General features: G+C 56.4%; 3 protein-coding genes and 2 long non-coding RNA genes across 58 annotated transcripts; 2 read left to right on the top strand and 3 right to left on the bottom strand.

The window, feature by feature from the left end:
• Window positions 1-3,607: 3,607 nt before the first annotated feature.
• PKNOX1 (PBX/knotted 1 homeobox 1) lies at window positions 3,608-49,309 on the bottom strand. Of its 50 annotated transcripts, none has more exons than XM_084992249.1 (14): window positions 44,754-47,350; window positions 43,775-43,913; window positions 32,036-32,194; window positions 31,588-31,655; window positions 30,604-30,711; window positions 28,337-28,464; window positions 25,872-25,985; window positions 24,319-24,489; window positions 20,694-20,793; window positions 19,560-19,657; window positions 15,298-15,426; window positions 11,003-11,079; window positions 8,929-9,101; window positions 3,608-6,673 (listed from the first exon to the last, which is right to left on the bottom strand). In XM_084992249.1, exons 8-14 carry the CDS (start codon window positions 24,487-24,489, stop codon window positions 6,462-6,464), a joined length of 960 nt encoding a protein of 319 aa, XP_084848375.1. In that variant the 5' UTR covers window positions 25,872-25,985; window positions 28,337-28,464; window positions 30,604-30,711; window positions 31,588-31,655; window positions 32,036-32,194; window positions 43,775-43,913; window positions 44,754-47,350; the 3' UTR covers window positions 3,608-6,461. The 50 variants fall into 50 exon arrangements, 39 of the variants coding, with proteins under 39 accessions (XP_084848375.1, XP_084848353.1, XP_084848349.1 ...); XM_084992227.1 differs by having other exon boundaries at window positions 20,694-20,790; window positions 25,872-26,043; window positions 44,754-45,822; XR_014825239.1 differs by lacking the exon at window positions 11,003-11,079 and having other exon boundaries at window positions 25,872-26,043; window positions 44,754-45,355.
• Window positions 49,310-71,608: 22,299 nt separating this feature from the next.
• Window positions 71,609-87,945, bottom strand: NDUFV3 (NADH:ubiquinone oxidoreductase subunit V3). 2 transcript variants are annotated; one of them, XM_003358981.6, is made up of 4 exons: window positions 87,874-87,945; window positions 86,337-86,457; window positions 78,340-79,422; window positions 71,609-75,603 (listed from the first exon to the last, which is right to left on the bottom strand). In XM_003358981.6, the coding sequence occupies exons 1-4, from the start codon at window positions 87,919-87,921 to the stop codon at window positions 75,440-75,442; spliced, it is 1,416 nt and encodes a 471-aa protein (XP_003359029.4). In that variant the 5' UTR covers window positions 87,922-87,945; the 3' UTR covers window positions 71,609-75,439. The 2 variants fall into 2 exon arrangements, with proteins under 2 accessions (XP_003359029.4, XP_020926701.1); XM_021071042.2 differs by lacking the exon at window positions 78,340-79,422.
• Window positions 87,946-88,117: 172 nt separating this feature from the next.
• On the top strand, window positions 88,118-92,255 carry LOC106505505 (uncharacterized). Of its 2 annotated transcripts, none has more exons than XR_014823959.1 (3): window positions 88,118-88,212; window positions 90,764-90,898; window positions 91,593-92,255. It is a non-coding gene; the product is annotated as an uncharacterized LOC106505505 (long non-coding RNA). The 2 variants fall into 2 exon arrangements; XR_001299987.3 differs by having other exon boundaries at window positions 88,118-89,412.
• Window positions 92,256-100,843: 8,588 nt separating this feature from the next.
• On the bottom strand, window positions 100,844-102,453 carry LOC146397916 (uncharacterized). Its single transcript, XR_014825236.1, has 2 exons — window positions 102,274-102,453; window positions 100,844-101,498 (listed from the first exon to the last, which is right to left on the bottom strand). It is a non-coding gene; the product is annotated as an uncharacterized LOC146397916 (long non-coding RNA).
• Window positions 102,454-105,070: 2,617 nt separating this feature from the next.
• On the top strand, window positions 105,071-131,722 carry WDR4 (WD repeat domain 4). 3 transcript variants are annotated; one of them, XR_014825235.1, is made up of 12 exons: window positions 105,071-105,204; window positions 106,960-107,031; window positions 107,807-107,950; window positions 113,990-114,146; window positions 114,732-114,844; window positions 117,115-117,175; window positions 119,507-119,605; window positions 120,957-121,021; window positions 121,679-121,862; window positions 122,476-122,545; window positions 123,823-124,668; window positions 125,577-126,271. XR_014825235.1 is itself a non-coding variant. In XM_005654080.4 (11 exons), exons 4-11 carry the CDS (start codon window positions 114,132-114,134, stop codon window positions 124,017-124,019), a joined length of 804 nt encoding a protein of 267 aa, XP_005654137.1. In that variant the 5' UTR covers window positions 105,071-105,204; window positions 106,960-107,031; window positions 107,807-107,898; window positions 113,990-114,131; the 3' UTR covers window positions 124,020-131,722. The 3 variants fall into 3 exon arrangements, 2 of the variants coding, with proteins under 2 accessions (XP_005654137.1, XP_003359028.1); XM_005654080.4 differs by having other exon boundaries at window positions 107,807-107,898; window positions 123,823-131,722; XM_003358980.5 differs by having other exon boundaries at window positions 123,823-131,722.
• Window positions 131,723-138,292: the final 6,570 nt, after the last annotated feature.

Below are 138,292 nucleotides of genomic sequence, written 5' to 3'. Positions count from 1 at the left end.
GCAGCCCCAGAGGGAAGCGGAGGGGCTGGGGGCGAGCAGGTCCACCTGCACCGGGCACCCCGTGTCCTGGCCGGCAGCTGGCGGAAGCTCCAAAGCAGGACATGATGCTGCTCGTTACAAGTGGACAGGACTCACAGCAGGCCCCCGACGACTTCCTCTTAGGGACACTGGTTTTGCCGCCAACTCGTTTCTTCAGCATGTTTTCTTCCTCTTTTCAGGCCTCACCCGCAGCACATGGAGGTTCCCAGGCTCGGGGACGAATCAGAGCTGTAGCCGCCGGCCTACGCCACAGCCACAGCCACAGCCAATCCGAGCTGTGTCTACAGCCTACACCACAGCTCACGGCAACGCCGGGTCCATAACCCACTGAACGAGGCCAGGGGTCGAACCTGCATCATCATGGATACTAGTCAGGTTCATTCCCCCTGAGCAGGATGGGAACTCCTCTTAAGCATTTTAAGAACGGCACTAGGCTGCTTCTGCAGCTTATGGCTCAGTCTTCTCATTAACTCCATCTGGCTCCTGTGACTTCGTCCACACTCAGCCCTTCCCGGGGGCTCTGGACCGACAGGTCCTCGGGGGGCCAGCAGACAAGCCTCCCCGGGCAGAGCGTCCTGGCCCCGGGGACCACCAGGACGCACCTCCCTGTGGCAGCGATGCCCCCGGAGCAGGTGCCCAGCCCACCTTCTAACTTCGGCCGGACGGCACTCAGGCTCAGCGGGGCCCGGGTTTGGGAGGCCCGACTCCTTTGTGGGCCGGGAGGGTTTCCTTTCCGTCGGCGACCAAGACCCTGGTCACCGCCCCTGGATGTCCACGAATCCTCCCTTGACTCGAGACGTGAACGCGTCAGCTTTGGATGTTGAAAGGATTTCCCCAGACTGTCGCTGCTCCAAGTCCAGGCCGTCCGCCCCTTGATTTGGCCAAAGCCACCCTCCGGCACTCTGTCCCGTGAGGACGGACGAGGTGACGACGAGCCCCTGCTGGCGTCGGGCTGCCTGGCTCGGCCCTGGCCCGCTCCTCCGCTGCCACCGCCCTGGTCGAGGCCCCAGGGCTCCGGGCTGCGCCCCCTCTGGGCTCCTGGACGTGCTCCTTCCTCGGCTTCTGCGGCTTGACTAGCCGGAGGGCCTCCTCCAGCTCCACGCTGTGCTCCGACCGACTCCCCTGGAAAATGCGCGGCCACGCTCAGCGAAAGCTACCAAGGGCTTCCCTTCACTCTGACACAGACCGACTGCGGGGTGAAGACGCGGTTGGGGAAAACGCGTTAACATCAAGCAAGATGTTTTAAAATACACCGGATTCTCCCTACCGTTTTCTTTCTTTTCCTTCCTTCCTCTCTCCCTTCCTTCCTTCCTTCCTTTCTGTCCACTGCACCCTCGGCACATGGAGGGTCCAGGCCGGGGGATAAACCAGAGCTGCGGCCGCCGGCCTGCGCCACGGCCCCAGCAACACGGGATCCAAGCCGCACCTGCGACCTGCACCGCAGCTCACGGCAACGCCAGATCCTTCGCCCACTGAGCGAGGTCAGGGACCGAACCCACATCCTCATGGATCCTAGTCAGTTTCGTTCCTGCTGAGCCACGACGGCAACTCCTCTACCAACCATTTTCTAAAAATACGTAAGCAACTAAAGCCGTCAACATCGTTGAAATGTTCCTTTTCAAATACACTGGGACAAAAGAATCCCCGACTCAGACCCTTTATCTTAAAGCCAGGATTGGCTCGTACAGGCTGCAGTCTTGGGTTCATTTAAATAGTGACGTAGGAGTTCCCGTCGTGGCTCAACAGTAACGAACTGACTAGCACCCATGAGGACGAGGATCCAATCCCTGGCCTCGCTCAGGGGGTTAAGGATCCGGTGTTGCCACGCGCTATGGTGTAGGTCGCAGATGTGGCTCGGATCCTGCGTTGCCGGGGCTGTGGTGTAGACCAGCAGCTACAGCTCTGATTTGACTCCTAGCCTGGGACCCTCCATGTGCCGTGGGTGTGGCCTGCAAAAGACAAACAAACAAACAGCGATATAAAAAACGGAAGTGTTCCCACTGTGGCTCAGCAGATAAAGCACCCGACACAGTGTCTGTGAGGATGTGGGTTCGATCCCTGCCCCGCTCCGTGGTTGGAGGATCCGGCACTGCCGTCAGCTGTGGTGTAGGTTGCAGACCGTGCATTGCCGTGGTTGCGGTGTAGGCCAGCAGCTCTCTCTCTAATTCCATTCCTGGCCCAGACACGGGTGCAGACATGATTAAAAAAAAAAAAAAGGAACCGCCTGTGCAAGATAAGGCTTCTGAACACTAGTTGTATGTGAAGTACTCAGCAGGTTATTTCATCAGGCAGCACTGACTAGCCCCTGACAGCCTGACAGGGCCGGAAGGCAGCCCGTGAGGCTGTCCTGGGCCGGGTTCCGCCTGGCGGGAGAGCAGGTGCACTGAGAGCTGTCCGCCCCCAGGCCAGCACTCGCCCACTACGTGCCCTGGCTGAGATGCTAGCTCTATGGTTTTGCAAACTTGAGCTGAAAAATGGCACGGAGATCCCGGGTCGTAGTAACGATAAGAGGATCTAACTGCAAAAGGGCAAAACGACCCACGCTGAGAACTTCTTCTCAGAGCGTGTGTGGCACAGCACGTGGGCCACACCTCATCCACGTGAGTCAGGACGTCGGCGTGAGGTGACAAAATGCACGACTCTGGACCTTGGGTCCAGAAGCTGCTCCTGTTTTCAGGATCTGCTCCATCACTGCTTGTTTATTCATCTCGCTCCAGACAGAACTGCATCAGGCAGAGACTGCCTCGAGCTAGACGCGACCTGATAAACCAGTACCTTCCTTGCAGAAACCAACTTCTTCCCGTTTACAAACCCGAAGCCTGGAAAAAGAGCCAAGGGCTGGGCCAAGGCCTCCCCTGGCTCCCTCTCACCTGGCTCACTGCACGCACGCCCGCTCGCCTCCGACCCGCAGGAGCTGCAGAGAGAAAGGGTGACTCTGCTTCTCGGCAAAGCGATCAGAACGGGATCAGAACGGCGTCTTAAGACAACACACATCAGAGCAGTCACGCCTCATCTCCAGCCAAGGCCACAATTTTAGACGCACTTTAAAAAAAAACCCAATGTCTGGAACTCCTTGATGGCCTAGCGGGTAAAGGACTCGGTTGCCGTGGGCGGGTTCCAGCCGTGGCCCGGGCAGTTCAGCGTGTTGTGGGGGAAAAAACCAAAAAACTAGGGTTTGCTGACGTTGTCTCTCGGCATCAGCGGCTGAGGAGTTAAAGCCGACGGCGCCTCTTCGAGACGCCAGGGCACCGCTCGGCGCGGCACAGAGCGAGCTCCCGAGGGCGCCCGGCAGGATCGCTGACGAGGCGCCTGCTGCTCACTCTGTCAGAATCACTGGAGTGTCACCAACGACCACGAAACCCGAAGACGCGCGTCTTCCTCCTGCAAAGCCAGAGGCTCACCGGCGCGGCCCGGCGCGGTCCAGGGCGGCGCAGCCGGGTTCTCAGAATGGGCAGAGGTCACGGGGACCCTCGGGGTCACCAGCACCCTCGTCAACACCTGAGCGTCGTCTGTGACACGGGAAAGCAGCTGTGGTGACATGAGCTTTAGAAAAGAAAACACCCATGAAGCCGGTTTCTGCTTTTAATTTTTTGCTTTGATAAATCAATTGCTTCACAAAAATCCCTTCCAAAGACAGCAACCCAAGAACACATGGTTACAGGATTCACATTTAAAGACTGTCAGTTCGGAGACCGGACAGAGCTAACGGGACGGAGGACTGCGGAGGATCCGTCACTGGCCCCGGGGCGGCCTCCCACGGCGTCCGGGGTCTGAGGAGGACGTGCCCGGCCGGCTCTCTCGCCGGGCCACGCAGAGGTGCCAGCGGGGCCCTCCGCGCAGGGTGCGGGCACGGGGCCCTGGGCGCTGCCCACTCCAAGCTGTGGCCGAGCCCCTCGGCTCAGAAACGGGGCCGAGTGAGGCTGCCCGGCTCGGCCCCGCTGCCCACTGCCCCTCCGCGGTAGAGCTGGTGACATGAGGACCTGGGGCCCGAGACACATTCAAAAGCATCCTTCGTGGGGAAAGGGTTTCGCCAGAGCCAAGTCGAGATGGAGCCTGATCACTCAAACGCAAGCCCGGTGGGCTCGTCCTCTCGCGGGGCCCTTGGGAGTCAAGGGCTGGGAGCAGGTGCTTATCAGGCGCCCAGGGACACTGGTGCCCCGGGCAGCGGTTCAGGAGCCCAAACCGTCTGCGGTCGGGCTGTTGAAAGTGCCTGCAGTTCCTCAAGGGAAGAGGTTACGGGAACCCCAGGCCGCGTCCCGGGCCCCTGTCTCTGAGCACCCTTCTCCTGTCCCTCCACCGTGTAAGAATTCAGGGCTTACGAGAGCCGATCTCAGCTGGAGGGGCACGGGCCGCACCACCGCCTTGACAGTCCACCCCCGACGGCCCCGGGGTCCACACCCCGCCGGGGAGACACCACCCCCGGGGAGTCCTGGTGCTGGGAGGGTCCCCACTAACCTATAGCCGGGCAGAGGGGCCGAGGGAGGGAGGAGCTGGCCGGCCAGCTTCCCGGGTCCTGGCCTTCAGTTCTAACTTTGTTGGACTTAAATGATCTTTTAAACTTCTGTAGATTTGACTCAAAGTATTAAAATTAATATTGTCTAATATCTTAAACAGTATTAAAGTTGTTCAGAAATAAGGACACACAGTAGCTGCTTAAGAGGGTTACTTTCCTCCCCAAGGAATCCATAGTCAAGTTTTTCCTTTAAATTTCCTGAAAGATTTTAAAAGGAGTTCCCCAGTCCTTCCTTCTTCCTTCTAAGGTATCTGGCAAGTATCCTCCTATGACTAACTTCAGGTATTAACCATTTGGGGGGGACTCAGTTCTAGAAAAACATCTGCTCTAGCTCCAAACATGCCCCACGCAGCCCTGGCCACACCAGTCCCCGTGGCTCCATCTCGGGACCCGGCGGCCTTCCCGACGGCGCGGCTGTCCTCGGGGCCCCGCGGGGCCGGGCGTCCCCTTCATGCCTGGACAGAGCTCTCCTCTGGGAAGCTAGGTGTGCTGTGTCCTCGCTGAGAAAAAGCTCAGCTTGGAAGTCAACCAAGGGGCCACGCCAAGCCCAGGACCACACCCGGCTGCTCTCGGGGTGTCTGGTCCCCGGGAAGTCCTGAAACGCTCCCAGGTCGGACGTGACCGGGTCAGAGGGCAGGCTCTGGAAATCCCAAAGAGCAGCGACAGGGCAAACCCCGCCACCGGGACCAGCGGCGGCCCGAGCCCCAGCGGGAGGCCGCCCAGGCCCCGCTCCTTGCGTCCCTCCGTGGCCCGTGATGACGTACCAAGCCGAGGGGCTGCCCGGGCCCCGGCTCTGAGCCAGGGCACAGAGGATGCCTTAGATTCGTTTATCATAAACACTATGCATAACATACGGCTAACTAAAAATTCTAAAACAGGATCCAGCTGACATGGTATACCAACCATGTCACTGTAGTCAAGTTTAAGTTAGACTCAAGGACGCTGGTAGGAGCTTTTAACTGGTGACTGGCTACCATTTCACTTAGCTTACCCAAGTCCCGTTTAGTCGGTTTCTTTAGATGTGTTTCGATCAAGTGTAAAATGCAATCTGAGCATTTACGTATTAACTACAATTTGAAGACAGCAAACGTTCATTAAATAGCTGTGTCTCATTTACCGTCGTAAGAGAACACCACCACCCTGGGAAGGCAGAGGGCCACGGAATCCTAGCTAACTTTGGGCAGGTTCGTTAAACTTGGCCCGTTCGGAACATCCAAACCGAGACGGCAGGCGTGTGCTGTGTCTTCTCTGGACATTTCATCCTCGAGAGAGTCATAGTCAATTCATAATGAATTTATAAAAATAGCTCTTTATCCAATAATTCCAGCAAGTTAAAAATAGGAGTTTCTTTTCATATATAGCAAATGACACAGGCTCAGGGGCCATCAGGGACGGTAACCACGTCGAGTCACCTACATTCGCCACCGGGTCACACTCGGGTTATTGGTGTGTGTGCTGTTGCCCAGGTCACACTGGCAGTTCTAAGGTGCAGAAGCTTCTTTCAGATCCATGGGCTACACAAATCAGTCAGCCCCCGGAGGCCTGCTGTAACCACAGAGCTAAATGAAAACTGCATAATTCTCGGAAAATGGCAGCACTAGTCCTTAATCTAATCGGGGGTTTGTGGGCTGGGGGGGGTGTTTGTCATTCATCACATTTTTAGCGTTAAACCTTTAAAGAATTTCCTTAAAAACGCACACGCGCGCACACACACACACACACACACACACACACACACACTCACACACCCTGGAAGAAGTCGCTGCACCAGCAAAGACGCTCTTGAAGCTGACTGGGAAATACAAAAGTGCACTCTTCTAAACCTACATATAAAACATACGGGAGTAAAACTGTGTAAAATGTTTGCTGTGCAAACTGTAAAAAGTCAGGCCAGTCCGCGGGCGCGGCCCTACTGCAGGGAGTCGCTGTTCTCCAGGACCAGCCCGCCCAGGTGGCCGGGTGCCAGCGCCGCCCCGCCGTCCCCCGTGCTGTCCACCGACTCGTCCTCGCTCTGCTCCGCCATCATCACCTGCTGCACCGCCAGCGTGGCCCCGTCCGACGACAGGGACTGCAGGCTGTCCACGTTCATGGTCACGGGGGCGGTGATCGTCACGACAGCTCCTGCAGCACAGGCACTCGTCACCCCGCCGTCAGCGCTTGGGTCGGAACACGTCACCACTCACCCACCAAGCCCTGCTGTGAGTTTCTGGGGCAGCCCCGGGGTTTGAGAAACTGTCCAGAATCAGCCCCAGACCCTGTGCAGCGAAGCTCTCGGGCTGCAGAGGGTCCAGGAAGGTCAGGGTGGAAAGCCAGGGCCACTCGGAGGACATGCGACCCGAGGACACAGGAGAGGCCGCAAGACGAGCGGATGGGAGACAAGGCGGGGGTGAGGTCAGGGGAAGGAGGCCCGTCGGGGAGAAGAGAAAGCCCGGGACACACAACGCCCAGCAGCCGAGGAGGGGAAACTACCAGGCACCAGCCACTGCGCCAGGAAATGCCCCATGGTGCCCGCACAGGCTCGTCCGCACAGACCCACCACACTGACAAGGGGTGCGGAGTGTGCGGGGCGCACGGCCCCGGTGTCACAAGCTCAGGACAATCTTCAAGGAGAGGCACCTGTCGGCGCCCAGACGGCGCGTCTGCCCGAGGGGAGCGGGGCGCGCACGGAGGGGGAGCAGCACTGTCTCGAGGCGCCGGGAGGCCGGGGTGAGGAAAGGGGCACCGCTCACTGGATGCCCTGGTACCAACTTCCTTCCCGACAGATGCATGCCGGCTTTTCCAAGAGCAGGAACAGAGAGAGAGACACACGCCTTTCTAACGAGTCCTCCCCCACCCCCGACACCTGCGGGACACGGACATTCCCAAGCCAGGGCTTGAATCCAGGCTTCGGCTGTGACCTGCGCCCCAGCTGTGGGGGCCCCGGATCCTTAACTCACTGCGCCGGGCCAGGGATCGAACCGGGGCCTCCTCAGCGACCTAGGCTGCTGTGGGCGGACTCTGAACCCACCGCGCCACAGCAGGAACTCCCCAATCCTTTAATTCTTGAATTAAAAGAGCAGATGGAAACTGAAGATGCAAATTAAGCATGAGTGGGAGACGCCTGCCTAACAAAACCCAGATGATGAAGCCAAGCGTGAAGCGCCCAGCTCAAGACCCCAGGTGGAAACAGGGCGACTGGGGGCCGCCGAGAGGTCCCGGCCCAGGCCCCGCGCAGCCCGGGAACACCGCGAGCCTGCGGGAAACCACCCCACGCGGCAGTCTCAGTGTCCGGGGCTGACAGAGCCGGGCCGAAACCTCCCTAAGGCACAGGCCGGGGCAGGGCCCTGCTCCCCAGGCGCCCCTCTGCCGTGGCACAAGCGGGCCGGACCGTTCGCCAGACAAGCACTGCGGCGGCAGAGCACAAGGCGATCAGACGGGGCCAGCCACCTGCCAGAGCGGCGCCCAGGGCGACTCGGAGCCACGTGGGGACGCCCGGCCCCGAGAAGGTGCGCTGCCCCGTGCGTGGCAGCCAGTCAGAGAGCCCGGCAGGCCCACGGACAGGCGAACTCCGCGGTGAGAACTCCGTCACCAGGAAGCAGCCCGGGGCTGAGAGCCGCTAGAAGCAGCCGAGCAGGGCAGCAGGGCGGGTCCTGCCCTGTCTGCCCTCTGCTCAGACTCAGGGACACCCAGAGAGACATCGACTCCAGGGACCTCTGGACAGTGTCCCCACACGAACAGCACAGGGATGGGACGAAAGGGGCGTCACCGTCGCAGAGGAAGAGCCCGGCAAGCGGATGGACAAAGAGAAACTGTCCGGGACGAGGCAGAGGAAAGGCTCCAAGCCCGGAGCAGCCCGGCAGCTGTGCGCATTCAAGCGCCACCGGAGCCCGACAGTCCATCTGGAGAAGCACCGGCCCCAAGCTCTCCTGGCGAACACGGTGCCCCGGCAGAGAAAGAGGCGATCGGGCCGGTCGGGACGCGCTCGTAAGGGCACGTGCCTCCCGCACAGCCACCGGAGTGCGGCCAACGCACACCCAAGGACGGGGCCTGGGACGAGGGGACGGGCTCAAAGGCAAGAAGCCAAAGCGGGACAAGGGCCGCAGGGACAAGACGGGCGCGTGGCAGCCGCCCTCCCCCACTGAGGAGGGAGAGAAACGGACAGGAGGGACCTCGCTTGGGGACTGGCCATGAGCCCGTGTGGGAGGCAGGCCACGTCTCCCGCACGCGTGGGCTGTGTGTCCCCCTCCCAGGCCCACTCCCGCACCCCTAACAAGCTTCCAGAACCAGCGTCTGGGGCCAGTGCCCCACATTCAGATGCGGGAAGATGCCCGCCCGCCCGCCCGCCCGGGGCCCAGAGCATCACCCACGCCCGCAGGCCCGCCCGGCCGCGAGCCTACCTTCTGACATGGTCAGCTCACTGGTGGCTGGCTGGGCGGCCCCCGAGGCGATGGAGTCGGGCCAGAACCTCTGGACAGGCCTGTTCTGAGCAGTTTTTTTCTTTGTTTTCGGAGTCTCTGAACAACTAGAATCCAACATCGGCTGCAAGATTCGTCTTCTGGCGTTGATGAACCTGAGCAGAGGAAACCTCGGGGTCACCACGGCCCGGGCGGAACCCGCAGTGGCCCTCCCGACAGGCCAGGTGCCCCCACACCCCAAAACATAAGCCGGCGTCCCGTGACGAGAGGCGCTCACGAGGGTCGGCGTGTGTACTATCTACGTGTCCAGAGAGACAGGCTGCTTCTCGTGTAACCGTGTGAATAGAGGCTCTCCCTCACTTTGGCTGAGTCCACGTCTGTGAATCTGACATTCACAGCGACACGGATGACACTGCCAGAGCTGTGGACGGGGCTGACCCTCCCTCCTGAGGAAGCAAAAGCACGTACCCCGCAGTCTTGCGGGGAGCGAGGCCTCGCGGGGGTGTGTCTCTATCTGGGCCCCAAGTGCGGACAGATGTCCAGCTCTGAGGCTGCTTAACTTGAAAATCCCGAGATTCGAGCACATCTGTGCTTGCCCTTGGCCGTGGTCTAACAGGACAAATGAAGAGGCTGGCTTCCTGCAGACTTGGCCTTCGGCCCCCGCAGCGCAGGGTGAGGACGGCGTGGGGACGTCAGGGCAGCCCAGCTCACCGCCCGCCCCAGGTGGCGCTGCTTCCCTCCGCTGTCTCTTAACCTTCTCTGTCCGAGCTACCACGAGCCAGAGGCGTATGCAGGTGATGGGTGTGCCCATGCTCCCTCCCAGATGTCATTTTTGTAAATATAAAAGGAAAGAAAGTCACAAAAGGTAAAAATAGCTACAAATATTAACTCTAAGACTTTGGAAACTTTAGAATTTATAAAAGACATGTATTGACCTGTTACTAATTTTATAATTAAAAGTTGAAGTCTGGAGTTCCCGTCGTGGCGCAGTGGTTAACGAATCCGACAAGGAACCATGAGGTTGTGGGTTCGATCCCTGGCCTCGCTCAGGGGGTTAAGGATCCGGCGTTGCCATGAGCTGTGGTGTAGGTGGCAGACGCGGCTCAGATCCCAAGTTGCTGTGGCTCTGGCGTAGGCTGGCAGCTGCAGCTCCCATTCGTCCCCTAGCCTGGGAGCCTCCAAGTGCCGCGGGTGAGGCCCCAAAAAGACAAAAAGACAAAAAAAAAAAAGAAAAAGTTGAAGTCAACCCTTCTAGATACAACAATTCCCAACCTTGACGCCGTTCGGCGATGTGACTGCCTCCTCCACGGTCAGGGTCCGAGTGTCCACAGCGACACGGGCCCCAGCACCGGAACAGAGCGTTTCGTTCGCAAAGCAAGCGCCGCCCTGGGCCTGTCCCTCTCAGGTCCCCACGTCCTGTGGGTGGCAGGACCGCCACGGGCCAGCCGGCCAAGGCACTGCCCCCCTGAGCCCTGCTGAACTGGTGATGCGGGATTCAAAGGTGGGGGGGCGGCGCGGGGGCGGCGGTCAGGAGCGCTCACCTCAATGCCCGCCGCCCCGGGAAGCATCCGGGTTTGGAGTGGGGGTGGGGTGGGGGTGGCAAGGCCTGGAGAAACACGTTTCTGTTTTTCTTTTTATGGCTGCACCTGTGGCAAATGCAAGTTCCCAGGCCTGGGGCCGAACCAAAGCTGCAGCTGCCGGCCTACCGCCCAGCCACAGCCCCGCGGGACCCTTAACCCCCGAGCGAGGCCAGGGTTCACACCTGTGTCCTCGAGGCCACTGTGTTGGGCACTTAACCCTCTGAGCCACATCAGGGACTCTGAGAAGCACATTTCTGCCCAAGCGAATGGGATGGAGGCCCGAGTCCCCCGTGGGGCACTGACCAATGAAACCCCAAGGGGAAGGCGTGTGCGGACTGAAGCCTGGGTGTCCTGTCCCCAAGTCCGGCTCTGATGGCCGAGGAAGGCTAGTTAAAGAGCCCCTGTGCTGTCAAACGTCCCCGCTTGTCGGCGCCAGTCAAGCTGACCGGCAGCCGCGGGCAGCGGGCGCGGCTCACCAGTTGTTAACTTGGAGCAGCGTCAGATTCGTCTGAGCCGCGATCTGTTTCTTCTCGTCTTCTGTCGGGTAGGGATGCTGAAAACAAGGAGAGTCGCCATGAGCTTCGGTTGTACAGAGGGGCTCGAGAGCGCACGCGCAGGCAACCGAGAGGCACACGACTCAATAGCCGCAGCGAGACTGGCGGCGGCGGGGCTGCTCGCTAAACCTGACTTCAGCCTCGCAACGGGATCCAGAAATGCCTCAACAGGACGGAGCTGTTCTGCCGGCTGCCCCGGAAAGCCCGCTGCGGTGGCCGCTGGCGAGCCGGCGTCTGCGGGCGCGGGGGGCACCGGGGGGCCCAATGAGCCCGCGACGCGACCCGGCTTCTGCAGCGCCTCCCACGTGTGAGCTGAGGCCGTAACCCGCCCCCGCGCAGAGCAGACACACGCGAGTTCCCACCCTCCGTGAGAAGCAGCACGCGCGGCCCGTGTGCCCGCCGGGGCCGTGCTGATTCTTACAGTCACGGGAGCTCAGTGCCACCACGAGGAAGGCGCGCAGGGGCTGGTAACTCATGAGGGGAGGGGAACAGGCTGGCAGGCCGCTCCACGCCTGGCACACGCAGGGGATGTGTTTCCCGCACGGGACCTGCGAGCAGAAGCTGAGCCTGGCAGGCCCGGATGCCATCGATGGGGTCTCAGGGACAAATCTCTGCTCCATGAACGGGTCTGTCGCAAAGAACTGAACTGGGGGCAGGTGTGCGTGGGGGGGGGTGCTATTTACTCTTTCTTTCATACATGAAAGAAAGAAATAAAGATTTCTTTCTTTTTTTGTCTTTTTGCCTTTTCTAGGGCTGCACTCACGGCATGTGGAGGTTCCCAGGCTAGGGGTCAAATCAGAGCTGTAGCCGCCGGCCTCCACCAGAGCCACAGCAACAAGGGATCCGAGCTGCATCTGCGACCTACACCACGGCTCATGGCAACACTGGGTCCTTAACCCACTGAGCAAGGCCAGGGATCGAACCCGCAACCTCATGATTCTTAGATTCGTTACCGACTGAGCCATGACGGGAACTCCTGAAAGAAATATTTCATACCTAACCTATTCCACCTGAACAGAATTAAAGCGGAAGTGCATACGGACACACCTGGGAAACACTGTGGGTGGGGTTCCAGGCCGTCTACTAACGCGAATACCGCCACAGCCAGTCACGAATGTACTGGCTTCCAAAAAAAGCTACGGAGAAGCCATGTTTACACCATGCTGTAATCCACTGCAGCACCGTAGCTGGAAGAACAGTGTACGTGCCTTAACTAAAAAATACTTAATTGCTAAAAACACTACCTTCTGCAGCTTCAGCAAGTCTTTTTGCAATAGTCCCATCAAAGATGACTGATCCCAGATCATAACAAATAGCAACGACAAAGTTTTAAATATTGTGAGAATTCTCAAAAAGCGACAGAGACACGGTGTGAACAGATGCTGGTGGAAACAACGTGCTGGCAGGCCTGCCCCACGCACGCGTGGCTGCCACACACCTTGAACTTGTAAAACACGGGCATCCGAGGAGCATCTGAGAAGCACGCTAAAGCGGGGTCTGCCTGGATCAAAAGGCTTTTTTTTTTTCTCTTTTCACCTGCACACAGGTCATGTGGAAGTTCCTGGGCCAGGAACTAAATCTGAGCCACAGCAGTGACAATGCCTGATCCTTACCCCCTGAGCCACAAGGGAACTCCTCAAAACTCTCCAAAGTACCAAAAAGGAAAGTACTTTCTAGCTACAGTAATAAACCAGGTTGATTAGCATCTCTATGGAGCAACGGGTAAGCCATTTACTCTAAAACCTGCATGCACCAAAGGCCCTTGTTTTGCACCGACCAGGACCCCAGAGAATGAACAGTACCACTCAAGGGAGGGGGTGGGAGCTCGTCTGGATTTTCAGCGAACTCAGTATGTTGGGAAAGCCACGGTACACACACCGTGGTGATGATGCAACAGCTCAGATTTATCTCAGCGGCGGTCTGACTCCGGTAACCAACCAACAGGAATTCGCTTTGAGTCTCCAGATGAGCACGGGGCCCCAAGTGAGAGCTCACAGAAATGAAAATACTGTGCTTGTCCTTTAAAACCTCATAAAATGAAAAGCGGGCAGGAAACAAACCCGAAAACAAACCCCGAAACAGCAGTGACTGCTGCTACCAACATCAGGGAAACTACCAGAAGAGGATTTCCAAGAAACGAGGCAGGAAGAACAGAAAATGCTGCACAGAGAAAACACGCGGCACTTTAGCTGACCCTGTGGGCGAGGTCTGTCTTAGAAATTATTAAAACATTAAGGAAACGTAACAGGAAAACGGCCCTGCGCCGCCCCCTGTGCCCGGCCTGACCTCTGCCTTGCAGCCACCTGTGTGGGTCCCAATCAGCACAATACACTCAGATGCCCGCGTCGCCACTCTGCCACTCACCACCACTCCTCGAGCTCTCTGCCCTCGCGGGCCCTGTGGACTCGCCCTGCGACCCGCCAAGTCGCTGCGCCTTCCTTCGCACCCCAGCCACGCCCCGTCCCTGTGGCCATCGTCCCTGTGACCTCACCCACGAAATGCACGTCCTTGCGGCTCTCCAGGACAGCGTTCTGGACGGGGTCACACAGCCCAAGTCGGCGCTGTTCCTCTCCAGCATGGGGGCCGCTCACCCCCGGGGCAGAGCCGGCAGCCCGCCGCTCCCGGACGTCCCTCAGCCGGGGAGCCTGGCTCCAGGCAGAGCAAGGGAGCTCAGCAGTGACCAGGGCTGAGCCCCAGGGGACCGAAGACGACTGCCAGGTGCTGGCCTCAGGGCTCCCCATCAGGGGGAGGGTGGAGGCAGGTACCAAGGAGTAAATGCCAGCCTCAGCCTGGGGTGGGCGCCTGGGGTGGGGGTGTGAAGGCCTAAGGGGGTGGGGAGACCGCAGTGCAAGGAGGAGACCACAGGAGGCCGAGGCCACAGTGCGTGATGATAGCAGTGACCACAAGGGGCAGGTCCCGGCCAACTGGCTCAGCTCCCCCCAGCCAGTCCAGCCTGGCTCCCTGAGGGCCAGACCCGGCGGCTAGACCCCCGTCACTCCGGAGAGCCACTGGGGGTCACAGCCTCTGCTGAGGTCAGGGGCCTGGAGAGTGGGGCTCAGGTGGGTGACATCAGTAGGCCGGCTGGGTAAGGAGCTAGCCTCCTGGTGACATCAGTAGCCGGCATGTGCGTCCTGAGACAGGACAGCTTCCTGGAGACAAAGGGGGCACACAGACAAGGAGGAGAGCCAGGGCTGCCCGCTGCGCCAAACTCTACTTCAAGTTCGACAGCCACCTGCTGACCCCTCTGTGGACAAGCTCACCCCCACCTCGCCTTTCCAATCCAATATAAACACAGCGCTATTTCCCAAGGTTTTGCCCCAAGACACCTCTTCTCTGCCCACTTCTCTCCTTTCACCAGCACCGCCCCTTGTTTTTTTCAGTTTCTTTCTTTCTTTTGTCTTTTGTCTTTTTAGGGCCACACCCGAGGCATATGGAGGTTCCCAGGCTAGGGGTCCACTTGCAGCTACAGCCGCTGGCCTATACCACAGCCATGCCAGATCCAAGCCACGTCTGTGACCTTCACCACAGCTCATGGCAACGCCAGATCGTTAACCCGCTGAGCGAGGCCAGGGATCGAACCTGCATCCTCATGGTTCCTGGTCGGATTCATTTCCGCTGTGCCAAGACGGGACCTCCTGATTTCAGTTTCTTGAAGCACTGCCCATTTTGTGGTGACCCTCCCATGCTCAGCCAATGAGGACAGTTGGATTCTTCAACCAGGCCCCTACCAGCCCACTGAAGTTGATTTTTTTTTTTTTTTTTTTTGGTCTTTTGTTTTTTGCCTTTTTGTTGTTGTTGTTGTTGTTGCTATTTCTTGGGCCGCTCCCTCGGCATATGGAGGTTCCCAGGCTAGGGGTTGAATCGGAGCTGTAGCCACCGGCCTCCGCCAGAGCCGAGCCGCGTCTGCGACCTACACCACAGCTCACGGCAACGCCGGATCGTTAACCCACTGAGCAAGGGCAGGGACCGAACCCGCAACCTCATGGTTCCTAGTCGGATTCGTTAACCACTGTGCCACGACGGGAACTCCGAAGTTGATTTTTTTCTGGAAAATAAGCCAAGAAGAAAGCATCTCAGGAGTTCCCCGGTGGCCTTGTGGCTCAGGGTCTGGCGTTGCCACTGCTATGGCACAGGTTCAATCCCAGGTGGGGGAACCTCCGCGCGCTGTCGGCACAGTATCTCTGAGGGTCTGGCCCCGGGACGGCCCCTGCTCTTACCCCGATGTGCTGGAAGAGCCAGGACCTCATGACGTTGGTGGCGTGCTTGGGCAGAACCCCCCTCTTGTTTTTGGAGGAGCCGTCGTCTTGATGCAAGATGCTCAGGTCTTGGTTTAACTGTAACTGAAGCTTTTAAACAAACGAAAAACTCGGTTAGAAAGCGTACAGACGGAGGCTACGTCCTTGCAGCTTATGACCACAGGTGGCCGGACAACCAAGGCCCCTGTGGGTGAGTGACTCACTTATGGGCAGACATGCCGGAGCCCTGCGGCTCAGATACGCTCACTCTTCGAGGAGCGGGTCCCCCACTGTAAGTACCTAGCGTTTACTTGCTAAAGGACTGAATGGTATTAAGTGCTACCTGCATACTCACGTTTGTGTGCACAGGAAAAAGAGCTTTTAAAACTAGTTCCAAAAGCACCGAGACGGAAACAGAGCCTGTCGCCGGTGTCTGCCCTCATCTGACACGTGACCTTCTGCATGAAACGTGACATGGGTTTGGTTCCAGTGTTGCTTTTCTGAGCAGGAGTAAAGCCAACATGGGCTCACCAATAGGGAGAGTGACAGCGGCCGCAAGGCTCCACTTCCCAGATGCCACCAAGAAGCCCAGGGCCTGAGAGGGGACCCGCCCACGCCGCCGCTGCACTGCTGCACAGCCCGGGCCTGCGCACGGCAGCAGGATGCCGGGGCCGAGGAAACTGGGTGCAAATCCACTTAGGAAGCAGTGGGACCCCCGCCCCGCCCCCACCGGTCTCTGTGGATGAACCGTCCACCCCCCTCCCTGCAGAGACCGGGGGTCTCTTTCCCAAAGAAACAGAGCAGAGGCGGCAGACGAAGCCCTGCGGGAGGGTGGGAGGAGGACGGGGAAATCACACAAACTGGAGACCCCCGCCCCAGCCAAGAAGGCAGAGTCCTCCCCGGGGAAAGTGCAGGAAGGAGAGATGGCTGGCCGGCCGGCTGGCCGCAGACCCGGGAGGTTGGCCCGGGAAGGGCTGCCTGTTACAGCCCAGCACGCGACAGGCCATTGTCCCTGACACCGGAGAGCCTCCGCCACAGAGGGCCAACGGCAAAGCCAGTGAACGGTGCCATCAGAGGAGACAGCGCCCGGAAAGCACAGGCAGCGGTGCCCATCCCGGAGCCCCGAACAGGGTGCTGCTTCCAGAGGAAGCATGGAAGGCAGAGAAGAGCCTCAGAAATGAGAACCCCGCTGAAAACCTAACGGGGGGTGGTGGTGGGAGGGAGCCTCTCACAGGGAGACCCAAGCGGGCAGTGGGAGCACGAATCCAAACACACCAAACTCAAGGGACTCTGTTCAGAGGTCTGGTGGCCAACAGTCAGGGCTCCGGAACGAGCCTGGGCATGGGGGCGGGGGGGGGGGGGCGCTGTGGCAGCGAGTTCAGGAAACGGTCCGGGCCCCAGGACACCAGGGCTCCGCGGTGCCCAGTACGGCCAGTGAACCGGACCCGCACAGCTGGAGCAAAGGGAAGCGTCTTGTGAACGGGGGTCCGGGCCCTGCCGTCCACCGCCACGTGGACTGAAGCCTGAGCCCCGATAGCCGCCGGCCTGCAGCAGTCCCTGGACGGAGCTTGGGCTGAAAACCGGGAGCGAGGCCCTCTGTGCTCCGGAAAACTGGAAAAACGGGCCTTAGACAGTCAGACGAACGAGGAGAAGACAGGACAGGAAACCACAGCTCACGCTCGACGGCAAAGCGCCTGCGTGTCCAGGATGAGAGCAAAATCCGTCCCTCTGAGGCGGCTGAGTCCCAGCACAGCCCCTTCCCACCCGCAGTCTCGCCAGGCAAGAAAGGGGAAGACGTGGGAGCTGGGGGAGAAGGGCCCTCGGGGCGGCATGGACGGAAGGCTCAGGAACCCGTCGGACGCCTGGGACGACCAGGAGGCGGCCCTGGCCGGCCAAGCCACTTGGCAGGCACCATGGAGCAGGGGTTAGGGAATCCGCGAGGGTTCAGCCACGGAGGCCGTGGAAACTTCTCGGAGGGAAACGTCAAAACAGCCGCTTACTCGGGCGGAAACAGACTCTGCACCAGAAAGAGCGCTGTGATGACGGCGCTCAGCGGAAACCAGCAGTTCTTTCTGTCTTTTTAGGGCCACACCCGAGGCATATAGAGGTTCCCAGACCAGGGGGTGAACTGGAGCTGCGTCTGCGACCTACACCACAGCCACAGCCACGCGGGATCCTTAACCCACTGAGCAAGGCCAGGGATCGACCCCGCATCCTCCTGGATGCCGGTCAGGGTGGTCATCGCGGAGCCCTGACAAGAACTCCAGAAACCACCGCGTCGCGAAGACGCTCCCAAAGAAAACGGGTCAGCCGGCTGCGTCTGAACAAACAGGCGCCGGCCTGGGAGCGAGCGGGGTCCCCGGCACGACAAAGCCAAGCCCCACTAAGTCGAGAGAGGGGGCGCCCCTCAGAAACCAGGAGAAGGGGCAGGAGAGGAGGCGAAACGGCCTGACGTGGTACAGCCCGGGCGGCGCGGAGGGGGCGGCAGGGGAGGGGCCGGACGGCTGGACACCGTGGTCTCGGAGCCAGAGCAACTCGACGGGGAGACCTCGGCGGGACCGTGAGCTGCAAAAAGTCAAACAAGAGCCCAGACCTCAAACACCCAAACACCAGTTCTATGAATGACTAGACTCCCCTGGGATGGGTTGCTGCTGCGGCTCGGGTTCGAGCCCTGGCCCTGGCACCTCCATGTGCCGAGCAGCCAAAAAAAGACTACCTGGGGGCAAAGGGACGGGTGGAGGGAGAGAAAATCAGTGACCTCACTCCTGGCCACGTCTTATTTTCTCGGGAGAAACGTTTGTAAGCGAGCACGTACCAGGAGCCCAGCGAAGGACTCTTCAGGAGCGCCCAGCCCACGCCTGCCGGCACTAGGGCAGAAAGGGCCCCCGAGGCCGGGGCCAGGCTGAAGCCCCGTCCATGTGCATGTGCCCCACACCCCAGCCGGGCACTGGGAGGGACCCGCCTGCTGCCCCACCACCGCGACTGGCCGTGAGCACGCCGGCCACCTCGTGCCATCAGACCCAGGCACGCGCTTCCGGGGCAAACACAACTCTGTTGGTTTCTAACACGAAAACCGTCACCAGCGTCTCACCCTGATTGTCCGAAGCACAGCAAGAACCAGACTCGGGCCAAGTACGAAGGCAAAAGCCCAGGGCGGCCGGAACAGCTGCGACAGGGCCGTAGAGAAAAGTGCCAACATCCGCCTGGGCCCCAGCAAACGCTTACTCTCCCTGAGATACCCTGAGGGCCTGTTTCTCTGGAGCCCCGCCTCTGCGGCCCTGGCAGCACAGACGGGGGGGCTGCGACAGGGAAGGGACACTGCAGGGCTGCCAGGGCCACCGAGGGCCAGAGCAGAGGGGCTCGGGATGGCAGGCGGGGGCGAGAAGGGCCCTGAGAACAGTGTGCCTGACCCGAGCCCGCTTTACGCTCACAGCCTCTGTCGGCAGAAAACATCGGGGAGCGGGGTGCTCGGGGGATGGAAGCCAGCACTGGGGGGCCCAGGCGCCCCCACCCCAGGGCTGGGCCTGGGAAGCCACCTCTGTCCCAGGCCCGTGTGTGCCCGGGGGGCCTCTGCCTGCGCTGCCCTAGGCCTCTCACACCTGCTCCTGACTTAGGTCTGGTGGGGCCGGACCGCACCCGCACAGGCCAACGACAAGGCGCTGACACCGCGAATTGACGGCCCAAATGAGAACTGACAACAGAAACCTGCTTCGGACTTAAGCCTCGCTCTGTGAGGGGGGAGGTCCTCGGGGGGGGGGGCGCTGGTCTCATTTTACCACAAAGGCACAGAGGGTAGGACGGCCCTAAGGTCCCAGCACATCCTGGCGTCCCCAGCGCTGTCACTTCTCAGCACCCCCTCCCCCTTCTCAGCTGGAGGCCCCGGGCAGGCGGTTCTGCTGTGAAGCTCCAGGGGCCTGGGGGGGGGGGGGGCGTCTATGCCGCCTCCAATCTCCTGAAGCCGAGACGACCACACAGCCCCACGTTAGACTGGACAAGAAGGGCTGCTTTGGGGAGGGACGGGGTGATGGTTTTCCTCCTTCCTTGGGCGTCTCTGCACTTTGCCACTTTGCAATAACGAGGGAGTCAGAGAAGGAAAGAGAAACACCACCCGACGCCGAGACTAAGGGGGGACTGTCGCATGGAGTGAGCCCGAGACAAGCTTCGTGCAGAGGGAGCGGCTGGAGCCCAGCTCTACCCGAGTCCCCCTCCCGCCCCGCCCCTCTCCACGGGGCCCGCCCACGCACCTGGGAGTTCTGGATCCGGATCGTGCCAGGCGACAAGGCCTGTGTCACCACTTGGCCTTGGGGAGTGACGACTGTGACAGGCTGATAGACTGTGCCCCCTCAAAAGGAACCGGAAAAAGCCAATCAGCCTGAGTCATCCATGTCCATGAGGGAAGAATAAACTCTACGGCTTATGGGCTTTGAAAATCACTTCCAATGGTCACCACCCTGCTGGCTGACGGGCCGCTTCCGGCGGCTGGGCGGGCAGGGCCGCTGGCGGGCAGTGACCCTCCGTCCCTCGCCTCTACCTCCTACTTGCCCACCAACTGGCACAAATTAAAGGCCAAGAGTGTTAGGCAACAAATATCTTCATTCTAGTTTCTTTCTTTTTGGCTGCACCCGAGGCACGGAAGTTCCCAGGCTGGGACAGAATCCAAGCTGCAGCTGCGATCTACACCACAGCTGCAGCAACCCCAGACCCTTCAACACACTGCGCGGGGCTGGGGGTTGAACCTGTACCCCGCAGTGACTCGAGCCGCTGCAGAGACAAAGCCACTGGATCCTTAACCTGCCCCGCCACACCAGGAACTCCCCAGTTATGTTTTGATTCCGTGTGTTTTGGCTCCCCAGAGAGCTTTCCCTTTGCACAATTAGTTACGTGGGGGCTTCAGGGTAAATTCCCCCCCTGTGCCCCTTCCATTTTCACAACAGGTCTGTGTGTGCAACACATAAGAAAAGCCCAGGTGGGAAGGGGACTGAGGCTGGAGTTCCCTGGTGCATCTGGAACAAACACACTAAGGCTGCGTTTTCATTTCCTCGTCCTCAATTCAGGACACGACTTAAGATTTTCCAGGTGTTGCTAAGAGCACAATTAAAAACCATGTTATCTGAAAATTTCCATTGGTTTTGCTATATGTTTTCAACTCCTAGATAGAACTTTTCTTCCCAGTATTTTTCGATAGGGAAACCCAATTTGCATAGAACATTTGTTCCTGAGAATTAATAAGAATCGGGGGTTCGAAGGGCTCTAGATGGGGGCGCTCCTGTGTTGGAAACGGGCGCTCATGAAAACCGGTCTTTGCGCCTGCCTCATTCTAACACAGAGGACGTTTTTCTGCAAAAGCTCAAGGACAGTGTCCTTTTCTGTCCTCATACCTGCCACTGTTGCCATGGTGACGTTCCCCTGCTGCAGCGCGGACGCCGGCACCACGATTCCCTGGGGGCTGAGCGTGCCCGTGATGGCACTCTGGATCTGCTGCGAGGCGGAAGCACAGTGAGGGTCAGCAGAGGCCGGAGACCCGCGTTTAAGACGTCAACACTTGTGGCAGAAAGGCATCGCGCGTAAAAGAAGATGCTTGAGGCAAAGCATCGTCCTGTGACCAGGCTTCCACCACCCGCGCCACCTGCCCGTCGGGAACCAAGAGATACTGAGATGTGAGCTCCAAAGAGCAGTCTCAGTTTAGCTTCCAGAAGATTACCTTTCATCTCATCGGTGTACTAAACACACCCCACAGCCCCCGAGGCGACACTAGGGAGACGGAAAGGAGCCTTTTCCAAGCAGTTTGGCGCAGACTCTTGAGTTCCAGGAACCAAACCCTCCTGGACAGGACGAGCGACTCAAAAGTCATGCCACAGCCCGGGGAGTCACCCCTGGTGCCCACCCCTCCCACAGAGCACAGAGCACATTGGAGCCCCCGGTGTTCATGTGCGGGGGCAGGGGTTGGGTCCCGTCTGGCCCCCTGCAAGCTCCACGCAAAGGTCTGTATACGTCTCACGGGAGAGGCTACTCCTCTGAGGTCGGAGGGGTTTTCTGCGGCGCTGAATTGGGAGGTGGCAGGGAAGGGATCTCTGCACCGGGCACGGGGCACAGGGTCCGGCAGGCGGCAGGCACCTGGATATTTAGGCCGGTAAAGCGCCCAGGCCCATGTCCTCCAAAGGCAATTACCCTGTGGGCCAGGCCACTGATTGGAAGGCGCGAGCTCTGGTAGAGCAGCAGGTGTGCCAGTAAAAATGAAGCCATTCAACGCAGTAACCTAAGCTCCACCTCAAGAACCTGGGAAAGGAAGCACAAAATGAAGCCAAAGGAAGCAGAAGCAGGAACATAACCAAGATCCAAGCAGAAATCAATGAAACTGAAGCTAGAAGAACCAATGAGATGAGAAGTGACTCTGTGTAAAGATCATGACACTGGCAAGCCTCTAGGAAGACTGAGAGAGAAAAGGAATTTCGCCAAAGCAGGACCAAGACAGGGAGACCACGACAGGCCCTGCAGACGTCAAAGATGAAGGGTGTACCCGTGCAAACGACAAACTCGACACACAGACGCCACACAGACGCCTGACGTCTTAGACAGGCTCCAACGGGAACGGGACACTCTGAATAGCCCTGCATGTTAAGGAGACGGGAGCGGCGATTCTAAAACTCCCACAAAAGAAATCTCCAGGTATGGGAGTGTCACTGAAGACTCTGCTTTTAAGCAGTCAGAGAAGAACTAACACCGGTTCTACATGGCGCTTCCAGAAAATAAGAGGAGGGAACACTCCCCGGTTCATGTCATGAAGCCTGTATTATCCTGACGCCAAACCTAGCCCAGCCTGCACCAAAAAAGACAACTACCGAGGAATATCCCTCAAAATAGACACAAAAATGCTTAGTGAAATATTACTGAACAGAATTCAGGAAACTATGTAAGTAAAAAGAATTATGTGCCATGGCCAAGGGAAGTTTATTTCAGGAATGCAACGCTTGCTCAATGTTCAAAAAAATCAAGCAAAGGGAGTTGTCACCGCAACAGTTCAGGCCACTGCTGTGGCGTGGATTCGATCCCTTGCCAGGCAGCTTCCACATGCCCAGACGCAGCCAAAAGACAGGTACTGTAATGTACCACAATAACAGACGAGGGAAGGAAACTCACAGGAGCTCCCTACGTGGTTAGGACCTGGTGCTCTCACCGCTGCGGCCTGGGTTCCATCCCTGGTCTGGGAACTGAGATCCCACAGCAAGCCGCTGCCCGCCAGGGCCAAAACAGACAGGCAAGTCACACGATCATTTCAATCCGCGTGGGACTAGCGAAAGTAATTTTGAAAAAGAATATAAAGTAGGAGGAATCCGTCTACCCAATTCTGGGACCTAACAATAGAGCCCCAGCCGTCAAGACAACAAGGCCGAGACACACAGACGAATGCAGTGGAGCAGAGAACACAACGCAGGCCCACAAATGCGCCCAGCTGGTTTCTGCCAACAGTGCAAAGGCCATTCCAGGGGGGAAGGACAGTCGGCTTGGCACGCGGCGCTGGGGCAAACGGACAACCACAGGCAACAACCTTCCGAGATGGAGCACGGATTTAAACGTGAAATACACAACTTTTAGGAAAAACAGATATGAGAAATCTTTGGGATCTAAAGCTAGGCAGAGTTCTTACACCTGACACTGAAGTATGACTCATAAAAGGAAATTCGACACATGGGGTTTTGTCAAAATTGAAAAGGCTCAGCGTTCTGGCTGTGGCATAACAAGATCAGCAGAGACTCTGGAGCCCTGGGACACAGGTTCAATCCCTGGCCCCACACAGGGGGTTAAGGATCCAGCTGCAGCTGCGGCAACTGCAGCCTGGATCTGACCCCTGGCCTGGGAACTCCACGTGCCATGGGGCGGCCAAACATGGGGAAAGCAGTGTACAAAGTTTGCTCTACAGAAGACCCTGTTAAGAGGAGGCAAAGATAAACTACAGACTTGGGAAAAATAGTTGCAAATCATATATCCAATAAAGGACTACCTTCTGGAATACTCTCAAAGGTCAACAACAACAACAAAAAAAACCCAATTAGAAGACGGGCCAAAGACAGGGGCCGCCAATCCGCCAGAGGGCACACGGATGGAAAGGCAGCCGAGGAGACGGTCGGCAGCGTCGCCACAGGAGAAATGCTCGTTACAGCCACCGTGCGGCGACACCACACACCTGCAGAGGCGCTGAACACAGCGCGGCTTCAGCACCGAGGAACCTGAGCCGTCGCGCTGAGGGAGACCCGCGGACGTGGAAGAGCAAACACGGGATGACGGCCCTGGGACGAGGTGCCTACACAGGCCAGCTCCACAGCGACAGCAGGCAGAAGGGTGGGGGCAGGAGCTGGGGACGGGGACGGGGAGTGAGTGTCCAGTGGGCGCAGTGGCGACTGTGGTGACGGCTGCACAGCCATGTGAAGGCGCTTGGCGCCCTGAGCTGAGGCCAGCCACTCGATGTCATGTGCATTTTACCACAACTGACAAAATACATTTAGGGAGTTCCCGTCGTGGCGCAGTGGTTAACGAATCCGACTAGGAACCATGAGGTTGCAGGTTCAATCCCTGGCCTCGCTCAGCGGGTTAAGGATCTGGCGTTGCCGTGAGCTGTGGTGTAGGTCGCGGCTTGGATCCTGCATGGCTCTGGCTGTGGCGTAGGCCCGTCGCTACAGCTCGGCTTCAACCCTTAGCCTAGGAACCTCCATATGCCTCGGGTGCAGCCCTGAAAAGCAAAAAGAAAAAAAAAAAAAAAAGAAACACTTAAAAAAGAGAGAAAGACTGAATGGTACTCCAGCCTCAGACACCCAGGCTCCCGGGTCCAGGACGCAGACGAGGCCTCGCTTCCTTCGCTGCCTGAGGCCCAGGCGGACTCTCGGCCGAAGGCCGGGGTCAGAGACTCGGGGCCTGGAGCCGGGCAGCCTAGGACGGCCCCGGCTCTGAGAGGGCCGCTGGGCTCGAACAGCAGCGCGTTTTCCCTGCAGACGCCCGGGCCCAGCGTACCTGGGACTGGACGGGGGAGTAGGGGCTGCCGGGCTCCCCGCTCAGGAGGGTCTCGCTGTTCATCTTCGTCCTCAGACAGGCGATGTAGCGGCTGCAGAAGTCTTTGCAGAGCTCGTTCACCTTCTCCAGCTCGAGGAGATGAATACGCAAAACCTGGATGGCTTTCACCATCTGGAGGCAGAGAAGGCGCGGCTTTCAGACGGGGCGCAGGGAGCGCGGGCAAGGCGCCCTCGTCAGCACACGGCTGCTCCCGGCGCGAGCGCGACCCTGACGGGCTGCGGCCACAGGCACTGCCGGGGGCAGGAGGAGAACGGGTGCTCGACACAGTGGCCGAGCCGTCCAGCCCACGGGCCCTGGCCTGGTGTTTCGGCTCCACCTGGGGCGCAGGGCAGAGACCCGGTCCGGAGCCGGCCTCGGGAGCCAGTGCCGGCCGGGGTGACGCCGGCTGCCTCCCTCCTCGCCGACGGCTGCGTAACGGAGACTCGGAGGCAGAGAGAACATCTGGTCCTCACCCCCAAAAGGCAGGCACTATGGGTCCCATTTCAAAGATGGGGAGACAGACGCAGAGTCAGACAACTCACCTGTAAAACCCACTATGCAGCTGGAGCAGCTAATGAGAAATTAGCGCCCCGAGACCAGCGCAATTAGCTGAGGAAAAGTTTTCCAGGGCCCTCCTGCTGTTAAAGGCCCCAGGGTTTTGGTCTGAGGGTCCAGCGGAGGTGCACCCCACCCCACCCCCGGGCGCAGCGGCGACGGCAGCTCCAAGGAATTCGCTGCGGCCTTCGGAGCCAGCCCAGGGCCCGGGAGGAGGGCGCCCACGAGGCAGGCAGAAAGAGCAAGGGGAGCCTCTGCTAAGCCTGTCCCTGCTTCGGGCTCACGCCCGCACCCCCCGATCTCACAGCTTGTCACCCCAAGTGCCAGCCTCCAGACAGCCGTCATGGAGAGCAAAGCTGGGGGCCACGATCGGGGGCCAAGAGCTGAAGTCAGGCTCAAACACACACCGACCCCAGTGGGCCTTCCTGAGCATCCAGGGGGTGCTCGGCCCGCAGCCCAGTCGGGACGTGGGCCCAAACTGTCCTGCGTGATCATGACAAGGGGTCATCAGAGAAGGCTGGGGACCAGGGACATTCAAGTCACACTCGGGACGTCACTTCATTAAGTTGAACAATTTTCCCCTTTCGCAGAACCAGAAACCATCTAAAGTTCTAATTAGAAATTTAAGTTACCGAACAGATTACATTTAGAAGAAATAAAAATATACGGGAGTTCCCGTCATGGCTCAGCGGTTAACAAACCCAACTAGGATCCATGAGGACGCGGGTTCGATTCCTGGCCTCGCCCAGTGGGTTCAGGATCCGGCGCTGCCATGAGCTGTGGTGTAGGTTGCAGACATGGCTCGGATCTGGTGTGGCTATGGCTGTGGTGTAGACCAGCAGCTGTAGCTATGACTGGACCCCCGGCCTGGGAACCTCCGTATGCTATGGGTACGACCCCAGAAAGACCCCCCCCCCAAAAAAAAAAGGGAAAGAAAGAAAAACATTGATTTTACTTACTAAATTGTCAGTTTCCGGATCTTCACAAAAGAAGGGCTTTCCCTCCTTCTCTTGCTTCCTTACAAAATTCTCAATGTCCACGTCGAAACTGGCAGAAGTCGTGCCTTCCGAGCCCTGTGTAGATTGTTCACATTTTTCAAACAACAAAGCTAACAACGGAAAGAGCGGATGCCTGGAGGGAGAAATTTTACAATATATTTTCTGCGTTTTCGAGAAAGCGTTTTAGTGTGCACACACGCACTGCCTGATCCGACGGCTCTGCGGCGACAGGACCTCAGGCCACGCAGCACGCCCATGCACGCGCTCTCCCTCCCCGGACCGCAGGGCACCCGGAGGGGTGCAGCCCCCGCCCGTCAGGCCCGGAGTGCTGTCGCCCCCCAGCGATCCCGAAGCTACGAGCAGTCCCTCTCCATTTCCCACCAAACCCCGGCCCTGGGCGCCGCTGGACGGCTCTACCTCCTGCCTCTCCAGCTTCGCCGTCGGGACAGTTCTTATAAACGGGGCCAGGCGTGTCGTGGCCTTTCGTGTTGGCTTCCCGCACGCGGCCTGGCGTCCAGGCTCACACATGCTGACACGATGGCCGCAGACGATGCCACTGCGTGGCTGACACCCGCTGTACGGGTCAGAGTTCACGTGCGCATCCCCGTGCTCGTTGGGCTGGGTTTTTGTATGGGAAGTGTGATCGGGTCAAGGGTCTCTTATTCTGCACGAGGAGGCCCAGCGGTTGGGGGGTCCACCCGAAATCAGGTAGACCGATTCTTCCAACTCCACGCTTCTTTCTCAAGGTTTTGCTCTCGTTGGTCTGGTTCTCTCGGCTCCCGCAGGAAGCTCGGGACGAGCTCGTCTACAGCTGTCGGAACATCTCCCTGCCTCCCACCGCCCCCGCGGTGGGACAGAGACCAGCATCGGGAGAGGGACCCCTTACCGGGCTGTCATCCGAGCCGCGGACACGGCACACCCCTGGGTGAGGTTCTCCTTGATTTCTTGCATCGGCTTTTGATAGTTTGTAGCATAAAGGGTCTGTGTGTGGTGTCTTAGATCTACACCTAAATTTCATTTTTGGAGCCCTTGTAAATGGTATTGTCCTTTTTTTTCTTTTTGGCTGCACCCGCGGCATATGGAAGTTTTGGGCTAGGGATCAAACCTGTGCCACCACAGAGACGATGCTGGCTCCCTAACCCACTGCACTGCAGCAGCAACTCCGATGACGTTACCCTTTTAATTTCAGTCTCCAGCTGTCCATTACTGGTATAGAAACAGGATTGGTTTCGGTGTGTTGCCCTTGCAACCCATGACCTTGTTAAACTCACTTATCTTGGGAGTTCCCATCATGGCGCAGCAGAAACGATTCCAATTAGGAACCATGGGGTTGCAGGTTCGATCCCTGGCTCGCTCAGCGGGTTAAGGATCCAGTGTTGCCGTGAGCTGTGGTGTAGGTCGCAGACTCGGCTCAGATCTGGCGTTGCTGTGGCCGTGGTGCAGGCCAGCAGCTACAGCTCCGATTTAACCCCCAGCCTGGGAACCTCCATATGCTGTGGGCGTGGCCCTAAAAAGCAAAATAAATGAATAAATAACCAAACCCAGTCACTTATTTCATTCCGGACGTTCTTCCGGTGTGGTCTGCACATAGACGACCATGTCATTTGCGCCTAAAGCCTGTTTTACCTCCTCCTGTCCAGGTGGACGTGCCTCTTCTCTCTCCATCTCGCCTTGGCCGCCCAACGGCCCAAACGTCCACCACAGGCTGAGCCGGAGTCGGCGGGGTCGCCTCTGCCGTCCCGAGTCCCAAGCTCAGGGAAAGCTTCAGGCTTGCGCCACTTCGGATGATGTGAGCTACAGGCGTGGGGCAGCTGCCCGCTACCAGGTTAGGAAAGCGCCCTCCGGGGCCACTTGGCGGACAGGCGCTGCCCGTAACTGGCTGTTGGCCCCCGTGCCGCGCGCTCCTGCGCCCCGGTGCGATCGCGCCGCGGGTGGCTCGCTGCCTGGTCTCTGAACGGCGACGCCGTCCTGCGCTCCGGAGAGAAACTCCATCTGGCCACTACATGGTCTCCTTACGTGTTGCCGGACTTGTTAGTATTTTGCTGGTGACGTTCAGGGCTCCCTTCACGGTTTGGTGCCGTCTGCCCCCGGCTTTCGTGTCCGAAGGATGCTCGCTTCGTAAAAGGAGTCAGAGGTGTCCCCTCTTCGTCCCTGGACGAGACTGGGCGCACTTCTGTTCTCCCTTCTTTATATTTTTGGTGGAATTCTCTTGCACAACCATCTGGGCATGAGGAGTCCGGCTTGCAAGGCTGACTACAACGTAGATTTATATTCCAAAACCTTTTTAGAGGCATTAGGAGCAGCGGCGTAATGAGAGCCTTTCACCCCAGCAGCCGTCGCCTGGCGCCTCACGGCGCTGCCTCCCCGAACGCCCAGTTCCGTGTAAGGAGGTTTTCTACACCCGCAGGCTCCACGGCCCACCCTACCTGTAAATGGCCTGCTTGTCTGCATCCATCGGTGTCTGGGACCCCACGGGGGGGGGACTCACGCCCTCCACATCGGGTTCGGAGCAGTGGGGGTCTTGCTCGGTTTTTAGCTCGGTTACCACGTGCATCTGCGAAAGGTGGAGAATCTGTCACCGACGCAAAAGAAGCTGCTGCCCAGGGAGCCTCGACTCTCAGAGGGGCCCAGCGGGAGAGCGAGGAAGAGCACGCCGCCAGACCGCTCAGAAGACCCAGGGACGCGATGCGTGCGGCCGACAAAGCTGCCTGGAATCGGAGATGCTCTCAGGCCGCTAAAACCCGGGCCAGATCTCCAAGCCACTGAAAAGCCGAGCGGGCCACTATACGTGAAATGCTCAGATTTTCAAAACCACAACAACCCCACACCTGTGAGGGCGCTGGCGGGTTCGCAGTGTCACCTGCCTCTCCCCCTGCTCACTCCTCTGTCCGCAAGAGGATAAACAGGCCAGGCGCTTCCCATCCGGTCACAAAACAGCCGGACCCACTGTGGCCCGTATTTGCGACAGGGCTGAAACTCTCCCTCTCCTCTCCCCCTCTTTTTTTTTCTTCCATTTTTGGCCACCCTGTGGCATACGGAAATCCCCAGGCCAGGAATCAGCTCTGAGCCACAGTTGCAACCTATGCTGCAGCTGTGGCAATGCCTGATCCTTTAACCCACTGTGCCGGGCTGGGGACTGAACCTGTGTCCCAGCGCTGCAGAGACGCCGCTAGTCCCATGGTTCCACAGCAGGAACTCCATCCCTTACCTGCCTTTAAACCTCAGGAATCCACATGCTGTGCAAAAAAAAAAAAAAAAAAAACTTTTGGCTGCGCCTGCAGCATGTGTGACTTTCCTTGGCCAGGGCTTGAAACAGCCACAGCCATGACAATGCCGAGTTCTTAACTGCTACACGACCCAGGAGCTCACAAACTGCAAACATTGCAAGAAATACTTGAAATTTTTAAAAGTTTAAGAAAATTTTCACTGCATCCAGAAAGCAAAGACCAGCTGTGTTTAAATAGTATTACACATAAGAGGAAGCCTTAGAGATATTATCATTGAAATTGCTTTCAACTAAGTGGTGTTGCTTGTAATTAGGGGAAGAGTGTTTAAATCCTTACACATAAAGAACTCAGTTTATTTACAAATGAAACAAAATTGCTACAGTGAACCTCTCATTATCCCTGAGCTGATGGCCGCCCCCTTGGCTTCTTCACGGCTGGGGTGTCTGGGGTCTGCCTGCCCCGCCCCCAACTGCTAGCCTCTGTCCTCAAGTGGCTTGGTTTTTGGGGGGGTGGGGGATGGTCTCGGCCAAGGATAAGAGAGCCCATGTCCCTGCCAGGAACCCAGGCGGATGCTCGGTTAGGGGTAGGGGTAGGGGTAGGGGCAGGGGATAATTCTTCAAGAGTCAACTAGAGAGACAGACATCTATGCAACAGGAAACATGCCCGGAATGGTGCCAAACTGTCCACCCAGGAGAGTCCTGAGTTGGAAAGAGAGGGCGCAGCCTCTGGTCCTACACACCGCCTGGAACCCATCGCACGGGGAGTACGTGAGGGGGGCACCCCGGGCTAGATGGCTCCCCAAAGCCCAGAGCAGGGAGCCGGCCCAGGGCTGCAGACCAGGAGGGAGCATGAAGTGAGCCCCGTTCTGCACTGAGCAAGAGCCTTCCGGGGACCTCAGGGTCCCAAGAGAGGCTGCACGTGCCCCCAACGCCCCCGGTCCCCAGTTCCGGGCTTTCACTGCAGCTTTAAGGAAAACAGGTCTCAGGGACAGTGGCAGAGTGCTCAAGAAGCCACGTGTGTTACCAGAGAGAGTGTGTAGACACAGCCACCGAGTGGGAGCAGGAGACAGACAGCACTGGGGACACACGACCTGACACTGGGCAGGCCCCCTGCCGCCCGCGCCGGGGACGACCCTGCCGGTCAGCACCCAGGCAGAGTCTGTGATCATCAACCACCAGCGCGTCCTTAAAGCAGCAACCCTGACTCACTCTGACGCTGAAAAGGTAAATTCCCAAAAACTAGGATTTAGAGGGGTCAAAATTGCGAACTTGGTATCGCCCGGCAAGACTCTGACCAAGTCCACGGCTCAGCTGCCTGAGCGCCAGCAGGTCACGACCGCATCAAACGCGAAAGGCCCACCCTGCGCCTCCCGGAGCCCGGCCCCCCCCCCAGCACACACGGCGCTCTCGGCGCTCGCGGCCAGGCTGGCGGCTGATCCTCGTGCAGAATAAAGCGCGAGCTGTCACCTGCTGCCCATCTTGATAGCCGTCTATGCTCAAGGCCTGTGTAGCCATCATGGTCGGTGGGCTTTATCACAAAACATCAAATCATCTTGAGTCAAACGCACACGGTGTCTGCGAAAACAAAAGCAGAGACACATCGGTTAATCGGGGCAGAGCACTGCCTGCCCCTCGTTCCGCAGCACCACGGACCTTTTTTTTTTTTTTGGCTGCACCCACGGCCTGCAGAAGTTTCAGGGCCGGGAATCAAATCTGTGCTACAGCAGCAACCACGCCAGACACTTAACCCGCTGAGCCACCGGGGAGCTCCCCGTATACACGTCTTCCCAGGAGAAGGAGGACCATTCTCCATACTTCGTCAGAGGCCGGATCCGCCCAGCATCGCAGCGCCTGCCTGGCCACCCCACGTCTGTCCTCGCACGTGCTACCGCCTCTGCAGGCATTTAGATTTACCCCTGCACTCACCCAGCAAACACCCAGTAACGTCTACATGTGCAGGACACTGTTCTAGGTCCTGGGGCCATAAACAGGGGGCCGCCAGGCAGCACCCAGGGAGGCAGGGGGCTCTGGCAGGGTGACACGACAGAAGGTGAGTGTGCGGCTCGTGGCATGCGGCTGAGCCCCGCAAGGCCGAGGCAGCCCCTGGGCTAACCTCTGGTGCGATGTAGGGACAGGAAGGCCAGGTGCACCTGTCAGCACGCACAGGTGAATGAAAAGGGAAACAGGGGCTGCCTGTGCCCCGCAGGGGGGAGGGCCAGCAGGGGCACAGGAGCAGGTCACATGCGCTCACAGGCCAGGTGAGGACTGTGAGTCTTCCTGAGGGCCAGCGAGCCTGGGAAGGGCTGAGCACGGAGGCTTCCGGCTCCGAAGGGCCCCTCTGGCCGTGGGGGGGAGCAGGCTGCATGACTGGGGGCCAGGAAGGTGGCCGGGAGCACAGGCTGTGCGGGCGGCCGGGGAGCAGGGTGGGTCGGGTCGGGTCCACGGTCCCACCTGAGCCACTGGCAGAGCTGAGCCACGTGTCCCGAAGTGGACACACCGCGAGGAGCAGGTTCCGCGGCCTGGGGCAGAGAGGAAGAGGGGACGTGCCAGGTTTGAGACGCTCCTCGAAACCCACGAGCAAGTTCCAAACAAGGGCATCTGGGCCACAAACCCAGCGACCCCAGGGTGCGGTTAGGAGGCGCAGAGGCCTGGCGGGGTCGCAAGCAGGGCCAGACTAGAAATGGGGTCTTTCTGGGTGCCACATGCTAAGGGGCTCGAGCGGGGAGAGATGCTCTGAGAGGCTGGGGGAAGGGCTGTGAGCCCCCGGGATCGAGGCAGAGGCTGGGATGGGGGTACCAGCCCAGGACACCTGGAGTCCCCAGTCCTGACCTGCTCACTGACCCTGGTCCAACTGACAGGGCGGCCGCAGAACCCGCGTAAGGGCAACAGCGCAACTAACCCAAGGCACCGCGGAGGCCCTGCAGCTCTAGACGAGGCCCAGTCAGTCGAGGCCCGGTCAGTCGGGGCCGGGAGCACGTCTCCAGGCCGGCTGTCCCAGCGGTGGAGGTCACTGCTCTGCTCTTCCACCTCTGGGGTTTCAACGTGCCCACAACACACACTGGGGACAAGACAAAACTTTATTTAAGACCCTACGGCTCCGCGGTCCTCCTCTACTCCAACTGCTTAAAACTGCAGTATCGGCATCACCCGGTGCCAAGGTTCTAAAGGGAATTTTGACATTTGTGGCCTCTCTACAGGGAGCACCGCGCCAGGAGGTGGCAGAAGGGGAACAGCGCCACGGTGACTCACGTCTGCTGGGTGAAAGTGTGGGGACAGAGAAGCAGGGGGACGGACATCCCCGCAGGACGGCCAAGGAGCCAGCAGGACGCTGCTGGTAGGTGGCAATGCCGCCTGATCCGGCTCCGGAGGAGGAGGCCCGGGCGGGGGCAGGGGGCAGCCTCCGGGGCTCAGTCTGGGGCGCTCCCTCCAACTCCAGCCGAAGCCGCGGGTGTGACACTGCGGCGCCTGCTCCCAGCAGAGCTCGCCGTGCTGCCAAGGAAGCCGCCTGCTCTGCTCGAGGCCTCAGTCGGCCCGCTGGGCTACACGGCCTCCGGGTCAGCCGCCACGCGACTAAGTGAAAAGCGATGGTTCCCCGGGAGATCAGAAAAGCATCCAGCCCAAGAGAAACCACCGGCAGGCTCATCTTGGGAAAAACCTGTCATATTAGGCATTACATGAAAACCAAGGCTCCCTGAGATTTAGAAACAGGCAGCGAACCCCTGCTCCCCTCCCGTTACACAGAAAACTAAGTTTCTACGATGTTCAACCTCAACAGTGTCCCCCACTCTTTCTTTACAAAGATCACACTCCACTTACAGGAACCGCACGTTGGCCACATTCCTTGTGCTACACAGCACACACCCTCGTACCTTATCTGGTACCTAGTGGTTTGTCTCTCGCAATGCCCTCCCCCCACTTGCCCCCTCCCTCTCCACTGGTAAGGACTGGTTTGTTCTGGTACCTGTGAGTCTGTTTCACTTTTACTGTATATTCACTAGTGATTGTTTTTATTCTGCACGTAAGGAACATACAATGCTGTGCTTTCTGACTGGTTTCACTTAGCACAATGCCCACCAAGTACATCCATGTCGGTGCAAATGGCAAGCCCCCATCCTTTTTTAGGGTCGAGTAATACTCCACTGTGCGAATGTGCCCCGTTGTCCTCATCCGTTTGCTTGTCGATGGGCACCCAGGTTGCGTGAATGCCGTGGCTACTGTAACTAATGCTGCTATGAACCCTGGGGTGTGTGTTATCTTTTCAAATCAGTGGGTTTGTTTTCTCCAGATATATGCCCAAGAGTGGAATTGCTGGGTCATATGGTAACTCTATTTTTAGTTTTCTGAGGCCCCTCCATACTGTTCTCTGTAGTGGCTGCACCAGTTTACATCCCTGCCAACAGTCTAGGCGGTTCCTTTTCTCCAAGTGTCTCAACCTCTTCTTCTTCTTTTTTTTTTTTTTTTTTTTTTTTGCTTTTTAGGGCCACACCTGCAGCATGTGGAAGTTCCCAGGCTAGGAGTCGAATCAGAGCTGCAGCTGCCAGCCTCCACCACAGCCACAGCCATGCCGGATCCTTAACCCACTGAGCGAGGCCGAGGAGCGAACCAGTGTCCCTGCAGATCCTCGTCGGGTTCATTACCGCTGCGCCACAGTGGGAACTCCACGTCTTCACTTAACGTCATGTGGGGCTAAAATCAGGATACCACGGTTTGGGTCCCTTTTATGTGTACAGGTGTAATCCAGGTAAACGGACTCATCCATGGAAACTGTCTCTTTGCGCCCTTTCAGGAATTCCAGCCAGATGAATACAAATGACCAAAATGCAACTTTCCAATCTTCGTGTACAGAAACCATAAAACTCAAAAGTAACTGGAGAAACACAAAACTTAAAACAATCCATCCCTTGCCAGCCGCAAGTATTAAACTTGAAACAACAGCAGGGCGCTCTGCTAGCAGACGTGACGAGAAGCCTGGTGCCCCCGAGGGGTCCTGGGATCGCAAACCAAGTAACCAGTTTGAAAGAAACTGGAGCACACGAACGGTTAACCATAAAACAGTTATGCTCTTCTCAGAGTTCCTGCTGCGGCTCAGCTGGTTAAGAAGCCAACTAGTAACTGTGAGGATGTGGGTTCGATCCCTGTCCTCGCTCAGTGGGTTAAGGATCCAGCGTTGCCACAAGCTGTGGTGTTGGTCCCAGACGTGGCTCGGATTCTGTGTTGCCGTGGCTCTGGTGTAGGCCGGCAGCTACAGCTCCAATTTGACCCCCAGCTTGGGAACCTCCATATGCTACAGGTGCAGCTCTAAAAAAAAAGTTTTGCTCTTCTCAAAATCAACTAAGACTATAGCTTTGGTGCTAAGACCTCAAGGGCAGATAAAATACGAAATGTGAGCCAAGTTGAAGAGGCAGGCACTTTGCTATGTTTAAGCTTTCCAGCCCAGGCCAGCTGACAAGCCGGGAAGCTGTGCAGGAGCCAGACAGGCGAATCCCAGCAGCGGGGAAGCCCTGGGCGGGGAGATGGACACGGCGGGAAAGGTCAGAGCAGGCTCCTTCTGCGGATCAGAGGCTGGAGAGGCCCCAGGTGGCCGCTGCTCGGCTCCCCACCCCCGCACCCCCCCCCCCACCGAACCCTGATGTGTCCAAGGTGCCGTCACTGCTGCCTTATCAGAGCAGAGTCTCCGGGCCCCCCGGGAGATGTCGGTTTTAATGTTTTTGTTTGGCTTTAGAATGTTTGTTTGCAGTATGTAAGAACATTTGGCAAATTAATCTTGGCTTTTAGCCTTGATTCCAATGTAACCCCTGAGTGTCCGATCCTGCACGCTTCCCTTTTAGTGAAGAGGTACGGAAACGCACTAGGATCGGAAACCCTTCCACGTCCTGAGGGTGACGGGCAGGCGCTATTCCAGGCGCTGGCGACCTGGCGGGCGGGGAACACATCCACGCCCCTCGGCCCACGAGGCTCCCCTCCGGGAAGGTCTGGCAAGTCCGAGAACGTGGGGTTCCCTGCAGGTGCGATTCTAATCACTAGACCTAGTCACGGAGGCTTTATTTATGTGGTGCTTAAAATGAAAACTGCATCTACTAAACTTAAAACTACGGTTCGAAAGGTGTGAGGAAATTTACGTTGCATGTGGGAGGCTCAGTAGGACTGGTGTATGTGGTCTGATCACCTTGAGCTGATGGAGGCTGTCTTAGGGTTAAAGACGAAAATTTACTAAATTTACAAAGAGTAGAATAAAATGTATAAATTCTATGTAAAAGGGGGGGGGGACAGGTCTGTAACTCTGTAGCTTTAATAAATGCTGGTTTTAAAACGACTTCAAGTGATATCTTCCCGTGCTCAAAAGCCTTATTTCAAAGGGCATTAAAAGCGCACAACACGGGAGCTCCCCTTGTGGCGCAGCAGAAACAAACCTGACCAGTATCCACGAGGATGCGAGTTCGACGCTTGGCCTCGCTCAGTGGGTCGGGGATCTGACGTTGCCATGAGCTCTGGTGCAGGTGGCTAATCCAGCTCAGATCCCACCTTACAGGGCTGTGGTGCAGGCCAGCAATTCAACCCCTAGCCTGGGAACTTCCACCGGCCGTGGGTTCGGCCCTAAAAACCAAAACCAAAACAAACACTCATGGCAAGAAAGCTGGATATGTGGAAACAGAGCCTACATGTCACCCCAGGGGCAGAGGAATCCACCGCAGTTCCCCCCCGCAGCTCCCCCTCCGTGAACACGACGGTCACGTCCAAGAGAAAAGGCGCCTCGGGCCTGGCAAGTGGAAAGGCAGGCACGCGACCTGCTGGGAGCACGACGGTGCCTTTTATTCAGCCTGCAACGGCGTCTTGAAAGCCTTGTCTGTGCCCAGCTCCGTTCTAAATCCTGGGGACGCGGCAAGAAACCAAGCAAGGTGCCTGCCGTCAAGAGACCGTTTCCTAACAACGCTGGAAAGCATCCGGATTACGGGGGAGGGACAGCGCCCCAGGACCAAGAGCGTGGGGTCCGCTCTGGCGCCCGTTGTGAAGTCTGGGGGTCTTTTCAGTCCTGATTAGACACTGGAGGGGTTTCTTGCTCCTGGCAGAAGTATGTCCCTGTCGCTCTACTTCCTGGTGGACGGGCGGGTGGGAAGTGACCCGAGTCTGTGCAGACCCCCCTGGCACCCGCTCTAACTGTGCTGAGCCCACTCGCGGTTCGAGCCGTTTGTGGAGCGTCTGCAGGTTCTCCTTAGCGCGTGTCGTCACCTAAAGATCACGCGGAGACAGAGCCCCAGTCAAGACTCCTGCTGGTTCTGAGAAACTCCCAAAACTGAGGCACAGGGCTCCCGGTGACCTGGCTGGCAAAGCAGAGGCTCCCACGAGATCAGACCTGGAGGCAGCCACCCCGGAGCCGCTCGGTGTGGGTCCTGCTCAGGCAGCCCGTGCCAGTGCCCAGGCCAACACGCAGGCGCCAGGAACATGGGCCCCGAGGGGCCACCAGTGTCCCAGAGGGGCTGCGCGAGGGCGGGGAGGAGGACGGGGGAAGGGCTCTCCCCAGCGCCACCGGAGGCCCTACTCAGACACGCTCCGCACCCCCCGCCACGGGGCCCTCGCCCCCTCTCCAGTCCGACCTGACCTCTCTGACTCCCTCGGAACCAAGAGACACCCAAAGTGATGCAGGGCACCCCCACGGCTGGGTGAAGCAGGTGACGTGCTCCTGCCTCGAGGCCCCTCACTTCTGCAGCCCTGAGGCCGCCCCCCAGTAACAAGTCTGACTAACCAGACCCCCCCACCCCCAGAGGCGAGGAAGCCCAGGCCACAGGGAGGGTCTGTCCAAGGGGCTCTGGGCCACAGCCCGGCTCCCATCCCAGCCGACAGCCAGCATGGATTTCCGAGCTGGAGCACCTCTCCCCCCAGACTCTGGAGCCCTCGGCCACCAGGCCACCCCCAGCCCCCATGCCCCCCTAGCTGAGGACCCGACCTTGAGGAGCAGAGACGGGCCGTTTCCACCGCACTCTTTCCGAACTGTTGGCCCGCAGACCCACGAGCAGGACGAGAGGGCCAGGCTGTGCCCGGCCTGGCCGAGCGGGGACGCGGTGCCATTGCTCTGCCACAGTGAGGCGACAGGGACACGGCTAGACACCTCCCGAGGCCAACCTGGCCGTGCCGTGTCCTCTGCCTGGTATTTCGGAGAACGCAACAGAACTGTGTTTTGTAAAAATTAACAAACAGAAACCTCGATTCGACAGAGTCGGGAGCCAGCAGGGGGCGCGCGCAGGCCCCGACGGTGGGGACGCATGGGAAGCAGACTGGCTGCTCCGGGCCTGGCGAGAGCTCAGCGAAGAGAGGCCACCAGCGAACCCTCACTTCCTGCAGGGACTCTGCTGACTGCAGCCCCCCAACTTCTCCCCCTTTTCAATCGGCTCTCCCTCCCTCGTGGCAGCGCAGCCTCGCCAGGGTCGCAATTCTTCGTGATCCCGAATAGCTTCGATTTTGCTAGAGAAGTAACCAGCAGTCTGTTTCAGGTCAACCGTTTCTAGATTAACTCAGAACTCACAAGGAAGTCACAACAGCCCGGGCAGTCTGACAACTGTGATGCCTAAGAATGGTAACTGTATCAACGCAACCTGTGAATTACGGGAATTACGTCATTCGAAGTGGGAACGGATGGGAGTTCCCACTGCAGTGCACTGGGGTAAGGACCCAGTGTGGCTGCAGCTCCAGCCCAGGTGTGTTCCCTGGCTGGGGAACTTCCGTGCCACGAGGATGGGCAAGTGAGGGGAAAGGGGGCAGGTCGGACGAAGGTGACCCACTGGGTACACACCGCGAATGACCTTCAACCACGTACCTTCGAGGACACACAGGTGTCAGCTTGCTCTGCAGACATTCGTGAGTCTACAGAAAACGACGGCCTGGTGCTCGATGCCTGGTACCAGTGGTATATCTCCAAAAGATCCGAACACCTTCCGGTACTAAAGGGGAAAGGACGCCTCCTTCCTGCCTGATCCTGGCGTGTAAGAAGCCTGTAACGGAGTCCACACACACTGACAGCCCACGGACGACCCCACACCACCCGAGAGCACGTGAGCACTGGGCAACCATGAGGTCTACGCCCTAGAATTCCACTCTGGAGAACAGGCATCTAGCTTTGACTCAACAGCTAAGCTACAGAAACAGTCACCACCCAGCCCATCATTTCCTGGACTCCTAGTAACGCCTCCAGACCCTCCTCCCGCCCCACCCCGCCACCCTCTGCCCTGCAGCCCCAGGGATGGCATCACGAAGGCTTGCTGTTCCCTCTGGGTACCAGTCTTCAGAGTCACCGCCGGTTTCCTGGCCTTCTCTAGTGACTGGCGAGGTGGTTTCAGGACACTAGGATCTCCTGGGTTTGAACATTTACAAACTAAGGGCAGTTTTTAAAATATGTATACATGTTTTGACACTCCCATTACCGCATCTTTTTCCAACGCAAGCCCCTGCTGTTACCTCCTACAGCCTTTTATCCCATCCTGGTAATTCTTTTTGTTTTCTTGGTTTTTGTTTTGTTTTGTTTGCCTTTTTTAGGGCTGCACCCATGGCATATAGACAGTCCCAGGCTAAGGGTGAATCAGAGCTACAGCTGCTGGTCTACACCCCAGCTCACGGCAAGGCCAGGGATCGAACCCGCATCTTCATGGATCCCAGTCGGACGGGGTTCTGCAGCGCCATGGCGGGACCTGCACGCCCTGGTGATTCGAGACAGCTTTCTGCTTTTAGGTGAAATGGGGCTCCAGGCTCAGCTTGTCTATTTGCTGTGCCAAGCCCAGACTTTTCCAGGCCACGCGAGCCTGGAGCCGACTTCTCGCAGGGGGCAGGTGTGCGGGGACCACGGTCAGTGCCGGGGGGCTCGCTGTCCTGGCTGCTCACGGGTCCCAGGACGATTCCATGGACAGGGAGGAAATCTTTTCTCACAAAAATTTTTTTAAAACAAGTTAACACTGATGCCTCCAATTCAAATCTGAGATTAGAGGGTATTTACATAACTACTTTGAATTACAACTTGTATGTCTTTCTTTCTTACCCTGAAAACCGTGTTTCCTAATGACAGCGACATAACGACTCATGTCTGTATGTATATGGTATCAAGATAACATGAATATCATGCTAACAACTGGAGTATTGAGAACTGTTTTAAGATTTCTCTAAAGTTCAAGATTTAGCCCACTAAGACAGATGTATAATCCAATTTGTTTTGTTTTGTATTTTGTCTTTTTAGGGCTACACCCCCGGCACATGGAGGTTCCCAGGCTAGGGGTCGCATTGGAGCTACAGCTGCCGGTCCACACCACAGCCACAGCCCCACCGGATCCGAGCCTCGTCTGCAATCTACACCACAGCTCACGGCAACGCCAGATCTTTAACCCACTGAGCAAGGCCAGGGATCAAACCCACATTCTCATGGATCCTAGTTGGATTCATTTCCGCTGCGCCATGACGGGGGCGCCAAGCTTTTTGGATCATGAGCAAACACTTAACGGCCTCTCTGAGATGAAATGCACGCTCTCCTCACACCCCGCGCATCCTAACACGAGGTGAGACGGCTCAGGGGCGGCAGGCTGGCCGCCCCTTCGCGCCCGCTTACAGCTGCAGACGGAGCACCTTGGGGTGTGGACGCTGCACGGCTGACTCAAGCGCCGCTCTGGGGGCCTGGGCCTGCTTCCGGGCCGTTAAAGGGATCTTCTGGAGCCCTAGATCCAACGAGGACACACCACTTACACCCTGCAGGGGACTCCCGCTGCCTGCAAGACTGGGACCCTAAGTCTCCCCAGGCGGGACTGCAGCGTGGCTGCTCCTTGCTGTCCCCCCCCCAACTGCAGTCAGAGGCCCATGTCCCCCACACATACACCCTCAAAGCCTCTGGACACACAGCAGCACCCCCTCACACTGCACTCAGAGGCCCATGCCCCCCCCCCACCCCTCTGGACACACAGCCCCCCCACACACTGCAGTCAGAGGCCCATGTCCCCCCACACACACCCCTCTGGACACACAGCCCCCCCCAACACTGCACTCAGAGACCCATGTCCCCCCCCACGCCCCCCTCTGTTCACACAGCCTCCCACCTGGAAGGACCTCCCACCCTGCATGCCCTTCTCCACTGCCGTTCCCCTGGCGCGTCACATGGGTCGGCCCGACTTGGAAGAACTGTCCTGACCTCTGACCTGCGTCTCAGAGCAGAAGCTGCTGCAGGTGGCATCTTCAGTCTACTTGAATGGGCTTCTCGTTAACTTGTGCCACCACCACTTCCTGGCAGGAAGGAGCCGCAGCTGCATTTGGGCACCATGATGTCCGTGGCCACTATCACAAGGTTTGGTACACAGCAGGTGCACAATAATGCTGTTTAGTGAACGGAAGCTACAGTTTATACAACACGGATTATGTGTCCCCTGAAAGTCTGACCTAACCCTCCCGGTGCCTTTTTAAAAGATCCATCTTGAGCATCTCCGCTGCACCTGCAGCGGCTGGCTGGCCAAGGTCTCCTCCTCCAAGGTCAGCTCTGGTCACTTACATCGTCTTCCTAAACCACACACAGCGCGAGTTCCCCGGGTCTGGTGGTTAGGCTTCGGCCCTTTCACTGCTGTGGCCCAGGGTCCACGCCCTGCTCTGGGCACCGAGATCCCGCCTGGAGCCGCTGCACGCTGCGGGGACTGCCGTGGAACCGAACATGGTACGACCTTATGTGTGCAGTTCCCATCATGTGGGGTCACACACCTCTTAAAATACTGTTCTCATTTCTTCTTAGTGAGATCCGCAAAAAGCAAAAACACATTTGCCTTAATTTTATTTTCCTGGTTCCTTGGGCTGAAGCTGAATTCGTTCGTTTTTCTGGTTCTCTACTAAATGCACTTCTCCCGGGGGCCGTTCCTGCCTCACCCCGGGGCTGCGGCGGGGGCAGCCCTGTCCTTCGCTGAGCGTCCTCTTCAGCCCAAGAGCGACAAGGAAGGGGCTGGGGCCTTCGGCGTAGATGTTCTCAGCTACCCTTAGACTCTCAGGTTAACTGGGTTGCACTGTGGTCGGAGAATCTGCTATCTACAGGTTTTACTTTTTGAAACTCGGGATTTTTCGTTGGGGCCTAACATGTGGCAGTTTTTGTTCGATGTTCCATGCAATTGAAGAGAATCTATACTTTATGTCCTGTTACTTAAATCCCCTCTGTCAACACCCCTCAGGTAGGGATGGTCTGGCCCCCAAGGGGCACCAGGCAAGGCCCACACACTTCCAGTTACCACGCGCAGGAGGGAGGGTGCTGGCCTCGAGGGAGCGGGGGCCAGGGACGCTGCTGGGCAGCTTACCCGGCACAGGACAGCGCCCCCGGGTGACGGGGCCCCAATGCCCACAGGGCCAGGCTGAGAACCCCCCACCCCCCCCTTTCTCTCTCTGGCCCACCTGACACGCAGCTTGTGAAGAGCCCTCCTCTGTGTACAAGCGTCAGCTTCCATTTTGACCCATCTCCGTGTTTTTCTACATTTTATTAACACGTTATACTTGGGACTAGTGGAAGGGACTCCTCCAATGCTTTTCACCTTGAGTCTAGGTGTTTGAGACTGATCTTGCTAAACCTTTGTTTGTTTTTGGCCATACCCACAGGACGTAAAAGTTCCGGGGGGCAGGGATCAAACCCGGGCCACGGCAAGGACAACACTGGCTCCCGAACCCACGGAGCCACCAGGGAGCTCCCCTGCTTTCTTTTCACGCGCTGGATCTAGTTCTCTCCCTCCTGCCACCGCCTTCTTGTGTTGGTTACAGGTGAATCACTCACAGACTGCACTCAACTCCACTTCGTGTTTCTGCTAAGCCTGGGGTCTTGTCAGCTGGGAGACTTAACCCTTCTACGTGACTCACGGCTACCGCTGTCTCTGGGCCGACTCACATGCCTTGCTTTGGAACACACCCAGCAAGCCCCTCCGCCTTCGCTTAACTGCCTTTGGCGGGAAATGACGCTGTTCTTTGCTCCGCGTTCCCACCGAGCACGTGGGAGCCACGCGGCCCCTCTCGCGTCTTCTGCCGGCTGCCCACGCCACCTGCATCGGCGACTCCTACAGCCCACGTCTGCACGACAAGCCTCGGTGCAGAGCTGTGCCCTGCGCTCATTGCTGTCCCACCCGAGGCTGTTCTTCAGCACGGGCGCTGCAGGCCCGGGGCTGGTCTGAGCGCATGCCAAATGCCAACGCGGGAAGGCAAACACATCGGGGACCATCCAGGACCTTCTTTCAAAGCTTTAAAATGAATTCGGGGCGTTTAAAGGTTAAACTTACGACCCTGGGGTACACCTGGCTGCGACGCGTTGCTCCCAGAGAACGCCGTGTGATCTGATACCCACATATGCCCACACGCACAGGCAGTATTTGCTCCTCTGCACGCAGGGTGCCTCCTAATGGGGAGGGGACCCACCGAACTCAGCGAAGCACCTCACAGAAACTACTTCTGAGTATCTGACTATACCGACTAGACAAGAATTCCGATTACTTTAATGACACTCTTAAGAACACAGCTAAAAAGAGAAAATGCACGTTCTGTTGGCACTATAAGTGTCACTTTCAGTATTATTCGTTACATGAGAAAATTACATTAGAAGAGCATTCCTGGAGTTCCTGTCATGGCTCAACAGTTAACGAACCCAACGAGTATCCATGAGGATGCAGGTTCTATTCCTGGCCTCACTCAGTGGGTTAAGGATCCAGCGTTGCTGTGAGCTGTGGTGTAGACCAGTAGCTGTAGCTCCGATTCGACCCGTAGCCTGGGAACTTCCATATGCCACAGGTGCAGCCCTAAAAAAAATAGAAGGAAAAAGAAAAAAAAAGAAAAAAAAGAAAAGCATTCTTTTACACCTTGAAGGCAGAAATACTGGGGATATTCCATAATACGTATTCCACTCCATGCGAACTCAGTAGCTGCATTTTTCTCTGGGAACATATAATTTATACAGAATACACACACACACACACACACACACACACATACATATATATACATATTTTTTTTTTAGGGTCAAATCAGAGCTACAGCTGCCAGCCTACACCACAACCACAGTAATGCCAGATCCGAGCCGCATCTGCGACCTATACCACAGCTCACGGCAACGCTGGATCCTTAACCCACTGAGCAAGGCCAGGGATCAAACAAACCCACATCCTCATGGATACAAGTCAGGTTCATATCCCACTGAGCCACAACAGGAACTTCCAGAATATTTTTTTTTTCTTCTTTTTTTTGCAATTTCTTGGGCCGCTCTAGCGGCATACGGAGGTTCCCAGGCTAGGGGTCAAATCGGAGCTGCAGCCACCGGCCTACACCAGAGCCACAGCAATGCGGGATCCAAGCCGCATCTGCAACCTACACCACAGCTCACGGCAACACCGGATCCTTAACCCACTGAGCAAGGCCAGGGATCGAACCCGCAACCTCATGGGTCCTCGTCGGATTTGTTAACCACTGCGCCACGACGGGAACTCCCAGAATAATTTTTTTTAACAGTAAAAATAGCACACATAAAGGTGGAAAGATTTTTAAAATTTGAAACAGTTACAGTTTTTGGTCTTAGGATATACTGGACTGACATGAAGCTTGAACCTGAGAAATAACTATTTAAATAAACAACAGGCAAAGTACAACCTCAGGCAAGTTAACTAAACATCACCTTCTCAAGTCAAAGGGTCCCCAGGAAAGCAAGTCTCAGAGAAGTGCCCCAAAGGAGCCGAGGAGCACGCCTTCTCCTGTCTTAATTCCCTTTACTGAGAATCACCGAAAGCAACGCCAAGACCCGGGCTGGGGAAATTCTGGAAAGAAAAAAAGAGCCCTGAAGAGCCAAAGATCAGAGAGGAGCCAGGTCCCAGCCCACCCCAGGGAGCTCCTGAGCCCTCCTTGCTGCCCGCTGGCATCCGGGGTCTGAGGACAGGCGCTCTGGGCAAGGAGGGGGCACCCACGAGAAAGAAGCCAACCCGTGCGCGGACTCGGTCCGGAGAGCAGGGACGCTGCGCACTCGGCGCCAGAGCGGAGAACGCGGGGCTCGGTCCACGCCAAGTCCTTCCTCCGAGACCCTCGTTACCGCCCGGAGCGCTTCACCGAGGCCCTAGTTTTGCACGACCCCACACTCGGGTCCTCGCACGTGAGGAGCTCAGGGAGGAAAACCTATGTCTCCCCCCTTCCTGTTCCTGTGCCCCGGGTCATGCCTCGGCTCCATCCGGCCCCAGGCCCGCTCTGGTTCGGCGCAGAACCGAGCGGGGCCAGCACGCCCCCCGCGCGGGGCCAGCCAGCGAGTGTCCGGGGCTCTGCGGGCCTCAGGCCGTCTCTATTCCGGCTTCGCTCTCCTCCCAAACGTCCCCTGACGGCTCTAGGGCGGGACGGGAACAGGCCAGCGGGGCGCGGCCCACGGGCCTGCTCTCTGCCAACCCCAGGCCTCCAGTCCAGCTGACCCTAACCCCACCCAGAATGTGCTTCTAAGGCCGTCCTGGTGACTCGAGTCTTTTGCAGGTTCCCCTTAATCCACAGGCGGGCTCCCCCCGCCCAGCCTCGGCTCCCGTCCCCGGGGGGCGTCACCCCAGCTGCTCTGAGGGCGGCTGCAGCTGGCGAGCATGACCAGGCCCGCTCCCGGGGACACGCAGGAAAGCCGAGGGCACCTGCAGCTTCGGCGGCTCTAAGAGGGCCGGTCACGAGGCCAGAAAAGGACAGGGAACAGTGGCGACCAGGCAGGAGGCAGGACCCGGCGAGCTCTCGCTCCCGATTCTGGAGGGCGTCACTCATCTCGGGCAGGACCCTTGCTGGACTAAAGCTGTGTGTGCACAGAGCTGAGAGAGCTGTCAAGGAATCCCAGGAAACTGTCGAAATAACATAGCCCAACAAAAGGGCTCTTTTCCAAGACACCCTGCAGGCTGCTGGGCGGCGTGGCTGCAGTTCACTGAACTCCCCCTCGGGAGGCCCCGCTGCCCGCCGGCTGGGCTGTCCCAGGGTCCCAGGGCGGGGCTGCCAAGACCTCACTCTGCGAAAGCAGCCGTCGGAAGATCACTTTCGTTTTCAAACAAGGTTTGGGGAGGCACCACCTGAAGTTTAATATTCAAATAAAACCACAGATGTGGAGCTCCCGTCGTGGCTCAGCAGGAACGAACCTGACTAGCATCCATGAGGATGTGGGTTCAATCCCTGGCCTCGCTCAGTGGGCTGAGGATCCTGCGTGGCTGTGGCTGTGGTGGAGGCTGGCAGCTGCAGCTCCAATTCGACCCCCAGCCTGGGAACCTCCATATACCGCGGGTGCAGCCCTAAAAGACAAACAAACAAACAAAAACATAGACATTAAATCCTGTCAAAACAAAATCCATCCCCAAAATATTTCGAAGCTAAAGGGCCACATACGCCTACTGGAGACAAAGCAAAACTCTAATAAAGGCGTTTAGTGGTTTCGGAATCCACTGTAGTAACTTCTGAGTTGAACGGCCTATCCCATCAAACGTGGGTTCCACGTAACGCTTTCTGGAAAACGCTGTTCCAGGTCAGTACTTCTCAACTTGGGGGGGTTGTCCCCCCGGAAACATTTAGCAAAATGTGCAAAGACATTTTTGGTTGTCACACCTGCGGGTGGGCTCCCAGTGGGTGGGGACCAGGAATGCTGCTAAAGTCTTCCCATGCACAGGGCAGCCTCCCTAACATGGACAACTAGCCCCTAGTGACAACGGTGCCACTGCTTCCAACCCCTGCCTGAGTGGACCACAGGGGCTTTTGCTTGGGCTGCAATAAATTCTGCTGCAATAATGAAAAAAAAAAAAAAGTGACAAAATTTAGAATAATGCAAAGTTAAATTCCTGATTTTTTAATAAAACCGCCACCTCCCCAAACCTTGATAAAATGTCTCAGACAACAGGTAACAAATACTGAGCTCACCAAGCTCTTGTGAAGGCGTGACTTCTGCAAGTCTGATCAGAGCTCAGGACGCTGCAATCGCAGCTCTTCCACCCACCTCAGACCTGCTGCAAGGGGGCGCTGTGCAGTTGGCAAGAGCCTACCCTCCCTGGGAGAGCTGGAGACCAGGAGGCCCTGGCACACAGGTGGGCACCAGCAGAGCTGGCCGGCAGCGAGCAGGCCAGCCCTGACACGCTCTGTGGGGTGTCTGCCGGGACAGTGGAAGCGGGGAGGCAGGGGAGCTGGGAGGAGCGGCCCCGCAGCAGACGCGGGTGGAAGCAGCAGGCCAGCAGGAGCAACAGGACTCAACAGGGAAGGTCAAGGCCTGAGTGGGCAGTGCCACCCGCCCCAAGGCCAAGCACACGTGGTCCCTGGATCCCGGATCCCTTTTTTCCTTATTTCCCGTGTGACCCTAAACCCGTGGCCTGCTCCCTGCCATCCTGGGGCCTGACTCCAACAGCCAGGCATCCATCAGTCACAGATGCAGACGGCGTGCCCGCAGCCTCAGCCCCACAGGCTCCACTAGGCAAGAGGCTGAGGCCAATGACACACCCCCTGTGGGCGGCAGGACTGGCCTCAACAGAAGTGACCTCTGGGACAGCCGCCCAGCCCTTGCACGTGTACACTAACAGGTCCCAAACTGACACTCTTCTGCTGTCTGTCTCCACCGTCCACGTGTTCCTGAGCAGCTTGTACAAGACTCATCACAACAGCGCCGTCAGACAGGAGCCCGCGTGGCCCAGCCGCCCGGACAGCAGACTTGCTAAGCTCGGGGCTCTTATCTGCCCCGTCTGATTTCCTCGTCATCTTTGCGTCAGCAGAGTCAGCTGAGTCAGGAGAACGCAGCACAGACACATTCCTGCGAGGGGACGGGCGGAGAGGAAGTGGATTTCTGGGCGAGTGCAGAGGTTCTTTCCTAGGTGGTCTCGGTGGACCCGAGGGGGTGGGGGCGGAATCACTCCTTCATTTGCACTATCGCCCGCCTGAAATTTAGCCCTCACTCAATGACGAAGGTAGACATGAACTCCCGGAGTTGTAAGGGTACCTGTGACTTCTCTACAACAGAAACCAGATATTTTTACCAAGCATTGGTGTTGCTGTAGAAATCTCAGGTTGTCAGTTCTACTCATCAGCACGCAAAAAGAAATTACTAGAGCTGCTGTAACCTGCTACTAAGCGAGCTAACAAAGAGCGTGAAGGAAACCTGCCCAGTCTGGCTCAGTAGTTTCACAACTGTATTTGAGGGTAACAGCTTCTCTTCTAGATGCTACTTTCTCCTTCCTAAACTGTCCGAGGAGGAGTCTGAGCCAGCACAGAAAAAGGCCCCTGGGGCGGGCTGTGCATCTCTCTAGAAGTTTCAAGGTTATTTCTACAACAGTGTGAATTAGTTTGCAACAAAAGTGAAAGTTACAACTAGAATGTTACTATTCAAGCTGTACCTTTCACTGGTCCTAAGTAGTACTTTTCTAACGTTACAATAGGCTGATACAAAGATGTAAATGTGTGCAACACAAAGGGACAAGAATCCAACAAAATGTCTTTACACCCAGAATCATTAACTATGCAGCGCTGACACGTAAACCACCAGCACAGAATGTTAATCCTTCAAGTCATAGTTCACCTACTCTATTTCCTAGTTCTAACTCCCACTTCTTAATCCCTCAGGCAGGAAGCTTCCTTGCACAGCTGCCTCAGAAAACACCGTGGCAGTCATTACCACACCACGGGGCATCCTGGATTCAACCAAATACTGTCATTAAAAGATCCACATATCACTCTCCATGCTCGGTTAATTAAGAAAGTGATGAAAGGCAGATTCGAGCCCGTCTGCCATCTTCCAAATCCATGAACAACTACATGTGAGAGCATCCCCAATACCTGCACTGGCAACACTTCACCAAACAATTCTTCCATATATTACAGAAAATATTATGTACTATGTACACCCTTTTTCAATGTCAGGAAAAATCATATACTTATACCCAACCAAGCTGAGAGTGCCGCATCTACCTTAAAGTGGAAAGTACTCACTTCCTTCGGAAAAGCCAGTAGCTTTCACTGAAAGCTAAATCTTTGACTCTCTAGGAATAATAACCCCCTTACATAGGGCAAACGTATTCTGGATGGCTGCAAGTCCCCGATCAAGTCTGCCCATTGCTCATCTGCGTGGGGAGGGCTCCTTCCCTTCCACCCCACAAGTACCGACTTCTGCCCTCACCCCCGCCGGACCCCCTGCCCAGGAGCACGTGCTAAGACGCATTTTCGAGTCAAACATCACAAAGGAGAGCCTAACTGGCTGAAGCTCAGAACCACTAAGAAAACAGGGCGTTTCAACAGCCACTACGATGAAATAAAGCAGACTCAACTTTTCCTGATTTTTCTGAAGTGACTCACGATCTCTTTCTAAAGGAATGTGAAATTCCAGCCAGCGGCCAGACCATGCCCCACACGTCCAGGCACCTATTTCAAATTAGCCCTTTATTATTCGCCATGCATTTGTAACTCATTCCAGAAACCGGGCGCCCAGGCCCTGGAGCAGGAAGGCAAGCCCACCCGGCTCCCTGCCGGCGCCGCCTGCACAAGGCCCAACCCTCCGACCCCGCCGCCCCGGGAGCCCCGCAGCCAGAGGGCGCGGCGCCCCCGCCCCGAGCGGCCCCGCCGTCCACCGCCCGAACCCCGGGCCCGCGCGCCCCGCCGGCCCCGCCCCCGCGCTCCGGACGCCGGCCCCGCCCCCGCGCGCGCCCGCGCCGCCCCGCCCCCACCGCGCGCGCCCGCGCCCCCGCCCCCGCCCGCGCTGGGGCGCGCGCCGCACTCCGAGAGGGACGGTTAGGAGCGCGCGTCTCGCGGCGGGCCCCGCGCGGCGGCGGCAGCGGCGGCGGCGCCTTCCAGAAATTTCCGCGTCCCAAAGCCCACACCGAAAAACAAGCGGGGCGCGCGCCCACGCCGGCCCGGCGGACAGCGCCCCTCCCCGCGGCCTCGGCTCCCCTCCCCCACCCGCGCCCCCTCCCCGCCCCCTGCCCCGGGCGGCGGGTCCGGCGCGGCCCTCCCGGGCGGTGGCGGCCCGCGGAGACCCAGGCGGCGGCGGCGGGGCGGCGGCCGCGGCGCCTGCGGGCCGGCGTGATTGATAGGGACGGGGCGGCGGAGCGGCGGCGGCGGCGGAGCGGTTGAGTGACAGCTTACCTGGGTGCCAATCTTCATCACACTGACAAGCGGCTGCAGCAATCGGGACCCGCAGTGCCGCGCCCGCGTCCAACCGTCACGCCGACGCTGGGCCACGCGACACAGCCTCGCTCAATGGGAGGAGGGCGACGCCGACGCGCGCCGCATCAATATTCACACAGGGGGCGGGGCCTTCGGGTCCAGGGCCCCGCCCCGCCCCTGCGCCGCCGCGGCGGGGGGCGTGGCCTGCGCGCCGGGGGCGGAGAGTGGGCCGGGGGCGGGCGATAGCCGGCCCCGCCCCCGCCTCGCGCCCCAGTCAGGCCCCGCCCCACGCCGCTGCGCGGCGGCGTGAGGAGCGGCCCGCCCCGCGGGCCGCGATCCCCGCCTCACCGCTGTGCAGCTGGGGGCGTGGCCTGTGCGCCACGCCCCCTTTGTTCGCCCCTCCGCGGCGGATGGAGGAGCGGACTCGGGTGGGCGAAACCATCCGCGGAGGTCCGGCGGGGAGGCTAGCCGTACCATACGCGGGAGGCGACGCTGGGCCGCCTCCGCGCATCTCGGTGCTGCGGGGTCCGGCCAGCCCCGGGCTGCCTTCGGAGGCCGGGCCACGCGAGCAGCCGGCGTCCAGTCCCCTACTGTGCGCGGAGCCCCCTTTGTGTGCAGGCCCGCAGCAGCCCCCCCCATCTTCTTCCCGGCAGGCGCGCACGTGCGCCCCAAGCGCGGTGGCGGTGCCTAGCGACCAGCCTGACTCCGGGCGCGCTCGGCCCGGGGCCGGCTCCCCGCGGTGCTGCGAGCATGCCTCTGGTCGGGTGCTCTGCTCTCAATGTACCTGTCCCCGGTGACCCGGGCAGGCCCCGTCTCAGGGCGGCCCGGAAAGTGTGGTCTGTATTTCAAGGCGCCCGTGGGTCCCGCCGGTGGCCTTACCCTCCAAGACGTTAAGGGAAGGGCAACACCTTCCCTAACGCAGAGGCAGAGGGGCTCCTCCTGGGAGGGATCGCCGTAGGGGGACCATACACACCTCGCAGAAGGGCTCCGCGCTGCCCGGGGAAGAAGCTGACCCGGGACTCGTGGCTGGAGGCTGCCTGGGGTAGGTTCGGTCGTGAAGAGCCTGGGAGGACCTCCCTCCCAAGTCTTCAGGGCTCCACAAACACCATGAAGCCCCAGGCCGTCTCTGGCCCTGCGGAACTGCGTTTTCCAGAGAAGGTTGTAGCAGCGCCTGGGCGAGGAGGAGGCACGGATAGTGGAAAGTTGGAGAGGACGCCAAAAACTCAGTGCTGCAGCCCGGCTACATACATATGCAGGGTCCAGTGCAAAATGGAAATGCCGAGTTCCCGTCGTGGCGCAGCGGAAACGAACCCGACTAGGAACCGTGAGGTTGAGGGTTCGATCTCTGGCCTCGCTCAGTGGGTTGAGGATCCGGTGTTGCCGTGAGCTGTGGTGTAGGTCACAGATGTGGCTTGGACCCTGCATTGCTGTGGCTGTGATGTAGGCTGGCAGCTGTAGCTCCGATTCTACCCCTAGCCTGGGCACCTCCATATGAGGGTGTGGCCCTAAAAAACAAAATAAATCAATAAATAAAAATTTTAAATCATTGCAATTCTCACTTAAAATAATAATAATAAAAAAAAAACAATGAAAATGCAAGGCCCCTTGTTCCAAAGTTATTAAGAATTTTAAGACGGGGACAGCAGAGCATTAAACCAAGTGAGAGCCCCAACCAACTACACTGCTCACCAGCATCCGGAAGCCGGCCCTGGCCTCACTGGCCTCCCCCTAGTCCTGGCTCTGGGCTGAAACTTTCATCTGGTTCCCAGGGAGCAGGTCTACGACCAGGAGGCCTGGATGTGTGCAGCAGCCCAGTCCACGTCCCGGGCAGGTGAGGCCCAGACCCAGCACCCACGGGCTGGTGGCCGCAGTCCACTTTCCTTGTCCTTGTTGGGCCGCCTCCAGAAAAGAGAAGGGGCTAGAAGCCCTGTTCGTGGTGACCGCCAGATCTGTGGCCCTGAGGTTCAAACACGTGAGAATACTCTTTAGGAAAAATAATTCAAAATTACGCAGAAACGGGGTCTCCAAGGGCGAAGCTTCCTTTATTTTTATTTCTTTCTTTTTTTTTTTTTTTTTGTCTTTTTTGCTATTTCTTGGGCTGCTCCCGCGGCATATGGAGGTTCCCAGGCTAGGGGTCGAATCGGAGCTGTAGCCACCGGCCTATGCCAGAGCCACAGCAACGTGGCATCTGAGCCGCGTCTGCAACCTACACCACAGCTCACGGCAACGCCGGATCATTAACCCACTGAACAAGGGCAGGGACCGAACCCGCAACCTCATGGTTCCCAGTCGGATTCGTTAACCACTGCGCCACAACGGGAACTCCTATTTTTATTTCTTCAGTGCTTTTTATTTTTTGCATTATAGTTGGTGCGAGGCTTCCTATGCTTCCCTTGTCTCTTCCCAAGGCTGCTCCCGCCCTCGTGCTGCGGGGTTTGGAGGGTGGCTTAATAACAGGAAAGCAACATTTGTGCACAACCAGCTCTTCTGGCTCTTTTCTTTCCAAATTCTTTTTAAAAGATTTTGCTACTATTTCCCCAAAGACCACATTTAGGTGTGTGAAGTAAAAAGCCACATAGTTATTCATAGAATGTCACTGCAAGACGGCAGGTGCTGCGAAGCTAGGAGGTGGGAGCAGTCAGCTAGGCGGAGGAGGTCCCACAGTGAAAGGCAGAAAGAACTCTGCCAAGGTGCCAGCCAGCCCGAAGGAGCCCCCCTCTGTGCGCCCCCCGTCTCAAGCTGGAGGAGGTGGAAGAGTGTCGAAGAAAGGTAAGCCTTGGAGCCTTCCTGGCAGAGCTCAGGATCAGGTGCACAAAGCCTGCGGCCCCCAGGAGCGGGTGCAAGGTGCTGCATTTTATGCAAACGATAACGGGGTGAAGCCTAGAAACGGTGGGGGGAGGCAAGGCCTGGGCTGTGCTTAGAGGATGGCTGGGATCTGGGGCTTCGGTAAGAAAATGACCCAAAGGTAAGGACAAGTCTCTTGGCTTGTTACAGCGGCCAGTGTGCATGCTTTGGTTTGTAAAGAGGACCGGGGGCTGGAAGTCACCAGCGAGGAGGAGTAGGGGACGATCCTTTTAAATATGTGCGTCAGGCCACATCACTGCTGTGCTCAGCCCCTTTAAGAGCTTCCCATCTCATTCTCAGTAAAAGCAAAGTCCGTATGCCGTGCCCCCAGGGGTCGCCACCATCTCCCCCCGACACCCAGCACCTCTGTGCTTAGCTCCGACCACGCTTCCCTGCACCCACTCTGTTCCAGTCTGCCTCCTTGCTGTTCCTTGCTCCTGCCAAGCACGAGTCAGCCCCAGGGCCTTTGCACTGCCTATTCCCTGGACTTGAAGCACTCTTCCCCAAGGTAACTTCATGGTCCCTCCGTAAAGTCTTTCTCAACATCACTTTCTGTAAAGAGATTTAAAGAGCTCCCGTTGTGGCGCAGTGGTAACGAGCCCAACTAGTATCCATGAGGATGCAGCTTCGATCCCTGGCCTCACTCAGTGGGTTCAAGATCCAGCCTTGCTGTGGCTGTGGTGTAGGCCGGCAGCTACAGCTCCCATTCAGTCCCTTGCCTGGGAACTTCCATGTGCCTCTGGTAAGGCCCTAAAAAGATTTTAAAAATAAAACTAAAGAGGTTTAAAATTGCTAACTCCCAACCCATTCCAGGTTCTCACCCAGCTTCCTCTTCCACGTGTAGATTCATGTAACATACGACATAACTGTATAACCACGCAGCTTATTTTGTCTGTCTATCATCCAACACTCCCCACCTACACATAAACATTAGAATTCACCTCCAGGAGAGCAAGAATTTGACTCTATTTTGGTCACTGGTGGATGCCGAGCACCTGTGCCTGGAGAGTGAATATTCGTTGACTGCATGAACAAGTGTTTTTAAGATGAGCTAATCTATTGCTGAGTAACAGCTTATCACAAACTTAGTGTCTGAAAACTAAGTTTTCTCTGGGTCAGGAATCTGGTGGGTGTGACGTGACTAAGTCCTCTGCCTCAGGACCTGTCACCAGTGGCCATCAGGGCTGGGGTCTCATTTGAAGGCTTGACTGGGAAGGATCCATTCCCAAGCTCACGTGGTTGTGGACAGATGGACCAAGGGCCTCAGCTCCTTGCTGCTTGCTGGCTGTCACCTGGAGGCCCCTTCAGTTTTCGAACACGTGGGCTGCTCGGTAGAACACGGCAGCTGGCTCCATCACAGCCAGCAAGGAAGAGAGTCTGCCAGGAAGACAGAAGTTAAGGTGTCACGTAAAGTAATTCCAGAAGCATCTTCCCATCACCTACATCTATTCTGCTGTTTAGAAGCAAGTCTCAGAGTTCCCATCGTGCGCAGCGGAAACGAATCTGATTAGGAACCGTGAGGTTGTGGGTTTGATCCCTGGCCTTGCTCAGTGGGTTAAGAATCTGGCGTGGCTGTGAGCTGTGGTGTAGGCCACAGATGTGGCTCGGATCTGACATGGCTGTGGCGGAGGCTGGCAGCTACAGCTCTGATTTGACCCCTATCCTGGGAAGCTCCATGTGCTGCAGGTGCAACCCTAAAAAGCAGGAAAAAAAAAAAAAAAGGAGCAAGCCTCAGGTGCTGCCCACACACGGGGTGGGCAGGGGGTCGTCAGGAAGACAGGGGCACCCGGAAGAGAGGATCCCTGGGGACCGTCTTGGACCCACCCACGTGGCACTTTCCTTTTCTGTGTAAGAGAGACCCCTTTCGTGTTGTGGTCAGAAGAGCCCGGGACTCGCAGCCCACGGCGCTGGGCGTGGAGTCTGGCTCTGCTCCTGACCATGTGACCGGGCATGAGGCCACGTCACCTCCCGGTGCAGCTCCCATGTTCAGGGGGGCAACCACGCATCTCTCCCTCGGGGGGCTCCGTGGAGGAGGCACTGAACTGTGTGTGGAACGCCCCGGCCCCCCCGTGTGTGTGCCCGGGGCCAAGAGGACCACCCGCAGCTCTTCAGAGCCAAGCCTCAGTTTTCTCAAGAGGACGGTTCCAACCATGAAGTCCCTAAAAGACCCTGCCCCCACCAGTGACCCTGCTTCCTCCAGGAACCCCAAACAGTGAATCAGGGAAGTGGCGCCGCAGCCAATGTGAACAACGATGTCAGGGTTCCCGTGTGGCTCAGCAGGTTAAGAACCTGACACGGTCTCCAAGAGGACACAGGTTCAATCCCTGGCTTCTCTCAGTGGGTTGAGGACCTGGCCTTGCCATGAGCCGTGGTGCAGGCCACAGACATTGTTTGGATTTGGCGTGGCTGTGGCTGTGGCGTAGGCCGGCCGCTGCAGCTCCAATTTGACCGCTGGCCCGGAAACTTCCATACGCCGCGGGTGTGGCTATAAAAAGAACAGAATAATAACGTCAACCAAAGAAAGAATCGTGACCCCCGGCCGACAGGCCGTCAGCAGGAGGCGGGCACCTTCCGGAGCGCATTCGGTGATGAAGGAGCTGGTAGGAGGTGGCGGCCCGTTCAAAGGAGGATATGCAAGAAGAGGCACCTGCACAGGCAGGAACTTGCAAGTTGGGCAAGCCTGGCTTTGGGTGGGAGGGCCCGGGGGGGCCAGGGGGCGAGGGCTCCCCCCACATAATTCATGGGCGAAAGCTATTTGCATCGTCATCCGTTCTCTACACCTCAGCCCGTAAAATGGCTCGGAGGCAAAGGCTGGCATCGCAGCCTGGAAGGGCGAGGGCTAAAGAGCGCGCTGTTTCCCGTGGGAGACGCCCCACAAACGTTTCAGCTGATTCCAGATGTGTAGGGCCGCAGGCCATGTGGTTTCCACAACTGAGAGTTCTTCCCTCAAGTCTGGAGGCCAGAAGTCCAAGACGAAGGGGTGAGCAGGGCTGGTTCCTTCTGAGGCTGTGATGGAGGAGCCGTCCCAGCCTCCCCCCAGCTCCTGGCGGTCTGCTGGCCGCATTGGGTGTTCCTCGGCCTGTAGAACTTGCGCCTTGATTTCTGCCTTCGTGGTGTCTCCATTTGTGTCCCCCTTTCCCTCTGATAAGCACCCCAGTCCCCCCATTCTCCAAATACAATCACAGTCTGAGGTCCCGGGTTAGGACTCAGCGTATGAATTTTGAGGGAACATGATCCAAGCCTCACCAGGAAGTGCTAACCTGGAAACACAGCCAGGCAGGCAGAATTGGGGCGGGGGGCGGGGGTGGGGGTGGGGGCAGGGCCTGAGCTCTGGTCACAGTGCCAAACCTCGCCAGGTCCTGGCTGGGAGGGTCCCTTCCCCGTCCACCGGCCAGGGTGGCCCCAGGGCCATTTCACAATTGATGCCTGATCAGCACACATGCACACCAAGGCCTGTCCTGGCCCGTGGGCTTCAACCCTGCCACCAGAATGGTCCGGCCTCCTAGGGGTGACCCTTAGTAATTTGCAGTCTGCTCATCAGGAAAATGTTTATTGTGGGTGCGTTCTGGGAGGGCGCTCTGGTGGCCACTGTCTGCTGTGCCAGCCTGCTGGCCAGGCGTGCTCTTGCCAATTGAAATCAGGAATGTGAAACACCAATCAAAAAAGAAAAAAAGGAGTTCCCGTCGTGGCGCAGTGGTTAATGAATCCGACTAGGAACCGTGAGGTTGCGGGTTCGGTCCCTGCCCTTGCTCAGTGGGTTAACGATCCGGCATTGCCGTGAGCTGTGGTGTAGGTTGCAGACGCGGCTCGGATCCCGCACTGCTGTGGCTCTGGCGTAGGCCGGTGGCTACAGCTCCAATTCAACCCCTAGCCTGGGAACCTCCATATGCCACGGGAGCGGCCCAAGAAATAGCAAAAAGAAAAAAAGTCAAAAAAAAAAAAAAAATCAGGGAGTTCCCTGACAGTCTAGTGGTTACGACTCTGCACTCTCACCACTACATCCCAGGTTCAACCCCTGGTCTGGGAACTGAGGTCCCACGTCAAGCCCCTGAACGCTGCAGGTGGGGAGGGGGGGATCAGATGCTACAGCAAAAAGCCAGTTTCCTCTCAGGTTTAGCTAGACCTTTTATTAACCACGTTCTCAAACTGAGTCTTATTTATGTAAACAAATTTCCTGATGCCACCTCATATTTTAAGGCCGTGAAACCAAATTCCTTCTTATCATTTTCAGGCACCCAGAGCCTTCACTGAACTAAAGAACTGGTAAGACAGGATCTTGCCCTAGGTTTTTGCTACATTAAACTGTACCATCCAGTTTAAAAAAAAAAAAAGAGGGAGTTCCTGTCATGGCGCAGTGGAAACGAATCCACCTAGGAACCATGAAGTTGTGGGTTCGATCCCTGGCCTCGCTCAGTGGGTTAAGGATCTGGCGTTGCCGTGAGCTGTGTGGTGTAGGCCTGTGGCTACAGCTCCAATTCGACCCCTCGCCTGGGAATCTCCATATGCCGCGAGTGCGGCCCTAAAAAGACCAAAAAAAAAAAGAATAAGAAGCACAGAAGGGAAGAACAAGAGTTGCTGGCTTTACCCCGACTGCACGGTCTTTGGCCAGCTTTGCCCGTGAAAGAGCTCTGTCCCAAGCACCTGCCCCGGGACAGCTGTGCTGATAGCACGAAGCTTGGCCCTGCGTCTCCTATTTCACAGCGGCCACCTCCCCCTGGCCGTGGGTCACACCCCGACAGCTGCCCACCCCTCAGATGGACCATGGGGTCTGGAGCTGGGGGCCCCCGAGGAGAGCCAGGCGGTGACTTTTGGAGCAGGACCAGAAGAGGCCTCCTTGGACCACATGGCTGCAAGTGGCACAGTGACCTGGCGACTCGCTTGCCACCCGTGACTTTCCAAAAGAAGCTGCTGCTTTAGTTTCCTTTGTGATGGGTCCGTTTCTAAATAAGGTTCATGGTCCAGAGGCATTGTCTGCAGTGTCGTTTATGTAAAAATCTGTTTCTCAGTGAAATTAGAAAAGTAACAAGGATGAAAGCTTTGGCAGGTCCCAGCTCACTTTGTTCTGATCTTGCAGGGAGTCCCAGAGATGGGTGGACAAAGTCTAGCTCTGCCCGAAGCTTCCAGCCCAGCTGGGCACCCACTTCCTGTTCTGAGAAACAGAACCAGTAAACAGAATCCAGCTCCTCTTTGGTGTTTGCTAGGGAGAGGGATCCGATTTCCACATTACATGAAGGCCCTGGCGCATTTCCCTCAGCGCAGTGTCCTCAGCACCCCTCCATGTGGTAGCCTGTGGCAGGATCTCCTTTTTTAGGGCTGAATACTATTCCAGAGTCTGGGTAGGCCACATCTCCTTTCTCCACTTGGCTTGTTTCCATCCCTTGGCCATTGTGAACAATGTTGCTGTACTCACAGATGGACCAGCATCTGAGTCCCTGCTTTTCATTCTTCCGGGTCTATACCCAGAAGTGGAATGGCGGGATCACATCGTAATTTGGTTTTTAATTTTTTGAGGAACTGCCATCCACTTGCCACCGTGGCCACATGATTTTACGTTCCCACCAGCAATGCGTGAGGACCTAACTTCTCCACATCTTTGTCACCACTTGGTGTTTTCTGCTTTTTGCCGATAGCCAGTCCCATGGGTGTGGGCTGGTAGCGGGGATTTTTTTTTTTTTTTTTTAATGGCTGCCTGTGCAGCATATGGAACTTCCTGGGCCAGGGGACGTGCTGTACGTCGGGGCCGTTGTGGTTATCTGGCTTATATGTAATAGCGTGTATCTGTTAACTCCAAACTCCTCATTTATACAAGTAGCTTTGGCGATGCTCATCCCTAAACAGGTCTGGGGGCCTCAGGACCTGGAGACCACACATGGAGAGGGCCTGGCTGGACATGCATGTCCCACAAAAGAATGTCTCCCTTGGAATGGGTTTCTTTCTTGCTTTTTTTTTTTTTTTTTTGTCTTTTTTTAGGGCCACATTCATGGCATATGGAGGTTCCCAGGCTAGGGGTCCAGTCGGAGCTGTAGCCACCGGCTACACCACAGCCACAGCAACATGGGATCTGAGCCACATGTTCGAATTACACCACAGTCACAGCATGCCGGATCGTTAACCCACTGAGCGAGGCCAAGGATCGAACCCGCAACCTCATGGTTCCTAGTCAGATTCATTTCCACTGCGCCACAATGGGAGCTCCTGGAATGGATTTCTAGTGAGCTCTCACAGGACCTTTTCAGTGTTGTCCTTCCATCATTCACTTGCTTATTGACCTGCAATTGTGAGCGGACGAGGTACGAGGTCCTGGGTGGGTGTTTGGTGGTTCGTGGGAGCCCCCCTCTTTTTACTCTTGAGCAGAGTCTGCCTTTTACACCCTCCTCCAGGGCCCCTCACACCGCACCCTGGGACCTGTTCAAACATTGTCGCACAGTGTCTGCCCCCCGCCCCCCGCCATTCTCCAAATCACTTGATGCTGCAGTCCCACAAAGCAGCGCTTCAAAGAGTCTTTGCTGGGAGGTCACAGAGCCATGGAGCTGTGACAGCGACAGCCAGAGGGAGCAAGCCCGCAGGTGTGGTCAGGTGTTCGGGAATGTAGGATTTACATCATACAAAGTGCGTTCTCCACCCTGCTGGAGCTAAAGTACGAATCAGCGAGAGAGCTGGCATCCCCAGTACTCTGCGGTAGGGGGCACACCTGCCAGGCTGGCCGACCCCGCTTTGGCAGGTGTCAACTGCGCTGTAGCCCTGCCCTCGCCGGCGGTCCACACTGCAGAAGGACAGCCCCCGGCCCTCCCCCAGACCCCGTGGGTCTCAGTTCTGCCGTCCTGCTCTCTATCCTCCTCCCAGCGCCTCGTCTCAGTGGAATCGGGCAGTGCTTGTCCTTCGGTGCCTGGCTTATGCCACTGCACATGGTGTCCCCAGCTTTCCTCCGTGTTGTGGCCTGGCTCAGAACTTCCTTCCCCTTTAAAGCTGAATAATAACTTGCTGTTTTAAGAGAGAGAGAATTTCTCGACTAGGTCAATGAACGGTCAAAACCTGAGAACCCACGGTGGGGGGGGGGGTGCAGCCGCGGAGGAGGCGGGGCTGCAGGGCAAGAGGAGGCTCCGGGTTCCGGGCAGACGGGGACTGGGCCTGAGCCAGGGTGCGCTTCCCATTTGAAGGGAGGGGCCAGCGTGCTCCGACAGGCTGAGGGAAGCACGAGAGGCGAGGACTGTGAGATGTCACAGCATGTGCAGCAGACACTGGGTGTGGGCTCAGCTTCCCCAGGCCGGGACAGGATTTCCTGGGCTTTGGTACCATGCGTCAACGTGGCTGGGCTGGGGTGCCCAGTTGAGTGGGTCAAACACCTGTCCAGATGCTGCTGGAGGGGATGTTTCAGATGAAGTCAGTGGATGAAAAGCAGAACACTGGCTGCAATGTGGGTGGGCCTCGTCCAATCAGGTGAAGGCTTTCAGAGAAAAGACAGGTTCTCTGTGGAGGGAGGAATTCTACCGGCAGACGGCTCACCAGAATTTCCAGCTTGCCAATCTCTGCAAATGTCAGGCTTGCCTGCACCCACATGGCACGAGCCGAATCCTTAAGGTCAATCTCTCTGTGTTTCTCTCTCTCTGGAGGCCCCTAAGATGCCCCTGTCTGTCCTATTTAGGCCCTCCTAATGGCACCAGGATAGCAGGCCGCGTTCATTTATTGACGGCATCATCTCCCCTCCCCTACCTGGACAGCCGTGTGGCCGTGAGACAACACTGGGAGGCCCGTGTCCAGGTTTCCCAGCTGGATGGCACCGCTGGGGCTCAGCCTCAGCCTCATGCCCTGTTCCTCTCCGCCCTCAGCAGCCAGGCTCCTTGGAAGGCTGCCCTCCTGCCGGCACAGGCCCTCGGGGCTCGACACTGCTGCTGGAGGGGCTCTGGCCACCTGCCTGGCTGAGGAGGAGCTGGGGGACCAGAGAGGATGCAGAACGGAGGTGGGGTGGGCTAGCTCCTCTGCCCCTCCCGTTGGCCAGCCTCTGCCGGGCCTGGGTCTCTGTGGCAGCCTGGGAAGGCTGATGATGGATGCCCAGAAAGGAGATCAAACGGGGAAAGCTTTTCTCATCTTCTTGCTCCTTGTTCCTGGCCGCTTTGCTGATCCTGCTGAAATGAATGTTTACACTCTCTCAAGACATTTGAGCACAGCGCGGCTGCTCCTACAGCATATTTTCAATGAGAAGACGGGAAAGAGAGGAGCAAGCCCGGGGGGCGGAGGGCTGGCCGGCAACGCGCGGCCCGTCGGACTGGGTGGCCTCTGGTTTGGCTGAGTCCGCGTAGGACATGACCTACAAATAAACGCACTTTTCTTGTGTGTAAGGGTGAGTCAGGATGGGTGGAAAGATGAAAGAACAGACTTTTTACCAGAAAACAGAAAGAGCTTACAAAATTAAAGCCCTGGGAGGAAGCTCTAGGTCCTGTCATGGGGAGGAAACTGGACAAGTCGAGGGCTTTGCCACGCGGTCCTGAGGCCCCGCCCTCGTCCCGGGCACACTCTTCACGCTTAATCCACGCCTTCAGTGCCAACAGGGAACACACACGTGTCCCGGTAAGGATTGACACGAGGCTTGTTGAACAAGGCGAGAGAATCACTTAGCGTCAGGCAAGCCTTTGCTGATTGTATAGAGACGTTCTCAAAGCTTTTTTTTTTATTTGTCTTTTTGCCATTTCTTGGGCCGCTCCTGCAGCACATGGAGGTTCCCAGGCTAGGGGTCTAATCGGAGCTATAGCTGCCAGCTTACGCCGGAGTCACAGCAACGTGGGATCCGAGCCACGTCTACAAACTACACCACAGCTCACAGCAATGCTGGATCCTTAACCCACTGAGCAAGGGCAGGGATTGAACACACAACCTCATGGTTCCTAGTCGGATTCGTTAACCACTGCGCCACAATGGGAACTCCGCTTTTTTTTTTTCTTTTTAAGGTGGCACCTGCGGCATATGGAGGTTCCCAGGCCAGGGGTCAAGTTGGAGCTGCCTCCGGGGCAGCTTGCCAGATCCAAGCCGCCTCTGCAAACTACGCCACACGTGTGGCAACGCCAGATCCTTGACCCACTGAGTGAGGCCAGGGATCAAACCTGCATCCTCAGAGACACCGTGTCGTGTTCTTAACCTGATGAGCCACAACCGAACTCCTCAAAACTTTTTTTTTGTCTTTCTAGGGCTACACAGACCTCCTCAAAGCTTTTTTTTTTCCCCTGTCCTTTTTAGGGCCGCGCCTGCGGCATATGGAGACGGAGACGTAGCCACTGGCCTACGCCAGAGCCACAGCAACACGGGCTCAAGCTGCATCTGCATCTATTTCCCATCCTTTTTCCCCTTACATAGTTTAAAACAAATCCCAGACATCGTGCCATTTCACAGGACACGTGTTGGTAATTCCACTTTCGAGGGAATCAGAGGCACGGAAAGTGTAGATTCTCACCCAAAATGGGGCCCTGAGTCTTTGGAGGGAGGGAGGTGCCAGACCCCGGTTGCTCTCCGTGCCAACGTGCTCCTGCACCCTGAAGCCACCGTCCACCCACGGATTTCCTCAGTCACGCGTCGCGCCCTGACCGCGCGCAGCATCGGCTGGGGCCGAGGGGCTCAAGCAGACTCACCGCAGGCTCCTCTCGGTCCCGTGTGTGGACGCAGCCCTGAGCTCCTGAGAGCAGACACGGAGTCCCTCTGAAGCAGGAGCCGAATTACATCCGCTCAGGAGGACGCTGCTCAACCACAAACGCGCAGAGCGTGAAGGACGACCGCGGGGCCCCCCGTCCCCCAGCGGCCCCGAGGTACTTGCTTTCATTGTTGCATCGGCCGCACCAGCGTTCCAGGGAGAGCGAGGAGCCCCAGGTCCCCGCAGGCATCTCCTGACCGTCTGTTCAGCTCTGGGTGCCCAGGCATCCGGGCACCGTGGCCAGGCGGGTCCCTCCCTCCAATGTCTCCGTGGGGCGTGGGCTCCAGGGGGCTCTCCCAGTGAGAAGCCCAATTCAGGAGTTTCCTCGGTCCCTCGAGGTGCCCTGGGCAGCTGTTGTGTAACAGCGTGGCCGGCCTGGTCCTGGTTCCTGGGAGGGGCCTCTAACCCTCAGACACTTATGCCAGGAGGTGACTGACAGTGGCTCCTAGAGAACTTCCGAATGGGGGCCTGTAGTGCCAGCAAGACCATGGTGGGTTTGGGGCGGGGGCATTTTCAGCCGGGTGATAGGCTGACCTCTGACCTCCGGGGGTCGGGGGGTGGCTGGAAACTGGATCCAGTGACGTGACTGGCGGTCCAGTCGTGCCTGTGCACCAAAGCCCTAATAAGAACTCCAGACACGGAAGCTCAGCTGTGCGTGAGGGCTGGCGAGTCACGTGGCTGGGCTGGGGGTGGCGTGCCCGAGGGTCCCTCCGCACCCATCCTGTGATCACCAGGACGCTGCTCTGGGCTCTGTGAGTCATCCTAGTGAACGACGGAAGTGAAAGCAGTGGTGGGGACCCCGAATTTGTAGCCAGTTGCTCCGCAGCACGAGGGGCCTGGGGTCCAGAGGGAGGGCAGCCTCGGGGGGGCTGTGCCCTCCACCTGCAGGGTCTCACAAAGCCCAGAGTTGGCATCAGAGCCACGCAGCTCCCCCAGCACACTCACCCCAGGCCCACAGGTACCCACTTGGTGGAGGTCAGTCCTGCAACCACCCCCCAATTTCAGCACAGGACCTCGGAGCCTGGGGCCCCTCCCCTCGGCCGCCCAATGATGTAGAGGCCAGGCCCCACCCCCATACCCCAGGGGAGGGGACCTCCTGCCAACCCCGAGCCACGGTGGCCAGGGATGGGTGAGCAGCTCTGCATCTCTCCCTGTCACCACTTCATGTTTGTTTGAAAACAGTCACTTTAGATTTTATCCTTGAGTTACACACACCTTGTTAAAAGCCCAACTAGACAGGTGAACAAAAATATGACGCCAATAAGTGAAAACACCCTCAGTGTCCCCACAGGTTCTTTTCAGGGAGCTCCCAGCATTTGGGGGGCAGAGGAAGGCTGGCCTGGTTCCCGCAGGGAAGGCGGGGGTGCCAGCCCCCCTCCCTGCTCTCCTGCTCCGTGTCCCGAGGGGCGCCTGCTCCCTGGGGAGCTGGCCAGTGGGGGCGCTGTCAGAATTCATTCGGAGGGTGGGCAGAAGCCAGGGGGTCGTGCCCGGGTCACCATGGGTGCAAGGTGCCTGGCCCCCTGCCACAGCCCTGTGCATTCGCCCGCCTCCCTGGCCCTCCTGTGGGGGTCTCTCAGCTCAATAACCCAGTGAGGAGCCAGCCCTGCGGTGTCCTTGGCCGTGGCTCGCAGGCAGCTCCTGGGCAAGGACCCAGAGTGAGGGGCCTGGCCAGTGCAGGGAGCGGGAGCAGCATGAGCAGCCTGCATGCACCCTTTGGGAGCGAGTGCCACCCGCCAACACAGAGGGTTTTCATGGGGATGCCCAGGTGGTTCTAGGCAGACCAGGTCAGGTTGAGAACAGACCAGCTGGCAAAGGTTACTGAGGAAAGAGGGCAGAGGGCAGTGGGGATGGTGAGGGGCCTCCTTTATCTTGGGCCTGGTGTCAGCTGGGGGAGACCAACCCCAGGGCTGACGGCAGCAGACGCTGGAGAGGCCGTGATGCCCCACGCCCAGCAGCTCAGGTTCTCACAGGACCAGGAGATGCAGAAGGTGTTACCCGGGCCACAAGACCCCCCCTGCACCCCTGCAGTGCTCCAGGGCAGAGCTGCTCAACCTCGGGTCCAGTTTCACCTGCCGGAGCACTGTCCCAAGCACAGACTGTTGGTGCTGAGCCCCAGGAAGCCCCTGCCCCACCCGCCTTGGCTTAGATGCTGTCCACACTTTCTCAGGAGCCCGCAGGACACACAGGAGATGCCCTTTCACACACAGGTCCTCCAGTGTCCCCTTCCTCGTCTCTTGGATGGTCAGCTGTGATTAGAATTGTCCCCGAGAAACCAGCCAGACACAGAAACATTTCCATTCCGCGAACTCGCTGAGTGGCCCTTGGTGGCCCCCCCACAGCGTGAGTCAGGACCACTTGGCCGAGAGGCTCTGTCTTTGGTGGGGGCCTGTGTGTCCCGCCGCAGCCTGAGAAACATCGGTCCTCACAGCTCCAGCGCAGGACCCACTGCGTCAGGGATCGGCGTCCTCGCCACTGGCACCCTTGGGTGCCCCCATGGGGACCACCCTGGAGGCGAGGTCATCACCCAGGGCAGAGCAGGCGAGGGACGCCCAGGCGGGGAGTTCGCCCTCCAAGTGCAGTTCTGTCCTGGGGCCTGATCCCGGGCCGCCTCATTTGAAAAGAAGCAGACCTTGTAAAGAGAAACAGATTTAGGTAAATCAAAGCTAAGAATGTTGAAGTCAAAAGCAGCCTTGTGCCCCTGCCCAGGACCCGGGCTTTTTTCCGCAGCTCCTCCCCACGCAGGCTCTTGCTGGCGTGTCACCATCGCCCCGCCGACATTCCGGGGTTTCTTCTCATCACAAGAACCGCGGTGGCTGCCAGGTTCTTTGGCACAGAATTCCTCTCTGAGTCACAGCCCGAGGCCATTAGCGAGGCGGGAACAGCTGCGAGGGCCACACATCTGTGAGTCATTCGAGAGTTTTATGATGAACAAGAACGATCCGTTACACAGACGTGTGCATCCCGCGCACGCCTCGTGCGTCCCCAGTGACACCGCTCCCGGCCTCCTCGGGCTGCACACACATTTCTCCCTAATGACGCGCCAACCCCAACGGTAAATTCGAACATCGAAAACATGGGCTCTCCAGCGCGAAGCCGTGAAGTCTCTGCTGTGTTGTCCAATCCTGAGTCACAGCAGTGACGCACTGAACACTCAGGGAAGCGGGGAGAAGGTGAGAGGGTGGAAGCGAGAATTAGGGGGTTTAGACGGAAGTAGCCAAGCGACGAGAAAAAATACAGGGACCATCCGAAGAGGCTGCAAAGATGCTTAAACATGGTCCAAGCACTGCGCGCTCGCCAAGCGGTCCTCTGCGTGGAGGCGAACTTTGTCTGCAGCTGTACCCCTGGCGACGCCGGCACAACGCTGTAAAGGACCTGGTGGGCGCTCCCGGCGTGGCGTGGCGGAAACGAATCCCACTGGGAACCACGAGGTTGCGGGTTCGGTCCCTGGCCTCGCTCCGTGGGTTAAGGATCCCGAGTGGCCGTGAGCTGTGGTATCGGTCGCAGACGCAGCTCGGATCCCACGTTGCTGTGGCTCTGGTGGAGGCCGGCGGCTACAGCTCTGATTTGACCCCTAGCCTGGGAACCTCCGCATGTCGAGGATGTGGCCCTCAAAAAAAAAAAAAAAGAGGAAATAAATAAAAACAAATAAATAAATAAAATAAACCCCCTCAGCTCCCAACCTGTCATATCTTGCCAGGCTTCTTCCTTTAAAAAAAATTTTTTTAATCAAAATAAAAATAAAGGACCAGGGGGCAGTGAGAAGGGGGACGGTAGGCGCTGAGAGCCCCCAGCAGGAAAAGGACCCCCTTGATGGACTCGGAGGCCTGTCCCGCCTACGAACGTCACCTGGCAGCGTGTCCCATCAACTCTGTCCCGAGCACGTCTCAGGCCCTCCCCCCTCTCCCGACGGCGTCTCAGCTGGGACGGTTGGGTCCTCGGCACCCACGTCAGTTTTCAGAAGTGCCTTTGACCCTATTTTTCACCAACTCTGCCATTTAATAGTTCTCTCCGAGAGGAGTTCCTACTGTGGCTGAGCAGGTTAAGAACCTGACTAGTATCCACGAGGATGCGGGTTTGATCCCAGGCCCTGCTCAGTGGGTTAAGATCTGATGCGACCCCTAACCTGGGAATGTCCATATGCCACCCCTTCAGCTCTCTAAAAAACAAAACAAAAAACCAAAGCAGAACAAAAGAAGACAATTTTCTCTGAAAACATGGAGCTCCCTGGTGGTTCAGTGGGTTTAGGATCCAGCGCAGGTTTGATCCCGGGCCCGGGAACTTCCGCATGTTGTGGGCACGGCCAAAAACCCCCCCAAAAACAGAATCAGGTCTTTCTGAAAACAGCTTTTGGTGGCGTGACACTTTGTCTCTTTCCATGCAATAAAGCTTCCTTTTCATTCCATGCCAGAACATCCTTCTGCTTCGATTTCTCCCTCGTTCCAGCCGCCGAGACAGGCCGTGTGTCCCGAAGCAGACAGCGTTTTCTTTGACTCCACCAGCTGGCTCAGAGTGGAGGAGGATATATTTTAAGCCCCACACTCTGAAAACCTTGGCACGGCTTCTGATGAACTAAAAACATCACGATAGACTTGTAGGAAGGTCCTGCTGTGGCTCAGCGGTAACAAGCCATGAGGACGCAAGTTCAATCCCTGGCCTTGCTCAATGGGTTAAGGAGCCGGTGTGGCCGTGAGCTGTGGTGTAGGTCGCAGAGGTGGCTTGGATCTGGCATGGCTGTGGCTGTGGTGTAGGATGGCAGCTGCAGCTCCAATTCGCCCCCTAGCCTGGGAACCTCCATATGCCGCAGGTATAGCACTAGAAAAAAAAAAAAAAGGCACCCCCCCCAAAAAAAATCACGATAAACTTGTAATCTGGCTCTGATTAGTTTGGATTAGATCTAAAGCCAGTGCTTAAAAAAAAAGAAAGGAAAGGAGTCAGGGGCCAAGGTGACAGGGGGCTCCATCCTTCGAAGGCTGAGCCCACTGCCCGGGCAGGGCTGGCATCCCCAGACAGAGCATGTCCCCCAGGAGGCTGCTCTCGTCATGGGATCCAGGTGGTCAGTCCAGCCCTGATCACTTAAGAAAGCCAAAGACACTGCTCCCCAGGCTTCCCGAACCCCTGGAATGCACTCGCCTGGTTGCCTGTTGCAGGCGTCAGGCTGGCACATGCTGTCCCTGGCCACCATCTGTCCCCTGATTGTCCCACTTGCTACATCCTACTTGGCTGGGAATTCAGCAGATGGGGTCAGCCAAATAAAACTATAAAAAATAGGCATCTGCAGCCTGCGGAAGTTCCCAGGCCAGGAATCGAACCTGGGCCGCAGTAGTGACGACACTGGATCCTTAACCCCTGGGCCACCAGGCCACTCCAGAAGAGACATCTTCAACATCGTTGGGTAAGAAGAGTTGCTTCTTTCTCTTTTTTAAATGATTTAAAATTTGATTCTACTTTTGAGTAATGAATTCACATACTTCAAAGATCAAGATGGATAAAAGAACACACACAGCACACAATTCGTGCTCCTACCTGTGTCCCCAGCTGTCCTAGGCGTGATTCTAACCCCCAGTAACTTCTGCTGCTCTAGTAGCCACACATGCGTGGAATCCCTTGTCCTTGAGTGAGGGCGGATTTTGCTTCCCCAGATCCCAACAGCCCCCTTTCTGGGACACCCGTCTCGTCGTCGCCCGCCGCCCGGCCGCCGTGGCCGAGGCACTGATACCGTTACTGTTTCCTTCCCAACGTTAGGTAAGGTACTCATGGATTTGTGGGTGTCAGACACGGTACAGGTGACAGGTCTCTTAATGTGGGAGAGGGCGGCCGGGACTGCTCGGGGCACAGGGTGCCAGGCTTTGGGGGGAGGAGGCTGCCCCCCTCAGCCTCCCCTGGCTCTTCCTGCGCCCCAAGGTCTGGGCAAGCCCACAGGAGTGCCGCCCTGGGGCACGCCCGTCTCCCCAGCATCCTGACCCCCACGGAAGAAAGGCTGCCTGCTCACCTGTGGAAGCCCGTTCAGATGCATCGACCCAGGGGTGTAAAAAGTCCTCCAGGGCGCCCCGCAGAGAAACGCACCATGTCAGAGGAGACCCCCGCTCATCAAGGCCCCAGGACCCCACGCTGGGACCCCACCTTCCCTGTCTCAGATGGGATTTTCTGTTACGAAAAAAATGCAGCGTTGGACACATGTTTTGTTGGGCGTTTGGGGTTTGAATTTCACCAAAGTAAAGGTGATTTACGGCGTGGCGTTAATTCCTGCTGTTCCGTGGTCCAGGTCTCCACGTGCACACATCATTCCCACCCAGCTCATCGCGGAGCTCGTGTGCTGTACAGCAGGTCCCTGCTGACCGTCCATTCCTAACACACTGGTGTGCCTACGCCCACCCCAAACCCCCAGTCCTGCCTTCCCCCCCGATCTGGCCCCTTTGGTAACCGGAAGTTGGCTTTCACAGTTCGTGAGCCGGTCTCTGTTTTGTGAGTTCATTTGTATCATTCGATTGCACACAAAGGTGCTGTCATGTGATACTCGTCTTCCTAACTTCACCTAGTAGGATACCTCTAGGTCCATCCATGTTGATGCAAAGGCGTTATTTCACTCTTTGCACGGCCGAGTAATATTCCACTGTGTCTACGCCCCGCCTCTCCTTTAGCCACTCCTCTGTCCATGGACAGGTAGGTCGTTACCGTGTCTTGGCTGTGGAAAGACACAGACGTTTTGGCCCCTGTCAGGATGTTGGGTGTTTGGGGAAGGGGGCAGGAGAGCAGAGGTCGGCTGTGGCTGTGCCCCTTCCACCTCCGACTGGGGAAGAAGGACGGGGTCCGCAGACAGCAGAGCAGCCTCAGAGCAAGACCCCCGAGGGGCAGCCCATTTTCATCCCGGCGACGGACAACCTTGGGCAGGTCCCAGTCCTCACCTGGCCATGTCCCCATCGCGGAGCTGGGACACAACAGCTGCAGAAAGCTCACTGGCACTGCCTGCCCCGGGCCCCTGCTGCCCTTCTCACCGAGAGGAAGCATGTGCCAAGCACTGTCGCTACTGTGTGGTTTTCGTGATTTCAAGAACACTCAGGGGAAAGTGTACACGACTTCTGACAGCTCAGGGCAGCTTCTCAAGTAAAAAACAAAAACAAAACAAAAAAATAGACAGTGAATGTTTCCTGGGTTCCCCAGACTTTTGGAGAAAACAGTCTTTTTTTTTTTTTTTTTTTTTGTCTTTCTCTTTTTTTTGGGGGGGGGGCTGCACCCACAGCATATGGAGGTTCTCAGGTTAGGGGTCGAATTGGAGCTGCAGCTGCCGGCCTGCACCACAGCCACAGCCACACCAGATCTGAGTCTCATCTGTGACCTACAGCACAGCTCACAGCAACGCCAGATCCGAGCCGCTTCACTGACCTACAACCACAGCTCACAGCAGCAACGGATCCTTAACCCGCTGAGTGAGGGCAGGGATCGAACCTGTGTCCTCATGGTGACTAGTCAGATTTGTTTCCACTGAGCCACGACGGGAACTCCAGGTGTTGGTTTTTGCCCAAAGTTCATTGGAAACCATAAATTCATAGTCCTTTTTTTTTAATGTGGGGCAGCCTCGCCTGCTGCGGCCCACCCCCGCCCCCATGTACGCATCATGCTTGGATCAGCTTGACAACAGGGGCGCTGGCTTTCAGTGTGAAGATGCACTTGGTCACCATCAAGGCACGACGCACACTGGACGCTCCCCAGCCCCAGAGGCGGCTGTACCCTGTCGCCAAGGGGACAGGCCTCAGCACCCCCCCCGGGGGGCAGCCGGGGCTTCATGGGGTCAGGGGGGGTCAGAGATGCAAAAGGAAGGTGTTTGGCCACAAACACCCAAGACACAGCCTCGCTCCCCTCCAGTGCCCTCCCGGTGGCTCGGAGTGGTGGCGGGCACACTCAGGCTGGGGAACTGAGACCTGTCTGCGGGCTCACACTGAGTCCCGAGCTGCCGAGCTCCCGGGCGGGTGCGGTGGGCTGGGCTCCCGGGCAGGACCCGCCAGGCGGCTGATGGGGAGGCCTCATGGACACGTGGCCGTCACAGGACCAGGGACTTGCCCCTGAACCTGTTGTATGATTTCAGACATGACGTGAACATGAGAACCTACCGCGTGGCCGCAAACACGCGGTGACTGGTGACCACGAATGCCCTTGAGCCCTGACCACGTCCAGGGAGGCTGACAGCAGAGGTAGGTGAGGGAGGAGGCGTGCAGGGAGGGGAAGCTGACGGTGGCAGGTCTTTCCTGAGAAATCCTATCAGAGGATTTGGTTCCCCTGCGAACCGACCCGGGACAAAGGGCTCGGGGACACAGCATAGGCAAGCACAGGCCTGTGTTTCTCTCACTTTCTTTTTTTGTTTCTTTTCTCAGCCCCCCGCCCCCCCATGGCATATGGAAGTTCCCAGGCTGGGGGTTGAATCTGAGCCGCGCCTGCCACCTATACCACAGCTGCAACACCAGATCCTAAACCCACTGAGCGAGACCTGGGATCGAACCTGCAACCTCATGGTTCCTAGTCGGACTCGTTTCCACTGCGCCACGATGGGAACTCCAACACCAGATCTTTAACTGGCTGCACCACAGTGGGATCTCTGCCTACCTTCTCTTTACCGATGGGAATCATGTGAAATTAAATTGTCAGAATTCCTGTGTGCCGAGACCAGCTCAGCAGGTTGGGGCTGAAGAACGGGGCCTGTGAAACTTACGGAAGAAAGTTAACATACAACGAGACACAGAGACACTTCTCTTAAGTAAAGGTGGCAACCGGGGGACCCAAGGTCTCAGGGACCCGAGCGCCGCCTCGAGAAACCCCACTGCTTTTGTGGTGGTCTTGAGGATGATGTCGTGGGGGGGGGGGCTGTAGGTGCAGGAGAGAGGGGTTTTAAGTTATTTTAAAAGTCACAAGGCCGGTTGCTGATGAAGCTTTTCCTCTGACCTTTAGGCATTGAGCAGTCATTAGCATTGAGGAAGCTTGGCCTCGATCTCTAAGCGCAGCATCCAGAGACTCACCACATTCACAGGTCGGCTGAATGAGGACTTAACGCGTTGGTCTGGGCAGGCCGGACCTGTGCCGATGGGCACGCCGCCGCCGTTTGCACAGCGTGATACGTCCTCTTAAGAATACAAGAGGAGCCCCATGGCCCCAAGGGGTTTATGAGGGGTCGTTAGCTGCATATGCATTAGCAGGGAGAACCCAGGTGCAAACCCAGGGTTGCTGCAAACAGGCAGGCGGACTGCGGAAGCACAGTGGTGATTCTCTGGGTGCTGCGCTTAGAGATCGAGGCCAAGCTTCCTCAATGCTAATGACTGCTCAATGCCTAAAGGTCAGAGGAAAAGCTTCATCAGCAACCGGCCATGTGACTTAAAATAACTTAAAACCCCTCTCTCCTGCACCTACAGCCCCCTCCTCACACGACATCATCCTCAAGACCACCACAAAAGCAGTGGGGTTTCTCGAGGCGGCGCTCGGGTCCCTGAGACCTTGGGTCCCCCGGTTGCCACCTTTACTTAAGAGAAGTGTCTCTGTGTCTCGTTGTATGTTAACTTTCTTCCGTAAGTTTCACAGCCCCCGTTCTTCAGCCCCAACCTGCTGAGCTGGTCTCGGCAACTAGGAACCATGAGGCTGAGTTCGATCCCTGGCCTCACTCAGTGCGTTAAGGATCTGGCGTGTCTGCGGCTTTGGCCGTGGTGGAGGCCGGCAGCTGCAGCTCTGATCAGACCCCAGCCTGGGAACTTCAATGTGCCATGGGTGTGGCCCTAAAAAGCAATAAAATGAAATAAAAAATAGAAAATTAATATTAATTTTAAGTCTTTTCTGTACAAGAAACTGTTTGACACAAAAGAACTCATCTGACGCTTCCAAAAATAAAAGGCATTCATTCAATTATTTAATGCTAACAGATGAAGAGATATTGAACTGAAAAAAAGTTGTTGCTAAATTTCAGAAAAATACGCTTTTTCCGGGAGACACTGGTTCTCAAGCCGCTGGACAGACAACGCCTGATCCGCAACCTGCTGCGCCACAGCGGGAACAAGGAAGTCTTTTTAGGATGACTCTTCCCAAGGCCTTGATGAGTGAGAGACGAAAATCATGAGCTTCCACAGGCCCGGCACCACATCAGCAATTATCAGCATTTTCCCGTTCTTTTTTCATCATCTGTGCAGTTTACCCCTTTCCTCACTTTTTGTCAGAATATTTGAAATAAATTACCAGCTTTTCTCATTTGGGCTTTTTTTTTTGGTTTTTATAAAACCAGAGGGTTAAATTTTCCTCGAGGGCAGAGCGTGCTGTGGTCCGTCTCGGACCCTCCCAGACGTGCAGGGTGAGGCCCTAACCCATCATGTGATGGCTCTGGAGGTGGAGCCTATGGGAGGAAATGAGGGTTGAGGGGCCACGTGGGGGGATCCCCAAGATGGGATTCGTGTCCACATCAGAAGAGACACTCTGCCACACAAGGACACAGGGAGGGCAGGCGTGTTCGAGCCAGGAAGGGGCTCCCAGTGCACGAAGGCTCAGCCAGTACCTCGACCCTGCACGCCCAGCCCCAGAACGGCCAGGAGTCTTGCCTGCGGTTTGGCCACTCGGGCTGCTCTATTTTGCTGCAGCAGGTGGAGGTGACCCACACAGAGCTTGTCTTCACGATTCAGCCCCCAGTCCTTCCCGCTGGCAACGCCAAGCCGAGTGCTGCCCCGGCGCCCAGGTCTTGGTGCGTACGCACCCTGGGGCCTCGGGCCCCCCAGGGCTCCCTCCGCAGCTCCACCTGCAGGGCTGAATCCCTGGGCGCCTCCATCATTCGGGAGAGGCGCTGCCCCCCAAGGCTGCTCCGAGGGACACCCAGCCTCCCCTCTTCCCACCCCTGCTCCTGTTCTGAGGCCCCATGTGACCTGCACCCCCCGCCCCCTCGCCTCCTTTCCCAGGCCACGAACCCAGGAGAGGCCTGCAGCCTTAACCGCCGTTGAACCCAAGGCCCCGGCCAGGCCGGCGGAGAGCGGACGTGCAGACGGATGCTGCCGGCAGGCCTGGCAGAAGGAGACCCGGCCACAGCGCACCCCTTCGGCTGTGAACTGTGACTCCAGCCTTCTTCTCGATCCTTCTGGAACCCAGGCTGGAGGAGGCGAGGGGAAGGAGGGCAGGGCGAGAAGGTGGGGGACGGGGTGCTGAGCCCCGAAGGGCACCACCTGGCCAGGCTTTCGCTGAATTCGGTGGCAGCGGCGGTGCCCTAACACCGGGGGTGGCTGCACAATGCGGGGCCTCAGACAAGCCCTGCTCTCTGCCTCTTTTGGTAAGAGCCCACAGCAAGGCTGGTTCTCTAAACATTCTAAAGGGTTGAAACCAAAGAACGAGTGAGCCACACAGACTGTACGTGGCAAAGGCAAACATATCTACCCTCGGCCACCTGGGGAAAAGCGTGCCACCCCGGCCACCCTGCTCTCACGGGACGGAAGGTCTGCAGGGGTCCCGCCTCCCGCAGCCTCCCGCAGCCTCCCGCAGGTGGCGTGCCCGTGGGATCGGCTGACTCATCTTACAAACCTTTGAGTGCTTCCTACACGGGGGAGGGGGACAAGGCGGGGGAGACAGCGATGGGGGGCGGGGAGAGGCTGTGGAGCCCCTGGGAGACAGGCAGGATGGAAGCCACCAAAAACCAAGCGCCGGCTTGGACGCAGAGCTGGAAAAGCCACACGATAATGTGCTGATTCCCAGTTACTAAAAGTCACTCTCAAGGTGAGACTCACTGCCAGGCTGAGCCTGGGGCCCCGCACAGCCCTGCAGCCACGGGCCTTTGCCGTATCGGGTGTGAGAGGACCAGGTCTGGGAGAGGCCGGAGCTCAGGTGGCCTGATGGGAAAAGTTAAAAAGGAGGTAATTACCTTAACACACATTAAGCTGGTTTAAAATCTGGTGCACGAGGTATGTTCATGGCTCACATGCGATGCCTCGGCCCGGCTTCTGGACACGCAGCTTAAGCAATCAACACACACCGCACACTGAGCTCGTCACGCACGTTTCCAGCAACGCCCTTGCAAAGAGAACGTGGGAGATCACCCAAATCCCCAAAGCCGCGCTGGGCCAGTAACGGTGTGTTGCCGCCAGACAGACAACCGGGGAGCCACTCGCCAGGACGGGTCCAGGCCTGGTGCTGTGCATTGTGGACTCTGGGGGGCGGGGCAGGGGGTCACCAACCCCGCAGGGAGGCCGCAAGGGGCACCAGTGGCCCTGGTTCCACAGGACAACTTCACTCAAACTGAAATACAACTCAGACTCGGAGTTTCCGCTGTGGCAGGGCAGGCTGGGGACCCTCTACTGTCTCTGGGGCAGCACAGGTTCAATCCCCAGTCCAGCGAAGTGGGTTAAGGATCCCGCACCACCACAGGGGCGGCTCGGATTCAACCCCTGGCCCAGGAACTTCCACACACCTCGGGTGCAGCAGAAAGAAAATACACCTGGACTCATTTGTATGTAAAAAGAACAACTCTCCATGGCGCCAAGAGCACAGGGAAAGCCGCCTGTGGTTTCACAGTCCATCGTCCTCCACGCACCCCACACGCCACGGGCGCAGTGGGTCCCAGGCTGGGAAGCCAGCTACCAGATGAAAAACCCTGGCAGGACAAAGCTCGATGTACGTTACATGGTCACATCGAGCCAAAGCCGCCACCGCCGGGGAGACGCGCTCGGCGTGGACCGTGGCTGGGTTAGCAGAGTGCGTCTGAGTCACCTTGCTCTTTCCCGTTTTGGTGACGGGGGCTTTGTGCTGTGACGGAAGAAACGAGGCTCCTGGGCGGTGGCAGGACCTGGGCAGATGATCGCAGCTCGCTTTCCGCCTCGGGGCCCGTACCTGGACGCCTCTAAGAAGTGCAGGCTTCCGGAGGCTCGAGGCCTCGGTACAACGCCCTGTTCCGTTTCCCGTAAACTGAAGAGCGGCCAAGCGCGGGCAGTGAAGGAATCTCTGCATGTCAGGGACCATCCACAGGCAGGCCGCGAGAGCCCGCGGGCGCGGAGGGCCTTCTAGGGGACCGTGCGGCCCCAGGTGAGGGTGCCATGCCCTGGGTGTGCTCCTTCCCCACAGTGGACGGTCACCTCTTCGACACGTGGGCCTGGCGCACAGACCCTGGGTGACACATGGGAGCCCGCTCACACCGCACCCACCCGGGCTGGAGTCATGTCCTCTCCCGAGGGATGCGAACCCACCCGGCCGCCGACACAGGCCGCCCGTCGGCCACGGGACCCAGCAGCTGCTCCGCAGCCCCACCCCAAGGCCACAACGGATGCCTTCGCTGATTCCAAGAGGCTCTGAGCTCACTTCTTTGCAATGCGGTGGTTAAACCCCCATGTCCAATGCATCAAGCACTAGGTCTACAAGTCACAAGCGAGCACCGTGAGCACCGCGCACGCGCACCTGCCGGTAAAGCAGACCGACACCCGCGGGGCGCTCTCGGCAGCGGAATCCCACCTCGGGAAGCACCCGCGAGCCTGATTTTGTGGGCCTGCCCACTGAGTCCTGCTCTGTGACCAAAGAAGGGCTCCCTGTGCGCGGACGTTTCCCCACACACCTGAGGGCCCAGCAGGAGCGTGGCTGGCTCACCGCTCCCTGCACTCGGTGTGGAAGGGACACAAGGACACAGGCCGTGACCGCTGTGCAGATTTTATTTTCCCAGGCAAGGATGCAGGACGGCAGGAGAGGAGACTCTCGGCCGGGCGCTCAGTGGCGGGGGGACTGCCGCCCCGAGGAGGGCTGAGGCATGCGGAATTTGGAGAGCTCCACGTTCAGGTCGAGGAAGGTGTACGTGCTGTACTCATGATGCTGCAGGTTCCTGTACGTGCTGTTGTCGAATGGCTCGGCGGCCGCGGCGGCTGGCGTGGGCTCTGCGGGGGACACAAGGCCGTGAGGACCCCCAAGGAGGGCGCTTCTGGTTAAGTCTTCACGCACGCGCTCGCGCACACACACACACACACACACCCAGCACGTTCTTCATAAGCCCCACTTGGAATGAATACACTGTCTACTCAGAAAAGCCCATGAAGCAATAGCGTCTGAGAAGGCAAACAAATCAGCAGAGAATTGATACTAAAACACACATCAGCCCTGAGGACAGAAGAAACGGGAGACTTCCCACAAGGCGCCCTAACACCTACAGCCGCCCAGGATTTTGAAAACGCCCAGAACCGCTGTGGAGGGGCTTTCAGGTCATCTGCAGATGGAGGAAAAAAGCAGGTCTATGAAAAATCTGCTTCTCAACCATTTACAGGAGAAAAACTTAAAAAGGGAAACTAACGGAGCACCCAAGTCTCTAAATCCAAGAGAAGTGGGCAAAGCCCAGCGGTGTCGGTGAGAGCGACGCCACGTGAAGGGCAGCTGGAAATGACAGGTGTAGTTTTTGTTGTTGAACTTCTGGAGAAGTTGTTGGTAGACTAGATTCATAGACTAAAAAATTCTAACTTAGTCTTATTTCTCTAAGCGGAAAAAAGAATTAAAACCCACACACCTACACAATTGGCAATTTTTTTTCCTGTAGCTTAACATAATTTTAATTAGGAAACAATTACAGCAACAACTACACTTAATTTGTAAGTTTTTTTTTTTGCTTTTTAGGGCCATACCCACAGCATATGGAGGTTCCCAGGCTAGGGGTCGAATCAGAGCTACAGCTACCGGCCTACACCACAGCCACAGCAATACCAGATCCTTAACCCACTGAGCGAGGACAGGAATTGAACCTTTGGCCTAACGGATACTAGTCGGATTTGTTTCCACTGAGCCACGACAGGAACTCCTCTCAATTTATAATTTTGAGGTCACACATGCACAATTGGTAACCTTCAAACTCCGTGTGTGGACGGGGCAGAAGCTCCGGCTCCCCTGCAGCGTGGCCTGAGCAAGCCCACGGGACGGGGGCGGGCTGGGTGGAGGCGGGAGGGGCACTTGGACCCCACCTTCGGCCACGGGGACTCCCTCCCCTCACTCACAATGCAGTTGCCCGTGATCTGAATGCATACCGAAAGCTTCATTTTTCACTTTTTTAGTGGTACGCAACCACGTGACATCTCATTGAACAAAGCGACATCTCCCCATCTCAACGGAGCGGAGGAAGACGCCAAAGCAGACGCCCTACAGTGGGTGTGGGGAGGGTGGAGACTGAAGCAGGGAAGACGAGGGTTTAGAAAACACTCAGCAAGAACCAATCCCTCGGAAGGCAGGGCTGGGCGGCTGGGGGGGAGCTGGCGTCCGCCCACCCGCAGACACCGCCCCTGCAAGTGCGCCACGCTCGGGGCAGGGTCTTTAGCCTCTTAAGCAAGGAGAATTTTGGAAAAATAACCCAACCATGAAAAATGAGAGTTGGGTTGTTTTCAAAAAGAAGCGTGACCTGAAAACTCTACCCCCGCTGTGGTAGCATCCTGAAGGTTCTGGCATCACTCTCAAATTTACAGCCGACTGACTACAACAGGTGCATCAAGAGAGCAGGTCCTGGCATCCCGAGAAGGCTGGCAGGCGCTGGCACTTTGCATATTCATGAAAGGGGGAGAGGATGGAGGGAAGAAGACACCCAAGTCCTGTCAGCGTCCCGAGACCACTGACAGGTTAACTACAGGCAACGAAGCACAGGCGAGGGGCCCCAGACAGGCAGGAGGCGCACACAGGCGGGAGCGCGGCTCGCTGCTGAAGCGCTTCCAGAGCCACAGGTCCTACAGCTGCAGGCCTCTCACTGCTCTGCAGGATCCGCCTGAAGGGCGCTCGATTTTATACAAAAATTCAACGTGGAAGGAAACGGTAGCAAAAGGAAGAACCAGTTTCCCTTTAAAAATTTACGGCAGCATAAAAAGCCCTTCATAAAAATCCCGTGCAGGAAACGCAAGCAGCGGCTGCACCCCTCAGGTAAATCAGACCCAGGCAGGTGGAGGCTTTAACCCCTAACACGCGGCCGCCCCTCAGGAGAGACGGAGACGCCCGGCTAGCTCGCTGAGGGCCACCACGGCGGCTGGGAGCACCGCTCCTCAGCTGGGGGAGCCAGCAGCAAACCCCCCCCCACTCAGTAAGATGCACTGCAGGTTCAAAAACGAGCACTTAGGACACCCTCGGGAGTTCCCGTCGTGGCCCAGCAGTAACGAACCCGACTGGCATCCGTGAGGACATAGGTTCGATCCCTGGCCTCGCTCAGTGGGTTAAGGATCCGGCGTTGCCGTGAGCTTCGGTGTAGGTTGCAGGCACAGCTCAGATCCTGCGTGGCTGTGGCTGTGATACAGGCCCCCTAGCCTGGGAACCTCCATATACCGCGGGTGCGGCCCTAAAAAGACAAAAGAAAAAAGAAAGAAAACGGACGCCCTCCAAAGCGAAGGATGGCGATGCTAAGCTGCCAGTTTTCCAACACGGCACCGGGCGGGGCAGAGTCGGGAGAGCCAGGGGCACGCGCCCCCACGGGGAACGCGCCGTCCCCGTCTCGGGATTTGGGGTGGCGGTGTGTGCACTGGTAAGTAAGAGACACCCTCCGCCCTCTGAGGGCGGCGGGCCTGCAGCCGTCACAGGACCCCAGCACGTCCCTCCGCCCCGCGGCTCCTGAGCCCGACCCCCAAGGACAAGAGGGTCTCGAGCGCACGTCCATGTACCCTGTGTGGCGTCCCGGCCTGCCGTCCCGGGTGCTGCGTCTCCAGCGATGCCAGCCTCCTCCTCGGGCCTCAGCGCCTTCTTCTCAGCGCCCTCATCCTGCCCGTCGGGGACGGCCTTCGGACCCTGTACAAGGGGCCGACCTTCCAGAAGCTCTCCCTTGGCCTCCGCGACGCCCTCTGCCGCCTGCCCTCCCAAGGGCGCTCTGCTGAAGAGGGGAGAGGCCACCTGCCCGCCAGGCTCCGGGACCCGCTCCCCAAGAGGGCGCTCTCCAGTCTCGAGAGGAGTGGCCGGCAGCCGGGCCCCTGCCGGGGTTGCTGCCGGCTCCGCGGACGCTGGGCCGCCCCTGGGGGCTGTGGATAATCCTGATTTTGTGGGGTCAGGTAAGCTTGTTTTAACCTCAGGTGGCTTCTGGCTTTCGGCATCTGCCTCCTCTGATCTGGGTATTTTCTGCGATGGCGTCTCACTTTGCCTGGCGGCCCCTGGGCCTCCTCGTGACCCGGGTGCTGCGGCTTTGGGGGCCCTTCTGTCCTCCGGTGCCCCGGAGCCCCCCTTCCCCTTGGCCTGGCGGGGCCTCTCTGCAGCGGCGAGGTCTGGATGTGGCTGCTGGGGGCCTGGCCTCGCTTCTGCTGGGACGCCTGTTTGGGGGGCTCCACCTGCCAAGGAGCGGGGGGCCTCTGCTTTGGGAGACCCTCCCGGGCTTGTGCTCTTAACTGGACGAACAGCTTCCGAGCCGTCACCCTCCTCTTCGTCGTCGGACTCGGAGTCCGAGGAGCTGGAGGACGAGGAGGACGAGGTCGCGTCCCCCGCCCGGCCCCTGCTCGCCTGCGTGGCTGCTGAATCCGAGCCCTGCTGGCTGAACGGAGACAGGACTTTCCGAGGAAACTCGACCAAAGTCTTTCTCGATGGGAATCTGGGACGCCCTCGGTCTGTGAACAGTGTGCTGTCACCGGGGTTGGGGGGAGCGAGCGTCCCACCTGGCCTCGCAGCCGCTGGGGGGGACGTGGGTGAGGACAGCTGCTGGGACAGTTCAGGGGCTGCCGGGGTGGCCAGCGGTGTGCCCCCCTCCTGTGCCGCCACTACATCTAGGAAACGGCATAAAGAGGAATATCATTTTTAATAGTCAGAAAAACAGTGTAAGTGCATCAAGGTCACAGACATCTCGTTACGTATCAGCTTGTTGCTGATAACATCTTGGACACAAGTCAGGAACCGCTCCGCGGACACCCACGCCTGAGCGAGAGCCAGCCCAGCGAGAAAGAACAGGGAAAAGACGTCCGTGGCTTCCTTGGTAGCTGAGAAGTTTCTTAAATGAGATTTTTACCAACAGAAGTAACAACCTTGTCGCCATCCTTCACAGCGAGGGTGTCTTGATAATTATTATTATTATTACTTTGGTCTTTTAGGGCCACATCCATGGCATATGGAAGCTTCCAGGCTAGGGATCGAATCAGAGCTGCAGGTGCCAGCCTGCACCACAGCCACAGCAACGCCAGATCCGAGCCGAGTCTGCCACTTACCCCACAGCTCACAGCAAAGCCAGCTCCCCGACCCACTGAGCAAGGCCAGGGATCGAACCTACGTCCTCATGGATACTAGTTGGGTTTGTGACTGCTGAGCCATGATGGAGCACCCGATAATTATTTTTAAACTACTATTCCATCTAAATTTAAAGTAGACTACAATATAAAGACATTTTCCAACGATGAAGGTTTAGAAATATATGCTGTCCGTTTTTCTGTAAAGACATTTTTACAAAGAATGCAGGGCCACGTTCACGACATGGAGGTTCCCAGGCCAGGGGTCGAATCGGTTGCTGTGGCCACTGTCCTACACCACAGCCCCAGCAACGCCAGACCTGAGACACACCTGCGACCTACCCCACAGCTCACGGCAACCTGGACCCTTAACCCACTGAGGCCAGGGATCGAACCTGCATCCTCATGGATACTAGTCAGATTCATTTCCGCTGAGCCACAACAGGAACTCCAGAAAAGTGTACGTTCTTAAATCCCTAAACATACTGGTATATCTCAAATACTTAAAAGCTACCCCCACCTTTTAAGTATTTGATGAACCTGAACTCTCTGAACAAATGAGCAAAGCAAAGGTACAGACGAGTGTGGTGTGACGCGGGGAAAACACACACGAGCCTTAGAGCGGGGGGGTGGGGGGGGACGAGGGGGAGGATGACGTGGTTCAAACAGGCAGCCCTGAAAGGAAGAAAATCCTTCAAAATCATGTCATTTGGGGATTTTTTTTTCTGCCACGAAAAAGCATGACAAGACCAAAAAGTCTAAAGTAATTTGCTATCATACACACCCCACTGGAGATGAGGAGTTTTAAAGCATATTCTAAGAAAGTGCTAACAGAAGACTTAGATTTTGTCGGGTTAGTTACAAAAAAGAATGAAATCCCATAGTACACGCATTAGAGCTAATTTCACTCCGTTTTCTCAGGTGGTACATCTTTTTTAACCATGCAGATTAGAAGAAAAATATAGGATGGGTTTTTTGTTTGTTTTAATACAAGAACTTAATTTATTTTTTAGCCACCCCAAGGCGTATGGAGTTCCCGGGCCAGGAATCAGATCTGAGCCGCAGCTGTAAACTACGCTGCAGCTTCCGCACTGTGGATCCTTAACCCACTGTCAGGCTGGGGATCAAACCCACATCCCAGCGCTCCCAAGATGCCACCAATCCCACTGAGCCACAGCGGGAGCTCCTAGGAGGGGTTTTTATAAAATAAAATTACTTTTCAAATCTAAAAGCAAAATTTTAAGAAATACATTACAGATGAGCAAACTCTAAAGCTAGAGTCTTTATTTTCAAGTCTAGGAGTCTATTTTACACTAAAATGTAAATGACTTCTTTAAAGTGGAAAAAAAAAATGTATGCCTAACTTTATAACATTATTGGCATCCAAAAAAAATTTTGTTTTCTGAGCATAGGGAGCTTATAGATCTACAACAAAATAATAGAAAATGATCAAAGAAAACTAAGGAATAACCCCAAATTAGAAATGGGCCAGAGAGGGAGTTCTCTTGTGGTGCAATGGGTTAAGGATCTGGCATTGCCACAGCTGTGGTACAGGTGGCATCCATGGCTTGGGTTTAACCCCTGGCCCAGGAACTTCCACTTGCCTTGGGTGTGCCCACCCCCCAACAAAAAAAGGTTTAAAAAAGAGAAACGGGCCAGAGAGAGGTTACTGGGCAGTGTAAGAGGATACGACTGGACAGCTAAAGCAGTGGGTGACTGTAAAACCATCGGCCCGTCCTCACCACCTCCTCTGTCACCTCCACTCCCTGTCTGATTCTGCGGCTGTGTGCCATCCCAGAATCTGCATTCTGACGGCAGAAGCAGCTCACAGCTCCAGCATCATGTGAAACACAAGGCATGCATAGGCACTGGAACTCTCCCTCTGTCCTTCTAAACACATCGGATACGGCTCAGAAATTCTTATACGCAATGTACAAGACGTGCTGGCCTCCAAACCCTGCTGGCCCGCTCACCTGTCTAATTAATCCGCTTCTGTACTGAGCATGAGTTTTCCAAGGTGAAAAATTAACTTAAAACAAAGGCTTATTTAGACAGGTGGCTTTAAAGAGAAAAAATTATAACACCTCAATGTTCCAAAATTTACTGTGGAGATTTTTACTTTTTAATGCCCAACCCCCACAGCACATGGAAGGTCCCCGGGCCAGGAAGTGAATCCAAGCCACAGCTGTAAACTACACCAAGACTGTGGCAATGCCACATCCTTTAACGAACTGCACTGGATCGGGGTCAAACTTGCACCTCTGCTGTGATCTGAGCAGCTGCAGCTGGATTCTTAACTCACTGTGTCAGAGTGGGAACTCCTATGGAGGTTTCTACATTTTAAATAAGTTATAAAAATATTACAGGTTGGGAAAAAAAAATTTATATGGGTTGGAGGTCCCATTGTGGTTCAGTGATAAGAACCCAACTAGGAGCCATGAGGACTCGGGTTCGATCCCTGGCCTTGCTCAGAGGCTTAAGGATCTGGCATTGCTGTGAGGTCACAGATGCAGCTCCGATCTGGTGTTGCTGTTGCTGTTGCTGTGGCTGTGGTGTAGGCCAGCAGCTGCAGCTCCTTTTCAACCCATAGCCTGGGAACTTCCATATGCTGCAGGCACGAGCCTAAAAAGACCCTCCCCCCCAAAAAATATATATGTTGATTTATCACCTATTGAAATTTTCAAATGAAATTGTGTTTGAAAAGAATAGTCTTATCTACCATATGAAATAAAAATGCTTTAAAGTATCTTTTATTCAGGCTTAGTTATTGGGGGAATCCCACGGAAAGGTTATTAAACTACAGGAACGTTTTTTATCCAGAGCCACCCTCTGACCCACTCAGCACAGGTGCAGCGTCCTGGGACTCAGAGGGAAGCTTTGCCCACGATGATCTGCAGCTGCCACCAGTAACCCTGGGCCAACGTGCCAGTGTGGGTCCCCATCTGCATTCAGCAGTGCAGGACAGTGGCACCCGGAGGCAGGCCACCACGCAGAGGGACAACGGCCCTCACTGTGAATCCAGGTGGGACGTCACCGGTTCCTTTCCAGGAAGCCTCCTGGGTCTGCCTAGGACGGAGGCCTGTACACTCCGTGTGGACGGACTGTCCTTGAAAGACACATGTATGAAACCACGAAGCTACCTCAACAGGACGAGCCAGGGGATCGCACCTCCCAGCACAGGATGGGGGCTCTCGGAGCTGCTTCTAACCCTCAGCGAAGCACTTGCGACCCACAGAAATAAAGGTCCACCAACACTACTGACAGCAGAGGTCTCTACTGCTTCTCTACCTCCTCTGAAAATAGAACTTCAAGGAGTTCCCGCCGTGGCGCAGCGGCCACTGCTGCAGACTGATCCCCTGGCCTGGGAACGTCCATGTGCCTCGGGTGTGGGTGCAGATGCGGCCAAAAAGATAAAAACCCTTGAGTTTCCTGAACTTCTTTTCTGCCTGTTGAACCGTCGACATTCCAGTAGCCCTGCTGAAAGCAGCCTGACCTTGGGTTTGAACAGGGCGGCAGCCCTCCTCCCACACCTCGGCCTTGAGCCACAAGACTAGCTTCAGGCAAAGCACATTCAGAAACGAAGGCGCGTTTCAAAAAGATGTGAAAGAAGAGACGCTGGCGTTGCACATGGTCACGAAGACTCTTTTAAGGTGAGCCTGACTAGTAGTATTTGGGTTTTATTTTTGTTTTAATGAACACATGAGAATTGAGATTTTTTTTCCCAGGAGCAAGACAGTATATTGACTGTAAGTATGGACTGTGGGGCCCTGCTGCCTGGGTTCAAGTCCAGACTCCAGCAACCACATCTGCGTGACCAGGGGCCGCTCAAGAGCTCCCCCCTCCCCCACTTTCTTATCTATGACTCAGGGATACTCACTGTCCCCACCGATGGGGTTGTGGGGACCAGACCCAGGTGACATAACAAGGAGTACGGAAAACAGGGCTGAGAAATGCCAGTTAGAATTAAATACATTGAACACCTATTTCCGGAGATTCCTCACTTACTGAAATGGGGACTTGATGAATTTCGGCTTCCCAACAGAGTCTTTAAAAAGTGACACAGGGAGTTCTTGTCATGGCTTAGTGGTAATGAACCCAACTAATATCCGTGAGGACAAGGGTCCGATCCCTGGCCTCACTCAGTGGCTTAAGGATCCCGTGTTGCCATGAGCTGTGGTGTAGGTCAGCAGCTGCAGCTCCAATCTGACCCCTAGCCTGGGAACCTCCATGTGTCATGGGTGCAGCCCTAAAAAGACAGAAAAAACAGTGCCACAGTTATTCAGTTATTACTGATTGTTGTAAAACAGCCTTGTGACTGAATTCACTGGAACATCAATGCAGGCGAGCCAGGCGGCTGTGCAGGAGGGCACCAGGGGTTTCATGTGCTAATGTGCCCCTGGCAGGCCCCCAGCTTCTGTGCCTTGCTCCCTGATCGCTGACACTTGGGGGGAAACACCCAAACCCACACACAGGGACTCAGAAGCACTATTCTTTTCTCTTCATGCAGGGGTTAGAATTCTCTTTTAAATTATGAGACACAAATGTCATGTGCATTACAGACAGTGTAGTGCTGCCCACCTGACAGCACACGCAGACAGCAGCCCAGGTGCCGCATCTCACATCCACCCAGCAAGACTGGCAGGCTGACCCCACTCAGCACGAAGGGGCTCAGAGGCCGGCAGGGCCCTGCCGAGTCCAGAGGGAGCGGCTGTGTGAGCCCAAGGCCAGTTCCTCGCTCAGTGTTGCGTTCACACTGTCAGAGGCTAAGTGCTCCATTTCTCCTCACATATAGCACGTTTCTAAAAGGGTGATTCGTGGAGCAGAGGCCTTATATTTAAGATACCTATTAGAAAGTGGATAAATTGAAAATTACAAAAGAACCCCAGCATTAAAAATGCAGCAGGCAGGAGTTCCCAGAGTGGCTCAGTGGTTAACGAATCCAACTAAGAACCATGAGGTTGTGGGTTCGATCCCTGGCCTCACTCAGTGGGCTAAGGATCCGGCGTTGCTGTGAGCTGTGGTGTAGGTCGCAGACACAGCTGGGATCCCGCATTGCTGTGGCTCTGGCGTAGGCTGGTGGCTACAGCTCCGATTGGACCCCTAGCCTGGGAACCTCCATATGCCACGGGAGCAGCCCAGCAAATGGCCAAAAGACAAAAAAAAAAAAAAAATGCAGCAAGCACAGGAGAGAATACGACAATGCTGCTGTTAAATCCAGGCCTCTGGTGGATGGACACACAGACACCACGGGGAGGGTGCGTTTCCTCAGCCAGGGCCGAGGGCATGTGAGAGGCAGTCGGAGGCCGGCTCACTCAACAACGCAGCAGTATTTCATAACCTACCCGTTCTTTGTGTGCAGCTGGAGAGACGAAAAGCATCCACACACTTGCAAATGATCAAATTGAGGAAATGACATTTTGATGAAAATAAGACAAACTCAAGTTACCCTTCTAAACCCCAGCTGGTCAAAGATTTGCAAAGAGACTGTACATGTTACGTACGTATCTTAAGAGGTGACTGACGTTTCGTCAATTAGGACTAAAGGCAATGGACCTGCAGCACCATCAGTTACTGGTACTGAGCAGCGAGGAGAAAAGGCCCAGAAGTAGCTAAAATGGACTGTTGTGTTTCCTATTTTCCTTCCACGAGGGTTTACTACATTGGATTCAGGATAAAAAGTCAAAAACTAGGGATAAAAGTCAATGTGACTGTGGGAAGAGCTGGAAACTGGTTGGAAACAGGCTTCATCAAAGTGCGTCACGGTGGGAGGGCCCTGCTCTGGACCGAGTCTGCAGCCACAAAGGCCCCCTGCGATCCTGGACTGGGGCCAAGCAAAGCCTGGGAGACCACAGCTGAGCCTGACACCGACCAAAGTCACAAGCAGGGAAGAAAAACAAGGGGGGTCACGGCTCCCTCAGGCCAGGATGGGACTAGATCAGGGCCACCAAGTGCCAGAGCCTTTACACCCTGCCTGCCATTGCTACACTGGAGTTTGGCATTTAGAAAACACGGACAGAGGAGTTCCTGACGTGCCGCAGCAGAAACGAATCTGGCTAGGAACCAAGAGGCTGCAGGTTCGATGCCTGGCCTCGCTCCGTGGGTTAAGGATCTGGCGTTGCTGTGGCTGTGGCGTAGGCTACAACTCCGATTAGACCCCTAGCCTGGGAACCTCCATATGCCGTGGGTGCAGCCCTAAAAAGACCAAAAAAAAAAGTTAAAAAGAAAAAAGAAAATACAGACAGAACCAAAACAGGGCTACATGATGCATCAAAGATGGTTACGGTTACGTCACTACTGTGTTGGGTCTAAAATCTATTGCAGATCTTAGGTCTGGTTATAATCTGGACCCTGCTGGGAATGAAGAGTCAAATTAGGCAGCAAGTAAAACTCCTTTTCATGCTTGCGAAGCTGATTCTTTACTCTGCATTCTCTCTCCCTTATGACGACCATCAGAATCTTACTTTTTGGTGGACTTTGCTTCTTAGGATTCGGTGGCCGTTCCTTTTCATTCCTTCCTGATTCTGCAGAGAGAGAAACTGCAGGAGCGAGTCCGCGAAATACTCCTCCTTCTAGGAGCACCGTCTGTCAAAAGGATGGAACGCACACAGACACCTGAGAAATATGCCAACAGTTATTACAACACGAACACTATATTACAACATATACGTGCCTTGCATTCATAGGGCATATTTCTAATGGTTATTACAATTTTCATAATCTATGTGCATTATGGAAATTTCGGAAAACACAAAAAAAAGCTGCAAGGAAAAAAACACCGGAGTTCAAGGACTGTCGCTGCTAACAGCTGGGTATTTTTCCAACCAGACTTTTACCTGAGCACACTTTCTTGTAATCTCCAATTAACTACCGACCTACAAAATACCGATTCATTTTGTAAAATGTTTTCCTGTGCTTAAATAGAAGCACTATCTACCCATTAAAAACAAGGTAGATGAATAGCAGTGGTTTCAACACTGTCTACCATCTATGGTAAGTGGAAAACATTGCATAGCACATTAACTCACTCAGCACATATTTACCAAGGCCTACTGTGTGCTGGGTCCTATTCCAGTGCTGGACACAGAGCAGAGGCGCTTACAGCACACAGGTGAAGGTGAAACGTTTGCTTCTTATGCTTATGACAGAAGCATGTGTGTATATGTTTACATGACAGCTTAAAAAACTAGGTGAGTAGGGTAAGTAGTGGACTCTCGGACAAGAGATGTCGTCCACCTTTTGCACTTGATTTTGCAACCATTAGCTTTTGCTTTTGTAACAAGAGCCCCTTCTAATTTTAAACAGAGTGAAGGGGACTTGGCTTTTTCTACATGGAGAAAGGAAGCCTTTCTTTCTCCAAAGACCAGCCTAGAGTTCCTGTCCTGCCGCAGTGGAAACGAATCTCACTGGTATCCATGAGGACGCAGGTTCCATCCCTGGCCTCGCTCAGTGGGCTAAGGATCCGGCGTGGCCCTGAGCTGTGGTGTAGGTCGCAGACGCGGCTCAGATCCCGCGTTGCTGGGGGTGTGCTGTAGGCCGGCGGCTACAGCTCCGACTGGACCCCTAGCCTGGGAACCTCCATATGCCGCGGATGCGGCCCTAAAAATACCAAAAAAAAAAAAAAAAAAAAAAAAAAAAAAGGACCAGCCTGGTCCTTCTTGTGGCTGCCAAGTAAGCTACCCGGCCAACCAAGCGCCTGAAAATTCCCTCATTTCCTCTCGAGTTAAATAAGCAATAAAGACACTGTCCTCAACGGTTCTAACGCTGATCGGGCGGGACCTCTGCGGCCCCACACCTGTCCGTGGCCTGGACAGCACACCGGGGGCTGCAATGACCCAGGCCACGCCCCGGGCCCGGCCCCCCATTCCCCGCACCCAGCGCCCTCTCCTCGGCCAGGGAAGCGAGGTCAGGGCGTCCCGGGACGGCCGGAGTGACCGTCAGGGCCGCAGGCTCGCCCCGGCGCTCCACGGGCTCCCGGCCGCCGGCTCGGCACCGCTTTACCTTCAGCGCCCTGGCCCGTCCTTGCCGCAGCAGAAGCGAGGCCGCCATGGCTGTGACTCCTACGCGCCCGCCCGGAGCCGCGCCGGGAGGGCGGAGGTCACCCCGGACTGACGCGTGGCGGCCCGCCCCCTTGAAGGAGGAGGCCAATCACAGGCAGGGACGGCGAGGGGCGGGGCAGCGGCCGCTGCGCGCGCACCACACCCGAGGTCCTGCGCGCGCAACCGGGCCGCCTCCCCGCGCCGCGCCTCGAAGCCACGCCCCCGGGAAGAGCCGCCAGGCGCAGGCGGGTTGTTCTTTCTGACCCGGGTGACCCTTGGGCCTGGGCGCGGGGACACCGAGGTGGGTGTGGCGGGTGCCATTGTCGCTCTCCGACCGCATGGTTCCCTGTGGTCGTCCAGCAGGGCAGGTGGCGCCGTGGACCGCGCTAGTCTCTTAGCTGGGCAGTTCAGAAATGCAAGCTTTATTTTACCTGAGGGTTTATTGCTTGCAGTGCAATGACTCCCCCAAGTTAGATATAAACATGGCGTAGGTGTGGTTAGCCTTTCTTCTCCATATTTATATATATATATTTATGGCCACACCTTCGGCATATGGAAGTTCCCCAGGCCGGGGACTGAATCCCAGCCGCAGCGGTGGCAATGCCGGATCTTTAACCCACTGCTCCTGGCAGAGGATCCACCCTGCACCATGCAGGACCCCAGCCGCTACAGGGGACCCTTAACCCACTGTGCCCCAGCGGTAACTCCCCTCTAACTATTGATCCTGCCTTCTCACCACGGCCACTGCTGGATTCGGAGGAGCCTGTCCACACCTCAACTCCATCCGGGAGAGTCCCTCCACCTTGGCTAAGGCTGGAGATTCATTCTGGTCACAAGATACATGGGCAAAACAGATTCCCCCATGAAATTGTGCCCCAAAGGATTTAAAAAAAAAAAAAGTCATATAAGATTAACAGAAGCTTCTGTTAGGTGACTAACAGAAATTCTTGAGCTTCCCTAATAAAACAGCAGCTGAGGGAACAGCTGGCCAGAAACTAACCGGCTTTTAACCTGCCTTCACTGACCAAACTCAACTTAATTACTTTGGACCCCTTAACACACCTCCCCCCATAGATAACCCTGTGACCTATAGTGACAGAGGCTTTAGTGGTTTTCCCAGAGTTGGGAGTGGGCTTCTGTCAGGTTCAAGCCAGCTCAGACTGGTTGGAATCACCAAGACCGAAACCGGGCCTGTGCCATTTGTCGTTGGAGCTAAGAGGGCTGAAGACTCCAAACTCAGATCATGCTAAGGGCTTCCATTTTTGATGTGGCTCCCATGAGGAGTCGTGTGACTCAGCCTTTCCCTGCCTGCAACCTCCTTTCCCCGCACCTAAGACCACCTGCTTCCTCGTCCCATCGTCATCGCAAGCCCGTCACCTTTGGGGAAGTGGATTTCGGATTTGTTCTCCCATCTCCTCAATGGACAGTCGCCTTGCGAATAAACCCTCCCTCTGATGCACACCTCGGGGTCTCAGCGTGTGGTTTGCTGCACGTTGGGCAGGTGAGCCTAGTTCAGTAACACCCAGACCCTTGTCGAGGGGGCTTCTGGCAAGCAGAGGCAATGGGACCTGCCACCATCCATCCTGGGAAGCAAGGACAACAATTCAAGCCCTAGAGTGGTATTGAGAAAGGAGTCTGTCCCTATAGAGTGAAGGAAGAAAACATGCTGACAGAAGCATCTTCCTTTGCCCAAACCGAATTAACTCAGTCGCCTCCAGGGGAAAGTTGACACGTGTCTTCATGAACTGTGCTTACTTTATAGGTGATTAAGAATATTGAACGTTAGAGTTCCCGTCATGGCTCAGCAGTTAACAAATCCAACTAGGAACCATGAGGTTGCGGGTTTGATCCCTGGACTTGCTCATTGGGTTAAGGATCTGGTGTTGCCCTGAGCTGTGGTGTAGATTGCAAACGCAGCTCGGATCCCACGCTGCTGTGGCTCTGACGTAGGCCAGTAGCTACAGCTGCATTCAGACCCCTAGCCTGGGAACCTCCATATGCCACGGGAGCGGCCCTAGAAAAAGGCAAAAAGACAAAAAAAAAAAAAAAAAAAGAATATTGAAGGTTGGGAGTTCCCTTCGTGGCTCAGCAGTTAAAGAACCTGACTAGCATCCATGAGGTTGTGGGTTTGATCCCTGGCCTCACTCAGTGGGTTAAGGATCTGGCAGTGCCATGAGCCGTGGTGTAAGTCACAGATGCGGCTTGGATCTGGCGTTGCTGTAGCTGTGTTGTAGGCTGGCAGCTGCCCCTCTGGTTAGACCCCTAGCCTGGGAGCCTCCATGTGCCTCGGGTGCGGCCCGCCACAGCTGCCCCTTGGGGATGCCGAGCTGGAATTGGGAAGTCCACCTCCTCCCCTTCACGGGATCCAGAGGCCCCAGTTGCCTCTACCAGCCTTGGTATCACCTAAGGGTCGACCTAAGGCTCGGGGACACAGTGAAAAGACCACCAGTCCACGAGGCGGGGTCAGCAGCCAGCGTGACCTGGGGAGGGGCACATGGTTGCGGCAGCCCTGGGGGGAAGCTCCCCGTGGGGTGGGTGGAGGGCATCTTGATGGCTTCCAAAAAAAGCAGCGTGATTGTGGGCGTGAGGGTAACCATGGCAACAGTATTTTTGGGGGGGCAAAAGGTAGGTGCTGTGGGTTAAGTTCTATTTGGGACAAAATGAGGACTATAGCCCTGGAGACGGCGTCTCAGCTCTGAGGACCTGCTCTGAAGAGGTGGGGAAGGTCAGTGTATTTATGATTTTAGTGGCGGAGGGGGGGGAACATGCAGTCAGGCACACATTTTGGCAGAAGGTCGCTGCTCGTCTCCTGAAGGTTCCTGCTGGTCACAAGGAGCCGACGTCTTTTCTAGATACGAGAAGATGCAAGAAATTGAGCTCATCAGATCTCCTGAAGACATCTAACTCTCTGAAGACCTGTTCTGCCAGTTTTTCCCAGAGCGCCTCACGCCTGATCTCTGCCCTGAACTCGTCGCAGGGGCTGGAAGGTCAGTGGCCGCAGCGGCTCGTGACTTTGTCTTTGTAGAGGCAGGTGGCAGATGCCAGCTTTTAGTTGGCGTAGGCCTGGCGGGAGCAGGTCCCACTGGGCAGCTGCTGAGGCAGGTGGGGAAGCTGGTGCAGGCTTATGCTGCCTTTGGCCAAAGGGAACAGAAATGACAGGACCAAGAGGCAAATAGAAAAGAGAAAAATCAAACAGCGGCCAGAGGCAGGGCCAGTGGTTTCACAAGTAATTGTACAGAGGGGTTATATCATTATCCTCGTCGTCAGAAAATTCTAGATTTTGCTGACAGTGGGGGTCCTTCCCTGGCTGTTAGTTCTCTGCCCAAAGGCTTTCTGCAGGCAGGCTCCTGTCCCCTCTGCCTGCAGCTCTAGGAATACTGCATTTGCAGCCTTGGTTCCCGCAGTGCCTGCATTTTTGAACGTGGCTCCCGTGAAGTCTTGTAACTCAGGTTACAAGTGACACCTGTGCCTCACCTGTCCCCACCTCCACTCTCCCTTCCCCACACCTAAGACCGCCTGCCTCCTTATCACATAGATATCTCAAGCCCCTCGCCTTCCAAAACGTTTGTCTAAGTTCCTTAATTCATCACACAACATTTAAACTGCTAGAAATCCCCCGTCTCCCGCCAAGCATGAATTAAGCTTCTTTTAAAGATAACCAGGCGTTCCCTACCCGTTCAGGAGCTGGTGTTGTCACTGCTGTGGCGCTGGTTGGATCCCTGGCCCGGGAACGTCTGCATGCTGAGGGCGTGGCCAAGAACCCAAAAAGGTAACTGGATTCCTGGAGCATCATGTGGACGCAGTGATGGGTCCTGAACTCAGCGGTGTTCGGGCACAAGAGGAAAATAAAAATACTCCGCTATCGCACCTTCCATACACACGCCCTCACTGTGCATGCTGAGCTAACACGCGCGTTCTTTGTAAGCCTCAAAGGAAATGCATTATGGTAGTAGCCTATGTAGATGAATACAGTTGAATTATGGGTTTTGACAATTTTTTCAAAGCTTTCAGTAACGGTGTCGTTTTCAAATATTGTTTAGAATGACCATGTATAGTATACTTTACTAGGTTAGTAAGACAAGTTTTTTTTACAAAAGGATAGAAACAAGAGGTTGCTCAGCAAACAGGAAAAGTAAATTTAAAGTGCTTATATAAAGAAAAATAAGGACCTAAGGAAAGTTGAAGTTATGTTGGATATATATAAACTGCGTTGTTTTTTTTTTTCTTTTTGGCCATCCTGCCTAAGGAGTTTCTGGGCCAGGGATCCGATCAGATCCAAGCCACGGCTGCAGCAACGCCAGATCCTTTAATCCACTGTGCCAGGCTGGGGAAGGAACCTGCATCCCGGTGCTACAGAGACGCCAGCAATCCTGTTGTGCCACTACGGGAACTCCTAACACTGTGTTTTATTTGTTTATGTTTTTAGGGCCTTACCTTCGGTGTAGGGAAGTTCCCAGGCTAGGGGTTCAATGGGAGCAGTAGCTGCCAGCCTACACCACAGCCAAAGCAACTTGTGATCTGAGCCACATCTGCGACCCACACCGCAGCTCACGGCAATACTGGATCCTTAACCCATTGAGCGGGGCCAAGGATTGAACCCCCATCCTCATGGATACCAGTCGCATTTGTTACTGCTGAGCCACCGTGGGAACTCCCCTAAAACTGTGTTTTAAAATGTATGTAGTGACTTCTATTTCTGGCGGTATTTGGCCTTAGATGTGATGAAAAACCCTCAGGTTAGAAACGTCTGATTAGCAATGGTGGGTGTAATGTTACAGGCATAATTTCAAATCACTGGTTCTGTTCCCCGTGCCGCCGCTGGCTCCTGTTCGTGATTGCTGCGAGGTGAAGTCCTAGAAGCTCGTGTTTCTGGGCTCTTCTTTGTGGGAATTCCCAAGTCCTGGATTGAGAGTGCATTTCTGCAGAGTGGCTCTGGGCTTTGTCTGCCGGACTCTGCTGAGTGCTGCTTATCTTGGTCTGGCATGACCATTTTTCTCACAGTTTGGAATGTCCTGGACCACAGGAAGTCTGTGTCCCCAGGGGCCAAAAACCAGAGGAGCAAGAAACACGAGAGCGCGCTGGGAGCATTTGCTGATCTCAGTAAGCAAAGCCTGGGTGTTGCTGACACCAGCGGGGGAGGAGATGGGACTTGGGCCCCGTGAACCCTCAGGCGAGGCTGGAGAGCAGGGAAAGCAGGCCTGCGGAGGAGCTGCCCTGAACTGATGACGGGGGAACCTGGGCAAGGCCACCCGTCAGCAAAGGCACCTAGCAAGGAAAGCCACAGGGAGGGGGTCCCACGCAGGGGAAAATGTCTCAAGGCCTATTTTCTCTGGAGCCTGGAGTTAAAACACACCCAGGAGTTTGCATGGTCAACCCCGCCAGTATCTTTGAGGACAAAGGTTCGACCCCTGGCCTGGCTCTGTGGGTTAAGGATCCTGCATTGCTTGGCCATGGTGTAGGCTGGCAGCTGCAGCTCCGATTCAACCCCTAGCCTGGGAACCTCCACATCCCACAGGTGTGGCCCTAAAAAAAAACCAAACCAAACAAACAAAAACAAAAAAACCAAAATAAAACAAAACCAAACCATGCCCCCTTTCCTTGGCCCCAGGACGTTCCAAGCTATTTAACTGTGTAAAAATGAAAACTTCTCTCTAGCAAAAGGTACTGTAAAAGGTGAAATGACAAGCCACAAACTGGGAAATCCGTTAACTCCTGAGGAAACATTGTTAATGTCCATTTAAACTCTCCTTTTTGGGAGTTCCCATCGTGGCGCAGTGGAAATGAATCCGACCAGGAACCCTGAGGTTGCGGGTTCGATCCCTGGCCTTGCTCAGTGGGCTAAGGATCCGGCGTGGCCGTGAGCTGTGGTGTAGGTCGAAGACACGGCAGCTGTAGCTCTGATTCTACCCCCGGCCTGGGAACCTCCATATGCCGTGGGTTTGGCCCTGAAAAGACAAACAAACAAACAAACAAAAAGGTTGAGCTTTATTGAGATATACTTGACAAAACACTGTGTAAGTCTAAGGCACGTAGTGTGAGGGTTTGACGTGCACGGCTGACCCTCGAGCAACGGGGTTTGACGTGCCTGAGCCCACGTACGCGTCCTTGTTTTGCGATAACTATCGCATCTATGTTTTCCAGTTACACACCTTTTTATTCACGAAGTGTAGGGAAAAGTTTGTGTCTGAATAACATTCACGATACGGAGCCAAAAGAACCAGGGTTTGCGTCCTGATTCTGTGCAAACCGTGCTGGCTTCCTGCTCTTGGGGGAGGTGCCTTTGTCGTGGAGGACAAGACAGCAATACAAGCGTTTTATTTTATTTTATTTTTTCTCTTTTTTGGGCTACACCTGTAGCCATATGGAGGTTCCCAGGCTAGGGGTCGAATCAGAGCTACAGCTGCCGGCCTACGCCACAGCCACAGCAACACAGGATCCAAGCGGCATCTGCGACCTACACCACAGCTCATGGCAATGCCAGATCCTTAACCCACTGGGCAAGGCCAGGGATGGAACCCTTGTCCTCATGGATACTAGTTGCATTCGTGACTGCTGAGCCATGCCCGGCGGGACCTCCAGTATGTGCAGTTTGATGGCACTGGGGGCGGCACCCCTGATCCCTGAGTTGTTCAAGGATCAGGTGTATACACGGCGAACGTGTTAAGGTAACTTCTCTCACCTCCCTTAAGGACAATGTTTAAAGAAATTATGGTGAGAACTTCTAAGATGATGAACTGGCCAGTATGCACCCCAATATTGCCACCTCTGGTCACCGTGCCCAGCACCACACACCCAGAACTTATCTTGTTACCGGAGGTGTGTAGCCTTCAGCGCCTTCTTCCATTTCCTCCCGACTCTCCCCGAGACCGGGGATCAAACCCACAACCTCATGGTTCCTAGTCGGATTCGTTTCCACTGCACCCCGATGGGAGCGTCCCTTTTGACCCGCTTCACCCACTTGACTCACCCGCCCCCCAACTCCCCCCCCGGCAACCACCAGTCTCTTCTCTGCACCTGTGAGTTTGTTCTCTTGTTTGGGTTTGAAGTCTCCATGTGCGCGTGAGACCACACAGGGTTTGTGCTTCTCGGATCTTTCCCTTGGCGTGACATCCTCTGGGTCCATCCCCGTTCCTGCCTGTGCCACACGCTCTTCCTTCACCTGTCGATGGAGAAGAGCCACTCCGTGTCCTGGACCTTGTAAGGCATGTGCTGCAGTCAGCGTGACGGCGCAGAGAGCTTTTCCGAATCGTGATTTCTTTTCCTTTAGATTCATGTGCAGGAGCGGATTGCTGAGTTACACGACAGTTCTTTTTCTTTTTTTTTTGTAATTTTTTTGTAGTTTTTTGAGGAACCGCCGTATTTTTTCCCACAGTGGCTACCACTGTGGCTGTGACCCGAGAGCCACAGCAGTGACAATACCGGATTTTTTTTTTTTTTTTTTTTGGCTTTTCTAGGGCCCTGCCTGCGGCATATGGAGGTTCCCTGGCTAGGGGGCTAATTGGAGCTGTAGCCACCGGCCTACACCACAGCCACAGCAAGGCGGGATCTGAGCCACGTCTGCAACCCACACCACAGCTCGCCGGATCCTTAACCCACGGAGCGAGGCCAGGGATCGAACCTGCACCCTCATGGTTCCTCGTCGGATTCGTTAGCCACTGCGCCACGACGGGACCTCCGATGCTGGATCCTGAATCACTAGGCCACCGGGGAACTCCTCCCTTTTGATCTCTTACTGGACCGATTGATGTGTCAGGAGGCTGGCGTTTAGGTGCCACACGTGTGTGACATTTACTGCTTTTTCCCCGTTTTATTTCATTTCTAGTTTCACACCAGTGTGGCTGGAAAAGACACTTGGTATGATTTTGGTCTTCTCCAGTTTGCTAAGATTTTTTTGTGACCTGCCACGTGATTATTCTGGAGACTGTTTCATGTGCACTTGAGAAGAATGTGCATGCGGCTGCTCCGGGATGGAATGTTCTGTGTGCGTGTATTAGGTCCGTTTGCCTAAAGGACAGTTCAAGGCCGACATTCTCTTACTCGTTTTCTTGTCTGTTGCTGAAAGTGGAGTACCGATGTCCCCTGTTATTATATCTTTTGCACGATTGTCCATTTCTCCCTTCAGCTCTGTTAGTATTTGCTTCATGTACTTACATGCTCCAGGCTGGACGGCGTCTCTCTCATTTGCATAACCCACGTGTTATGTCTTCCTGGTGAAGTGACCTCATCATTACCAAACGCTCTTCTTTGTATCTTGTTACAGTTCTTGTCTTAAAGTCTATTTCGGCTGATATAAGTATGGCTATCCTGGCTCTCTTTTGGTTTCTGCTTGCATGGAATTTCTTTTTTAAAAAAATTTTAGTGGAGTAGGAGTTCCCTCTGTGGCTCTCTGGTAACAAATCCAACGAGAATCCATGAGGATGTGGGTTTGATCTCTGGCCCTGCTCAGCGGGTTAAGGATCCAGTGTTGCCATGGGCTGTGGTATAGGTCAGAGATGTGGCTCGGATATAGCACGGCTGTGGCTGTGGTGTAGATCAGCAGCTGCAGCTCCAACTGGACTCCGAGCCTGGGAAATTCCATATGCCGTGGGTATAGCTCTAAAAAGACAAAAAAAATTATTGGAGTATAGGGGACTTACAATGTTGTATTAGTTTCAGGTGTACAGCAAAATGGATCGGTCATACATATATATATATATATATATATTCTTTTTTATACTTTTCCATCATGGTCTATCCCAGGAGATTGGATGTGGTTCCCTGTGCTGTACCATAGGACCTCATTGCTTATCCATTCTAAATGGAATAGTTTGCATCTACCAACCCCAAACTCCCCATCCATCCCACTCCCTCCCTCCTCCCCCTTGGCAACCACAAGTCTGTTCTCTGTGTCTCTGAGTCTGTTTCTGTTTTGATTGATTTGAGCCATATTTTAGATTCCACGTGTAAGTGATACAGTATGGTATTTGTCTTTCTCCTTCTGACTTACTTCATTTAGTATGAGAATCTTTAGGTCCATCCATGTTGCTGCAAATGGCATGACTTTATTCTTTTTTATGGCTGAGTAGTATTCCACTGTGTGTATATACCACACGTTCTTACTCCATTCAGCTGTCGGTGGTCTTTAGGTTGTTTCCATGTCTTGGCTATTGTGACTAGTGCTGCTATGCATGGGCTGCATGGACCTTTTGAATTACAGCTTTGTCTGGACATATTCCCAGGAGTGGGATTGCTGGGTCATATGGTAATTCTCAGAGTATTCTCGGTTGGCGGTTTTTTCTTTCAGCACCTTGTGTTTTTTCTGCTGTTTGTTTGTTTGTCACACTTGTGTCATGTGAAAAATCCTGAGCCAAGGATTGAACCCATGCCACAGCAGTGACCTGAGCCACAGCAGTGACAATGCCGGATTCTTTTTTTTTTTTGTCTTCTTGCCATTTTTTGGGCCACTCCCACGGCATATGGAGGTTCCCAGGCTAGGGGTCTCATCGGAGCTGTAGCCACCGGCCTACGCCAGAGCCACAGCAACGCGGATCCCAGCCGCGTCTGTGACCTACACCACAGCTCATGGCGATGCCAGATCGTCAACCCACTGAGCAAGGGCAGGGATCGAACCCGCAACCTCATGGTTCCTAGTCGGATTCGTTAACCACTGCGCCACGACGGGAAGTCTAATGCCGGATCCTTAACCTGCTGAGCCACAAGAGAACTCCTCTTTCAGCACCTTGAATGATTTTTCCCTACTCTCTCTTGATCTGTAAGGTTCCTGCTGACAAATCTACTGATTGCTTTATGGGGATATCTTATAAGTTACAAGTTTCCTTTCTCTTCATGCTTTTAAGATTCCCTCTTTGTCTTTGACTTTTGACAGTTTTATTATAAGGTGTCTTGAAGAAGGTGTCTTTAAGTTGAGTTTGTTTGGTGACCTGCGAGCTTCAGGAACCTGGATGCCCAAATCTCTCACCTGATTTGGGAAGGTCTCAGCTGTTTGTTTCTTTTGCTTTTTTTTAGGGCCACATCCACAGCATATGGAAGTTCCCAGGCCAGGTGTCAATTTGGAGCTACAGCTGCTGGCCTGCCACAGCCACAGCAACTTGGGATCTGAGCAGTGTCTGTGACCTATGTCACAGCTCACGGCAGTGCTGGATCCTTAACCCACTGAGCAAGGCCAGGGATTGAACCCACATCCTCATGGATACGAGTCGGGTTCCTTATCACTGAGCCACAGCGGGAGCTCCACGTTGACTTTCCTTAAAACAGCTATTTTGAATTCTTTATCAAGTGAATCACAGATGCCCGCGTCTGGGATGGAAGGTTGTTGTGATGCTCTGATGGTCCTGTCTCCTTGATTTTTTCATGTTCCCTCAAGTTTTGAGCTGTCTTTGCATTTGAGGAAGCGGCCACCTCCTCCAGCCTTTACTAGCTGCCTTTGGGAGAGAGAGACCTTCCGTCGACCCTGCTGGGATTCTGAGGCTTTCTCAGACCTTCCAGGGCTCTGCCTGCTCTGCATGCCTTGCGCCCTCTTGTGGCAGGATCCGTGTGTGTGTGTGTGTGTGTGTGTGTGTGTGTGTGTGTGTGCGCGCGCGCGCGCGCGTGTGCTCTAAGTAGATGCTGGGACTCTTCCACTGCACACCTGGACTCCCACAAAAGCACTTGTTCATGGGGCTCCCAGGCCATAGTGGCAGGCTCCACAGCCAGGACCGAGGTCTCTATGCCTGTTACCTGAGACAGGTGTGGACAAGACTTGTGTGGGTTCCTTGGTACATGATGCTCAATCCCCGTTTCTACGACTGCTGCATCCCGTTTTTTTTTGTCTGGACGGATGCCACGTTTGCTGTTGCGTGTGTGTGAGGGGGCCGAATGATGCAGCGAAGGACTGCTTTGCTCAGGCACGATGCTGACACATCCCCAGGAAGTTTTTCTGGGTGTTGTGTGGAAGAGGGTAGCACCTATGGCCTCAGGGGACTGGGCGGTTTAAAGAGAAGAAAGGCCTCTGGACCCCCACCTCTCCGACGGCAGGCGGAGTTTAAGAAAGATGCTCAAAAGGGCACATGTTCCCAAGTGACCAAGAAGATGCCAGAAAAGGAGGGATGCCCACAGGGCAGCTGCGAGAGTCAGGCTGGGGTTCGGCCCAGCAACTGGAACTCGCCCAATCAAGGAACACGTCCTATTGCTGCGGGCCTGTCGCCTTCTCCCGGGGGCTCCAGGATGGCGCTGGGTCGGCAGGTGCTCTCCTGCCTTCCGTTCTTCCCCCTCAAAGGGAAGCTTTTCTCGTGTTTATCCTCCCCGCTCTCGCCACAGCATGTTGGCTGTGGGGGGCAGACAGCTAGGGTTTGGGTTTGTGGGTCTCTGGGCCAAGAGGAGCTGCACCCCAGGACCAACATCCAACCCCGTTCAGGTCACGCGGCCCTGGGCTTTGAGCCAGAGGCTGGGCTGGGATGGGCTTCGGGGATCTGGGAGGAGGGTGGATGGGGAGATGCGGGTGAGGAGGCCAAAGAATGGACCGTGGTAGGTTTGACTCGAATCTGGCCTCAGTTCTGCCTTTACCCCGGCCCTCTGGGATGCGACTCTGTAGCCTCTCTCATGGGGGGGACATCTATGTCCCACCCCTGGGATCTTGTTGCCCTGGTGATTTGCTTTGGCCAATGGGACATCGGAAGTAAAATTGCCCGGCTCCTCCTTGGACCTCATGGGGTTTTGTGGGCTTTTTTGTTTTAGGGCCACACCTGTGCCACACAGAAGTTCCCAGGTGAGGGGTCGATTTGGAGCTGCAGCGGAAGCCGCAGCCACAGCCACGGCCACGCAGGATCCAAGCCGCATCTGTGACCTCCACCACAGCTTGTGGCAACACTGGATCCTCAACCCACTGATCAAGGCCAGGGATTGAACCCACATCCTCATGGGCACTATGTTGGGTTCTTGACTGACTGAGCCACAGCGGGAACCCTGTAAGGTTTTTCTTTTTTCTTTTTTGTCTTTTTGCCTTTTCTAGGGCCGCTCCTGCGGCATATGGAGGTTCCTAGGCTACAGGTCCAATCGGAGCTGTAGCCGCCGGCCTACACCACAGCCACAGCAATGTGGGATCCGAGCCATCTGTGACCTACACCACAGCTCACGGCAACGCCAGATCCTTTAACCCACCGAGAAAGGCCAGGGATCGAACCCACAACCTCATGGTTCCTAGTCGGATTCATTAACCACTGCGCCACGACAGGAACTCCGTGTAGGGTTTTTCTTGGTTGTGCCTGCCATGTGGCTACGCCTTTGTACCCTTTTTGGGGGGACGAAGGGCCCGATGGAGTAGAGCTGAGCCACTCAGGCCATCCTAGGCCAGCTAGTTCTCTTTCACCCAGGCAGCGGGCCCCAGTCATGAGAGCAAAGGTCTGAGCACCAGAAGGACCACTCAACTAAGACCAGCCCAAGCGGCCAACCCAGAGTCATGAGCTAAGTAAGTGCTTCTTGTTTTAGGCCCCCACTTCCTGTTGCTGTTACCCATTAGGATGCCAAGAGATAGGGCTACTGTTACCAATTACACTGCTCACCCTTGGAGAGAATTACCCCAAGAGGTGGTTGAAAACCCAATGGCTCCCCCTTTTTATCCAAGCTGTAAATGATGAATGTGCCCTTATAGTTTTGTAAGTTTCGGAGAGATGAAAATTTGGTTATAATTTAGCTATTTACATTGAGAAATTTAAAAAAACATCCAATTTATATAGAACTGAAACTCGAGTACTGAATCTTGGGGAGTATGCTAAACAAATTAGACAGGAAAAAGGCACTGGAGTTCCCGCTGTGGCCCAGCAGGTTAAGGACCCAATGTTGCTGCAAGCTGCAGCCAAAGTAAGTCACAGATGTGACGCAGATTCAACCCCTGGCCCAGGGACTTCCATACGCTGCAGGTGTGGGCATAAAAAGACAAAGAAAGTCAAGGCATTACATTAGTGCTGAAAATTATGGTTTACTGATATATAACCGTAAGGACAACAAAAGCCGCTCAGTCCTGTGACAGAAATACACCACCATCGGAGAGCTTGCAACAAAATCCATCTAAGTGGCACCACAAGAGACACAAAGGGAAGACTGTGAAACCGAAAATAAGCTGAAAACCATTTCAACTTAGACCTGATTAAGATTTAGAAGACAAGGTAAAGGTTATCATGAAATGTGATGGAAAAAGATCTTGGGAAAGATACATCTTGTTGGCACAGCTACCGTCAGACTTCAGAGTGTGAGGCAAGTTATTTCTCGCTGGCAAAAGCTCAAAATGGTACATTGTGTTTGCATCTGATGGTCAAACCGATTTTAAGTTTTCATCTGTACATGTTCTGTGTCTTGTGATATAACGGGATTCCTCCTAAGTCTTTATTCCTTGGTCTCCAACTATGTTGCAAGAACAAGTAGTTACTTCTCAAGGTTGTCATGTGTACAACATAAAGGTAGTGAGGCTTCGCACTCCGTTTACACACGCATATCACCGGTGATGGTTTCTCGAAGTGCGGGGGTGTGGACGAGGGAACAGGGAGCTTGACAGGAGCGAAGCCATCTTCCTGCCACCGTCCACCTTGGTGAACTTAAGGTGACCCATGGGAGGCTCTGAGAAAAACAAAGTCGTTAGGACTTGAGAAACTCCGGGCCCCCATTGTTCTGGAGATATTCAAAAAATAGCGCGATTGTACTGGCTATTCATGAAAGGTGAATCACCAAAGTAACAACATAAGACATCCCGCACAGCGATACCTCCTTCTGTATCCTGCATGTAACCAAAGGTTAATGTAGCATGTTAGACACGTAAGCAAGCACTGGGAATGCGTCTCCCCCTTTCTGTTTGGGGTCCATGCTTGGGAAGTGGTTCCCCGGGGACCCGCCGGCGGCATAAGGCTGACGTCCCTCTTCCTCAAGGGTCCTCCGAGGTGATGTCTGGGAATTCTACAGCATGAAAATGCGTTACGGAACATTTTATGAGATGTAAGCCCTGATTAGAATGGAAGCTTAATTTGCTTTCAAGCCTGGCAGTGCCCGGCTGCCCCTTTGTAGGAGCTCTGGGGTCTTGGTATTGTTATCCCACCCAGCACAGAAACTGCCAATTCACCCGCATGCCTGAAAAGTGCCCTAGAGCATGAGACTGGCCTTTCACTGTGCCCGCCAGCTTAGCTGAATAAGAAATGATGTTTGGAGCAGACTTATTTCCTGCTGCCTCTGGTTGCTGCCCAGCATCAAGCCCTCCTTGAAGCTGCTGGGCAGGGATCTCCGTGAGACTCTCCTGCTTTGCTTCCTGCCCTGCCCCCCCCCCACCCCAAACCTCTGTGTTCTCTGTTCTGTGAATCACGGACTCTCGTCCATCTTCTGCCTCTATGAAAGCCCCTTTTACCTCGTGGCCTTTATGGGAGCCTAGCTTTCCCCAAGCATTCTGCTTTGTCAGCAGCAGCCACCTTTCAAGTTTGCGTGTAAATTCATCCGTGAATCAAAGCGGAGGTGGGGTCTGGGTCCGCAGTCTTCTGGTTTCCCAAGCCTCAAACCCATCGCGATTCCTTTACTCTTAAGCAAAAATAACTAATTCTTCACAACAGTCCATTAGTTGCTCCATTTATTTACTTAGCAAATATTGATCGAACACTGACTTCATGCCAGGTTTTGTGCTGCAATCTGGGCCGTTGGTGACCGGCCAACTTAGGCATCAGTTCCTGCCTTCGTGGCATTTGCAGCCTGAGACAGACATTAAACAAATTATCACGGTGCTGTGGATGCAAACAATGGAGAATCAGTAAAGGCTTCCTCAATGACTCTGCTGGGATGACGCTGGGAATAAACCAGGGACACTAAAGAGATAGGGTGTGGGGAGAGCATTTCAAGCAGAAAGAACAGCGTGTGGTAAGGTCCTGTGGTTAGTCGGAACACGGTGCCAGTGACCTGGAAGGGTGGTCATGAGAATGGGCCTCGCCTGGGAGGGAATGAGGCTGTGGAATCGATAGGAGTCAGACCACATGGAGTCTCAGAGTGGAAGAGCAGGATTTGGTCTCTGGACGGACAACAACGAGAAGCTTTTGTTCATGCTAAGCAGGGGAATGAAATGACTAGAACCGTGTCCTGAAAATACCTCTTGGGCTTTAGTGTGCAAAACGGATCTGAGGGGGACACAGGGGCAGATGTGAGACCAGCAAGTGGCAGGATTGCTGTGGCCACAGAAGCCATGGAAATGGAGTGAAGGGGCTTCCAGAAGGATTTAAGTGGTTAGAAGAACAATGTGGGATGAGGGGGCTGTGAGTCCTGAGAGATTCCCCCCAACTGGGATCGGGTGATGCACTCCATGAGCACAAGAACACTGGGAAAGAGCCCCATTTTGGGTTGAAAAATGGCAGTTCATAGCCTTTGTGGTTTTTTTTTTTTTTTTTTTATCTTTTATCTTTTTAGGGCCGCATCTGTGGCATACGGAGGTTCCCAGGCTCTGGGTCAATCGGAGCTGTTGCTGCCAGCATACACCACAGCCATAGCAACACCAGATCCGAGCCGCCTCTGCGACCTACACCACAGCTCACGATTGCCGGATCCTTAACCCACTGAGCAAGGCCTGGGATCGAACCCCCAGCCTCATGGTTCCTAGTCAGATTCGCTGCCGCTGTGCCACAACAGGAACTCCAAACTCCACCTTTGTGTTTAAGGCATGTTTAGCTTATCGCCTTCCAGGGACCTCTGCCTTGAGCTATGAAGTGGCGTCTGGCACTTGCCATCAGACTCTACTTGGGTTAAATGAGCCACTGCAGCTGCCGGCCCACAACACCCCGAGCAGAGCTCAGGGTGGACAGAGGAGTGAGGCCCCCTGTTCTCTGGGAAAACTGGAAGGACAGGCTTTCAGATAGGTATTTTTAGGAGACGATTTTACGTGCCCAATTCTTGCATCTCCCCCATCAGAAAAACACGAAAATCCTTCATGGTGATGTCTGTTCCTGGTGACTGGTAGTGACCTTCAGGAGATCAGCCACAAACTTTTTTTTTTTTTTTGAGTGGCATATGGAGGTTCCCAGGCTAGGGGTTGAATCGGAGCTGTAGCCACCGGCCTACACCAGAGCCACAGCAACGCGGGATCCAAGCCGCATCTGCAACCTACGCCACAGCTCACGGCAACGCCGGATCCTTAACCCACTGAGCAAGAGCAGGGACCGAACCCGCAACCTCATGGTTCCTAGTCGGATTTGTTAACCACTGCGCCACAACGGGAACTCCATCCACAAACTTTTTTAAGATGTGTGTGCGGCAGTCTTTCAGCCCAGTCTGAATACCACCCAAGTATTCAAGGTCCTCTGTGAACGCAGTCACCTCCAAGGGTGAGAGCCGAGGAATCCACAGGATACTGGCCCCAAGAGCGGGAGGTGCATATCAAAGGAAGGATTTCAGTGAGCCCAGGCCTCTTTTGTTCCGACTTCCTGCTCTTTGCTTAAACCTCCCCTGAGCTGGTTCTCAGGGCTACCCGAGATGCTGTCTCTCCTGCTTAAGTCCTAATTTTCCCCCAAATAAAAACTTAATTCTCGGGAGTTTCCATTGTGGCTCAGTGGTTAATGAACCGGACTAGCATCCATAAGGACTTGGGTTCAATCCCTGTCCTCACGCTGTGGGTTAAGGATCCAGCGTTGCCGTGGGCTGTGTGTGGGTCCACGAGGCAGCTCAGATCCTGCTGCTGTGGTGGAGGCCAGCAGCTTCAACTCCGATTCAACCCCTGGCCTGGGAACCTCCATACGCCGTGGGTGTGGCCCTAACAGAAAAAAAAACAAAACAAAACCCAAAACACTTCTTTCTCAACTGTGAGGTTGCGGACTTTCTTTGTGGACAGAGTCCTCCTCAGACCCCTCCATGCTGGACCTGGACACGAGCTCAGACCCTCCCGTTTCTTGGAGGAGTATTTATTAAAAACCAAGTAGGTTCGAGGCCGGTCAAGTCAACCAGCCCGAGAAAGATCCAGACCCGGCCCCACCCAGGCCGGAGGAAGAGCGGAAACTAAACAAGCAGGTGCACTTCACCGGGACAAATTCGAACAAAACCCCCCCAAGGCCGCGAGAGACGCCCTCTTAGAATCCGAAGGGCAAGAGGGCCTGTCTGCGCATGCCCGGAGGCGGCGCGTCCCACCGCGTCACCGCGCGGCGGCTGCGCGTGACGTCACTCCCCAGCGCCGGCAGGAAGAGGCCCCGGGCGCGCACGTGGGTGGCGGAGAGGCCAGAGAAATGGCGAGTTCCGTAGGGCTGGCGCTGTGCGGGGAAGCGCTGGTGGTGCGAGGCGGCAGCCGGTTGCTGGCCACCTCCACTTCGAGCAGGTGAGGGGGTCGAGGCCTGGAGCAGAAGCCCAGGCTGCGGTCGCGCGTTGGGGCCTTGAGGTCCCGGCTCTCCCGCGCCGCCTTGGGGTGACTCGGCGGAGCCCCACCGCTGCCTGCGAGCTCTTCGCACCCTTCTCGCACGACCCGCGCAGGGCGCCCCTTGCCGTCTCAGTGGTGGTTCTGCGCAGCTCTTTGCCTGGTCAGCGCCGGACACTTCCGGGCTCCGCGGGCACGGATCACGTGGGGGCGACGCGGGCGGGGCTGGGCCAGTGAGGGACCCGGAGGACGCCGGTCAGATCATCTCTGGCTGGTGGGGAGGAAGGCAGCCCTTGGCCTCCCTTAGGGAGAAGGGTTTGCTTTCCGGGAACGTGTTGGGCGCACTCCTTTCTAGCCTCCGTCTCCTTGCGGTCCTCCCTGTTCCCTCATCCCCGCCCACATCCATGGACCCCGCCCTATGCCACCCTTGAGTGGCTCTGCACAAAGTCCTCCTTCTGCTTTTCTCATTTCACGGAGCTTCTCTATTGTCCTCGGGATTTTTTAGTCAGTACGTTTGTTGATCGAAGAGTCCTGACTTAGGAGCCTCATTTTTATTAATAGTGGTTCCTTTCGGTTCCTTTCTTCTTTCCACGGTAGTTTCGAGTCTCTCAAACTTGAAACAGACGAGGTGTTTGTCAAATGTAAATGTACCCTCTGTGTTCGTTGCTCAACGTTTGGTTTTAGAGCAATTCGATGTTAAGTTCACATTTCACAAATTTATTCGCAAACCTGTTGTTTGTCCCAGGTTTTTTTGTTTCAGAGCCTCGTGGTATCTAACACCTGCCACATAGAGGTGTGGATCAAGTAGACTCTGCCTGTTTCCGTCCATACCTCTTGAGATGTGGTGGCAGACGGCCGGCAGAGTTCCTGCTTCTCTTCTTGCACCACAGTGTTCCACGTGAAAACAGTTCCGCCGCAGCCACTTTAAAGGCTGTACATTGGTGCAGGACGTCTTCTCCGTGCCAGGCCCTGGAGGGGGAGCCCAGGGTCCATTAGGGAACATGGGTAGCTTTTATGAGTGGTTGCTTGGCAACCATGGAAGCTTTTCCGAGGTATTTTTTCCCATACAAATAATGGCAGTTTTAAACTTGGGTGCAAAAGACCTACTGAAAATTCATTGACATCAGAACATGATTTCTCTTCACATTCCACCTTGTACTGATTTTTCTAGTACATGATATTTCCTGTTGGGTTTTTGTCCTCATTGATGATACTTAACTGATTTGTATGGATGGAGCATGCTAGTTCTGTGTGGCAAATAGAAACATAGCAGGTTAAGCAAATAAAACTCCTTAACTGTTTCCTGAAACATGCAGAGACAATTTCTTGAGGATAAGGCCCTGAGTGAATGTGCAGATATCGTTTTGATCCAGCCCCCCTCCCCAAAAAAAGGAATGAGAATTTTTTTTTTTTTGGTTGTCTCCTTAGGGCTTCACCCTTGGCATATGGAGGTTCCCAGGCTAGGGGTCTAATTGGAGCTGTAGCTGCCGGCCTACACCACAGCCACAGCAATGCCAGATCTGAGCCACGTCTGCAACCTACACCACAGCTCACGGCGGTGCCGGATCCTTATCCCACTGAGCAAGGCCAGGGATCAAACCTGCAACCTCATGGTTCCTAGTTGGATTCATTTTCTCTGCACCATGATGGGATCTCCAGGAATGAGCATTTTTGTTAACCAAGTGCTTCTTTTAAAATATGTCTGTTATTTTTCCTTAGTGATGGTGACAGCCTTTTCACATATGACTGCAGTACTGCACAAAAGAAGACACAAGAACAAGAGCAAAAAGGGTGAGGTGATGCAGCAGCCTCTTCGGGGCCAGTTCATGGTTTGCATGATGGGACTGTACAGTCTAAGAAGTTAAATCGTTGTCTCGTTGGCTGAATTCTTCACTTCTGTTTTCTGGTTGTGCCTAAACGAGGTACCAACTCAGGAGTGAGATGTGGAACTAACTTTCAACTTCGTTCGCACTTCTCATTTGTTTGTGTCTTTTTAGGGCTGCCCCTGCAGCATATGAAAGTTCCTGGGCCAGGGGTCGAATTGGCACTGCAGATGTGGGACTGCGCCACAGCTACGGCACCGCTGGATCGGAGCCACATCTGTGACCTAAGCTGCAGCTCACAGCAATGCCAGATCCTTAACCCGCTGAGCAAGGCCAGGCCTTGAACCTGCATCCTTATGGACACGGTGTTGGGCTCTTAACCCACTGAGCCACAACAAGAACTCCCAAGAATGTTAGCACTTTTTAAAAGACTTTAGGGAGCCCTGGTGGCTCTGCAGGTTAAGGGTCTAGTGTCATTACTGCCGCAGCCTGGGTTGCTGCTGTGGCGTGGGCTTGATCCCTGGCCTGGGGAACTTCCATATGCTGTGGGCCAAAAAATTAGCTTTGTCTCTTAAAGAGTCGCGTGGTCTTCAACCTCTCCGTATCCCCTGGACATGTTTCACCTTCTGGCCACACGAACCTCCTCACCCGTTGTACCCGTGCTCTCTTTACACATGCGCACGGCTAGCCCGCGGGTGCACCTCCCTCTCCGGAGGGCCTGACTCTCCGATGCTGTTTTTCAGGGAGGACGGACAGCCCGGGGATAAAGGGAGTGACACGATCCTGGCGTCCACCTTCTCCAAGTCTGGCAGCTATTTTGCTTTAACCGATGACAGTAAGCGTCTGATTCTTTTCCGTACAAAACCATGGCAATGTCTGAGTGTCAGGTATGAGATGCTAACGCTGAACGCTTTCGCGGTTGAATGCACACCTTAGCCTTGCATGCCAATAACCGTAGTGACAGGACCCGTGACGCAGGCGACTAACACGTAGCCGGGCGGCTCCCGGTGCTTGATGTGTGTTACCTGGTTGCATTCTTAGGTCGGGGCTGTGAGTGGGGTGGGGGGTGCTGTGCTCAGCCGCACCCCCCGGCCAGGAGCCTGGACGGCAGTCCGAGTCGCTCAGCTCAGAGCTGGGTCCTGCCCTGCTCCCTCTGGCGACAGGCTGTGCCCCTGGCTGCGCTGCCATCCTGCTTTCCACGTGGTGTCCGCCAGCCTTGTGGTGGCAGACGTAGAGCACAGCAGCGTGTCCCGAGAGTGGCTGGGGTTTTGTGTAAGTTCAGGTACCTGGGCCACAGTTGTAACCTGGTGAGTTTGAAGCTGGTGCGTTATTTATCTGAAGAACGATTGGGAGCTGAGTGCTGATGGGACAGGATGCCAGTAACTCAGCTCCAACAGGGATGTCCCCAGGCCTCGGCGTGTGCGCTCACCCAGCCAAGAGCACGTGCCCTTGAGTCCTCTCTGAAGCTCTCCGCCGCCCCCAGGGCTGGTGCTGCAGTCCTGAGCCCTGACTTCCCGAGAGCTTCCCCGTCTTAGCCCACAGGAGGTGCGAGGCTACACGCGTTGCCTTGGCTGTGACCGCCTCCTGGTACACAGCTCCCTGTTCCCTTTAGAGGGCAGCAGGCTTTGTTCCGGTTGTTCTGTGAAGCTGATGGAAACAGCCACGTGGAGCAGAGTCCCCCCCTCCGGCGGGGGGCTGCGTGGTTTAACTCTCCCTTGATGATCAGAACTGAACCTGCGTAGTTCCAGTGTCTGAACGACCGAAGGGCCTCGGTCGAGAGATTTCCCCTTGTAGCCGATGCAGGCCTGTGCCTGGGAAGCCACACCTCCTGGAACTTTATTTTATCTTACCGTCTAAGAGAGGACTAGAAAGCCACGTTCCAGGTGGCACCAGAAGCAGAGAATACCCACTCTGGCCTCGATTCCACTCCAGTTAAACATCGCGTTCGGTGGCATCGCTTCATTTTTACCAGATTCAGGGTGAAGGCCTCCAAGGAGCCTGGAGGTCTCTGACCCTGAGCCCCTGCCCGTGGCCCTTGCCCTTGGCCTTGGTTTGGCCTCCACAGCCTGTAGGGACGGTGGAGGGTGAACCGTGACAGGGGTGACAGCAGGTGGCAGCTGACTGGTCAGCAGGGCTGCTATAACCCTGTGGCTTAAACCGTAGGTATTTGTTCCTCGCTGGTCTGGAGGCGGGAAGTCCAGGAGTGAGGAGGCAGCAGGACTGGTTTTCTCCTGGACGTGGCTTTAGGGGCTGCCCCCTTGCTACCCCTTCACACGGTTGTTCCTCGGGGTGTCACCTCCTCGTCTCTTTGTGTGCCCAGGTCTCCTCTTGGAAGGGCACCCATCATAGTGGGCCAGGACCCACCCAAACTGCCACACTGCACCTTAGTCACCTGTAAAGGCTCTTTTTCCAAATAGAACCGCATTCTGAGGTCCGGGGGTCGGGGGGGGGGTTCAGATTGCAACAGGTGAGATTCCCCCCCCCCAAAGAGTTTTATTTGGGCAGATGGGGGGTGGGGTGGGGGCTGCATCTGAAAGAACGTGTTGGGATGGAGGACCTGGTCTGGGGAGTGGGAACTTGGCCTTGGAGCTGTGGAGCTGCTTGATCCTGGGCGGCGGCGGTGGCGCCTGCCGGCCGCGGTCTCCTGCACCGTTGTGGTCTGGGCCGAGTGGCCTGGGCGCGGTGCCGGGCTCCAGCGTGTGAATTTAGGGGACCTGTTTCAGCCTAGGACAGCCGTGAATCCCCGCTCCTGACCCGGGCCGAGTTTTTCTGGGGTGTTTCTGTACCTGACCTCGCATTCTCAAAGAGGGCTTTGCCCTCAAAGGTGGGAATCGAACCCTCTAAAGCAACCGGGTGGGAATTCTTTTGCCAAAGCGGGCTGTCTGTCTGGCTTTGCTTCTGCAACCTCGTAGAACTACCAGGGTACTTTGAGGGCACGCAGACTGGTTCTCTGTGGCGTTAAGTCACAGCTCTGGTGGCCCTCCGGGGACGTCGTTAATCTGCATCTGACCCTCGAGGTTGGCGAGGGGACTGGGGGTCGGGCCTCGTCAGAGGAGACCTGGGGTCTCCCGGGGCTGAAGGGGGTGTGGGAGGCGGCCCGGAGCCCGTGGGAGAGATGACCCCGCTGCTCCGTGTGGCGTGAAGGGCAGCCCCCCGTGGGGATCACAGGCCTTTTCTCGACCTCTCTTTACCAATGTTGCTTTCTTTTATTTTAGTCTTCTTAGGGCTGCACTATCGGCGTATGGAGGTTCCCAGGCTGAGGGTCAAATCAGAGCTGTAGCCGCTGGCCTACACCACAGCCACACCAGATCTGAGCTGTGTCTGTGACCTACAGCACAGCTCATGGCAGTGTCGGATCCTTAACCCACTGAGCGAGGCCAGGGATTGAACCCCCAACCTCATGGGTACTCGTCGGGCTCATTACCACCAAGCCAGGCCGGGAACTCCTAGATGGATGTTTCTCAGTTGCATTTCACTTGTTTTGCTCTTTCAGAACGTGTTTCAGTGATTTATTACGTGCGAGTGTAATTTTTTATCTGTTGCCAGGAATGAACAGCCCATTCCGAGGCCGGGTACCGTTGGCTGGGGAGACGACGGCCACAGATTCCCTTCCCATGAGGTTTTCCCTCCGCCCCCGCCCCCGGGCAGCACTGAGGAACATGCAGCCTTGGCCTTGGGGCGGGCCGTGCGGTAGAAGGAGGGGGCCCTGGGTGCTCGCCCTGTGGCAGTGAGGAGAGCAGCTTTTTATCCAGAGACTTGCGTCTTTGAGCTGTTTCTCATGGCCTCTGCTTTCCCCCTGGGCCGAACCTGTTGGGGAACTTGGGTTTTTTCCATGTGTGTCCATCCGGAGCGTCCACACATTCCCCTGCCCGTTCAGTGGCATTGCTGCAGGAGCACCAGGCTGTGGTTGAGCCGTCCTGGTGGCCTCGCCTCCGTCGGCCACCCCCAGGCTGCCGGCCGGCCCTGCTGCGGGCAGGAGCCTGTCTGCGGGAGGATGAGTGAGGGCAGCTTCTTGGGGGCCCTCCCTAGTCCCTGGAGCACAGTGTGGTGTCCCGGGACGGTCATTTGAAAAAACGAGAATGAAAATTCTCTCCCTTTAAGTTTTTGGTTCACGTAAAATTTAGAAGCCTCAGGGAAGTACAGAGTGGGAACAAAAATGAACCATCGACCTTTTTTTTTTTTTTTTTTGCTTTTTAGAGCTACACTTGCAGCATATGGAGGTTCCCAGGCTGGGGTAGAATCAGAGCTGTAGCCTCCGGCCTCCGCCAGAGCCACAGCAACAAGGGATGCAAGCTGCATCTGCGACCTACACCACAGCTCACAGCAACACCAGATCCTTAACCCACTGAGCAAGGCCAGGGATCGAACCCGAAACCTCATGGTTCCTAATTGGGTTTGTTTCCGCGGCGCCACGACGGGAACTCCTAAGTTTTCGTTTATACATGTTCTGTGTCTTGTGATGTAATAGAGTCCTCTTAAGTCTTTCTTATTTGGTCTCCAACTATGTTGCAGGAACGAGTAGTTGCTTCTCCAGGTTGTCACGGATAGAGCATAAAGGTAGTGAGGCTTCGAGGTCAGTTGAAACAGGCATGTGTTTGATGTGGTCATTTCTGCTGTATACGCCGGGTTTTTAAGTTGGCATCAACGCAATAACGTTGTGTAGATGCCTGCCTTAGGTGGTACGGGAGTGGGAGAAGTGACTGCTGACCTTGAGGTGCCAGGGCCCTGCCTGCCCTGGTGCAGGGCAGCCTCCCGAAGGTGATGGTGATGGCGGGGCCAGGGCCAGCCTCAGGTGGCCGCTTCCCCCCCAACCCCCAGCCTTGTCCTGTAGGTTCCCTGAGCTCGCTTACCTTCTCTGATTGAGCTTCTGGGGGAGCACAGAGGGAGGTGGGTGCGGCTTGTGCTTCCCTTGCCTCACCCCGCTGGGCTGGCAGACGTCACTCTGGCCGGCACAGCACTCGTCGGACCTGGCAGCCGTCTGCTCTGGGGACACAGGCCCCCCTTCGGGTCAATAGGCCCTGACCCTTGGTGCCGCTGATGTCTAGTGCGTTCATACTCGCCCGGCCTCGCTTCCAGCTCCGAGCTTGCCCCAGCGGGCACTTCCTCTGTCTCTGGCAGAGGGGACGGGCCACACCACCCTGGGGGCCCCGGGGGGACCTGGGCCAGGGATCAGGATGCCGTGGAGGCAGGGAAGGTGCTGAGACCCCAGGCCCTGCGGAGGCTGAAGGCGGGTGCCTGGCCTCCTTTCGCGGTCACCATATGGCCCGCCTACCGCTGATGACCTGCCCCCCACCTGCCACCCGGTGCCCTCCGACCGAGACCTGCTCCCTGCAGCAGAGCCATGTGCTTCAGTTGTTGCCAGGATGGATTCAGCCTGAGCAGCTGAAAGCCCTCAGCTGGCAGAGCACTGAGGGGCAGGATCCGGAGTGCCACATCTGTGCCCAGCTGGTGGGAGGGGATGCAGTGGGAGGTGGGCCTAGTTCCCTGGAATCCAAGCCCCTTACTCCCTCAGGAAGGCCCGAGACCTGTGCCACAAGGCTGGGGCCCCGCCTCCAGAGGCCCTGGCCCCGCCCCCGGAAGGCTAAGGCTGTGGCTGTGCTCCTGGCAGCTGCCTGATTTGCCCTTTAGGACAGGCAGCTGCTTTGCTGGTGCAGGACTTTGTTTAAATTACCGGCACTGGGAGAATTCGGATTAATCACGCCCTGGAGCGTGTCTTTGTTTCCCCCTATTTATCACCTTTCTCCTCCTGCTGAGGCTGCCCCTGCCCTGGAAGCACTCCGGCTGCGCCTGGGAGCCCAGCGCCTGCAGCCCGGTGTGGCCCCACTTGCTTGCTTCTCTGTGCTCCTGTCCCTCCTGCGGGGAGGGCAGGGTCCCTTGGCCCTTGTGCTGGGGAGGCGATTCCTTGAAGCTTCATCAGGCCAACATCTGGAGTCCGGCTGCCATGAGCCGGGCACCTTCTGCAGGGTGTTAGCTCTCTACGGGGACAGTGGGTCCCCGTCCAGCCCTCGGGTGATGAGCAAGCTGGGACTGGCTTTGTGACGAGGCCATGTGCGGATGAACGTAAGGCCTCGTCTGTAAAGCAGCGTCAGGGCTAGTGTCCAACGTAAAATAGACCTACAGACACCTGCTCGTGGAGAGGCTGGTAGGAATAGTGAGAGACGGAGTCAGGAGGAACTAGCCTAGCCCCGGACCCTGGGGTGCGCAGGCGGGCTGTGGGGCCCGTGTCCCTGTGTGTCATTTTGTCCCTGACCAGCTCATCATTGAACCAGCTCTCAGCTGTGACAGATGCTGTGGCTCTAGATCAGGGATCTGAGTTGGTGCCGTGCCCTTGGGGCTGCCCAGCGGAGGGTGTGGTGCCGTCTCGCTGCCCGTGGCATGTCCGCCTGGCACCGGGCATCATGGGCTCTCGTTTTCATGTGTCTCGCATGAGTGGCATGGGTGGGCTCCTGCTCCAGGTGGCCAGGCCAGCAGTGGGTGGGCGCAGGCCTTGGGGTCGGAGTGTGGGCCTGGGTGGGAAGCGCACCACCCAGGAGGGTCCGGCGCGGTTTTGATTGCGTCCGGGAGGTGCCCGGCCAGTTGCCCCAGAGGCCACAGTTTGGTGTTTAGGGAGCTGGCCGTGGTCTCCTTTCAGAAGCGCCCAGGCATCCTGCTACGGCAGGCTGCAAGCACAGCGCAGTCCAGAGGCTTCTGTGTTGGAGGCTTAGCTCCCCACCACCCAGATCCTGCCATGAGCACGTTTTTAGAAGGAGAAAATTATAACGTAACCTCTGTCCGGGCATTGGCTGTTTCCATGCTCACAATTGCCTTTTGGGGGGCACCATCTTCGGTGACCGCCACAGGGCGGGCAGCCGACAGGTGGCTTGCAGGTCAGCGGGCGGCCCGGCCCTGAGCCCCGTCTGCCGACCGTGGTGTCTCTGGCCTTCCAGGACCGTGGTGAGGAGGTGCACGGCCCTGACCTTCACGGCCTCCGAGGAGAAGGTCTTGGTGGCGGACAAGTCTGGGGATGTCTATTCCTTCTCGGTGCCGGAGCCGCACGGGGGCGGCAAGCTTGAACTCGGACACCTGTCGATGCTGCTGGACGTGGTACGTGGCTGACGTGCCGCCCTGGTTCTGCTGTGATGCGGCTCAGGTGGGACGAGGAGGGCGAGGCGGGCCTGTGTGCCAGGCGGGCGGGTTTGGGTTCTGCTGTGGCAGGACAGCCCGGCAGAGCTGTGGGCACGGGCCAGAGGGCGGGACTCTGGAGGCGAAGCTGCCAACAGGGTGGAAGAAGACGGGTCACTTGGGCTGGCTGGTCAACACGGGAGGGACGCCCAGGCTGGGGAGGGGAGGTGGCGGGCCGTCCTCCCAGCCCCCTCGCTGGGTGCCAGCCCTGCCTAGAGGCCCGGGCTGCAGCCAGGAGGTGGGGCCCTGCGGGGACATGCAGGAGTTAGGGGTGGTGAAGGGCAGGTCACCAGGACCTGGGGACATGGGTAAGAAGGAGTGGAAGGTGACCTGGGTGTGTGGCCGGTGGGGCGGAGGGGTGGAGTGGCCGCTGTGTCCGGCGTCCGGAGGCAGCGGTGGCCTCCGGGGCACCTGGCCGGGGCCGAGGCCGGGGTGGAGGTGGGGGGTGGGAGCAGGGGAGCCGGCCGTCCTGACGGCAGGTCTGCCCCTTCTGACCCTCGGGCGCAGGCCGTGAGTCCTGACGACCGCTTTGTCCTCACCGCCGACCGGGACGAGAAGATCCGGGTCAGCTGGGCCACGGCTCCGCACAGCATCGAGTCCTTCTGCCTGGGCCACACCGAGTGAGTGTCCCCCTGCCCCCACCCCCCGCACAGAGGGAGGCCCCGGTTCGAAACGCAGGGGGAGCCTCTGCCTGGAAGCAGGTGGTGAGGCGGGAGGCGTCTCCCGGGAGAAGGATTGGCCTCGGCAGCCCGGTGAGCGCCCACAGCTCGGAGCCCCCTGCCAGCTCTCCTCCTGGTCCCTGGGCCTTTGGAAACTTCAGAAGCCCTTTCCAGGGTTTTCTTGGTGGTGCTGAGGTCTTGGTCCTCAGGTTGTGGTCACTGCAGGCGGGCTGGCCCTGCTGCTGGCGGGAGCCCGAGGGATGCACAGCGGGCGGCCCCTACTCGCCGACGGTCACTCTGGTCGTGACTGTCACCGGTGGTTCCACGCAGCCGAGGCCTTGTTTCTGGGAAGAAAGCGCCTGCTTTCCCTGTGTAGACGCTCGGCGCCCAGCAGCGGTCAGCAGTCAGGGGTGCACAGGGGGTGTGTGTCGGGGGCCGGGGAGCATCCAGGAGTCCCGAGGCTCGCAGGGGCCCAGGCAGGGGTTGTTGCCGAGTCGTCTGTCCGCGGGAGGGTGAGTTTGCTCAGTGAGTGGATTTTAACGTTACCCTAGGATTTCTGGAGACTCGCGCTCCTCAGGCAGAAGGCTAGTTAGAATTTGCACAGAGGAAACGCACGTGGTTTAATTGACTGAAATGTTTTAAACTGTGTTATTTGAGGCAGTGGAAGAATTAGAGGGATTTTATTCAGTTCTCAGGTAGCTCCTGGTTCCTTGATTTTCAGTGTGAGTAAACACAGGCCTTCGGGGCGGGTGGTTGCTCTTTGCATCTCGTGACCACGTGCTTTGCTGTTTTCCTTCCTTTCTTTCCTTCTGGCTGCCCCATGGCTTGCAGAGTTCCCAGGCTAGGGGTCAGATCCGAGTCACAGCTGTGACTGATGCTTTAGCTGCAGCAACATCGGGCCCTTTAACCCACTGTGCCGGTGGGCCTGGGATCGAACCGGTGTCCTCTTGCTGCAGAGGTGCACGGACCCTGCTGTGCCCTAGTGGAAACGCCTGTATTTTGGCTGGTCCTCTAGTGTCCAGAGTTCTCGTGACCGGCAGACCCTCTGGCCCCCGTCCCGTCACCACCTCACCGTCTCCTGTGGGGTCTTGGCTGCTCCCCCTCTGCCTCGGGGCCTTTGCACGTGCTGTTTTCACCGTGCTCGTCCTCGGCCCTCTGCTCTGCGCAGCCGCCCTCTTGGGACCTGTGCCCCCGCCACCCCCTTCCTCCCCCCTGCCCCCCACCGCTTCCTGCGATGCTTTCGTCTTAGCCTGGGTCGTGTGGTTAGAGCCGTGAGCCACCAAATCTTCAGTGAGAGGTGCTTTTGGTGTAAAACGCCCAGTCCCGGAGCCAGTGTGAAAGTAGCAGTGAAACAGCTCCTCGTTGCTCTGTCACGTTGATTGCAGGTGGAGATGACGTGGCGCTTTGGGTGACGGAGTTAAGTCGGAACGTAGCGTTAAAGTTGCTCTCGCCCGGGTCCGGGTCCCTGTGTAACGCGGTTACTCGCGAGGATAGAGTGACCTGGGCGGCTCACGTTGCGGCTCCAGTTGTGTTTCTGCAGCCAGGCTGTTGGAGCCTCCGCTGACACCCAGGGTCTCCTTATCCTCCCCCACCCCAAACAGAGGCTCTTTGTCGGGTGTCTGCATTGCTGTCTGCAGCCTTCCGCGCCGCACAGCGCCAGGCACACAGTAGGTGCTCAGGAGATACTTCACTGAGGGAATAAACGACCAGTAATTGCTTTCTGCAAGGGTCTTGGTGAAGGCCCTGGACACTGGTCTCCGCCCCTTCCTTGTTGGGACATTGAGATGGCTCCTGCCTGCGCTGCGTCCTCGTGGTGGACACGGGCTCTTTATCCTGCTCGGTGTCCCTGTTCCTTTCCGAGCACTTTTGTTCAAGGCTGTTGGGGCGGGGCTGGCACTGCCGGAGGCCAGGGCGCCACAGGGGCCTTCTGGGGTGTGCAGGAGATGGGGGGGACAGTAGCCTGAGACTGGTTTCTGGGGCAGCAGGGCTGCTGAGGGTGAGGGCGGTGGTGCTGTCCCCTCTCCCCTACCCTTGCTCTGCTCTCAGGGCACCCCGGTGTGGCGGATGCCCTCGAAGGGCATGTGCGGGGCAGCCCCTGAGCAGGGTTCCCTGCTGAGCCCTGCTCCTCCGGGGGTGTCGGGGTGCAGCCCCCCTCCCCCAGCAGCCTGCTCCTCTGGGCTTCCGTGGGTGTCGGGGTGCAGGCCAGCCACCCCCTCTCCCTCCATCTGTAGGTTTGTCAGCCGTATCTTCGTGGTGCCCGATCACCCAGAGCTGCTGCTGTCTTCCTCCGGGGTAAGTGCTCCTCCCGCATGGGCACACGGGTCCTCTCGGGTCCTCGGTGGGACACGGCCAGGCTGGAGCCACCCTGGGGGAGGGCCTGCCGACTGCCAGTTGTGGTTGGAGGTCAGTGTGTCCCCTGCCCCTGGCTGCCCACTAGGTGGTGCTCATGGCCCAGCGTGGAGCTGCCCGTGCTTGCTCCCTGGTCAGGGCTGTGCCAGTGCAAGTGCATGTGTGTGCATGTGTGTGTGTATGTGTGCGAGTGCCCAGCTGGACTGGGCGCGCAGGTGACAGCACTGTGACCTTGTTTAGCAGCTGGTGGACACCCCTTCTGTGTCACGGAGGACCTGGTGCTGCCGCCCGTGGCTCCTCTCCCTGTCCCGCCCGCCCGCGAGCAGGGGGCGCAGGGCCCAGGGCCTCGGCCTTGGTGGGGCTTTAAGCGTAAGTGCAGCTGCCGTGCGCCAGGAGCTCTGCAGCTAGAGGCGCCTTTCTCTGAAGCGTCGTCTTTAGAGGGGCATCCGGCGGCCCTCTTGCTGCTGTGCACCATCTGAGCGACTAACAGCGTCTGATCCTGCCCTTTTCCAGACGCTCTGCCACCTGCCCTCATCTTCCCACGGTCCCGTGCGGCTTGGGGCCTGGCCTTGGCTGGGGCCTGACGCCTCCTGAGCAGCAGGCGCCCACCTGGCCTGGGCCGCACCCGTGGGGCAGCTTTCTGAGGGTGCGGGGCTGGGTGCCGGGAGGCGCGGGCGCTCAGGGGGCACGTGAGTCGTGGTCGGGCTTCCCCGCAGACTGAGCGCGGGGAGGCAGGTGTGTCTTTCCGTCTCTGGTCTCCTTGAGTCTCCCCTCTTTCACTCTGGAGAGTCCGAGGCCCTTGGTCCTTCGTGGGGTCTGGTCGCCCTCAGCACGTCTCTGGGGGCCTCACCTCCTGCTCCGCGGGACGAATGGGGGCCTGAAAACCAGCTGCACAGGCAGCTCTTTCCCTTCTGAGCCTTTCTCAGGAGTGGAATTGCTGGATCCCAGGGTGGTTCTGTTTCTCGCTTTTTGAGGAACCTCTAAACTCTTCTCTGTCGTGGCTGCACTGATGCACAATCCCACCAGCAGTGCTGGGGTTCCCTTTTCTCCGCATCCTGGCCAGCACCTGTTGTTTGTGGTGTTTGTTTTTGTCTTTTGCCTCTTGTCTTTTGAGGGCCACACCCACAGCATAAGGAGGTTCCCAGGCTAGGGGTCGAATCGGAGCTGCAGCTGCCAGCCTACATAGCCACAGCCACACAGGATCTGAGCCGCGTCTGCGACCTACACCATGGCTCACGGCAACGCCGGATCTTTGACCCACGGAGCGAGGCCAGGGATCGAACCCGCAACCTCCTGGTTCCCAGTCGGGTTCGTTTGCATTGAGCCACGACGGGAGCTGCTGTTTGTGGTCTTGTGACGACGGCCGTCCCAGCCCGTGAGGTGCTTCCTCGCTGTGGCCTTGGTCGCGTTTGCCTGACGGTCGGGCTGTCGAGCGTGTTTCGTGGGTCTGTTGGCCGCACCTGTGTGTCGTCTTGCGGAAAGTGTTCCTGTCCTCCACCCGTTGTTACGGGGTTTTGCCGGGGGCACTAGCCCCTTGTCTGTTTGGGTTTTAACCGCCTGCCAGATGCGTGGCTTGCAGGCCTCTGCTCCCAGGCAGCCGGTTGTCCTGTTGATCTGCCTTTTCCTCCCCAGGAGCTTCGCGTTGACACTTTCTGTATCGGTTCCACTTGCCTGGTTTTGCTTTTATTTCCTCCGCGTGAGGAGATCTATTCAGAAAGGCCTCGCTGAGGCCAGTGTCCGGGGCCGTCCTTGTTGATGGCGGGACCAGGACCACGTTGAGTGAAGGTGGCGAGTGGGCGTCCTTGTCTTGTTCCTGATAAACTCCCCGTCTTTGTATCTTCTGTTATTTTTGGGGCGCCTAGTAAGGCTGACACTCTCACGGGTGACAAATGGGCGTCCTCTTTTCACCTGTTCTTAAACAGTGACGTGGACAGCTGGCCCCACGTGTTTCTCCCTGTGCGGATGCGTGCTCATGGATGGATCCACGTGTGTGCGTGCACGCGTGCGCACTCTGGGCCCAAGCACAGCTGGCGTTGACTTTGACCTGCACGTGACAGGTTGTCTTGTTGCCCAGTTGCCGTGTGGGGTCGCTGTGTTTTCTTGCTGAGTCGTGTGGCTCTCTGCACCGTCGTTACTAAGCGCAAAGAGCCTTTGGGTAGGAGAGGCGCCCTGGCTGTCACCGAGTTAAGTTCCCGTGACCCGGTGAAGCCTGGATGGCGGGGCCGGGGGCGGGGGGGGGTGTCCCAGCGGCGCTGACCATCTCGGTGTGTGCAGGACCGCACCCTGAGGCTCTGGGAGTACAGAAGCGGCCGGGAGTTGCATTGTTGTCACCTGAGCGGCCTGCAGGAGCCGGCGGAGCCCTGGAGCGACCAGGTAACCTCATGCTTTGTCTTGGCTTTGCTGGGGACTGGGGGGCCTCTCCAGGCACTGGGCTCCCGTGAAAAAGTCCTTTTCGTTGGAAAGGTTGCCTTGGTCAGTGCTGACTTCCTCCAGCTCGGGAGCGGCCCGAGGCCCCCAGCCGTGTGAGCGGGAGATGGTTGATCTCTCTCGGCTCTGAACCGCGTTTGCGGAAGGGCCTCTGATCCCGCTTGGAGCAGGGAGACAGGCTTCTGGGTGGGCTGAGCACACCCCCTGTGGCCTCCCTCTGTCCATTGTGGGTTGCTCTCATCCCCAGGGTGGTGCACTGGCCAGGTGCGTCCCCAGGTCTGGTCGCCTGGGTCTCCAGCTGTCAGGGGGCCTTCGGGCTCTTGGCCCCCTGCCCTGATGCTCCCGGGAGGGGCCTGTGCGGCTGGGGTTCAGGGTCACACGTAGATGGACGGCCCTGCCAGTGACTCCGGGACCACTGGGGCCTGTGCAGAGGGAGGATTGGCCTGTGTGTCTTTGTGGCAGAGTCGGCAGGGGGCTAGTGTCACTGTGACCAGGATGGCAGCCCGTGGTGTTTGGCTTCCCGCGTGTCCGATGAGACCTGGACGTGAACCGAAGGGCTCCCCTGCTCGCCCTTGGCCTGGCTTCTTGCTTCTGTTGTCCACGGGCAGGCCTGGCGGGGACCGGAGCCCCACACCCCGGGGGCCACAGCAACCCGGCCCAGGGGCTGCAGGGCCTCCAGGTCTGTGGACTCAGGCCTGGCGGGGACCGGAGCCCCACACTCAGTGGCTGCAGGGCTTCCAGGTCCGTGGACTCCGCTGCTCTGGCTGCCCCTGCTGGGCCCCGACAGAGCCATGGCTGCGGGCTGCTGTCCTCACACCCGTGCCTGCCAGATGGCGAGGAGTGGGGGGGCACAGGGGCCTGGGAGTGGGGGGGGCACAGGGGCAGCCCCCCACCGCAGCCTCTCCGCTGCTTGTGGCCCAGGGGCGCTTCCTCTGGGGGGACATGTGGACGCTGGCTCTCAGGCTGCTGTGGTCACAGCCCCTCTCTTTCTGCGTGCCCTCGGTCCCCTGGCTTTCTGACCCGTTCTGTTGGCTTTGGTGACATTCCACCAGCTGGGGGTGGGGGGGAGGCGGGGCCAGAGCCGCGGAGCGGCCTCTGCCGTCTGCCCCGCGTGTGGGAATCACCGTGACCTGTGCCCTCACCGGTTTCCAGAGGGTTCTGTGGCGTCGTCTTTGCCCATCATGGACCATGCGTGGGGCCCCTCTGTCCTGTGATGCTGCTCTCGGTTTGGACGGGGCAGCCTGGCGTCAGGTCCTCGCGAGGCTGGCGTCGCTGAAGCCGCCACCTTTCCTTGCAGAGGTTTGCTGCGTCCAGGATTGCCTACTGGCCCCGGGAGCAGTGTGTGGCGCTGCTGTGTGACAGGTGAGCTCCTGGATCGCGCAGACGGCGGGGCGGGGGGCGGGGGGGACAAGTGAATCGTCACTGTGGCCCCACGGGCCGCGACCCCTGAATCAGGAGCTTTGGACGGTGTTCTGGGCACAGCCTCGCCTTGCGGGGTGTGCCCCCACTGGAGCGGGAGGGAGGGGGTGCCTTTCTTCCTGCCCGCCTCTCACACCCGGTCTGGACCCGCCGGCGTGATGGTGTCCTTGACCTCCGGCGGCGCCTCTGTGCGGTGGGATCGCAGCCTCAGTGGGCCCGGTTGGGCCCGAGGGCCTGAGGCCGCGGTGCCGGGCAGGTGGTGTGTGGGGGGGTCAGGCTTCCGCCCGAGGTTCTTGGTGTCCTCAGGCCTGGGGTTGGCGTTAGAAACGCGGGTGCAGGCGTCCCGAGGGCGCCGTGTCCCGACCTTGGCCCCAGTGTCCCGTCTGCGGCCCCGCGGCCGGAACTGCCGTCCTCTCTGCGTGGTTTTCTTTTGTCCCTTCTGCGCGGCGAGCCTCCCCGGAACCCCGGGACCAGGACGGTCCTTTGCTTGGGGAAGCAGCGGCAGCTGGTGCCCTGGCTCGGGGAGCCGCTGGCAGGGCCGGCTGGGGCTGCGTGAGCCCAGGGCCCTGGCACCGTGGTGACTGTCCCCTCTCTGGGAAGGCTCCCGGTGGTCTTCCTCTTCCAGCTGGACACCGCCCGGCGGCAGTTGGTCCACAGACAGCAGCTGTCTTTCCAGCACAGAGTGTGGGACGCCGCCTTCGAGGAGAGTCGGGGGCTCTGGGTCCTGCAGGACTGCCAGGAGGCCCCCCTCGTGCTCTGCAGGCCGGTGGACGGCCACTGGCAGGTGAGACGTGCTGGGCCCCTGCTGGGAGGGGGGACCGCACTGACCCCTTTCAGCCCCATCCCGTCGGCGCCAGAGGCTGTGTCACGGGGGTGGGGAGGGGCAGCCGCAGGGCCCGGGACGTGGGTGCAGGCAGCTGGGGACCCTGGCCGGGTTCCTCGGCGTCATGGGGCCTGAGGGACGTTGCCATCGTTGGCGTCTTTTCCCGTGACTGGCGCGTTTACGAGTCTCTTTGGGAGAAAAGCGCACAGTTGCTGGGCGCGTGTCCTTGACGTCTGCAGGCCTAGCCTGGCCTCTGCCTGGGGAGGGTCCCTCTGATCGCCGAGGGGGTCTGGGTGAGCCCGTGTGTGCAGCTGGGCCTCACCTCCCCCGTCTGCGTCCCGCGAGCCGCCCTGTGCCCGCAGACGGAGCTCGAAGGACCCTGGCCGCTTGCACGTCCTTGCCGAGCGCTGAGGCCTCGGGCCACCCGACAGCTCCTTCGGGTGTTTTAACCTGAAAAGAGCGGTGAGCGGGGGCCTGTGGCGTCCAGGCTCCTCAGAGTCGCCGTGATGAGCGGACGTCGCCCTGCGGGGCGCCGGGGCCTCCTGCTGATGAAGGGTTTCTGTTCGTCTCGCAGTCCGATGGCGACAGCGCCGAGGTGGAGAGGCTCTCCGCTGTCCTTCGCGGGAACTGGGCCATGCTGGAAGGTGAGGGCGCCGGCCGTGGCCACGCGGTTTGAAGCCGCTCTGGTGTCGTGGGGGTGGCCACGTGGGGTTGGGCCGGCCGAGCCGAGGACGTTGATCCTGCAGGGCCCAGGGCGAGCCGCGCCGCTGTCCCGTGGGAGGCGAAGCGCCCAGACGCCTCTGGCAGCAGGCGGGTCTCTGGCTGTGTCTGGAGGATGTTTCTAACCCAGCCCAGCGTTCAGGTGCTGTCGCCTGAGGGTTGTTGCCCAGGACGGAGACAAACCACTGTCCCAGTGGACGTCGGGGTCTTTGGGGCTCCGCGGAGACCACGGAGCTTTGGTTTCTGTGGATGCTGGACAGGTCCCTCCCGTGGCCGGCGGGCTCTGTGTCCCCAGCCAGCTTCCTCCCTCCTCCGGGGGCGGGGGTGGGGCCTCGTGCTCCCCAGGGTGAGGCTGGAGCTGCAGCGGGAGCGGGACAGCCTCGGGCCTCGCTGATGCTTCCTGCGAGGTTCTGCAGGTGAAGCCTGTCGGCAGTGCAGACGTGAGGGGGGCTGGGGGCCCGGCAGGAAGAGAACCTGACCTTGAACATCACGGAAGGGCAGGGTTTGCGGAGAGGGTGGAGTGGAGGTGACGGGGACACGCGTGCAGCAGGTGCAGGTCACGAGTGCAGCGCACGGCCTGTGGGCTGCTGACGGGTGCCACGCAGTTGCTGAGCTGGGGTGCGGTCCGGGACCCCCCCTGCCCCTTGAGCCTTGACCTCCACCCCGCCTGAATCCGTCTCCTTGGCCACGTAGTGCGGCGCCCACTCAGCGGGTTCAGACTGCAGGCTGCTCACCTCGCTGTTCCTGTGCGCCCCACGGCCCAGCTTCCCTGCTGGGCTTGTCTCAAGTTCCCCTGCAGCAGGATCTGCATCCAGGCCTCCTGCTGGTCGGTGGGATACAGGTCCCTGCCGCTCGCTGCTGGACAAGGGCCCCGCTTCCCCGCTGGCTGGAGGACTCAGTGGTCCCCGGCACCAGGGACAGGGGCACAGGTGCTGACGAGATGCAGCCTTGGCCTCTGCACCTGGTCTCCAGGGACCACCCGGCCCTCGTGTGTGCTGTCGGGTCCAGTCATTGGTCCAGCCGGGTGTGGCGCCTGGAGGTGGGCACCGTGCTGGAGAATGTGCCACGAGTCCCCTGGGGACTGGGGTCACCGAGTCCATTCCTTGTCACAGGAGGTCCTTCCGGCCACCAGGTCCCGCTAGAGGCAGAGTCCTGGGGCCTCCCAGGCCCTCCTGGCAGCCCTCTCGTTCCTCCCGCACAGGCTCTGCTGGCACAGACGGTGGCTTCAGCAGCCTCTACAAGGCCACCTGCGACAACATGACCACCTACCTGAAGAGGAAGGAGGAGCGGCTGCAGCAGCAGCTGGAGAGGAAGCGGCGCCGGGACCCGCCGCCCGGGCACAACGGGCCGGCCAAGAGGGCGAAGGCCGGGGAAGAGCCTCAGGGCTGCTCGTCCTGACACAGGGGCGTGGGCAGCCCCGGGAAGCAGGGCCCGCAGCGCCCCCCTCGACAGGGAAGGGCGTCCCCCGACTCAGGCCGGGGCCCTGGACCCTGGGCTTTGCTCCTGTCCCCTCGCCTCCTGGATGGGGGCGCCTCGGGCTGGGGCAACCCGGGGAGGCGCCTGCAGAGGCCAGCGAGTCGGGTCCGTGGACGGAGGCGGCCCGGGACGCTCCTCCACGGGTGGTGACGGGACCGCGGGGAGGCATCCTCTGGGGTGGCGCTGGGCGCACCGCGGCCCAGGAACACCCGCTCCACCCGCCTCGTCGCTCAGCAGGACGGCTCGCCGGCAGCTTCTGGAAATGCAGCACGACATGTGGAGCTGATGGCAAAATACATGGAGCAAAAAACCCGTTTCTGATGAGGGGATTGTTTGTGGTTGAAATGTTCAGGTTTTGACCTGAAAGGAAGAGGCTCGGTGTGGGGTGTGGCGCGGTGCTTGGGGGCAAATGATTTCGTGTATCAGAAGCTGGATGCTTCCCGCTTCCCCAAGGGCCTTGTTTCACTTTGAGAGCCCTGATCTCAAGGCAGTGCTGCTTGCGAGCTGCTCGGAGTCACTTCCCACAAGGGGGCTGTGGGACCACCCCAGATAGGGGCCGCCTCAGACAAAGGTAGTTCACGAGCAGAGGGGGTACCTGGGGACAGAAGAGGGTGCCCGGGGGCGGGGGTGCCCAGGCAGAGGGGGTGTGCCTGGGGACGGGGGGTGCCCGGGCAGAGTGAGGTGCCCGGGGATGGAGGGGGTGCGCCCGGGGACAGGGGGGTGCCTGGGCAGAGGGGTGCCCTGGCCGTGGTGGTCTTCCTCTAGGAGGCTCCTGACCTCGTTGGCGCTGCGCTGGGCACAGGAAGTGTTTTCAGTAATAACCTGCCCTGAGTGCGTGGTTTTAGGAGAAATTTAGGTTTGTTCTTATTGGCGTCTTGGTCTAAGATAGGGGTCAGCACACTGGCCCGAGGGCCACATCCTGCCACGGGGCCATCCTCGTGGCCTGATTTTCCGTGGTCTGTGAGCTAAGCATAGTTTCTGCATTTTTAAATGGTTGGGAAGAGTCTTATATTTCAAGATATGTGAGTGTCTGTAAATAAAGTTTTGGTGGACACAGCCCCGCCTGCTGGCAGGGGGTTGCCGTGTGCCTGGGGCTGCCGCGGCGGAGTGCGGGAGGTGGCTGCGGAGGCGTGATGGCCTGGTGGCCTGCGTCTGCCACGCGCTTTACCTTCTGGCCCTTCCCAGGGAAGCTCGCCACCCCGAGGAGGACCTTTCCCGTCTGTGCAGTGTGTTCACTGAGCTGCTTCAGGTATTTGGAAAAGCCCCGCTTTTGTGCCCTCCCGCCTCGTGTTGTTCGTGCTGACCCCGAGGGCGGGTGCCTGAGCCCGGTGGCAGGGGTGGAGCCGAGGGGGTGTGAGCTGGCTTCTGACACACACACCCCCCGCCCGGTGATGCCAAGCGGCCGGCAGGAGCTCGGGTGGGGCCCAGGCGAGAGGCCTGCGCACCCCGGATTCTGGGGACAGCTCTGAAGTTACTTAGGTACTTCTCGGTGTTACCTGTGCAGGTCAGACTAACCTGTATTGACCTGCTGCCAGTGACCTCAGCTGCTGTGTCCCCCTCTCCCCCCGAGCCTGGGCGAGCTCTGCTCCATCAGCTGCCTTTGCCCTGGCAAGTTTGGCCGCAGGAAGCCTGGGTGCAGATATCAGGGAGGGGAGGGGTGACCGGCGGAGCGCGACTGTTTCGGAGGCACTTCTTTTTTTTTCTTTTGCCTTTTTTTGTCTTTTTGCTATTTCTTGGGCTGCTCCCACGGCATATGGAGGTTCCCAGGCTACGCGTCCAATCGGAGCTGTAGCCACCGGCCTACGCCAGAGCCACAGCAACATGGGATCCGAGCCGCGTCTGCAACCTACACCACAGCTCACGGCCACACCGGATCCTTAGCCCACTGAGCAAGGGCAGGGACCGAACCCGCAACCTCATGGTTCCTAGTTGGATTCGTGAACCACTGCGCCACGACGGGAACTCCTCGGAGGCACTAATAGAGACGCAGGTCGGAGGCTGTGGCTTTTTCCTGCAGCGGCCTGTTGCCTGAATCCTGTGTGCATTTCTCTTTCCAATTTTCCTTGTGATTTTTTTTTTTTGATCCATGGGCTCTTGGAACATGTGGTTTCATTTCCAAACATTTGATTTTCTTTTCCTTCAGATTTTTAAACTTGATTTCTGGCTTTAGTTCCACTGTGGTCTCAATATGTTTTCTTTGTAGGTTCATTGAGCCTCGTTTTAGGCTCCTCGATGTGATTTTTCATGCCCTGTGGTTGGCTGGTGTCTAGATGGCAGTCGGGTCTGGCTGGCGATGCTCCTGGGTGTTACCAGTTTAAGGAACACAGCCCTCTTCCTGATTTCTTTTTTCCTTCTTTCTGTCTTTCTGTCTTTTTGCCGTTGCTAGGGCCGCTCCCTCCGCATATGGAGGTTAGGGATCCAATCAGAGCTGTAGCCGCCGGCCTTCGCCAGAGCCACAGCAACGCAGGATCCGAGCCGCGTCTGCAACCTACACCACAGCTCACGGCAACGCCGGATCCTTCACCCACTGAGCAAGGGCAGGGACCGAACCCGCAACCTCATGGTTCCTGGTCGGATTCGTTAACCACTGCGCCACGACGGGAACTCCACCCTCTTCCTGATTTCTGTGTGCGTCTGTCACTCACTGAAAGCAGTGCTCAAATAACTCTGATTGTGGGTTTCTCTAATTTTCCTTTGTCCTTGTGGTATCTGCTTCATAGATGTAAAAGTTCTGCTCTTGGGTGAGCACACGTGCAGGGGTCGCGTGTCATCCTGACAAAGCCTTTTCATTACCAAACGTCCTCTCTGTCCCTGTCCTGTTCCTGGTTCTGAAACACAGGTTTCTGATGAGTGGATCCCTCCAGCTTCCTTTCGGTCAGCATGGAATTTCTTTTTTCATCCCTTGTAGCCTACAGATGTATTTGTATATGAAGTGGTTTCGGGGGTAGACACTGTGTCTTTTTATCCCCCCAGTACTGGATTTCAGTGGAAATGAACGGAGCCTCATATATAACGTGTTCCGGAATCACTTTGAAAAGTTTAAAAAAGCGGATACAATTGATCTTGAGATGATAGAGCATTTAACCAAGTACAGCAAAAATAGTGTTTCAGTGCGTGATGGGTAAAAAGTTATTCGTGAGCTGTTCTACGTTCTGTTTGTAAGCCTTATGGTTAGAGATCCGGTGTGGGCCTTACACTGGTCCCCCTTTCGGAAGCCTGGGTGGCCTGGTCACTGCATGCGTGACCTTCCTCTGTCCTTCCCGCGCCCCGATTCCCACTCTTCAGCTTCACATTAGCCAGTAGGAGTGAACCCTTGGCCGTTCCCTGGTGGCCTCGTAGTTAAGGATCGGGCATTGTCACCGCTGTGTGCGGTTTGATCCCTGGCCTGGGGACTTCTGCGTGCTGTGGCTGTGACAGAAAAAGAAATGCAAACCTTTGGCACCCTGGGTACCCCCCACCCTGGACCCCAGGAAAGGCAGGACCGCAGGCGCCCGCGTTCCCACTCCTCTGTGGGCCTCGCTGGGCGGGCCTCGGCATTATGTGCCCTCAGACCGCGAGTGATAAACCGTGTCCCTAAGTTCCCTGATGCCTTTTGCTGAAGTGCCTTCTGTGACCAGAGAGCCAGATGGGCTGGTCCAGCCGCAAGCGCAGCGTGGGTGCTGGGGGTGTGCTCCGCATGCTTTGGGTTGTGTGCAGCACGTGTGCTGTTTCTCCAGAGGGGCTGCGTTAATTTACCTTCCTGTGGGCGACGCACAGGGGACTGGGTTTCTCTGCGTCCCCGCCAGCTTGTGGTGGTGTCACTGTTCAGTAGGCGTTTGGGCTCCTCGTCCTGGTTTTAATTCTCCCCTGATTCTACCTGTGCTCCCCTCCTGACCCTCTCCATGCCATGGCCCTTCCTGTCTTTTGTGGGTTTTTCTTTGCTTTTTAGGGCTGCACCTGCGGCGTGTGGAGGTTCCCAGGCTAGGGGTCTAGTCAGAGTTGTAGCTGCCGGCCTATATCAGAGCCATAGCCACGCAGGATCCGAGCCGCGTCTGTGACCTACACCACAGCTCAGGGGCACGCCGGATCCTTAACCCACGGAGCGAGGCCAGGGATGGAACCCGCAGCCTTGTGGCTCCTAGTCGGGTTCTCAAGCCACCGCGCCGGGTGCGCCTCGTGCCCGTGTTTCGCCGATTCCGACTGGGCAGCTTGACTTCTCCCCGCCAAGCTCTGGGTCTTTGTGCAGGTTCTTTGCCAGATGTGGTTTGTGGACGGTCCCACCCAGTGTGTGCGTGCTCTCCTCCTTTGCACACAGTGGGGTCTTTTGCAGAAGCAAACACCTTTAGTATTGGCAAGTCCCTGGTATCAGGTTTTCCTCTGGTGGTGGAACCCTCTTCCTGCCCAAGCCCCTGCCGCTTTTCTCCCGTCCTATTTCTAAAGGTTTTGTCGTCTCGTGTTTTATATTCAGCCCCGAGGTCCGTCATGGGGTGGTTTTCACGTACGCGGGGAGGTTCTGCTTTTGGCTGGGGGTCCGCGGGCCGCAGCAGCCTTTGTAGGAAAGGCCACCTGTCCTCTGTCCGATTGCTTCTGGGGCCTTCACTGCGGGCGATGTTTTCACTGGATGTCAGTCCAGGTTGACAGGCTTTGATTTTTCTTTCTTTGTGGAAGTTCCTTTGCTGTCTCCGGGCCTGCCTCCTGTCCCCAGCGTCTGTCTCCCTCTGGCTGGGGGCTTCTCAGCGTCTGTGGCCTTGCAGTGGGACCCTCTGCCTCTCTGCTTTGCGGGTGAGAGCGACATTAAGCGTGGTTGGGACGGGGAGCTGGGGGGTGGGGGCACTGCAGGAGGTCCGGCCGCTGCTTCGGGTCCAGTCTGCTCTCCTCTTGGCCGTGGTCTGCCGGCCAGCAGCATGGGGTGCTCAGTGACACGGTCTCCTGGGGCCCCTGGGGGCGGCTTCCCGGTGGGTCTGCCTGGAACCCTGGCAGGAGGCTTCCTGCTCGCTGCCCTGGCCTGGGGGACCCCAACCCCCAAACACCCCCGCAGCGCCGCCAGCCAGGCCAGCCCAGCCGCACCTTTCAGTCCGGGTCCCGACCGCAGCCTGATGGGATGCTGTGACCTCTCCGAGGCCCGCAGCTGCCTCGCTTCTCCTGCCTCGTCCTCCCTGGACTCTCGGCCTCAGTCCTGGAGCCGCTGGCTCCTCACAGACCTCAGATTTCTGACACTTGGCGTTCTTTCCACTTTAGTGGGCGGCTCTGTCGCTATTTAAGTTTTTCCTTTCTTTTTAGGGTCACATCTGATGCATGTGGAAGTTCCTGGGCTAGGGGTCGAATTGGAGCCACATCTGCAACCTGCACCACAGCTTGTGGCAACACTGGGTGCTTAACTCACCGAGCGAGGCCAGCGATCGAGCCTGGGTCCCCATGGACAGACACTATGTTGGGTTCTTAACCCATGGAGCTGCAACGGGAACTCCTAATAGTACTTTATATTAGATTTTTCTTTTTTTGACTTTTGTCTCTAGGGCTGCACCCGCGGTACAGGTTTTTCCTTCTTAAATTATCGGAGTGGTTCTGTCCTCCGACTGATACCATCCTGTCCCCACTGCGCATAAGGCATGTTTGTCCCCTGGCTGCTGCTAAGCTTTTCCTCCTCATCACTGGTTCTCTGTAATTTGGTTGTGATGTGTTCTAGGGGGTGTGTGTTTATATACTGTTTAGGGTTTGTTGATTTATAACCTGTGGATGTACAATTTTTGTCAAATTTGGACTTTTCCAGCTGTTATTTCTACAAAAAAAGTTTTTTTCTTCGCTCTGCTGTTCTTGCCTCCTGCAACCCCAGTTCTTGTCTCTTGGGCTGTTTGATGTGGACACTCAGTCAGGGAAGCTCCAGAACCTCCTCAGGCTTTTTTTCTTTGTGCTTTTCTTGGATAAATTCTATGGCTACGTCTTCGTGTTTCCTGATCCATTTTTCTGTGGGATCAAAGCTGCTCTTACTCCAAGGCTGCGTAGTTCCCGAATCAGACATGGTCTTTTTCATCTTTATAATTTCAGTTTTGTTCTTGGTAAAAAGGTCTTCCATCTCTCCTGTTGTACTTATTTAAACAATTCCTTTTTTATGTCTTTTTGCCACTTCTAGGGCTGCTCCTGCAGTATATGGAGGTTCCCAGGCTAGGGGTTGAATGGGAGCTGTAGCCTCCGGCCTACGCCAGAGTCACAGCAACGTGGGATCCGAGCCTCGTCTGCAACCTACACCACAGCTCACAGCAACGCCGGATTGTTAATCCATTGAGCAAGGCCAGGGATCGAACCCGCACCCTCATGGTTCCTAGTCGGATTCGCTAACCACTGCGCCACGGCGGGAACTTCCGTTTAAACAATTCTTAACCAAGGTCGTATGTACAGCGCAGGGAACTCTGTTCAGTGTCCTGTGAGACCATACGGAAGAGCGGGTACATGTGTGTATGGACACGTATGACTGAGGGCCGTTGCTGTAGAGCAGAAATTAATACAACATTGCGGATCAGCTTTACTTCAGTAAAAGATAAATTTGAGAAATCAGACGAAGCTTAAAAAAAATGCCCTTGAGCACACGGCACCCACTTCCCATAATTGCTTTCCTTCGTGCTCATTCTCTCTCCTCTGTCATTTCGGGTCTCTGCCGATTCATCTTCTGCTTTGTGGTGCCTATTTTCCTGCTACTGAGTGTGTCTAGAAAGTTGTTTATTGGGCGCCTGATCCTGTGGCGTTCTCATGGTTGAGCGCTGAAGTTCTAGCATCTTCCTGTGAAGAGGGTCTTGCCCCCTCCAGCAGGCAGTGAAGCCCCAACCCCTTGGGTCCGGTTCTGAGCTCGCCGTGCCGGGTCCGAGCTGGCCTCCCGCGTGGTCAGGAAGGGCCCCCCCGCCGTGCCGGGCTGGCCCCGGGGCTGGGACTTGTTCTTTTTCAAAAGTTCCCCTTGCAGGGTTTCACCCACAGGTTGGTGTCCAGGCGGGGGCCCTGGGCAGGGGGCCCTGACCCCCCTTCGAGCTGCCAGGCCTCCGAATTCCTTTCCATCTTGAGAGGGAGTCGGGCTGAGTCCGACCTCCCCTCCCTGCGCTGCGGCCAGAGCATCCCTGCGGGTGCCAGCCTCAGACCTGTGCTGTCGAGCTTCTGGGCCCCGTGCTCCCCGTGCCCCTTTGTCCTGAGCCAGGGAGGCGGCCTCCTGTCACAACTGCCTTGGGGTAGATGGCCTTGGCCCGTTGCTTGCGGTGTGTCCTGGGGCTGTGGGGCCACCTGAGGGTGACCTTTCCTCCGTGGTGTGAACTGCGCATGTTTTCCAGGTTGGCTTTTGGTTTTCTAGGTGCCTTCTTTTTCTGTTTTCTTTTCTTTTTCTTTTTTTTTTTTTTGTGGCTGCACCTGTGGCATATGAAGGAGGTTCCCAGGCTAGGGGTTAAATCAGAGCTTCAGCTGCCAGCCTGCACCACAGCCACAGCCACACGGGATCCGAGCCACGTCTGTGACCTACACCACAGCTCACAGTAACACTGGATCCTTAACCCACTGAGTGAGGCCAGAGATTGAACCTGTGTCATCCTGGGTGCTAGTCGGGCTTGTTACCCCTGCGCCTCAGCAGGAGCGCCTATCCTCTGTGTTTAATACAAGCTTTTCTGCAGTCACGTTTATCCATCTTTTTATGATTTGGGCTCTCGTGCTGTGTTTGGAAAGGTTTTCTCTGTACCCTCTCCCCCCAAAGGGCTGGTTTAGGAAGGGGCAGCAGACACGTGGGATTGAGGCCCGGACGAGCCCGCCTGACGTCGGGCAGCGACAAGCCGAGGGGGGAACGTGGGCAGAGGCCGAGTCCTGGATCAGAATCCGCTGAGGTTCCGCCCGAGCCTCGCTTCTCACCCGTGAAATGGAAGCAGAACCGTGCCAGCCGAGGCCCAGAGGGATCTGCCAGATTTCGAGGCGCAAAATCACCAGCCTGAGCTTTGATGTTCTGTTTTGCTGGTTCTGGTTCCACAGCAAAGAAATGAAAGAACTGAAACAGTGAAGCTGTGTCCTCGCCTCCTCTGGGTGTTTCGCTTTCCTCTCGCTGGCCCCTCGGGAGCGGGGAGGCGTCGAGGGGGAGCAGGTGAGGGGCCCAGCGAGGTGGGAAGCCTGCGGTTCTGGCCAAGCCTCTCCTGGATCAGCCTTCTCTGAAGTCGCCGGTTCAGACAGACCATCAGCCAGAGAAACCAACAGGCTCTGAGGCGGCGGTCCCGGCCCCCCTCTCAGAACACCTGCTCCTTGTGTGAACTGTTCCAACGACAGTGACCGTCCCAGCGAAGCGGTTCTGGGGCCATCACAGCCGTGCTGCCTCCTCGTTGGCACATGTGGCTTGTGCCGCACGGCAAACGGGACCGACTTAGGATCCCGTGACTTAGGATCACGTGATGAACTTACCACAACTTGCCAGGTTGCTTCATCTGACCCCAGGAGCCGACGTAGCAGGGCCCCCATGCTGGCCCTGGGCCCAGGGGACCCAGCCTGGTCAGGTCTGGTTTCCCAGTGCCCAGTGGTCAGCGCCCCGCTGCTATTGAGCCCTGGTGTGAGGCATATGCCGTGAACGTTAACAAAGACCCCAAAGCCACCAGCGCAGATGGGAGCAGACTTTTCTCCAGTGGGTGGTGGCTGAAAAGGACTTCACTGTACATGGCTCAGTGGGAATCACAGGACGTTAAAAATAAGCGGACGTGGGAGCTCCCATTGTAGCTCAGCGGATTAAGGACCCAACTAGTATCCATGAGGATGTGGGTTCCATCCCTGGCCTCGCTCCGTGGATTAAGGATCCGGCGTTACAGCAAGCTGTGGTGTAGGCCACAGATGTGGCTCGGATTGGGTGGTGCTGTGGCTGTGGTGTAGGCTGGCAGCTGCAGCTCCTATTGGATCCCTAGCCTGGGAACGTCCGTATGCCGTTTGAGTGTGGCCCTAAAAAGACAATGAGATAAGGGGAGATGGAGGACGTTACGAAGGACGTTATGAAGGAACTGCCCCAAACTTGACAGGGGAATTCTACTAGACTTCAAAGACCAGCTGGTGCCCGAGCACCATGAAGTGTGTTCCAGAGCATGGAAAGCAAAGGACACCTTCTCAAGTCCTCTTCTGAAGCTGGATAATATCAGATGCTCAGACCTGATAAAGACAGGATAAAGAAAAAATCTGTATGCTAATGTCACTCAGGAATATCCATGCAAAATACTGAGTATTAGCAAATGAAATCTAATGCAAACATAATGCAACAGCATCACCAAAATAATACACTGTGACTGGGGTTAAGGAGAAAAATGCACAGTTCTCTCCATGGATATGTCCTGTTCAAAATTCAATAACATGATGATAAGAAAATAGGAACTGAAGGAAATATCTTTTCCTTTTTCTCTTTTTATGGCTGTGCCTGTGGCACAGGGGTGTTCCCATGATGGGGATGGAATCTGAGCTGCAGCCACAGCAACACTTACTTTTTACTGCCTTTGTGTGTGTGTGTGTGTCTCTTTGCCTTTTCTAGGGCCGCTTCCGCAGCATATGGGGGTTCCCAGGCCAGGGGTCGAATCAGAGTTGTTGCCACCAGCCTGCACCACAGCCACAGCAACGCCGGATCTGAGTCGTGTCTGCGAGCTACACCACAGCTCACAGCAACGCCAGATCCTTAACCCACTGAGCAAGGCCAGGGATCGAACTCGCAACCTCATGGTTCCTAGTTGGATTCGTTAACCACTGCGCCACAACGGGAACTCCAACACTGGTTTCTTTTAACCCACTGCGCTGGGCCAGGGAGCGAACCTGAGCCCTCATAGTGACCTGAGCTTCTGGAGTTGGATTCCTAATCCACCGCACCACAGTGAGAACTCCAAAAGAAACTAGTTTTGGAAAAGTTGTCAAATATACACAGGACATGCCATTTCGGCCATTTTAAAGGGTACGCTTCGGTGGCATTCAGTTCGTTCACACTGTTTACAGCCCTCTGAGCCGAGACACTTGGTCCTAAAGCCAGGGCCTGACCTAGGAAGCGGCGTTTCCACCAAGAGCAGGAGCAAGGCGCGGATGCCCACCGCCTCCCTCTGCCAGCACCTGCCAGACAGAAGGAATCAATCAGAGCATAACAGCTGGCGAAGAAGACGTCAAACCATCTGCATTTGCAGTTGGCACGAGACCATTTTTGGAAAACCTTAGAGGATCGATTTTGTAAAGAGAATTCATTCAGGAGTTCCCGTTGTAGCTCAGTGGCTTACGAACCTGACTAGCATCCATGACGATGCGAGTTCAATCCCTGACCTTGCTCAGTGGGTTAAGGATCCGGCATTGCCGTGAGCTGTGGTGTCAGTCGCAGATGCAGCTCAGATCCCGTGCGGCTGTGGCGGTGTAGGCCGGCAGCTGCAGCCCTGATTTGACCCCTAGCCTGGGAATCTCTATATGGCACAAGTGTGGCCCTGAAAAGCAAAAATAAATAAATAAATAAATAAAACCAAAAGCTCAGTCACGTAGTAGGACACAGTATTAACATTAAAAGCCAATAATAGTCTTCCTATGTGTGAACGATGAACAAAAGGCAGTAGGGAAAAATTGCAGCAATGTTTGCGCAGGAATAAATTTCACCAGAAACACGTGACCCTCTACAGCGAAAAGCGGTCTAGGAAGACGTGAACGTGACATGAGCAAGTGGAAAGACAGCGCTCCTTTTGGACGGATGGCCCAGCCTCACAAGGATGTCAGGTCTTCCTAACTATGAATTCAAAGAAGTACCAGTAAAAATAGTAGCTATCTTATGGAATTAAGCAAGTTAATCTTGCAATTCATCTGGAAAAACAAAAATAGCCAGAAAACAAGGAAGAACTCTGAGGGGGACTAAGCCAACCAGCATTACCCTCCCCATCAAGCCTCGTGAGACCGTGTCGGGGAGGCACATAAATAAATAGGGGGACAGAAGAAAACGCAGAATTAGCCCCAAGTAGCTGCGGAAGCTGCATGCCTGACAAGGTGTCATCTCAGATCACCGGAAAAGATGAATTTCTTTAGAAAATGTGCTGGGACGTACTTGGATCGCTGCCGTTTGGGAAAAGACAAAGGCTAGATCCGTTTCTCACTCCACACACAAGAATGAAATCCACATAGATGAGGATGTAAAAAATGGAAGCACACAAGTAGTGGGAGAAAATGCAGGTGGATTTCTTGTTAAGCTGGGTGTAGGAAAGGTCTAACCATGACTCAGAATCCAGAGGCAATAAAAGGACCAATACATTGAATTACATACTGATAAATTTTTGTATGACAGGAAACACCATAAAGTAAAAACTGGAAAACTAATAAACTGGCAGAAATTATTTGCCGCATGGACCACAGAAAGCTGTCTCTCTGTCTGCCCCTTTGTAATGTCCCTAATATCAAAGGAGCCCTTTAAAACACTGAGACAAAGGACCAAAATCAGAGAAGGGAAGAAAATGACATGCACAAATAATTGACAAAAAAATATATAAAAATAACCCTCAAACATGAAAAAAAAAAAAACAAAACAAAAAAACAACATGCTCTCACTCGTAACTAGAGAAATGCAAATTGAAATGACAACGAGACACTATTTCTCACTTAGCAGACTGCCAAAAACTTAAATAAAATGATGACACACTCAGCTGGTGAGGCTCTGGGGAAACACCCTCTGGTATGTTGCTTGAAGGAATACAAACTGGCACAGCCCTTTTGGAGGGAAATTTGGCCATGACTAGCAAAACCCCTCAAGTCCCTCTTCTCCCACTTCTTAGGATCTACCTGAGGGCACATGTCCAACAATAAATACGCACCCATGGGAGTTCTCACTGTGGCTCAGTGGAAATGAATCTGTCTAGCATCCATGAGGATGCAGGTTCGATCCCTGGCCTTGCTCCGTGGGTTAAGGATCTGGTGTTGCTGTGAGCAGTGGTTTAGGTCACAGACACAGCTCAGATCTGGTGTTGGCTGTGGCTGTGGTATAGGCTGACAGCTATAACTCTGATTCAACCCCTAACCTGGGAACCTCCATATGCTATGGGTGTGGCCCTAAAAAGACAAAAAGAAGAAGAAAAAAAAATAAATCCACACCCATAATGTTATTTATTGCACATGATTTGTGATGGCAAAATGTTGGATGCCCACCTAGGGAGGGTTAGATAAACGGTGATGCACCGCCACGGCGGACCCTGTGCAGCTGCAAGGATGAGTGAACAGATGCAGAGTGATTACCAGGACACACTGTTACATGTAAGGACAGCATGCACATGTGTGTGTGTAACAGGCTTCTCTCAAGTAAGAAAGGTGGGGATAGAAAAAAAGACACTGGCATCTGCTCCTCTGTGCAGAGGAGCGTGGGATAGACCAGAAACTGAAGAGGGTCGTTGGCTCCCTGCAGGGGGAGAGTGGGAGCAACTTTTGTCCAAGGATGCCTTTTTGTAAAGCTCCCATTCTTAGAACCATAGAAGTGCACCCCAAATAATAAAAACTAACCATGATGTAGTGGGGGATGGGGAATGGAATAAAAACAGTAGCAGATAAACCTTACTCTCAGGATAAGTGATGAACCCCTGTGAAGGTGGGGGGGGGGGGAGGAAGGCACCAACATAAGTCACTTTGGAGAGCAGCGTTTTGGCAGGATTCTCTTAAGTCTAAAGACAAAAAGGAATCAGGTGAAATACTGTACTTTAGATAGTAAATTTGTTTCATACAAAAGTCTGGGTTAGTAACACTGTAATTACCTGATGTGTCAGAAACAGAGGAAAGACAAAAGAAAATGAAAACATAAACATACAAATCCTATGGGGTGCTGTAAAAGCTGTTCTAAGAGGGAAGTTCATAGCAATACAGGCCTTCCTCTAAAAACAAGAAAAATGTCAAATGAAAAATGACACGAACCTCAACTACCACCTAAAAGAATTAGGAAAAGAACAAATAAAACCCAAAGTTGGGAACATATGCAAACATCGCATAGAACTTAATGTTGAAAAACACATAACCCAATCAAAAAATGGACAGATTTTAATAGATTTTTTTTCTGAAGAGAGATGGCCATCCGGCACATGAAAAGATGCTCCACATTGCTAATTACTAGAGAAATGCAATGAAAATCACAATGAGGTATCACCGCTAACATCAAAATGTCCTCAGATAGTGAAGCTGGAGAGGGCGTGGGGAAAAGGGAACCCTCCTCCGTTGTTGGTGGGAATGTAAGTTGGTACAATCGTTATGGATTACAGTGTGGAGGCTCCTTAAAAAACTAAATATCGACCTCTCAGATGAGCCAGCAGCCCCACACCTGGGTATATGCCTGGAAAAAAAACAAAAACCATTTTGAAAAGATACATGCACCCAGTGTTCATAGCCGCATTATTTACAATAAGCCAAGACATGGACGCAACCTCAGTGTCTAATAACAGATGAATGGGTAAAAAAGACAAGGTACACATATACAATGGAATATTACTCAGCCATAAGAAAGAATGAAGTAACACCATTTGCAGCAACGTGGATGGACCCAGAGGATGTTACGCTTAGTGAAGTAAGTCAGACAAAGACAATTACTACATGATATCACTTATATAGAGTCTAAAAAAAATCATACAAATGAATGTATATTCAAAACTGAAACCGACTCACAGACATGGAAAACAAACTTACGGTTACCAAAGGGGAGAGCGAAGGGAGAGGGGACAAACTAGGGGTATGGGATTAACTAGTATATCTAAAATAAACAACAAGCGTTTGCCGTGTAGCAAGGGCACCATCAGTGCCCTGTAACAAATCACTCTCTATGCACATTGGGACCAAACAAGTAAGTAAATACATGGGGAGAAGGAGGCCAGCTTCTCACTGTTGGAGAAAGAGGTTACACATAAGGGGAAGGGAGGGTTGGATTGCAGTCTGAGGAATTGGTATGAATCTCTGGGTTTTAAAAAATACGAATATACTTAGGATTAACATAACACCAGTAAAACTGATACACCGACAAGAATGCCAACTCTCTCTTTTCAAACTTTTTTGAAGTCTAGTGGATTTACAATGTTGTGTTAATTTCCTCTGTGCGAAGTGGTTCATCTACACACACTATAGTTTTTAATGTGTGTACACAGATAAATGCAAACACAGGTGGAAGTGGGCGTAGGCTTGGGTGGGTGTGCTACGTTTGTTTCCAGTCCTCGTGGCTCAAACACAATGACGTCTCTGTCACAGTGTGCTCACCAGGCACC

This window comes from Sus scrofa, chromosome 13 (genome assembly GCF_054392235.1).
Source record: "Sus scrofa isolate SSC_HxYL_T2T_F1_AM1 chromosome 13, Sscrofa_HxYL_maternal_Yorkshire_Landrace_v2.0, whole genome shotgun sequence".
Lineage (NCBI taxonomy): Eukaryota > Metazoa > Chordata > Mammalia > Artiodactyla > Suidae > Sus > Sus scrofa.
The sequence above is the reverse complement of the archived record's forward strand: the minus strand, read 5'-3'. Positions and strand labels throughout refer to the sequence as shown.

What these genes read in the sequence shown, in the direction of transcription:
- NDUFV3 (XM_003358981.6), bottom strand. Translation starts at nt 87,921, where the DNA reads ATGGCGGCCTCGCTTCTGCTGCGGCAAGGACGGGCCAGGGCGCTGAAG. An exon ending in GAAGCAAAGTCCACCAAAAA is followed by an intron (nt 79,423 to 86,336) that starts GTAAGATTCTGA and finishes GCCGTTTCCTAG; the next exon opens with ATGTAGTGGCGGCACAGGAG. An exon ending in AGGCCGGGACGCCACACAGG is followed by an intron (nt 75,604 to 78,339) that starts GTACATGGACGT and finishes TGTCCCCCGCAG; the next exon opens with AGCCCACGCCAGCCGCCGCG.
- PKNOX1 (XM_084992223.1), bottom strand. Translation starts at nt 30,654, where the DNA reads ATGATGGCTACACAGGCCTTGAGCATAGACGGCTATCAAGATGGGCAG. An exon ending in ATCCGGAAACTGACAATTTA is followed by an intron (nt 24,490 to 25,871) that starts GTAAGTAAAATC and finishes CTCTGCCTCCAG; the next exon opens with ATGGTGAAAGCCATCCAGGT. An exon ending in ACTCCCCCGTCCAGTCCCAG is followed by an intron (nt 20,794 to 24,318) that starts GTACGCTGGGCC and finishes TCCGCCTCGCAG; the next exon opens with CAGATCCAGAGTGCCATCAC.
- WDR4 (XM_003358980.5), top strand. Translation starts at nt 105,116, where the DNA reads ATGGCGAGTTCCGTAGGGCTGGCGCTGTGCGGGGAAGCGCTGGTGGTG. An exon ending in TTCTGCCTGGGCCACACCGA is followed by an intron (nt 114,845 to 117,114) that starts GTGAGTGTCCCC and finishes CTCCATCTGTAG; the next exon opens with GTTTGTCAGCCGTATCTTCG. An exon ending in CGGTGGACGGCCACTGGCAG is followed by an intron (nt 121,863 to 122,475) that starts GTGAGACGTGCT and finishes TTCGTCTCGCAG; the next exon opens with TCCGATGGCGACAGCGCCGA.